The following is a 119,628-nucleotide window of genomic DNA, read 5'->3' as shown; positions in this document are numbered from 1 at the left end:
CTCTCGTTCTTTGATTTTCTGTCATCCACACCCAGGTGGGTGATCCATTCCTTTGGGGCACACGTGACTTTTTTTTTTTTTTTTTACCTCCTCCATGTTGGTCTAAAGCCAACATGGACCATGACTTGGAGCTGGTCCAGGGGGCTCCCACTCATGACAGCCACCATTCGGAACTAACCACTGGGAACGGGAAACCCTTTAGACCAGTATCCCCCAACTTCAGACACTCCTCTGACACCACCATGATTTTTGCTATATGTGGTGTCCACGGTCACGTTTATCTTTATCTTGACTCTAGTTTTTCAGCATCCTAACTAATCATAAGTTTTTCTCCCATTATGCCTTCAAATAAGCCAAATTTATAAAGACTTGGAAAAAACATTCATTGATACATCAATCAACACCTCAAGAGTTATATTTTGGAAAGAATTTTCAGGGTGCTCATTTTATTCATAGCACTTGCCTTAATTTGCACGGAGGCCCATTCATTTGTGCACTTGCCTGTTAGATATCCAGCGCTAAGCACATAGCGTATTGCCAGACACACAAGAGAAAACACGTTATTAGTTAAGTGACCAAATAGATTATTTCATACATCTTTTTTATACCCATTCTAGGGATGAAGAAATTAAGACTTACGGACACGAACTAATTGGTCCATGGTCACACAGTTAGCAAGCAGCTGAGCTAGGACATGTTCCCAGTTGGAGATAAACTTAAAAAATCAATGTTCGCACATGGGACTATCTTGAGACAGTGCCTGAAAGGGGTCGGTAAGAGGTGGACTTGGAAAGTCTCTTTGAAGTGGTATTTGGAAGGAATCTGCATTTTGGGAAGAGAATGAGAGGAGAAGGAATTATGCCGTGTGCCTTGTAAAGCGATTGGAAGCTTTCAGACAAGCAAGTGACTTCTCTCCCTTCCAAAAATGTTTATGCGTTTGGAATACGGTTGTATTTGTGAAGAGAGAGATTTGAGTAAAATAGAGTCCGGAAAATATGAAAATATTTTTCTATTCCCCAAATCCAGAGATGACGCCATTTTGTAGGGGTGAGAATCGTGAAAGTCAGGTGTGAATCTCATCAGCCCTAGACAGAAGTAATAATCTGCTTACCTGGGTTTTTCTTTTCTTTTTTCTTTTTGTAATAAATTAAGATTTTAATGGTTCTACTTTTCTTTTTTTTCTGATGTAAACGAGGATTTATTTCATACTGAAACATTAAGAAATGTCTATTAATTATGTAGGAATTGGTAGTTCAGTTTACTCTAGCAATATTCATCTTCAAAATTCTTTGGGGGCATGAATATTCTATTTCTCGTGATTAATGCAGGGTCATTCTCTTCTTGAATACACAATATGTTATGTTATTTACATTACTGTACCTCATAACATTACCACTTTTAGGCACGTTAGCAATGGAGTTTAGAAACATCTATGAAGACTCGTTTTCTGGATCTCTTCAGCTGTTTCAATTTTAACAGAATTGTTTGGTAATGTCTGGAGCTGCAAATAGAAACTTTATGAATAATTATGTCTGAGACTATGGTGATAGCTTACAAAGTACTCTTTAGATACCAACTTTTCTTCTCCATCACCTAATAGTCTAAATTCCTCTGTCCGCAGACCAAACCCATCCATATTTTGATATAACCATAGCCTTCCACAATTGAAGCTTTCTCTCTAGCACAATACACGTGCTACTTTTCACTCCCATCAGCCTCCAGTTTTCTCCTTCCATTTTATATTATGTAAGATGGATTGCTTTTCCTCAACTCCTCTTTTTTTCTCAGGGCAAAGTCCCATGGATCTTTTAAGATAAGACTTAGTTTCTAGATTCATCTCTCCTCTGTGGCATTTTGTAAGACTTCCCCAAAGAGTAAATTTCTCACTTAAACACCAGTTTTCAGAAGGGTTAATGTACATATTTTTTATTCACAAAGAAATTGTCAATACCCTTACAGAAGTAAAAGAAAGTAGCAAAAATATGTCCGAAAGACCATAAAAACTCCTGTAATCTTACCTACCTAGAAATAATTTCCTTTCTTATGCATCCTCACATATGTACATAATGGTTCTACTTTTCATTGCACAAGAAATCTATATTTTTTCTTGTTGTAATTCCTTTAAATACTGTAGGAATCTATACATTGAAAGTTTCCCCTTACGTCCCATTTACACCCCCTTACATCACAGACACGTGCCCACATTCTTTCTATAGGCGTCTACTGTTTATAGTTTTGTTAAACATTTTTTTCCTTCCAACTAAAACTTTTGTTTTATTAATATAATTTATTGTCAAATTGGCTAACATAGAGTGTGTAAAGTGTGCTAATTTTTCTTAAATTTTATTTATTTTTGAGAGAGACAGAGGGAGTGAGCAGGGGAGGGGCAGAGAGAGAAGGAGAGAGAGAATGTCAAGCAGGTTCTGTGATGTCAGCATGGAGCCTGATGTGGAGCTCAACTCACAAGCCATGAGGTCATGACCTGAGCTGAAACTAAGAGTCGGATGCTTAACGGACTGAGCCACCTGGGTGCCCCTACTGTGTATAGTTTTATATTCATCTTTCTTATCATTATTTCTATGCATGTACATATATATTTATATCTCTCCATGCATGTTATAGAAATGGGTTCATATTATGTGTACCATTGTGGAATTCATTTTTCACATATAGCTTTTACACAGTTGTAGAGTATTCCCTAGTACGGCTGTATCATGTTTAACTGCTTCTTGTGAATGAACATTTGGGTTATCTCCTAGCAGTGAAATACTTTCTGCTTTGTGAGCTATGTGGGCTCAGTCACAACAACACAAACCTTCTGTAAAGGCTCAGACAGGAAATATTTCAGCTTTGTGAGCCATATGGTCTCTGTTACGATGACTCAACTCCATGGTTGTCCCCGCCAAACTCAGGCACAGACAAAACATCAACGAACAGGCACGACTGTGCCAATAAAACTTCATTTACAAACACAAGCAGCCAGCCCACGAGCTGTAGTTTGCCAAACTGGATTATGAGCAGACGTAAGTCTTGGGGTCAGGTCAGCATTCAGGGACCTGCATGTCTGAGAGGACAGAGGAGAAATTGAATGGGATAAGGACAGAATGCTCATATGTAAGTGGCCCTCCTTGCAGCCCTGTCTACATCAGCACAACCCTACCCCTGAAGCAGGGCCAGCTGGATGTGATGGCACACCTGATCCAGTGAGTCCCTGTGTTCCAACTGCTACTGCCATTCATTCATTCATTCATTAATTCATTCATGTAATTTTTAAGTAGGCTTCACACCCAGTGTGGAGCCCAACGCAAGACTTGAACTCACGACCCAGAGACCAAGACCTGAGCTGAGATCCAAGAGTCGGATGCTTAACTGACTGAGCCACCCAGGCATCCCTGCTACGGCCCCTTAACATTACACTGTCCTCTGCCTGCAGTTGTTCCTTTTTTTTTTTTTTAATGTTTATTTATTTTTGAGAGAGAGACACAGTGTGAATGGGGGAGGGGCAGAGAGGGAGAGGGAGACACAGAATCCAAGGCAGGCTCCAGGCTCTGAGCTGTCAGCACAGAGCCTGATGCGGGGCTCGAACTCAAGAGCTGCGAGATCATGACCTGAGCGGAAGTCAGATGCTTAACCCCCGGAGCCTCCTAGGCGCCCCAGGCTGCAGTTGTTTCTGATACGAAATCAAGGGAAATTTATGTTGCTGTTTCCCTTTTATGTAAGGTGTCATTTCTCTTTGGCTGCATTTAGGATTGTCTTTTTATCTTTGGTTTTTAGCAGTTTGATTACGATATGCCTAGGTGTGCTTTTCTTTGTGTTTGTTCTGCTTAGAATTTGCAGAACTTCTTGAATCAAGAAATTACATCTTTCAACAAATTTGGGGAGTTTTTGGCCATTATTTAAATATCTTCCTGCTCCAGGAGTGCCTGGGTGGCTCAGTGAGTTAAGCATCTGACTTGATTTCAGCTCAGGTTGTGATCTCAGTTTGTGAGACTGAGCCCCGCATCGGGCTCTGCACTGGCAGCACGGGACCTACTTGGAATTCTCTTTCCCTCTCTCTCTCTCTCTCTGCCCCTCCCTTGCTTGCATCTGTCCTCTCTCAAAATGAATCAATAAACATAAAAAATATTTTCCGGGGGCGCCTGGGTGGCTCAGTCCGTTAAGCGTCCGACTTCGGCTCAGGTCATGATCTCACGGTTCGTGAGTTCGAGCCCCGCGTCGGGCTCTGGGCTGATGTCTCAGAGCCTGGAGCCTGCTTCTGATTCTGTGTCTCCCTCTCTCTCTGCCCCTCCCCCATTCATGCTCTGTCTCTCTCTGTCTCAAAAATAAACATTAAAAAAAATTAAAAAAAATTTTTTCTGGCTCCATTTCTCTCCTATCCTTCTTGAATTCCAGATACTGAGAGTCCTCAGAAAATTCTAAAAAACAAAGCAGGTTTCACACCCAGTGCAGAGCCCGATTTGGGGCTTGATCTTACCACCATGAGGTCATGACCTGAGCTGAAATTAAGAGTTGGACACTTAACCGACTGAGCTGCCCAGGTGCCCTGAAATTGCTCTGCTTATTTTCTTAAAAGATTTTTTTTGAAGTTTATTTATTTTGAGATGGAGCTTTCATGCACATGTGCCTGTGTGAGCAGGGGAGGGGCAGAGAGAGGGAGAGAGAATCCCAAGCAGGCTCAGCATGTCAGTGCAGAGCCCAATGAGGGGCTCAAACTCACCAACCGTGAGATCATGACCCGAGTGAAAATCAAGAGTCAGACGCTTACCTGACTGAACCACCCTGGTGCCCTTGCTCTATGTTTTTAAAGACCAATTTTTTTTAGGGGCGCCTGGGTGTCTCAGTCGGTTAAGCAACTTTGGCTTAGGTCACGATCTCGCAGTCCGTGAGTTCAAGCCCCGTGTCGGGCTCTGTGCTGACAGCTCAGAGCCTGGAGCCTGTTTCAGATTCTGTGTCTCCCTCTCTCTGACCCTCCCCCGTTCATTCTCTGTCTCTCTCTGTCTCAAAAATAAACGTTAAAAAAAAGAGACTAATTTTTTAAAGAGCAATTATAGGTACATGGCAACATTAACAGGAAAGAGCAGTGATTTCCTCATATAGCCCTTGTCCAAACATGCATACCCCACGTGTACCCCAGCAGGGACATCAACATCACTCACCAGAAGGTACATTTGTTACAATTGATGTATCTAGACTGACACATCATCATCGTGCAAAGTCCATAGTTCAAGTTAGGGTTCACTCTTGGTGTTGTGCATTCTGTTGCTGGCACATTTTTCAATATTTCATTCTTGCAAATGTAATCCAAACAACCTTCTTGTAAATATCGTCCTATGAATATGGTAGTGTTTTTCTGAGAAACACTGGAAAGATGTGGGATTGCTGGGGTCTAGGGGTATGTTCAAATTTCATAGCTATTAACAAATTGCTGAATGAAGTGTTTATATCAGTTTATGCTAATGCCATATGGGAATATCTCTTTCACCCTGGTCTAACCGATATTGAATGCTGTCCAACTTTGAGGATTTTTTTTCAATCTAATGCTTGACAGTATTAACTCCTTGTTGTAGTAACTTCAATATCCTTGATTACTATGCGTTTTTTTCCTCTTTAAGTATTTTATTGACAAAATGCAGACTCATATCATGCATTTCTTTTTTTTTCTTTTTTTTTTAATTTTGTTTTTTTAACGTTTATTTATTTTTGAGACAGAGAGAGACAGAGCATGAACGGGGGAGGGGCAGAGAGAGAGGGAGACACAGAATCTGAAGCAGGCTCCAGGCTCTGAGCCATCAGCCCAGAGCCCGACGCGGGGCTCGAACTCACGGACCGTGAGATCGTGACCTGAGCTGAAGTCGGAGGCTTAACCGACTGAGCCACCCAGGTGCCCCATCATGCATTTCTTCTTTTACTTTGCTATTTGTTCAGATAGTGCACACAGAGTTAGGTTAGATTTTTTTTCTTTTCTTTTTTTTTTGGGTAAAAGTAATTTAACTTTATTTTTTATTTTTTTTAAAATTTACATCCAAATTAGTTAGTATATAGTGAAGCAATGATTTCAGGAGTAGATTCCTTAGTGCCCCTTATCCATTTAGCCCATCCTCCTCCCACAACCCCTCCAGCAACCTTCAGTTTGTTCTCCATATTTATGAGTCTCTTCTGTTTTTCCCCCTCCCTGTTTTTATATTCTTTTTGTTTCCCTTCTCTTATGTTCATCTGTTTTGTCTCTTAAAGTCCTCATAGGAGTGAAGTCATATGATTTTTGTCTTTTTCTGACTGACTAATTTCACTCAGCATAATACCCTCCAGTTCCATCCATGTAGTTGCAAGTGGCAAGATTTCATTTTTTTTGATTGCCGAGTAAGACTCCATTGTATATATATACCACATTTTCTTTATCCATTCATCCACCGATGGACATTTGGGCTCTTTCCATACTTTGGCTATTGTTGATAGTGCCGCTATAAACATGGGGATGCATGTGTTCAAAAGAGCACACCTGTATCCCTAGTAGATAAATGCCGAGTAGTGCAATTTCTGGGGCATAGGGTAGTTCTATTTTTAGTTTTTTGAGAAACCTCCATACTGTTTTCCAGAGTGGCTGCACCAGTTTCATTCCCACCAACAGTGCAAAAGAGATCCTCTTTCTCTGCATCCTCGCCAACATCTGTTGTTGCCTGAGTTGTTGATGTTTGCCATTCTGACAGATGTAAGGCGGTATCTCATTGTGGTTTTGATTTGTATTTCCCTGATGATGAGTGATGTGGAGCATTTTTTCATGTGTCGGTTGGCCATCTGGATGTCTTCTTTGGAGAAGTGTCTATTCATGTCTTTTGCCCATTTCTTCACTGGATTATTTGTTTTTTGGGTGTTGAGTTTAATAAGTTCTTTGTAGATTTTGGATACTAACCATTTATCTGATATGCCATTTGCAAATATCTTCTCCCATTCTGTCGGTTGCCTTTTAGTTTTGCTGATTGTTTCCTTCGCTGTGCAGAAGCTTTTCATTTTGATGAGGTCCCAGTAGCTCATTTTTGCTTTTGTTTCCCTTGCCTCTGGAGACATGTTGAGTAAGAAGTTGCTGAGGGCAAGATCAAAGACATTTTTGCCTGCTTTCTCCTCGAGGATTTTGATGGCTTCCTGTCTTACATTGAGGTCTTTCATCCACTTTGAATTTATTTTTGTGTATGGTGTAAGAAAGTAGTCCAGGTTCATTCTTCTGCATGTCGCTGTCCAGTTTTCCCAGCACCACTTGCTGAAGAGGTGTCTTTATTCCATTGGATAGTCTTTCCTACTTTGTCAAAGATGAGTTGGCCACACGTTTGTGGATCCATTTCTGGGTTCTCTATTCTGTTCCATTGATCTGAGTGTCTGTTCTTGTGCCAGTACCATACTGCCTTGATGATTACAGCTTTGTAGTATAGCTTGAAGTCTGAATTGTGATGCCTCCTGCTTTGGTTTTCTTTTTCAAGACTGCTTTGGCTATTCAGGGTCTTTTCTGGTTCCATACACATTTTAGGATTATTTGTTCTAGCGCTGTGAAGAATGCTGGTGTTACTTTGATAGGGATTGCATTGAATATGTACATTGCTTTGGGTAGTATCAACATTTTAACAATATTTGTTCTTCCTATCCAGGAGCATAGAATCTTTTTCCCTTTTTTTGGTGTCTTCTTCAATTTCTTTCATAAGCTTTCTATACATTTCAGTGTATAGATTTTTCACCTCTTTGGTTAGATTTATTCCTAGGTATTTTATGGTTTTTTGTGCAACTGTAAATGGATCGATTCCTTGATTTCTCTTTCTGTTGCTTCATTGTTGGTGTATAGGAATGCAATTGATTTCTGTGCATTGATTTTATATCCTGCAACTTTGCTGAATTCATGAATCAGTTGTTGCAGTTTTTTGGTGGAATCTTTCGGGTTTTCCACATAGAGTATCATGTCATCTTCGAAGAGTGAAAGTTTGACCTCCTCCTGGCCGATTTGGATGACTTTTATTTATTTGTGTTGTCTGATTACAGAGGCTAAGACTTTCAATACTATGTTGAATAACAGTGGCAAGAGTGGACATTCCTGTCTTGTTCCTGACCTTAGGGGGAAAGCTCTCAGTTTTTCCCCATTGAGGATGATATTAGTGTTTGGTTGTTCATATGTGGCTTTTATGATCTAGAGGTATGCTCCTTCTATCCCTACTTTCTTGAGGGTTTTTATCAAGAAAGGATGCTGTATTTTGTCAAATGCTTTCTCTGCATCTATTGAGAGGATCATATGGTTCTTGTCCTTTCTTTTATTGATGTGATGAATCATGTTAATTGTTTTGTAGATATTGAACCAGCCCTGCATCCCAGGTACAAACCCCACTTGGTCGTGGTGAATAATTTTTTTTAATGTATTGTTGGATCCAGCTGGCTAATATCTTGTTGAGGATTTTGCATCCATGTTCATCAGGGAAATTGGTGTATAGTTCTCCTTTTTAGTGGGGTCTCTGGTTTTGGAATCAAGGTGATGCTGGCTTCATAGAAAGAGTTTGGAAGTTTTCCTTCCATTTCTATTTTTTGGAACAGTTTCAAGAAAATAGATGTTAACTCTTCCTTAAATGTTTGGTAGAATTCCCCTGGAAAGCCATCTGGCCCTGACTCTTGTTTTTTGGCAGATTTTTGATTACTAAGTCTATTTCCCTACTGGTTATGGGTCTGTTTAAATTTTCTATTTCTTCCTGTTTCATTTTTGGTAGTGTATATGTTTCTAGGAATTTGTCCATTTCTCCCAGATTGCCCATTTTATTGGCATTGCTCATAATATTCTCTTATTATTGTTTTTATTTTTGGTGTGTTGGTTGTGATCTTTCCTCTTTCATTCTTGATTTTACTTTTTTGGGTCCTTTCCTTTTTCTTCTTGATCAAACTGGCTAGGGGTTTATCAGTTTTGTTAATTATTTCACAGAACCAGCTTCCGGTTTCATTGATCTGTTCTACTGTTTTTTTTGGTTTTGATAGCATTAATTTCTGTTGTAATCTTTATTATTTCCTGTCTTCTGCTGTTTTTGGGTTTTATTTTCTGTTCTTTTTCCAGCTCCTTAAGGTGTAAGGTTAGGTTGTGTATCTGAGATCTTTCTTCCTTCTTTAGGAAGGCCTGGATTGCTATATACTTTCCTCTTATGACCGCCTTTGCTGTCCCAGAGGTTTTGGGTTGTGGTGCTATCATTTTCATTGACTTCCATATACTTTTAAATTTCTTCTTTAACTGCTTGGTTAGCCCATTCATTCTTTAGTAGAATGTTCTTCAGTCTCCAAGTATTTGTTAACTCTCCAAATTTTTTCTTGTGGTTGATTTCAAGTTTCATAGCATTGTGGTCTGAGAATATGCACGGTATGATCTTGATCTTTTTGTATTTACTTAGGGCTGATTTGTGTCTCAGTATATGGTCTATTCTGGAGAACGTTCCATGTGCATTGGAGAAGAATGCATATTCTGCTGCTTTAGGATGAAATGTTCTGAATATATCTGTGAAGTCCATCTGGTCCAACGTGTCATTCAAAGCCATTGTTTCCTTGTTGATATTTTGGTTAGATGATCTGTCCATTGTTGTGAGTGGGGTGTTGAAGTCTCCTACTATTATGATATTACTATCGATGAGTTTCTTTATGTTTGTGATTAACTGATTTATATATTTGGGTGCTTTCACATTTGGTGCATAAATATTTACAATTGTTAGGTCTTCTTGGTGGATAGACCCCTTGATTATGATATAATGCCCTTCTGCATCTCTTGATACAGTCTTTATTTTAAAGTCTAGATTGTCTGATATAAGTATGGCTACTCCGGCTTTCTTTTGTTGACCATTAACATGATAGATGGTTCTCCATCCCCTTATTTTCAATCTGAAGGTGTCTTTAGGTCTAAAGTGGGTCTCTTGTAAACAGCATATAGATAGATCTTGTTTTCTTATCCATTCTGTTACCCTATGTCTTTTGATTGGAGCATTGAGTCCACTGATGTTTAGAGTGAGTACTGAAAGATATGAATTTATTACCATTATGATGCTTGTAGAGTTGGAGTTTCTGGTGGTGTTCTCTGGTCCTTTCTAATCTTTTGTTGCTTTTGGTATGTATATATATATACATATATACACACATATATATGTATATGTATATATATATACACATATGTGTGTATGTATGTATATATATATACATATGTATACATGTACACATGTGTGTGTGTATATATATATATATATATATTTTTTTTTTTCCATCTTTTCTCCCCTCAGAGAGTCCCCCTTAAAATTTCTTGCAGGGCTGGTTTAGTGGTCACAAACTGCTTTAACTTTTGTTTGTCTGGGAAACTTTTTATCTCTCCTTCTATTTTGAATTACCTTGCTGGATAAAGAATTCTTGACTGCATATTTTTCTGATTCAGCACACTGAATATATACCACCACTTCTTTCTGGCCTGCCAAGGTTCTGTGGATAGTTCTGCTGCAAACCTGATCTGTCTTTTCTTGTAGATTAGGGACTTATTTTCCCTTGCTGCTTTCATGATTCTCTCCTTGCCTGAGTATTTTGTGAATTTGACTATGATATGCCTTGTTGATGGTCAGTTTTTGTTGAATCTAATGGGAGTCCTCTGTGCTTCCTGGATTTTGATGTCTGTGTCTTTCCAGGTTAGGAAAGTTTTCCGCTAAGATTTGCTCACATAACCCTTCTACCCCTATTTCTCTCTCTTCCTCCTCTGGGACCCTATGATTTTGATGTTGTTCCTTTTGAATGAGTCACTGATTTCTCTAATTCTTAAATCGTGCTCTTTTGCCTTAATCCCCCTCTTTTTTTCTGCTTCGTTATTCTCTATAAGTTTGTCCTGTATATCTCTGATTCTCTGTTCTGCCTCGTCCATCCTTGCCACCACTGCATCCATCCATGATTGCAGCTCAGTTATAGCATTTTTAATTTCATTCTGGCTGTTTTTTACTTCATTTATCTCCGCAGAAAGGGATTCTAATCTATTTTCGACTCCAGCAAGTATTCTTATTATCGTGATTCTAAATTCTGGTTCAGACATCTTGCTTGTGTCTGTGTTGGTTAAATCCCTGGCTGTCGTTTCTTCGTGCTCTTTCTTTTGGGGTGAATTCCTTTGTTTTGTCATTTTGAAGGCAGAAAAGGAATTAATGAGGTAGAAAGATTGAAATTAAAAAAATTAAAATTAAAAAAATATTAAAATTAAAAATTAAAAACACACCCACACAAAAATTGAATAGATGATGCTAGATCCTAGGTGTGTTTTGGTCTGGGTGTAGAAAGTGGTTTGACAGATTAGAGAAACAAACAAAAAAAAAGGGGGGGAGAGAAAAAAAAGGAAATCATTTGAGAATTTGAAAAAATGAATACACTAAAGTAGATAAAATACACAAATGTAGAGAATATAGTAGGAAAAAATTATAGAAAAATATTTTTAATGAAAACTAAAAAGAAATATGAATTTTTTCATTTTCTGTATTTAAGAAAAAAGAAAAGAAACAAAAGAGAAAAAAGATAAAAAAAGAAAAAAAAAGAAGAAAAAAAAGAAATCGTTTGAAAATTTGAAAAAGTGAATACACTGTAGTAGACTGAAATGAAATGATGGGAGTGAGATAGAATTTGAAAAGATTTACACAAAAGCAAAAAATATAGTTATAAAAATTAAATGAAAATATTTTTAAAACAGACTGAAAATAAAAATGAAGTTTTTCTCTTTCTGCATTCAAGAAAAAGAATAGAAATGAAAAAGAGAAAAAAGAAGAAAGAAAAAAAGGCAATTGTTTGAAAATTTGAAAAGGCGTGTACACTGAAGTAGACTAAAATAAAATGATGGAAGTAGAGTAGAAGTTGAAAAAATTTGCACCAAAGTAAAAAATATAGTAATAAAAATTAAAGACAGATATTTTTAAGAAAAATTGAAAATAAAAATAGTTGTTTCTCTCTCTGTATTCAAGAAAAAGAATTGTAAAAGAGAAAAAGGAAAAAAAAAGAGAGAAAAAATTGAATAGATGAACCTGCTAACAGATTGAAGTAGGACTGAAATTGCTTCGTTTTCCCCTAGAATCAGTCCATGTAGCTCTTTATAGTCCAGAAATGAAGCCGGCGGTGAGGTTTGTGCTCTTGAAGAGCGAAGTTGGCCCAGTCGGGCCGGGCTCGGTGTAAAAACTCCGCTCTCCACTAGATGGCGCTGCTAGCTACTGGGGTGGATTGTTGCAGGGCTTGTCGGTGCGCAGGCGCATGCGTGGGAGCGGTGAAAAATGGCGCCACCCAGCCACCCAGTCTGTTCTCCCGGATCGGCAATCGCGCACCGGTCCTCCGTTTTCAGCTCTCATCCACTCCCTGCTTTTCCATTCTCCGTGTCCAGGCCCCAGGCAGTACCTCTCTCCCAAGTTTTGTCTCAGATGCGGCTGTTTTCCCCGGCCCCTTACTTACGAAGGACTGTGGCTTTGACCCGCTCCACCCTTCTGCGGGAAGGTCTCACCGAGCAGTGGCTGAATGAGCAATGGCCGAATGTCGGCTGCACCCAGGAACGCTTGCCGGACGCTGCTGGTGCCAGTGCCGGTGCCTCGAGACTGCGGCCAGGTGTCAGCCCGCCCCCCCAAAAATCGCGAAACAGTGTAGCCTCAGCGTTTCAGGGACCGTGGAAAATCACAACACACATCTGGCACCAGGCTTCACCCTCAACGACCTTGTCCCAGCACCAGCGAGTGTGGCCGCCTTCCAGGGTCTGCTGGGACCAGGTGGCCTCAACAGTCTCTACCGAATGTCCTTCCAGCAATGGAACCGCTTTTCCCCATGTGGCCCGAGAACCTCCCGGACCCCACTCTGTTCCTGGGGATTCACCTTTCCCACCAGAGCACCGCCAGGTAGGGAGCTGCGGAGTTGCAGCCTTTGCGCTCCCCTCGTTTACAGTCTGAATGGAATTTAAACCCTCTCCTTTCTCCTTTCTCCCTTTGTCCCTTTGTCCCTGCGGCTGTTTCCAATTTTCCACTTTCTCTCCAGCTGCTTTTGGGGAGGGGTGCTTTTCCTGTATGCTCCCCCCCCCCCCCAGTCTCCATCCTCTCTCCGCCTGCAAAAGGGGGTTCCCTACCTTCCGGGCTTCTTGCTCCCCAAGTTCAGCTCTCCGTGCCGCGTATCTGCTGAATTCTGTGGTTCAGGTTGCGCAGATTGTTGTGTTAATCTTCCAGTCAGTTTTCTAGGTGTGTAGGATGGTTTAGTATCGGTCTGGCTGTACTTCATGGACGCGAGACACACAAAAAGCTTCCAGGCTGTTCTGCCATCTTGGCTCCTCCCCGATTAACTATGCGTTTGTTAGCAATTTGCTTTTCTTTTTCTGTTAATTACCTATCAATTTCTTTTTCTAATATTTCATTAACCTTTTTATTATTGAATTTTACAAGTTCTTTGCACGTATTTTTGCCACTCCTTCAGAGTTTCTACACTCTCATGACTGCCCATACTTGGCCCTGAGCAATTCGTTCAGAAATGTAGGTTGTCTTTTAAGCATTTCTATGGCACCCGGATCTCTTCCTTTAGTGCTTCCCATAGGTCTGCCTATGTGTGGATAATCCTGTCTTTCCTTAGACTTTAGGCCACTTTGTTGTCCTTACCTACCTTCTGTTATAGGTAAGAGGGTTTGAGAAACCGAATGGTTTTGCAGTTTATGTGGATTTTTCCTATTGTTATGTTGACAGCAATACTCGTTTCCGTTTTTTATTTTGTAGGCAGAAGTGGAGATCCCCCCTATTTTCTCGTAATATTTTAATGATTTTGTTTTTTTTTTTAATTTTGATTTCAAACCCATCACCATTAGCTGTGCAAATTCATAGTTTTAGAAAAGATCCATTCACAGAATTAGTTTTGTGTGGAGGAAAAGACATTTTTATTGGACGTCTAGAAATCTATGATGGTATATAACATTTAATGAATTAATAACTAGTATATGTATTTACTTTTCTGACACCTTTTTATTATTTTTTCTGACAGCTTTGACCATTTTTAAATTTAGAATTTGGAAGAATGATACAATGAATGAACACTCACATACTCTTCATCTAGAGTCAACAATTGTTAACCTAGTGCCACGTTGAAAGATCTTTCTCAATTCATTTCCACACGTGGATACATTTTCTTGCTAAAACATGTGATAGTCAGTGGCAGACATTATGACACTTCATTCCTCAATACTTCTTCAACAAATATTTCGGAACTCAAGGAATATTCTCTGCATAACCACAATACTATTATTATGCCCAAGAAAATGAACAATATCATAATAACTTTTAATGTCTGGTACATATTCAAATTATCCTCATTGTCTCCAAAATGTCATCTAGAGCTGTATATCTGAACCAGAGGCTCCCTAAGATTGATGCCGAATTTGTGATGTCACTTTTGTCTCTTTTAATTTACAGCAGCCTCTAGCCACGTTTAAAAATGATACTGATTTCTCAACTCTGACGTTGTAGCCTGAAAGCAGCCATAGACAATACGTCAATGTTCCAATAAAACTTTATTAACAAAAACAGGCAGTTCCCTGGATTTGGCCTGCATGCTATAGTTTGGTTACCCTCTCTCTAAAGGCTGGGTTAGATTTCAATTTTTTATGTACTAAAAATGGGATGTTGTAACTTCAACAGTGGGATGTATGTATCTCCTGATATTCCTAATGTCAGTTTGCCCACCATCGATGATATTAAGTATGGGCATTAATTCAGATGGTGGCTGTCAGATCTCCACGTTGCAAATGTGCACTTTGGCCCTTGTAATTAATCGGTGATCCAAGAGGTGATTCTTTGGTGCTCTGGTCCCAGCCTGTTCTCCAATACCCTTTCACTCAATGCTTTTAGTGACTATTTATGGGATATTGAAAGAATCATGCTCTTCTAATTCTATCGTATTTTCTGCATCTATTAACTGAGCTTCTAAGTATCACTATGGACTCACGAATATGTTTATCTAAAATATTATACTCATGTACAGTCATTTGATGTTCAAATTGTTACAAAATTGGTCAGTGGGAGCCTCCAGGGAATGTCTTGGAGGGGGAACCACTCTGGGTTTAGATCTTGCCTAGATGCATGGTAAGGATGAAATATTATGTTACGTATAAATGTGCTGTAGTAATATACACCTTTTCCCTTTATAAGCCTTTATAAGCTCAACTTATAAAATGTAAAGATGCAGAGACTCGAGTCTCATAGTTCTGATTTTACTCCATCGGATGAAACTTTTTTTCTCCACATTGAAACTCTGTGAACTCGGGAACTGGATCTCCTTGATCCAGCGCACATGTTTGGAAGGAATTAATCAGTAGGGCTTCAGGAATGGAGAGTGAGTAAGTTGAGGCAAGTATGTATGAATGGAGACCAACTGGTCTACTTTGCCTGTAACCAAAATGTTTCCTGGGGAGAAATACTGTCAGCTCTAAAATCAGGCAAGTCTTGGGCAACTGGCATTAGTTGTTTATTCTACAGGCAGGTATTTGAATATTACTTTCCTCTCCTGTGTTATTTTAGGGAAGTCCTTTGAGGCTGGTTTTCCTTGTTATGTATCATCAACCTGAGGAAGAATCTTTTTGGAAAAACAGGTTTCTACTGGGGTATTGGGTTAGAGCTCCTGATTATACTGGGAAGGAGATGATGAGAATGCTTGTATGTACCAGAAAACCCAAATTCGCCAGCAGCTGAATGACAAACGTTTCCCGCATACTTTTCTCCCACAGTGGTGCCAAGGAGAGTTATTTTTAATACTCTTTGCCCCAAAGAGGACGATTCAGTGTTTTCTTCACTTTCTAAGAGACAAGTTCGCCAGGGTTAGCTGTTCATTATAATTCTCCTAAAAAAAGAAGGTGTAAAAATGATTCTGTGTTAGAAAGTGCAATGTTTGTGTACAGAAAACTATTAAATATTGTCAAAAGAAGTCTAAGAAGAGAAAAAGTTTTGTGGACCCGAACGTACAAATGCTTGGGATAATTCACATTGCCAGAATCTCTCCCCTTGCCCTCTGTGATTCTCTAATGAGGTTTTACAGTGTCTGTATCTTTGGAAATACTAGGAATGATTGCAGACTTTTATGGGAGGTTTCAATGCAACTTAATCCTTATTTCACTTTTATGACTATATACACACCAGGTGTTTATTGTTCATTATATACAGGGACGGCATGGAATGATTTGGGATACAGGATATGCAGTGACCCTGTACAGCTGGGGCATCTCTGCTCCAGATTATTACTTCCCGATTACTTAGCTGACTACAGCATCTTTCTCTGCTTCTGAGTGTTTTCTATCTTGTCGATTTTAAGTATAGTTAAAAAGTGGTTGCATCATATCATGCAAAGAGGACAGTCGTGTGCAAGAGGGCACAGAAGCTCAGCGAGTGAAAGTATAGGAAGAGCTCGTTTCAAGACAGGGAAGTGCCTTGAAGTGAGTCCAGGCATGAGCCTTCCTAGGGCATCGCCTGCTCTCTGCTCAGGTTGTCCAGTGAGGCAGGCATGAGACGCCCAAGCGGATCGGCTAGTGAAGTGCTCTGGGAACACTGCATAATCTTACCGCACTGTGCTTGGAGGCATCAGACACGGTCCCGCTTGAGAGCGTGTAATTCTCAGGCTCAGCTTTGGCTTTCCTGACCCCTCTGAACCACTTCCCGTACTGCTCCCGGACCTGCAGGGGCGAAGCACGCTCTGGGTCAGCTCACTGGGCGGGGTGGGGACAGGAAGAGTCCTGGATGGGGGCCGGACCGTGGTACCTGCTGGCTGAGGAGGCAGTACACCAGGAAGATGAACGCTCCCTGCAGGCTGTTGATGATGGTGAAGAGGTAAGCCATGACGCGGGCAGCTGGCCCCACCTGCAGGACGCCCAGACACCACGTGCAGCCCAGGATGAGGAGCTGAGCCGTCGCTTTCAATGTCAGCATCCTGGGTAGGAGGAGAGAGGAGGCTCATGATGCACTGGGAGCAACAGCCCCCTCCCCATCCCACCTGTTTTCAAGTCCACTCCACGGATGCTTCCTACTGAGTAGCGATCAACTTGGATCTTTATCGTCAATGATTCCATAAAAAGAAATGGTGTTTGGGTCAGGGATGACAGTTTGACTAGGACTAGGGATGGTAGTGACACTCCAGAATGTGAGTTTCAAAAAGGTCACGATGTTTCAGGAAGACCCCTAATTTTGCTCAGCTGACATTGTCGAGAACCTTCTGTGCCCCTGGCCCTAGGCTGGGGCTTGGGCATTCAGAACAACCAAGACAAGACTTCTGTTTCCACAGCCCTTAGAGTCTGGTGGCAAGACAAAAACAAATGATCACTTAGAACATTTGCAAAGTGAGGTACTTCTGCCCAGATCCCATCCAGGGCTGTTCCTGTCCCCACCTTCTCCATGACCTGATCCAGAATGTGCTTTGCCCAGAATAGAGGCCACTGATTCTGTGCAAAGTTGAGGAAAGGAAAGGACATCCCCAAACTCCTAGAGGATGTGACATGTGGTGGATGAACCTGCGTTCACGTGGGGCAAGGGAAGGGGAAGGCAGGGGGCCTAAAACGCATGAAGGCATGAGCATGAAAGGGTGCACTGGGTTCTGGGAACTGTTATGTGATGTTTTGAGTGTGTTGTAAGGATAGAAATGTTCTCAGGACCTACTGTGTAAGGCATGGAAGCAATCCCTGTGTATCAGGGCAAAGTCCATTCTCTCTGGACATCAGATCCTTGGAGCTCTGAGGATAATGCTCTGGATGGGGGACATTCCTCTGACTCATCCTCACCTGGTGTTCTGGAGGGTGGACACATCTCTGTTGAGGGAGGAGAGCTTGTTTTTCACAATCCAGAAGGTCATCAGAAAGAAGGCCAGATTAATCTGCAGAAAGCCCACAGGCGTATTAAATTCACTCCACATCTGGTAAGCATCTTCCTAGCTCATCCAACCCCTAACCCGGCAGGTAAGAAGCTTTTGCGTTTTGTAGAAGTCCTAGAAGACTAGACCAACCACCCTGTAACTCAGGCATGTGTTTGTCCTGTAACTTTGGCGAGCACTTCGATGCAGTTCACATGGAAACTCCAAATTTTAGCACTGAAAGTCCCAGGTCTCAGGACACATGTTAGTCCTGTTGTTACAATGGAAATTCCTGCATCCTGGGGGGGTGGGCTCTCATCAGTCCTGGGCCAACTGGAATGATTGCTCCCGCTGCCTGTAACCCTCCTGGTACACCTGGTCTTTGAATGACCGTCACTTTGGCAGGCAGGATGCTCTGATGTCATGTGTTACTCACTGAGAAGATGGTGCAGACGGGGCCCAGGAAGGTCCATACAAATCCTTTGTCTGTGTGGAGCCAGCATCTAAGAGAGAGATGAGAAATGAGTCAAGAGAACATTGGCCTTTGTAGATAAAGAATCACTAGAATGTATAATATATAATGATTAAATACTTCATAATGAACATTTAACATAATTAAATCTTAAGGACTTAAAAACAGTTCAAGGAACACAAAATTCCACCAGAAAGATGTCTTTGGAGTGGTCACTGACCTTTCCTCTGCCTATCATGTTCGGGGGAAATTAAATCGCTATTGGTTCTATGATGGCCACAGTTGTGCTGGAGAAGATAGGGGCAGTGGGAATTGGCACTTACCTGGTGGGTGTTCCATAAAGGGAAGGTCTGGATGCAGCAGAAATGGCCACGATTAGAGCCGGGACTCCATAGCCCACAGGGAACATGAGTCTCTTCATGAACCTGCTCACACTGGAGTAGTTGACCACCATCAGGTTGCGTGCCGTGAGGAAGAGGTGTAGACCGTCCAACAGCATCCAGGTGAAGGAGGCCAGGTAGAGATAGTGTAAGGCCCCCGCGATGATGGCGCACAGCAGCTGGGGGAGGAGGAAGGAGTCACCAGGAGGGACTGTCAGGGAGGAGGGTGGCCCCAGGACCCCTCCCATACCTTGCCAGTGGGGAGAACTCGTATATATATATATATAGTTGAGTTGTTGAGAGAGGATTGTCTTCTGCTTCATCAGTCAACGTGAAATAGGCTATTTACCCCTCCAGCCTCCCTGTCGCCCAACGATATTGTGTCAAGGTATCAGTGCAGCAGGGCTCCGCGAACTGAGCATCCCGTGGCTCAGGGCAGGGGGTCCTCTGGGACAGTGTCAGTACCTTGATCTTGGTCTGGTCGATGGCCGTGAGGAAGAGCAGGTGGGCCAGGAAGAGGCAGATCGAGAGCTGCAGGTGGAGCGAGGTGCTGGTGTTCTGGATGGCTTTGCACAGGAGGAAGGTGAGGGCTGCCAGGAGGAGGCACAGCAGAGAGAGGCCCAGCCCCACGTAGGTGATGACAGCCAGCACGGGATCCTCCTCCTGGGACCCAGCAAAAAGGACATCACAGTCACAGGTCCTATATCAGTTGACTTTAAGAGGAATTTCATCACCCTGGGTGGGCCTGGCCTAATCAGTGAGCTCTCAAAGCTCTAGGCTCTTCCTAGAGAAAAGGACTCAAAGTTTGAGGGCGTTTGAGGTGAGGGAGCTTCTCCTGCTGGCCTCTGGACAGAAATGCTGATACACTGTGTGAGGGCCTAGAGAGAAGGAATGCAGGCAGCCCCTAGGAGCTGAGCAGGGTCCCCTGCTCGCAGCCGGAAAGAAAGTGGAACCCCAGACCTACAACTGCAAGGAACGGAATTCTGCCAGCAACCAGGGAGCTCACAGGAGGACCCCAGGCCTCCGAGGAGAATGCAGCTTTGGCTGACTCAATGGTCTCAACCTGGTAAGACCCAGAGCAGGCAACTCAGCTACACTACACCCGATTCTCGTCCCACAGAAACCACAAGACATAAATTTATGTTGCTTTAAGCTCCTACATGTGGGGAAACATGTTCGAGAGCAATAGACGTGGAAAGCAGCCTCTCTCAGGGATCTCACCTGCACGTGGCTGTGGGCCATGAGGACGGCAAAGCTGCTGAGGTGGGAGCACTGGCAGGTGGTGTTGGCATCTCCGGTGGCCACCATCCTGCAGCCCGTGGTGGACCAATGACCGCCTCCATCCTGACTGTGCTCCCAGAAGACACAGAACACCTTCTGCGTTGGCCCGGGCGTCACCGACTGTAGGAAGAGAGCGTCAGTGGGAGCTGGAGACTCTTATCCAAAGCTGGTTTGCAAAGGGCTTTCCTGGGCGAAGGAGGTGCCCATGGAGGAGGCCCCCAGGACACAAAGGGTGATCTCGACAGTGAGGCTGAGCCCCGGACCCAGACCAGTTCCTTGCCCAGCCACAGCCCCATTCCACCAGGACTCACGTGGTGGGAGAAGATGAAGGTGACGGGGGAGCCGAGGTTCTGGGTGTCCTTGTTGCTCACAAAGGCAGAGACGACATCTGAGAGCAGGACAGGGGAGACCTCCCCCAGCAATTCCTTGTGTTCACGCAGAACTGTCTGCTGCTTAGAGTCCAGGACCAGGGGCGCCTCGGCCAGTAACTTGGCCATCCCTGGAGTGGAGACGAGGCCCACCACAGAAGGACCTGCAGGACCAGGCCAATGTGGATACCTCGGGGTGCCCACCAGGGCCCCTTCTTCCTCAGATGGATCCTTTGTGGCCCCACTCTGCCCCCTACCTCCCCGTAAGCTTCAGGTCCCCGTGTGTCACGTCCTTGGGCGTCTTGTGACCTCCCATCTCGGCCCTTACCTGAGTCACTAGATTCATGCACCTCATCCAAGCTCAGCAGCATCTTTGCCTGGTTCAGACTCAAGGTGACATTTCTGTCTCCTTGTTCTTGCACCTTCAGGGACAGGTCTATGAGATGTCAGAGTTATTAAGGGAGTTAGGATAGTATTTGTGGCTGTAGTGGTTACAATAATACTATCCTTTATATGTGTGTTTACATACATTTGGCTATCCACACACGAAAGAAGAACAGGAACTCTACTTCGTACAACACACAAAAATTAACTCAAATGGCATGACAAATTTAAGGCATGCCTTGGTGGCTCGGTTGAGCATCTGACTTTTGATTTCAGCTCAGATAATGACCCCAAGGTTGTGGGATCAAAGCCTGTGTTGGGCTCCGTGCTAAGCTTGGAGCCCGTTTGGATTCTCTCTCTCTCTCTCTCTCTCTCTCTCTCTCTCAGTCTGCCCCTCCCCATCTCTCTCTTTCTCTCTCTAAAACAGACAACGAAAGAAACAAACAATCCTAAACTTAAGGGCTAAAAGTACAACAGTTGGAAGAAAACACAGATGTAAATCTTCACAGCCTTGGATTTGATAATGGATTCTTAGATACAGCACCAAATGCACATGCAACTAAAGAAAAAAAGAGGAAATGAATTTCAAAACAGAAGCACCTGTTCATTAAAGCAAAAAAAAAAAATATTCACTCTTGTGTGGATCCTGAGAAACTTAACAGAAACCCGTGGGGGAGGGGAAGGAAAAAAAAAAAAGGAGGTTAGAGTGGGAGAGAGCCAAAGCATAAGAGACTCTTAAAAACTGAGAACAAACTGAGGGTTGATGGGGGGTTGCAGGGAGGGGAGGGTGGGTGATGGGTATTGAGGAGGGCACCTTTTGGGATGAGCACTGGGTGTTGTATGGAAACCAATTTGACAATAAACTTCATATATTGAAAAAAATAAAAAAAATAAAAAAATAAAAAGTAAAAAAAAAAAATCTATGGAATGGGAGAAAAAAATTAGCAAGTCACATGTCTCACAGAGTGTACTATTAGAACATAGAAAGAATTCTTCCAGCTCAACAAGCAAAAGCCAAACAATGAATTAAAACAACAGGCAAAGGGACTTGCATAGACATTTCTCCAAAAAAAATACACACATGTTCAATAATTACACAAAAAGATGTGAGCCATCACTAGTCATCAGGGAAACGCAAATCAAAACCACAATGAGATATCACCAGACACATACTGAAAAGACTAATAAAAATAAAACAGGGGCACCAGGGTGGCTTAGTTGGTTGAGTGTCCAACTTCGACTCAAGTCATGATCTCATGGTTTGTGGGTTCGAGCCCCACATCAGGTTCCGTGCTGACAGCTGAGAGCCTGCTTGGGATCCTCTCTCTCTACCTCTCTCTGCCCCTCCCTGGCTTGTGCTCTCTCTTTCAAAATAAATAAATACACTTAAAAAAACAACAACAACAAAAAAGTGAAAGTGCCAAGTGCTGCTGAGGGGGTAGAAATTGGGGTCCATTGCCGGTGAGGATACGAGATGGAAAAATAGCCTCTTTGGAAAATAGTTTGGTGGTTCTCAAAAAGTCGAACATAGAATCGCTGTATAACTCAACAATTCCAGTCCTAAGTAAGTACCCCAAAGAACCGAGAACAGTTATTCAAACAAAAGCGTGTGAACCAATATTCACAGTGGCACCATGTGCAAGAGTCAAAGGGTGGCAACACCCGAAATGTCCATCAGTGGATGAATGGGGACACAAGAAGTGCTGTATCCATCTACAATTAAATGTTGCTCAGCCGCAAAGGGGAATGAAACACTGAGAGATGCTACAACGTGGATGAACCTTGAAAACATCCTGCTAGGTGAAAGAAACCACATAGTGTATGATTCTCTAGGTATGAGAAGTCCAGAATAGGCGCATCCATAGAGACAGAAGACAGACCAGTGGTGGCCAGGGGCTGGGGGAGCGGAGGAATAGGGAGTGACTTCTGGGGGGTGGGGTGGGGTACAGTATTTACTTCGAGGGCGATGAAAATAGTTTAGAAATAGAGGCAATGATCACAACTCCATGAATGTACTAAATGCCACTGAATTGTATACTTTGTTTAAAATGGTGGATTTTATGTTACGTGAATTCTACCTCAAATGAAACAAATAAAATACTTAACCGTGAGAGAACATTAACTGAATATGATTCCAAATTAAGTAAATTGTTTTCTTGGGAAGCCATTTCTATTGTATTTTACGTTCTTCATCACCATTAACTCAACTGCTCATAATTTAGTTTCTATTAAGATGTATATTATAGCTTTATTCATTTCTTCTTTTAATTGAGGTATAACGAACATAGAACATTATATTAGTTTCAGGTGTACATGGTGATGATTTGTTATTTGTATGTGTTGCAAAATGATCACCACAGTGAGTGTGGTAAACACCTGTCCCCACATAGAGTTACATTTTTTTTCCTGTGATAAGAACTTTCAAGATTTACTCTTGTAGCAACTTGGAAACATGTAATATAGTGTCATTATTCTCATGCTGTACATTACATCCCATGACTTAGTTATTTTATATCTTTTGACCCCCTTCACCCATTTAGCCCACTGCCCCACCCCCACACACCTCACCCCTACCTCTGACACTCACTAATCTGTGTCTATAAGCTTGTGCCCTTTTTTTTTTTTTTTTTTTTTAGGATTCCACATATAAGTGAGACCAGATGGTATTTGGCCTTCTCTGACTTAGCATAATATATTCATTTCTTTTTAACCACTTTTAATTGGTTTAGGGAGTGTAACACTGAGATACAAGCGTCGTCACTGGCTCCAGTGAGGCTGGGGGATAAACGAGGTGGGGAAGGGCAGGGCAGGAGCCCGGGGCAGACCCCAGTACTTGCCTGTGCCTGCAGATGCATTGAAGGTCAATGTCCCATTGGGCAGGGCCTGGCTTATGTTTCTCAGGACGTCCTCCAGGCCAGCGAGCAGGTTCGTGGCCACACGGTGCTGCTCTGAGCGGGGCAGCGCCTCCAGGTCTTCCGGGGCCTGCAACAACTCATCCACCCCCTCTATGAGGCCCTGGGGGAAAGCAGACCCAGAAGTCGTGAGCCGTGGGCCAGACTGCATGAAGAGGCTGTCCACTGAGCCTCAGAAAAAAGATCCTGGAGAATAAAGTCTATTTACCTGGATGCTGTCCTGGGCAAAGGCCGGTATGAACTTTCTGGCCAGATCTTCGACTTTTTCAAAGAAGCGGGAGAGTCTCTGGGAAGAGGGCAAATGAGGAGGTCAGAGAGCCTCACGTGCGAGTGGGGAAGCTTGGGGAAAATGGTGGCCAGGGAGGGCGGGCAGCCCGTGCTTCAAGGAAGGATTTCCTGTCTCCTGGTCCCTGCTGGGGCCAACTCACCCGGCTCTTGATTCCACGGGGTGGGGTCCAGCTGGGGAAAAAGTTGCCTGCAAGAGACAAGAGTGCTTCATGAGGTGTGACAGCATCTATCTTTGTACGTGTTCGGGGGTAGGGGTCTGGGGTCAGGCCAGGCCAGGTACTTTCCCAGGCGGTCATTTGGTTATTCAGGGAGCCTGGTTTGGGCATAGAAGCGTCGGGAAGGCCCCACTGTCTCCTCCCTGGTGAGTGAGTGCCTTTTCTTATTCACACAGAGGTGTGCTATGGGTGAATGTGGTGGCCTACATGCTCTGCTGCCCAGATATGGATGGAATCGGGCTGGGTCCTCCCTGTCTCCCAGCCCTGGCTGGGTGCCCTCGGCTTCCCCAGGCAGCTTTCAGCCAGGGTGGGACATCACGGGCATCTGTGTCCCAGCCTGAGCATTTGGACAAAGGCCAGTGTGGGTCTTCTAGGGAACCAAGTGCAGGGAAAATGGTGCATTACCCAACAAGGATCCTGTTGGATCTGGCTCCCACTGACGGCCTTTGTTTTAATTCGCTCAGGGCAGCCGCTCACCTGCTGGTCCCCAATGATGCCGTCTGTTGCTATCTTGTCTCGATGGGAGCCCCTTCTGATCATGTAATTTTCTATGTGTGTATGGGGGTGGATCCGTGTAATTCTGCTTAGACTCCACACAGCATTCTTCTGGCTTCTGGTCATCTGGTTTGCTCTCAGGAATGTGAACTGAAATTACTGGGGAGAGTCAGGGTAAGCCTTGTGCAGGGAAGGAGACAGGGACGGAGCACCTGAGAAGGGGGGGGGATGTCAGGATGCCAAAACTGTTGGCCAGGGAGACCACTGGCTCAGAAAGGCTCAGCTCTCGAATCTTCCCACTCCAGTGTTTCGGGGTGGGGTCCCTGAGTCCAGTGTGGCCCAAGAGGTCTGAGAGTTTTCCTGGTATGGCAGAGCCCAAGTGGGCTTTGGTGGGGACTGGCAGTCACTGATGATGGTAAAGAGGAGGGATCCTGTGCTGGAAACAATATGCTGTGAGCTCCTTAAATATCTTGAGTGCCATCCTTCTCTCTGGTTTTACAAAAACAAGATGCCGGGGTGGGGGTGGGGGCGGGTGGGCAAGGGATACTCTGAACTTTCAGAAGTGACCCTCTGCAGAAGGTTCTGAGCCTTGGGGTTCAAAGAGGGGTGCGTGACCGGGTAGGTGCCGAGGACAGCTCTCTGATGCCTAGAGAAAGTGGAGCAAATGCCTTCCCCCCGCATGGATGGGGAGATGGAAGGCGTGGGGTGGTTCTTACCTTGACACGTGTTCTCACTCTCACTCCTGAATGTTTTTGCCCCAGAAGCAAGCTCGTATCCTGGGCTGCACGTGCAGTGGTAGCTCCCCTCTGTGTTAAGGCAGTGTGCGAATTTTCCACAGGACACTCTGGGGGGTGGTCCACACTCATTGATGTCTGAAAGCCAACAGGACAAAAGGTTACCTCCCAAAGGTGTAGGTTCCCATGGGCAGAGGCCCTGGACTCCAGCCAGACTCTACCAACGGAACGGGAGAGAACTCAGCTTGCAGGTGGCATTTCAGGGGCTGGTCTGAGTGGGAGTCAGCTTGCTCCAGAAAGCTGCTGACGGCTCCGCTCATCTCTGCTCTCTGGCTGGGTCTGAGGGGCACCTAGATTCAGAATCTACTGTTCCATCATGCGGGCTGGAAGGAGGTCCGCCTCCCCTTCTGCAGACCTCGTGGGGTGGACAGAGGCACTGAGCCTGTCTGCGTGATTGGGAACCTAGGGGTGGGCTCCAGTCAGGGCGACAGTGGTATTGAAGGCCACTCTCCATAATGAGTCAGTGAAGGGAGTCATGGCTGGAGTCTGTTCAGGGTCATGCTTATTCGCACATGAGGATAAAGCCAGGTGGTCAGGCCTCTGCCCATTGACGGCTTTCACTTCCATTATTCACAGTGGCCCAAGGACACCCACAGTCCTCATCATCCACTCCCCCAAGCTCCTAATGTCAGGCATTTCTTTTTAATGTTTATTTTATTTGAGAGAGAGAGAGAGAGAGAGACACGCAGAGAGAGAAGGGGACAGAGGATCCGAAGTGGGCCCTGCACTGACAGCAGAGAGACTGAGTTAGGGCTCAAACTCATGAACCATGAGATCATGACCTGAGCTGGAGTTGGATGCTCAACTGACTGAGCCACCCAGGCGCCCCAGTCAGACATTTTAAAGATGCCCCAAGATGCCTCAGTGGGAGTCTTACTATCTCCACTCCTGAGGGAAGTCCCCTCTTGTCAGAGACACTGAGGACGTGACATGGAGAAGCTGTACAAAGTGTCTCACAGCTGAGTCACTGGGGATGTTTTCGGGCATCCTACATCTCCCTGTTGTTTAAACATGACAGGAAAGCTGTCCATCAGCCAGGTTCTCTTCGAGTAGCTCAGGGACCCACAGAGCAAGGCTGGACACCATCGGCTATCCACAACCTCAACAACTTGATCAGGTGAATCAAAGGGCAGGGACAGAACGTTTGGTTCGAGACACTCCCATCGGGGGATCAGAGACTTTTAGAGCCTGCAAGGGCTCATGACCTCGTGCTGAGTGGGGGTCTGGCAGGCAGCTGGTCTCCCCCAGAGCAGAGTCTCCTACCCGAACTCGAGGACTTCCTTCTAAGGCCCCAGGCCCAGGCTGTGGGCGTCAGCACCAGGACGGGACAGCAGGCAGGAAGAGGCACGGCCCCGATGCGTTCGCGTTCGGCCCCGTCTGGGCCATGGGACCGCCCTCCTGTCTTCTCAGATGGGGGCGATGGCTGGACACCTGTCTCCAGGGTTGTGGGATGGGGTGGAGTCAAGTGGGGGATGGTTGAGAATGAGGTCCAAGGTGTGGAAAGCATGAGACCTCCTCAACCAGACAGATGTGCTTCCAGAAAGGAGCTGGGGTCCAGTTACATTAGCGGTAGGATCTCCTCGTCATGCTCACCCAGCCATGAATCTTCATGAGACCCATGTGCAAATGCACAAAGGCCGGGCAATGGTCACAACAACATCATTTTTTTCTCTGATAAAATATTTTCTTCAAGCACTAAATGACACATGGGTACTTAGAAAACAAAGAAAATGCGAAAAATGAGAACAAAGAAAATCAACTGTGAGTCCACTATATGAGCTACTGGAAGATTTAAGATAGTTTTCCCCTCAGCTTTTCAAACATATTAGGAACACTTTCCTTTATTATCAATAAATTTGCATCTAAGATGATTTTGAGTAGATGAAGAATATTTCTTGGTGTGAGAGCTGCTCATGTCCTCCTTTCCCCATTATTTTTTTATTGTGGTAGAATGCCCTTAACATAAAATTTACCATGTTAACCATATTTAAGTAATATAATTTTCTTTTATGATTTTGCATTGTTGAAGAATAAAAACTCTTCAGTTTTGTTATTTTTTATTTTTTTTAAACACTTTAGGTTTAGATCTTCATCTAGGCTCTACATCCTTATTAATTGTGACTTTGGCTAATTCAATCTCTTTGAGCCCAATTATTATCATTTAAAAAAATGAAGCCATAAAATTTATAGAAAAAACATAGGGAATAAGCTCTTTGAAATTGGTCTTGGCACAGATTTTTTTGGATTTGACTCCAAAAAACAAAGATAAGTTGGTGGGAACATATCAAACTAAAAAACCTCTGCACAGCAAAAGAAACCATCAAAAAATGAAAAAGCAACCTATAGTTTAGTAGAAAATATTTGCAAATCATAAAGCTGAGAAGTGGCTAACATCCAAAATACAGAACGCTTTCAACACAATAGAAAAAAGAAAACTAAACAATCCAACTTAAAAAATGGGCTACAGATCTGAAAAGACATTTTCCAAAGAAGACATCCAAATGGCCAACAGGTACATGAAAAGGTACCCAACATTACTCATCGTCAGAGAAGTGCAAAGCCAAACTGTAATGAGATACCATCTCGCACCTGTTGGAATGGCTATTATAAAAAAGATAAGGGGGCGCCTGGGTGGCGCAGTCGGTTAAGCGTCCGACTTCAGCCAGGTCACGATCTCGCGGTCCGTGAGTTCGAGCCCCGCGTCGGGCTCTGGGCTGATGGCTCCGAGCCTGGAGCCTGTTTCCGATTCTGTGTCTCCCTCTCTCTCTGCCCCTCCCCCGTTCATGCTCTGTCTCTCTCTGTCCCAAAAATGAATAAACGTTGAAAAAAAAAATTAAAAAAAAAAAAAAAGATAAGAAATAACAAGTGTTGGTGAGGATGTGGGAAAAAGGGAACCTTGCGCACCGTGGGTGGGAATGCAAACTGGTGCAGCCACTGTGGGAAAACGTATTCAAAGAATTAAAAATGGAAGTACCACGTGATCCAGGAGTTCTACTTCTGGGTATTTATTTGAAGGAAACAAAAACACTAACTTGAAAGTCGGCATCCTCGTGTTCGTTGCAGCTTTATTTGTAACGGGCAAGGTAGGGAAACAACCTTAGTTTTTATCGGTGCCTGAGTGGATAATGAAAAAGTGTCGTATGTGTATGGGGGAGTATCACTTAACCATACAAGGGAAGACAGTCCTGCCATTTGCAACACCATGGATGGACCTTGAGGGCATTACACTAAGCGAGTTAAGTTGCACAGAGAAAGACAAATACCGTTCGATTTCAATAGATGTGGAATCTAAAAACAAACCCACAAACAAGACAGAAGTCATACAGAGACAGATGCGTGGGTGCCAGAGGTGGGGAGGGATTGGTAGGGGTCTGCTGTGAACAGTGAGGCGGGAAACCATGACCTTGAGGGGTCGGGAGCTCCCGGTGAGCTCACGCCAGGAGGAGAGCCTGGGCTTTCAAGTCGTGTGTTTCTTTCCTCCCGTTGCTTCCATTCTTTCTCCCCTATTCCTTGTGCAATGAGCACGATCATAGTAATAACAGCAGTAGCTACGATAAGAGCTTGTGTTGCACCGTCCGCTCCATGCTCGTCTTGATCGGTTTTCCACACGGGCAGATTTTAAATCTCACTCCATCCGTGTGGGGTGGGTACAACGATGATCCCCAACTTACAGACAAGCAAACTGAGGCATAGGGAGGAGAACATCTTCCCCCTGCCACTTCCCCCAACATCTCCATGCGCCCACCACCACCCCCCCAGGCCCCTGTACCATCACAATTCTCCAAGAGGTTGGTGAAGACGTCCCCGGATGAAGAAGTGAACCCCGGAGAGCAGCGACAGGCCGTGGCGTTGACACAGCTGGAGTTCAGAGGGCACCACCGTGCACAGTCTGTGGGGGCAGAAGCTGTGGGGACCAAGACCACAGTCAGAAGCTTCAAGGAATGGAGGGAGCCAGCTGCCCGCTGGAGGTCCAGGAGTAGAGCGGGGGAGGGAAGAGAAGGATGGCTGCCATTGGAAGAGCTCAGAAAACTCTGCACATGTAGGGAGGAAGAAACGGCTTCTTTTATACCCAGAAGACCATCTGTGAGCCTCATGTGTGCAATAAGCTCCCTTCCCGTACCCCGTTATCGGTGAGAGAACCCAGACCCCAGCATGCACTCCCCGGCTTATGTCACCAATGGGGCTGGCTGGGCAGACTTACCACTCAGTTTCTGTACAGGCCCCAGTGTCAACAGCAGCAGCACCAAGAGCCCTGGGGCAGAAAAACAGAGAGATGACAGGGGAGAGTCAAGGTCCCGTTTCAAACTCTGTCTGCCTGGTCATTGCCCCCTGGAGGGAGGCTCTCGTACCTTACACAGAACCAACACACGGCCTGTCTGTCCCTCTCCCTGGACTCCCCCAGGAGTCAGTCAAGGACAACCACGGCCTTCGCAGAGCCTCGGGTACTCTAGGTGAGGGGACACAGTACACACAGGCAGCCGACGTCAGGGATACAACACAGAAACCCCAACCTCTCCCAGCGGAGGGGAGTAAACCTTGAAGTAGAAAATCTTCAAATCCAGTGCCTTCCCCATAGGCAGGTTCTTTGTTCTCTGGCGACGGCAGAAATCTGCTTGGAGAAGGCCCTGCTCTCTCCTCTCTGGTGAGTGGGTGCCTTTTCTATTTCACATGGGGCATCCTATGGGAGGATGGTGTGGCCGGATGCTCTGTTCCCCACGTGTGGATGGCAGTGGCCTAAACCCTCTCTGTCTGTCAGCTCTGGGTGCCCTCAGCTTTCCTGGGTGGCTCCCAGATGGAGCAGGGACATCACGGCCACCTGAGTCCCAGCCTGAGGACTTGGACAAGTCCAGGGTGGGCCTTCCTGGGAGCCGAGTGCAGGGGAAACGCTGTGTTCCTGACCAGGACCTGTCATGGCATCCGGCGATGGCCTTTGTCCTGACTTCCCCAGGGTGGATCTCACTGCCTGCATAACCTTTGGCATCCTGGTGACCCTCACAGGACATCACGCTCCCGTCCACGCTCACTCTGAGACTCCGGCTCTATGGACATGGACAAGTCCCACACTTGAGCCAGGACCTTCCAGCCAGGCTTGAGGGAAAGGGTCAGGAGAATGAAGGTCCTGCTGGATAGGCAGGGTCACCAGGACGGTGAGGACCAGGCTGAGGTGGACGGTGGGGCTGACATCCGGCCAGGCAGCTTTGGGCCGTGAAGTTGCCTTTTCTGATCCCCATGAAGGAATTCTCCAGACTAAAAGAAAGTGGTGAGATGTGTGAGCAGGGCCAGTGGTGGGTGATGGCTGGGTGGCTGGAGAAGGGGCAGGCGCCCATGGGTGAGGGATGGCAGATGATTCTGCCTTCTCTGCCCTTGGCCTCCCACCAGGGAGGCAGACCTGTGTGCCCTGCCAAGTGGGGCTCCGCCTCCACCTTCTGTCTGAGTGTCTGGGTCAACGTGGGGCCTCGGGTTGACCTCTTTGGAAGAAGGTCACGCCTCTGGCCATGATCCCTCTGTCTTCATCCAGCCCGGACAGCAGCCTCTTCCATTCGCCTGAATCTTAGAGCGTGTGTGGAGTGGCCCATCTCGCTCTTCCCACCTCCTCCCAGCATCCTCCACCTCCCAGTCACCTGAGTTGCCCACTGGCCTGTGAACTAAAATTACAGGCGAGGTTCAGGGCAGAGCCCGGCATGGGCAATTAGAGCCTGGAGGCCAAGAAGCCAGTTAGAGTGCTAGGAGGCGTCTTTTCCAGGCCGGGTTGTGGGTCAGGGAAGGTAGGCCCACCCTGGGATCGCTCCCCTCCCACATTTATGGGCAGGGCTCCTGGGTCCATCGTGATGCCGGGGGGGGGGGGGGCTGACAGGGGTCCTGGTGTGGCTGAGCCCGTGTGGATCTCGGGGGAGCAGGGGGAAAGTCTCATCTTGGCTGCCACTGATGAAGAAGAAGAGGGGGGATATTGCTCCGGAACATAACACGCCGTGAGCTTTTGAAGTCTGTCGGATGCCATCCCTCTGGTTTTCTGAAAGTAAAATGCCGGGCGGCAAGGGAGATGCTCCAAAATCGAGTTCAGTGCCAGTCTGAAGAGGGATCTGAGTCTGGGGCTTTGGGGAGGGCTGGGACACAGGTATAGGTGCCCAGAACGGCTCTCTGAGGCCTGGACAGAGTGGGGTCAATGACCTCAGACGTCGAGGATGAGGAGACAGAAGGCGCAAAGCCCTTCTTACCTTGACACATGTTTTCACTCTCATTCCTGAACGTCATCTCAGGAATCAGCTCCTGCCCTGGGCCGCACACGCAGTATCTCCCATCCACGCCCTGGCAGTCAACGTAGGGTACACAGGGCGTCCTCCAGGGTCGCTCACACATGTGGATGTCTGGAATACAACCACGTAAGCTTATTCCTTCCACTTTCAAAGGAATAAGTTCCCACAGGCAGAGAGCCCGGTCACCAGCCCGACCCGACAATGAAGGCTGGACAGACGCAGCTCCCGGGCAGTACTCCCCAGGCTGGACTGAGCAGGGCCGGCTGCTCCAGAAAGCCTGCTGACGGCCGTCTCTGCTCTCTGGCTGGGCCTGAGGGCCACCTAGATTCAGATGCTGCTGTTCCAGGATGGGGGCTGGAAGGAGGCCTGCATCCCCTTCTGTAGACCTTGTGGGATAAACAGAGGCACTGAGTCAGGGTCCAGACCCTTCCCTGTGGTGTTCTTTGTGCCGCTGGAGACCTGGGGTGGGCTCTCAGCGTGCCAGTAGCATGGAAGGCCACCCTCGATGCTGAGAGGTGGAGCCAGTCGTGGCCTGGGGGCTGCCTAGGGTGACACATGACACGCAGCATTCACACCTGAGGGTAGAAGCCGATGGCCAGGTCCCTGAGCGTTGATGGTTTCTACCCGCTTTACTCACACCTCATAATTCTCATCAGGCCCTCCCCCAAATCCCAATGTCAGGCCTTTTCTAGATGCCCCAGGATGTCTCTGGGGGAATTCTCTTTAATCAGAGTCCATCACAGATGTGAAATGGACAAGCACCAAGAAGTTGCTCACAGCTGAGTTATTGCAAGGTGGGTTCCTGGCCTCCTAGCTCTTCCTGTTCTCTAAACGTGAGGGGGAAGATGGCCACGACCCTGGCCCCTCGGAGCAGCTCGGGGACCCACAGAGCAAGGCTGGACACCGTCAGCTATCGACAGCCTCAACAACGTGATCAGGTGAATCAAAGGGCAGGGACAGAACGTTGGGTCCCGGACACTCCCATCGGGGGACCAGAGACTTTCAGAGCCTGCAAGGGCTCATGACCTCGTGCTGAGTGGGGGTCTGGCAGACAGCTGGTCTCCCCCAGAGCAGAGTCTCCTACCCGAACTCGAGGACTTCCTTCCGAGGCCCCGGGCCCAGGCTGTAGGCGGCAGCCCCAGGACGGGACAGCAGGCGGCAAGAGGCACGGCCCCGTCTGGGCCATGGGACCGCCCTCCTGTCTTCTCAGGTGGGGGCGACGGCTGGACACCCGTCTCCGGGGTCGTGGGATGGGGTGGGGTCCAGCGGGGCATGGGTGGTAATGAGGCGCGCGGGAGGGGAAGACACGACGAGGAAAAACTCTCAACCGGCAAACGTGCTCCCAGAAGGGAGCGGGGGTCCAGCCACAGCAGCCGCAGGCCCCCTGGCCGCGCTCACCCGGGCCGCAGTCTCCGTGCGACGCGCGCACAGACGTACAGGGGGTGCGCGAGGGGCGCCTCTCAGGGCATCGGGAGGGGGCGGCTGGGCAGGAGTCCTACCACCTTTTTTTTCCGTGATGAAATTCACTTTCCCCCAAATATTAAATGACACACGGACGTTTGGAAGACAAAGCAAATGTAAAACAACGAAAACCAAGAGAATCGCCCATAAGTTCACTACGCATGTTGGGAATATTTTCTTTTATTATCAATATATATGCATCTAAGACTTTTGAGTACATGAAAAGTATTTCTTGGAGTAAAAACTGTATAATTTCCCTCTTGCCCCTATTTTCTTATTGTGGTAAAAGGCACACAAAAGTGTTTTTTTTTCCCGTCTTAACCATTTTTAAATATTATAATTTCCTTTCATGATCTTATTTTGTTGAATAAAAACCTCTTAGTGTCATTAAACATTTTTAAAGCAAACGTTAGTTCTAACTTCCTTTATTCAAATTGTATTTATTTTCACCTTAAGGTAAAATCAGTTGCATGTTTCTTTTCTTTAAAAAAGGTTTTTAAAAATGTTTACTTATTTTTGATAGAGAGAGAGAGAGGGAGGGGCAGAGAGAGGAGAGGGAGACACAGAATCTGAAGCAGGCACCAGGCTTCGAGCTGTCAGCACAGAGCCCAACATGGGGCTTGAACCCACAAACTGCCAGATTGTGACCTGAATCGAAACTGGATGCTTAACCGACTGAGCCACCCAGATGTCCCTCAATTTTTGTGTTTCTGATTTAATAAAAATAGTTGATTTTTTTATGAGATTGAAATTTCTTTTTCTTTTCTTTTCTTTTCTTTTCTTTTCTTTTCTTTTCTTTTCTCTCTCTTTCTAGATTAAAATTATGTTGTATTTGTTTAAATTTTTTGAAAATATATTCATATACAACAGGATTTTATTTATTTATTAAAAAAATTTAAGTTATTTATTTTAAGAGAGAGAGAGAGAGCAGGGGAGGGGCAGAGAGAGAGGGAGAGAGAATCCCAAGCAGGCTCTGCACTGTCAGCTCGGAACCCAGTGCAGGGCTCCAACCCACTAAGGGCAGGATCAAGACCTGAGCCAAAACCAAGAGTTGGATGCTTAACTGATGGAGGCACTCAGGATCCCCTACAACAGGATTTTTTAAAAGGATACACTTCTAATTTTGTATCATTTCTTAAACAGATATGTAGTGTAATTTAATTCTTGGATTTTGAAAGCTTGTTTTTGCATACTGAAAAAATGGTTTCTTGGGGAAAGAACTGATTTAAATGGTACTAAACAGTCCTATCTTATTTGTGCATAGTACTCCTTAGCTTATAAAACACTTTTTTTTGGTTTATCGCAGCATTATTGACAATAGCCCAGATATGGAAGCAACCTGGGTGTCCCTCAGCAGATGAATGGATAAGGGAGATGTGGTATATACACAATAGGATATTATGCAGCCATAAAAAGGATGACTTTGTGCCATTTTCGACAATATGGATGGACCTATAGGGTATTATGCTAAGTGAAACAAGACTGAGAAAGATAAATACCATGTGATACCACTCAGAAGTAGAATCTAAAAAAAAAACCAAACCCAAATGAATGAAACAAACAAAAAGCAGAATCAGATCTGCAAATACAGAGAACAAAAGATGGTTGCCAGAGACAAGTGGGGCTGGGAGTTGGGTGAAGGGGGAGAGAGAGATCTAGACACTCAAGTATTGAGTGAGTAAGTCAGGGGAATAAAAGGCATAGCGTAAGGAACACAGTCAATGCTATTGTCATAGCAGTGTATTGCTTCATGGGGACAGATAGCAGCTACACTTACGGTAAACATAGCACAATGTATAAATTTGTCAAATCATTATGTTGTACATCTGAAACTAATGTAACACTATGTATCAACTATACTCAAAATAAGAAAAGACTATAGAAATGTTTTCTCCCTCCTCCCTCCCTCCCTCCCTCCCTCCCTCCCTCCCTCCCTCCCTTCCTTCCTTCCTTCCTTCCTTCCTTCCTTTTTGAGAGAGAGTGAGAATGAGAGTATGTGAATGGGGGAGAGGGGCAGTGGAAGACAGAGAGAGAATCTTAAAGAGACTTCAAGCCCAACGTGGCTGATGAGGGGCTCCATCCCACGATTGTGAGACCATGACCTGAGCTGCAATCAAGAATTGGATGCTTAGGAATGACATATCAGACAAAGGGCTAGTATCCAAAATCTATAAAGAGCTCACCAAACTCCACACCCAAAAGACAAATAATCCAGTGAAGAAATGGGCAGAAAACATGAATAGACACTCCTCTAAAGAAGACATCTGGACGGCCAACAGGCACATGAAAAGATGCTCAACGTTGCTCCTCATCAGGGAAATACAAATCAAAACCACACTCAGATATCACCTCACGCCAGCCAGAGTGGCCAAAATGAACAAATCAGGAGACTATAGATGCTGGAGAGGATGTGGAGAAACGGGAACCCTCTTGCACTGTTGGTGGGAATGCAAATTGGTGTAGCCACTCTGGAAAACAGTGTGGAGGTTCCTCAAAAAATTAAAAATAGACCTACCCTATGACCCAGCAGTAGCACTGCTAGGAATTTACCCAAGGGATACGGGAGTGCTGATGCATAGGGGCACTTGTACCCCAATGTTTATAGCAGCACTCTCAACAATAGCCAAATTATGGAAAAAGCCTAAATGTCCATCAGCTGATGAATGGATAAAAAATTGTGGTTTATGTACACAATGCAGTACTACGTGGCAATGAGAAAGAATGAAATATGGCCTTTTGTAGCAATGTGGATGGAACTGGAGAGTGTGACGCTAAGTGAAATAAGCCATACAGAGAAAGACAGATACCATATGGTTTCACTCTTATGTGGATCCTGAGAAACTTAACAGAAACCCATGGGGGAGGGGAAGAAAAAAAAAGAGGTTAGAGTGGAAGAGAGCCAAAGCATAAGAGACTCTTAAAAACTGAGAACAAACTGAGGGTTGAGGGAGGATGGGAGGGTGGGGAGGGGGGGTGATGGGCATTGAGGAGGGCACCTGTTGGGATGAGCACTGGGTGTTGTATGGCAACCAATTTGACAATAAAGTTCAAAAAAAAAAAAAAAAGAATTGGATGCTTAACTGACTGAGCCACTCAGGCACTCCTGTATTCTTTATTTTTTATTTTAATTTAAATTTAATTTAATTTAATTTTTTTGGGCTCCAAGCTTTTTTAATTGTTTATGTTCAATACAAACCACAGTGTCTAAATTCACAATACAAGTTTCATTAGTCTTGGGTATTTTTGTATTATTTATGAGCACTATCAGTTTTATTAACACACACTGTTCTCAGCATACAGGTGCAAATTATTCTCTAGCTGTTGTTAATACTAAGGTAGGGTATTCTGTAGAAGTGCTAAGTTATCATTCAGTGAGTTATTTGCCGTTGCTCCTTTTCTGCCATTTCTTGTTGGCGAATCGTATCCTGGGCTGCTTGCCGCATTTTCTCCAATTTTTCCAGAGTCAGAGATTTTAAGGGTAAAAGTTTGGGTTTACACAGCACCACTGTGGTTATATCTTCCACAGACAGCTGCCCTTGTTTTGGAAGAACTTCCCGGAACATTGACTTCACTTCCGCCATATCTGAATTGTTGGATACAGCTAAGTTTTTTCCTGGGATGACTGGTCACCTTTGGTCCTTTTTCGGGCCTACTTACAGACTCCTCTCTATTCTTTCTTTTTTAAAATATATTTTCATTGAAGTATAATTAACATACAGTGTTACATTAATTTCAGGTGCACAACATAATGATCTAGCAATTCTAAACATTACTCAGGGCTCACCATGATAAGTGTAGCTACTGTCTGTCACCATACACGATTATTACATATTATTGTCTATATTCCCTATGCTGTACTTTTCATCTCTGTGACTTGTTTATTTGATAGCTGGAGCTTGGTACCTTCTAATCCCCTTAATCTATTTTGCCCATCCCCCTATTACCACCCTTCTGGCAACCACCAGTTTGCTCTCTGTATCGAGGAGTCCGGTGTTGGGGGTGCCTGGGTGACTCCGTTGGTTAAGCGTCCGACTTCAGCTCAGGTCATGATCTCACGGTTCATGAGTTCAAACCCCGTGTTGGATTCTGTGCTCACAAGCATGGAGCCTGCTTGGGATTCTCTTCCTCTCCCTCTCTATGCCCCCCCCCCCACTCACACACATGCTGTCTCTCTCTCTCTCTCCTTCTCTCTCTGTCAAAAATAAACACTAAAAAAAAAAGAGTCTGGTTTTGTTTGTTTTATATTTTAGATTCCACATGTATATGAAATCTTTTGGGATTTGTCTTTCTCAGTCTGACGCATTTCACTTGGCATCATGCCTCCTAGGGTCATCTGTGTTGCAGATGGCAAGATCTCATTCTTTTTTATGGGTGGGTAATATCATTGCTGACAGATACACATCTCCTTTACCCATTCATCTATGGATGGACCCTTGGGTTGCTTCCTTATCTTGGCTATTGTAAATAATGTTGTAGTAAATGTAGGAGAGGCATATCTCTTTTTGATGAGTGTTTTGATTTTCTTTGGGTAAATGCTCAGTAGTGGAATTGCTGGGTCATATGGCATTTCTATTTTTAATTTTTTTTTGAGGAACCTCTATACTGTTTTCCACAGTGACTGCACCAGTTTGCATTCCCACCAACAATGCCCAAGGGTTCCTTTTTCTCCACATCCTCATTAACACTTAAAAACTCCTTAGTTTTAGACCTGGGTGTGCTTTTTACCAGTTTATTAGTTGTATGACTTCGAATAAGTCACTTGATCTCTTTGAGCCCAAATTTGACAATTTGAAAAATGATGTTATCCTGAAATCATAAAATTCGTAGAAGAAAACATAGGGGGTAAGCTTTTTGACATTGGTGTGGGCAACAATTATTTGGACTTGACATCAAACGCAAAGGCAACAAAAGCAAAAACAGACAAGCGGGACCACATCAAACTGTACAGCAAGGGAAACAGTCAACCAAATGAAAAAGACAATCTACAATTTGGGAGAAAGTAAATGCAAATCGTATACAGTATCCGATAAGGATTAGCCTCCAAAATATATAAAGAATTCATACACCTTCAATAGCAAAGACAAACAAGCAAACAACAAAAACCCCAAAGAGCATTATTAGTCAATTTAAAGATGGGTAGAGTCTCTGAATATACATTTTTCCAAAGAAGACATCCAGATGGCCAAGAGGTGCATGAAAACGTACTCAACACCACTAATCATCGGGGGAACGCAAATCAAAACCACACTGAGATATCAACTCATACCTGTCAGCGTGGCCACTATAAAAAAAGAAATAACAAGTGTTGGTGAGGATGTGGGAAAAGAGAACCTTGCACACTGTGGGAGGGAATGTAAGTTGGTGCGGCCACTATGGGAAAGAGTATGGAGATTTCTCACGAAAATAAAAATAGAACTACTGTATGATCCAGTAATCCCACTTCCGGGTACTGACCTGAAGAAAATGAAATCACTTTCTGACAGAGATATCTGCACCCCCATGTTCCGTCCCACGTTATTTACAACAGTCAGGACATGGAAACAACCTAAACGTCCCCCCGATGGATGAATGGATAATGACAAAATGGTATGCGGATACAGTGGAATATTACTTGGCCATAAGAGAGAAGAGATCCTGTCATTTGTGACGGCATGGATAGGCCTCAAGGGCATTATGCTAAGTGAAATAGACAGAAAGAGAAAAATATTGTATGATCTCACTTTTTGGTGGAATTAAAAAAAAAACAACTGAACTCAGAGATACAGAGAACAGATCAGTGACTGCCAAGGTGGGGGGGATGGGGTGGGCAAAATGGGTGAAGGTGTGAAAAAAACCCCCACCTTCAACTCTGCTTGCCTCATAGGTCAGCTGTGAACACTGAGGCAGGAGACCATGACCGTGAGGGGCCGAGAGTTCCTGGTGAGCTCACTCCAGAAAGACAGCCTAAGCTTCCACTATTTCTCCCCTTTCTTTCTTCTTTGAAAATAATAATGGCAACAGCAACAATGATAATAACTGACATTTGTTGACAATTTGCTCCATACTCGTCTTTAGCTGTTCTTTACGCACGTGAATTTTAAATCTCACTCTAACCACGTGGGGTAGGTACAACAATGATCCCCAATTTACAGACAAGCACACTGAGGCATAGAGAGGGGAAATAATTTCTTGCGTGTCAGGTGTAGTCAGGGTGAATTAGACTTTGAAGCCGGGTAGCCCAGCTCCGCTGTGTGAGCTCTCAACACTCTACCCATTGATCACGGAAACCTGATGATCCACTTCCCTCATACTCCTCCTGCCCTGTCACCTCTCTTTTCCTGGATGAAGGGCTGGGTGCTATTCTTAGGGCCGAGGGCTCGGGACATCTCACCACCTCCCCCCATATCTCCAAGCCCCTCTGCCACCCAAGTCCCTCTGCCACCCAAGTCCCTGTACCATCACAACTCTGCAAGGGGCTGGTGAAGCTCTCCCCAGACGAGTACCCGAATCATGGAGGCATCGACCCGTGGAGAGTTCGGAGGGCACCAGTGAGCACAGGTGTGGGGGCCCTAGCAATGAGGACCGCAGTCGGAAGGCTCAAGGAACGGTTGAAGCCAGCAGCTGCCAGCTAAGAGTCCCTGAGTCGAGCAGGGGAGGGTCGTGGAGGGATGGCTGCCTTGGGAAGAGGAAAAGACAGATGGCTGGACATTAAGGGAGGAAGAAACAGCTTCTCTTATCCCCAGAAGGCCATCTTGGAGCCTCTCTTGGAGAATAAACCTCCTTTCCTCTTTGTCGGTGACAGGATCCAGACCCCAGCATGTGCATACTTAGCTTATGTCACTAAATCTGGGCGGACTCACCTCTAGTGTTCTGGGAAGCAGCTCTGAATATTAACAGCAGCAGCAGCAAGAGTCCTGAAGCAGAAAAAAACCAGTGAGAAGACAAAAAGAGGAGTGTGGAGCTCTGGTGTTAGTTCCTGGTGGCATGGTCATTGCCTCCTGGGGAGGTGGGTCTGGTCCTGCGGCCCACAGCTTTCCAGCAGCAGCCACAGGGCTCTCGGAACTTACGTGGAACTGAGGGCTCAGTTTTTGCCCTTCACATCCCTTGACTCCCAGAGGAGTCCGTCACTAACAGACACATCCTCACGGAGCCTCAGTGCTATAGGTAAGGGGACACAAGGTAGAAATTCCAACCTTTCCCGGTGGAGAGAGTGAATCTTGAAGCACAAAGTCCTCAGATTGGCCAGGTTCTTAGTTCTCTGGCAATGGCAGAAATCTACCCTGAGGATTTCTCTCCCAGGGTCACTGTCCCCTCTTTGACATACATGTTTTGGGGCACACGAGAAGAACGTGGGTTTGGGCGTCAGACAGCCCCAAGTCTGAGCCCTAGCTCACAGCAGTATCAGCAGGGCAGGGAGCCCTGGAGTCAAGAGAGTGGAGGGAGCTGATGACAACTAAGGGCACCGTCAGGTAGAGCCACCGTCTCCTGGTTAAGAGGCCTCTCCAGGTGCAGCGCCCATGACTTCTGTGGTTCCTTCCAAGCGAGCTCCTGGCCCTCCCGTGGCGCACTGAGGGCACAGCCTTTTCCTTTATCCCCCAGTCTCGTCCTGAGCGATGGGTCACTGGACAGGCTCTGTGGTATACACACCATTGCAGACGCGAAGGAATCTACTCTACAGGCAATCACTGGGCCACCTGTTAGAGTCTCCCCTTCCATTTGTGGGAGGCAATGAACCCTATGAAAATCTTTTCATATCTGTGTGCCTTTATAGGATTTTCCTAGAATGTGCCCAGCATTAAAATCCTGTTCCACAAATCAGATGATAAGAAATGTGGCTATTTTCAAAATTTTTAAAGTTTATTCATTTTTGAGAGAGAGAAAGAGAGAGACAGAGTGTGAGCAGTGAGGGGTAGAGAGAGAGAGAGGGAGACACAGAATCCGAAGCAGGCTCCAGGCTCCGAGCTGTCAGCACAGAGCCTGACACGGAGCTCGTACCCATGAACCACAAGATCATGTCCTGAGCCGAAGTCGGACGCTCAACTGAGCCACTCAGACACCTCGAGATGTGGCTATTTTCATGACAACCAGGAAACAAAATTACAAGCAATAAAGACAATATGTAAGGAACGCTTAACTTACTATGTAACAGGTATCATACTAAGCATTGAGGGAAAGAAAGACTAATCAGAATTAAGTTGACTTTGCTATTATGCACTGTTATTGTCCTTTAAACCATGCTGTGACCCACACAAAGCCTATGGGCTAAAGCATGATATTTTTCTTAGCTCATAGAGTTTTTAGAGAATTTGCTATATAGTTTTGTGAAAAAAAATAGTATAGGTAACATGATGGTTAATTTCATGTAACAGATTTGGCTGGGCCACAGCACTCAGATATATGGTCAAACATTAGTCTAGATATCTCTGGGCAGGTGTTTTTTTTTCAGATGAGAGAAACAGTTAAATCAGTAGACTCTGAGTAAAGCAGATTATCTTCCATAATCTGGGTGGGCCTCATCCAATCAGTTGAAGTCCTTAGGAAAAACAAAAGGAGTCTGACCTCTTTCGAGGAAGAGGGAATTCTGCCTCCAGACTGACTTTGGACTTGACATAGAACATCAAATCTCCCCTGGGTTTCCAGCCTGCTGGCCTGCCCTGCAGAATTTCAGCTTCCCAACCTGCACAATCTCATGAACCAACTCCTTAAAATGAATGAATCTCTCCCGCTTTCTCTCTCTCTCTCTTTCTCACTCTGTCTCTCTCTTTCACACACACAGAGACACACACACACACACATTGTATTGGCTCTGTTTTTCTGGAGAAACTGGACTGATATAGGTAGTAAAAGGGGAAATCTTTGTTGGATTGGCCCTGGGAATAAGTTTCACTGATTATCTCCTTTGAGACTTAATACAAGTGAGCTAATATCCTTCTCAACATCTCCCCTTCGTCTTTGGTAGAGAAAGTGGGAAAAAAACCAGAGTCTCAGGAACACAGAATATTCTCTAACTGGTTAGGGAGTTCCCAGATAGCTTTAGTTATCTGTCACTATTGTTATAATTCTACCTACCTGGCAGCAGTTGATATCTGTTCCTCATGGTGCGGACCTCTGCTCTTAGTCTGTGCGTGTTACAAAGACTTCCTATTTTAAGTCTGACTTGGGCCCTAGAGGAGCTGACTTAGGAAACTGCTTGTCTGGATCCTTTCTTTCCCCCTAATCTGTCCTGTGATTAACTTCCCAGAAACTCCACTTCTATTTTTTAAATATTTGCATAGCATTACTGGTATTTGTACTGAAAGCTTCCATGAAAGTGTTTTTTTTTTCTTTTAAAATTTTTTAATGTTTTATTTTTTATATGTGAGAGAGAGAGACAGAGAGACAGAGAGTGAGTAGGGGAGGGGCAGAGAGGCAGAGACAGAATCCGAAGCAGGCTCCAGGCTCCGAGCTGTCTGCACAGAGCCCGACGCGGGGCTCAAACTCACAAACCGTGAGATCATGACCTGAGCCGAAGTCGGACGCTCAACCGACTGAGCCACCCAGGCGCCCCTGAAAGTGGTTTTTAAATGTTTGTGATACAGGAAGATGTGATCCTGTGTAATCCGTGTCTGGTCTAGAACTAAGGTGTTTTTATTCTTCAGCAATACTCAACACAGCCTTAGACTCATATGTACTGGCGAAGGAAAATGCTCCTGATAGGTTTCAAAAGATGAGAAAAACGTCCCCAAATGTTCCACTCATCTGTGTGGTGGAACTATAGTGAGATTCTTTGTTTGCATTGTTTAAATCTCCTTTGTTTTCTACCTGGCCATGTGTGTGATTAGTCTGCTCGCCCTGCAGTAATAACAGAGTATCAACTGGGAGGCTCAAACCACAGAAATTTATCTTCTCAGTTCTGGAGGCTGGATTCCAAGATGAAGGTGCTGGGAGGGTTGGCTCCTGGTGAGAGCTCTCTCTTGGCTTGTGGATGGCCACCTACTCCTTGTGTCTGCATGTGACCTTTCCTTGTGTGTGGAGAGGGTGAGAGAGAGAGAGAGAGACAGAGACAGAGACAGAGACAGAGACAGACAGAGAAAAAGAGAGAGGGAGAGGGAGAAGGAGAGGGAGAGAGAGATCACTGGTGTTTCTTCCTTTTCTTACAAGGACACTTTTAGAGCCCCACCCTTACAACCACATTTAACCTTAATTACTCCTAAAAAGTCCTGTCTGTAAATACAGTCTCATGTGCGTGTGTGTGTGTGTGTGTGTGTGTGTGTGTGTGTGGAGGGGGGGTGGTGGTGGCGGTGTTTAGGGCTTCAACCTATGAATTTTGGGGGGATATGATTCAATCCACAAAACTGTGTGTTATTTAATATCTAGGAAAAAAATAAATTTTAGTGAAGAAAAGATATGCTGGTTTCTCCCTAACTTCTGAAGGATTTTTTTTTTTTTTATGGATATAAGATTCTGGACTGACTCTAATCTTTTCTCTCGATACCTGAAAGATGTTGTACTACGTTCCATTGGCACCCATGATTTCTGATAAGAAATGAGCAGATATCTGAAATGTTTGTTCCCTTAGGGATGAGGTATCATTATCTCTCATTGCTTTCAAGGATTTTTTTCTTTGCCTTTAGTTATCAAAAATTTGATCGTGATGTATCTTGGCCCTAATTTGTTTGAGTTGCTACTGTTTGGAGTTTCCTCAGCTTCTTCTTCTTTTTTTAAGTTTATTTCTTTATTTTGAGAGACAGAGCAAAAACAGGGGAGGGGCAGAGAGAGGGAGAGACAGAATCACAAGCAGGCTCCGCACCTCAGCACAGAGGCCCGATGCGGGGCTCGAACTCACAAACTGTGAGATCATGACCTGAGCAGAGATTGAGAGTCGGACGCCTAACTGATTGAGCCACCAGACACCTCATGGAGTTTCCTCAGCTTCTTGAATTCATATGTTCTTGTCTTTTCGAAATTTGAGAAATTTTAGCCATTTTTTCCCCTCTGAATAATTTTTCAGTTCTGTATTCTCTATCTCCCTCTGGAATTTAGTGACAGATATCTTAAGCTTTTTTTTTTTTTTTTTGTAGTCCCATAGGTCCCTGAGACTCTGCTAATTGTTTTATAGTTTATTTTGTCTGTTTTGTTCAGATTGGGTAAATCATATTGTTTTGTCTTCGGTTCACTGATTTCCCCCCCCCCCCCTTTCTTCTTTCTCTATCCTGCTAGTAAGCCCATCCAGTAGTGTTTTTATTTCAGGTTTTGTATTTTTCAGGCCTCAAGTTTCTGTTATCTTTATATCATGTTTCTTTTTTTTCCCCGTTTGATGGATAGTGCTGTCATTTCGTTTTTTAAAAATTTAAATTCAAGTTAGTGAACATGCAGTGTACTCTTGGCTTCAGGAGTAGAACCCAGGGATTCATCTCTTACGTATGGACACCCAGTGCTCATTCCAACAAGTGCCTTCCTTAATTCCCATCGCCTCCCACCCAACAGCTCTCCAGAAACCCTTAGTTTGTGCTCTGTAGTATTCCATATATATATACATACATACACACACACACACACACACACACACACATATACACATATATGTCCACATCGATGGCCATTTGGGCTCCTTCCATACTTTGGCTATTGTTGCTAGTGCTGCTATAAACATGGGGGTGCATGTGCCCCTTTGAAATAGCACACCTGTATCCCTTGGGTACATGCCTAGTAGTGCAATTGCTGGGTCATGGGGTAGTTCTATTTGTAGTTTTTTGAGGAATCTCCACACTGTTTTCCAGAGTGGCTGCACCAGTTTGCATTCCCGCCAACAATGCAAAAGAGATCCTCTTTCTCTGCATCCTCGCCAACATCTGGTGTTGCCTGAGATGTTAATTTTAGCCATTTGGACAGATGTGAGGTATACATCATCTGTTTCTTCATCAAAGTTCTCTGTTTCTTTGCTAAGACTTTCTAGTTTTTCATTTGTTTCAGAAAAGTTTGTCGTGGCTCATTAGAGCATTTTTTTTATGATGGTTGCTTTAAAATATTTGTCAGATAATTCTAACCTCTGTGTCATCTCGAGTTGAGGTGTTCCTGGTTCTTGGGAGGACAGTGATTTTTAAAACGGTGTCCTTGATATTTGTGGTATGTTTTGAAACTGGATTTTATTAAAGTCTTCTGTTTAGGCAGACTTCTCTGATATCATGTGAGGAGTCAAGGGAAGATTTGCGGGCAAGTGAGGGTGGAAATCCAAGCTGCCAGTGCAGAGCCTGACGTGGGGCTCGAACCCAAGAGCAGTGAGATCGTGACCTGAGCTGAAGTTGGATGCTTAACCACCTGAGCCACCCGGCCGCCCCAACTGTGTTTTGTTTTAACATAAAGTTTTTCCTACCATGTACTTTGCTCTCAGCTTATTCTTCAGTCAGTGATGTTTTGGGAGAGTTTTTGGATGTCACTGAATAAAGATCCACGCCTTTCTTTTTGGCCACTGTTCCAAATATAGAGATTACAAAATACATTATATTTTGCCTTTCTCCTTTTTAAATGCACATGTAGATGGCCTCTCCTTTCCCATTGCTACAATAATGCTGCCGTGAGTGTCTCAAAAATACCTGAAGGAGAACTTTTGTAAATTTCTTTAGCAGAACTATTGGGTGGTTTACACACTGGGTTGCCAGAGCATATATATTTTACCTTGTAATAAATTTTGCAACTCTTCTATTCAATGAGACTGTATCAAATTACCCAGGTGCTATAGGAGAGGATCAACTTTCCACATGCAATCAAACCTACCCCTGTCATATCTTTTTTTTTTTTCATTTTTAACATGAAAAATTTGCTGATTGGTGGCTTACATGGCCTCTCTGCTCATTTAGAAGGAAATTAACAGAAGAAAGTCACAGGAACTTAAAATTGTCATGTCCATTATACACTTGTGGATAGGGGAAAAGTCAAAGACATCCAGAATATAAGCTAGTCTCTCTGAAGGATACACAGTTTCTTTCATTGATAGAAGGACATGGCCAGTCTGGGCGATCTGTAAAGGACACTTCAATTTTACAATTCTGTTTCTACTTAACCATTAGGAGGCTTAGGGTTTACAGACATCTTGGAATCTTTAAAAAATTTTTATTTAAATTTTAATTGGCCAACATACAGTGCAGTGGTTTCAGGAATAGAATTCAGTGATTCATCACTTACATATAACACTCAGTGCTCATCACAACAAGTGCCCTCCTTGGTACCTGTGAACCATTTAGCTCATTCCTCACTCACCCCCATCCATCAGCCCTCAGTTTGTGCTTTATCGTTAAGAATCTTTTGTGGTTTGTTACTCTCTCTTCTCCCCCTCCATATATTCATCTATTTTGTTTCTTTTTTAAAAATTTTAAAAATGTTTATTTATTTTTGAGAGAGACAGAGCGTGAGCAGAGGAGGGGTAGAGAGACAGGGAGGCACAGAATCTGAAGCAGGATCCGGGCTCTGGGCTGTCAGCATAGAGCCCGATGTGGGGCTCGAACTCACAAGCTGTGAGATCATGACCTGAGTCAAAGTCAGCCGCCCAACCGACTGAGCCACACAGGCGCCCCTGTTTTATTTCTTAAATTCCACATATAAATGAAGTCATATGGTATTTGTCTTTCTCTATTTGACTTATCTTGCTTAGCAAAATACATTCTAGCTCCATCCATGTCATTGCAAATGACAAGATTTCATTTTTTCTGTTGTCTGAGTAATATTCCATTGTGTGTGTGTGTGTGTGTGTGTGTGTGTGTGTGTGTGTATGCCACATCTTTATTTGTTCATTGGTAGGAATCCTGAAATTATACATTATCAAATGTTTTCATCCCCCTGCTTTGTTGGGTAAACAATTTATCTTAATGCCATATGAATTTGTATCTTCATTAACAGTGTTTTTACAATTTTCACATCTTTGTATTTTCATGGTGCTTTCTGTGAATTATATACTCCTATCTTTTGCACACTCTATTTTAGTTATTGTATTTTTCTTATTGACTTTAAGGCATTGAGAATATATTGTGTGTATGTTTGTATGTACTCCATCTAGATATCTTTTGTAAAATAATGCAAACATTTTTATTATATAAAATGAGTTCAGACTCTGAATATGGTGACTTATCAACATAACCTTTTTCCCCCCTGAAAACCTTGTCACCTGCTTTATTTCTGGAGAAGGGTAAAGGAAGAAGAGAAAATATTCACTTGAATTTGAGGGGCAGTTAAATTGGAAGCAAAACTACCAACAATTTTAGACTTTTAAGGTTATTCTTGTCAATAAAGGGAATACTGAAACTTCCTAGTTTGAAAACTCAAGATATAAATATTTTCTCAAAGCAAGATCATCCATTTTCACAGGGATACAAGAATAAAGAACAACAAACCCAATAGCACCGGATGGGGTTTTAACACAGAAAATAAGGCCAAGTTTCTCCTTTCAAATGCAGATTGTTTAGAACAAACTGAGGGTTGATGGAACAAGGTGTGTGGGAGATGAGCTAGATGGGCGATGGGTATTAAGGAGGTCACTTGTGATGAGCCCTGGGTGTTGTGTGTTGTAAGTGATGAATCACTGAATTCTATTCCTGAACAATATTGCACTAACATTCACTAAAATTTAAATAAATTTAAAAAGAAAAAAAAGCAAATGCATATATATATATATATATATATATTTTTTTTTTTTTTTTTTTTTTTTTTTTTTCTTTTAAGTAGGCTTTAAGTCCAGCACAGAGCCCAGTGCAGGGTTTGATATGCCCACAGTCATGAGATCAAGACCTGAACTGAAATCAAGAGTTGGACACTTAAGCAACTGAGCTGCCCACGTGCCCCTCAAATGCAGATTTTAATTAACATATACTTATCAATCACAGTTGTATTCCTTCTTTTTTTAAACATTATTTTTTTTAAGTGATCTCTACATCCAACGTGGGGCTTGGCCTCACCACCCCAAGATCAAGAGTCATGTACTTCACGGACTGAGCTAGTCAGGTGTCCCTGGAAGTAGTCTCTGTTAATTCAACCCTTCTCTCATCCTTAACAGGAACCCCAGGAACCTGAAGAGCATGTGTGTTATTAACCAGATACAATCCGGCAGCTCCTTCCGAGCTGGAATCTGACTACTAATAGACTGGCATAGCTCAGGACTGCTCCCAGAAACGGGAATCTGTAGCTAAGTTGGCAGGTGGGACAGATACTGAGGATGCCACCAGGCAAACAGTTGACCACTGTGTAACGGGTCCAGGAAGATGTGCACTCTGCCATATGGTTTTGGGCCACCATGGACAGGGGTACCCTGGAACACCAGCGTCACTTGATGATTCTGTGTGTCCACATTCACACTGATAACAAACAGTGTAAATGCCAATCCTATTACAATTGAAATAAAGAAGAAATTGACAATGGTGTCATCATAAACTTATAATTTCGTTTTGGTCCAGGTTTTCAATTATTTACTGTATGAGTTTTGCTTTAATCTTGCCTGGGATGTTGTCCTTCATTTTCTAGTATTTTAATAATCTTGGTAGATTTTGATGTGCCTGGAATTTGTTCATTCCTAAGTGGATAGCCTGTTGTCCTGACACCATTTATCGAGAGAATTTGTGACTTCCCTGACTTCACATTCAGTGTTTCAAACGTTGAATTGAAATGCTATTTCTATGGAACGTCACCTTGCTGTAGATGATGTATTCTTTACGTATTTTTTCATTGACTCATTTTCTATTCCTGGAACAATACCACATGTTAAAAACTGCCATGGTTTTGTTTTTATAGATGTTATGACACAAATCCCTGTGTTTTCTTTCAAATAACTTTAAATCTGGGCTTGAATAAGGAGAGACTTTACTTAGAAGGACTATTGTTGTAGGGAGAAGATTCTCAGAAATCCATGAGTATCTCAAAATCATATGGAAAAATATTTTTATTTTATAGGGTAAAGGAAGAATCAGGCAGAGATAAGCAGCGTCTTTGGAGGGGAAGCTGGACGAATAAGAGGAAATTATCAGTGTGTTGTGGCAAAAAGAGGGTCTTGCTGTGGTCAGCCAATTCCCAGGAGAGGCTGATGGCAAGGGTATGTTCCACTTTTTGGGTACTTGCTCAGGCTTGAGGGTAAGCAGAAGTCAGGGGCCTGTAGGAAAGAGAGAAGCCTGATTAAAGTTCAGTCAAGAAAAAGCAAAGAGCAAGAAATGGCCCGTTGTGAGCACCTAATTGCTTATTCTTCTTTGTAAGTGGCCTATCTCTTCTGTCACATTTTTTCTTCTAAATACACTTTATAGCCAGTTTACTAAAGTCCGTGAAAATGTCTTGGGACTTTGACTGCTGTTGCATTGACTGTGTAGATGAACTTGGAGGTAGTAACTTTTTTACAGTATTAAGACTTTTCCATCACTACTAACACAACTCTCTCTCTTTGTGTAGGTTATGATTTCTTCCAGTTACACCTTACAGTTTTCTCCTTGAGAACTTCATGCGTTTCTTATGGGACTGTTCTTAGGTGCTGTTGAGGTTTTATTTTATTTTTTTAATTTTAAGTTTATTCATTTTGAGAGAGACAGAGAGGGGCGCCTGGGTGGCGCAGTCGGTTAAGCGTCCGACTTCAGCCAGGTCACGATCTCACGGTCCGTGAGTTCGAGCCCCGTGTCAGGCTCTGGGCTGATGGCTCAGAGCCTGGAGCCTGTTTCCGATTCTGTGTCTCCCTCTCTCTCTGCCCCTCCCCCGTTCATGCTCTGTCTCTCTCTGTCCCAAAAATAAATAAACGTTAAAAAAAAAAAAGAGACAGAGAGAGGAAGGCGGGGAGGGGCAGAGACAGAAGGAGAGAGAGAGAGGGAGAGAGCGAGAGAGAGAGAGAGAGAGAGAGAATCCCAAGCAGGCTCTGCACTGTCAGCACAGAGCCCGATGTGGGGCTTGAACTCATGAAATGCGAGACCATGACCTGAGCCGAAATCAAGAGTCAGACGCTTAACCGACTAAGCCACCCGGGAGCTCCTGTTGAGGTTTTATTCTTAAATTTTATTTATTTATTTATTTATTTATTTATTTATTTATTTATTTAGATGTTTGTTTGAGAGAGAGACAGACAGACAGAGAGACAGAGAGACAGAGAGAGTGCGAGCAGGGGGAGGGACAGAGAGAGGGAGACACAGAATCTGAAACAGGTTTTTGCTCACAATACTGAACTCTGATATTTTGTTAATACGCTAGGTATAAGAGTTTGTTTGGGGGTGCCTGGCTGGCTCAGTCAGAAGAGCATGCAACTCTTCAACATAAGTTGAAGCCCCACGTTGGGTATAGAGATTACTTAAAAAGAAAAAAAAAAACTAAAAATAGTCTTGAGTTTTCTAACCCCTCACCCCCCCTTTTTTTTTTAATTTTTATTTACCTTTGAGAGAGAGAGAAAGTGAGCGAGCACACGCAGGGGAGGGAGAGAGAGAGAGGGAGACACAGAATCCATAGCAGGCTCCAGGACCTGAGCTGTCAGCACAGAGCCTATCACGGGGCTTGAACCCATGAACCATGAGATCATGACCTGAGCTGAAGCTGGACGCTCAACCGACTGAGCCACCCAGGCTCCCATTATTTTTAAATTTAAACAGCTCTTTGTATTTTTATTTTTTTTTTTATTAAAATTTTTTCTTAATGCTTATTTTTGAGAGAGAGAGAGAGAGAGAGAGAGAGCGAGCATGAGCAGGGGAGGGGCAGAGAGAGAGTGAGACAGAATCTGAAGCAGGCTCCAGGCGCCGAGCTTTCCACCCTGCGCGGGGCTCAAATTCACAAACTGCGAGATCATGAGCTGAGCCCAAGTCGGACCCTTAACTGACTGAGCCGCCAAGCGCCCCTCAGCTCTTTGTATTTTAAAATTTATTTTTCCTTTGGTAGAAAACCCATTGCATTTTGAATGTTGCCCTTGCTTTCAGCATGTTAGTGAACTCAGTATTTTCCAGTGAATTCTCTGAAGCTTTCTTGGCAGACAATTACACACTCTTTCTTTCCGCTCCGTTGGGTTGAACTTGGAGATAGCAAAAAGAATTGTGAGCCGGTTCAGCTATTGAGTTTCAAAGTAGTTTGAAACGGGGGCACCTGGCTGGCTCGGTAGAACATGCAACTCTTGATCTCAGGGTCATGAGTTCAAGCCCCACATTGGGTATGAAGCCTCCTTAAAAAAAAAGGTAAAACAAATCATTTTGGAATCAGTAGTTAACATGGGGACCGTGTGATTGGTCCATAAATCCTGCTTCCTAAGCAAAGGAGAAAGTCCAACGATTCCTCAATCAGAATCTGCAGTTTAACAAAAGATACCAGACGTTCTGTAGACAAAAGGAATTTCAAGCATTGTGGGCAAAACACTAGTTAAGAATTAGGGTTGGGATATGTCATGCCTTATGCTTTGCTTTTCAGCAACTGTGTTCTTGCCTTTACCTGGAGTGGGCACCTCATTTAAAACATTAAAATATATTTACTTTTGATAACAAGTAAGAACATGAATACTGTTTTGTTGTAAAAATACGACACCACAAAGCACAAGAGAGATCTGACTGATCCTCACCTGACCTAACCTCCCTTAAATAGGTTTTCTCTACTATTACTGAATTATAATTTGTTCTGCCAAACATAGAATCTATGACTTAATTATGAGAGTTAAACAAGACTCTATCCATGTAAACATTCAAATGTTACTACACTTAAACTTTTAAAGTTATATCGCATTGTACTACTTGACACCCAACAACTTGACCTCACTTTTTATCGTATGTGGAGATTTTTCTGTGTCAACATAGGTACCAGTGATTTGATCTTTGTGTCTGTGGAACTGGCATTCCTTAAAACTGAAATAATTTTTCATCTTGCCATGTATTTTATTTTGTTTTATTTTATTTTATTTTCAGAGAGGGAGAGAGAGAGAGAGAGAGCAGGGGAGAGGGGCAGAGGGAGAGAGAATATCTTTAGTAGGCTCTGCACTGACGCTGGGATCATGACCTGAGCCCAAATCAAGAGTTGGAGGCTCAACCAACTGAGCCACCCAGTGCCCCAGCATCTTGCCCCTTCTTATTGATGGTTTATTTGAGTGGTTTGTGTTTTCCCATCTTCCAATGCCACAGTGAACACGCTGAGGCCATCTTTTCCCTTGAGGTCCCTACTTCAGAGACTTTTAAGAACAGAGAAGACTGTGCTCCACTGGTTGAAGAGGACCTTAGCTGGACTGAGCTCTTTGTGGCCGATTCCTGGAAGTTGGAATCCGCAGAATCTGGAAACGGGAAGTTTGTGCCTAGAGGAGCCTGGACACCAGAAACTCTTGTCTCCTGAATCTGAGACTGTGAATCTGTAGTAAGTAGACTTGAAGTGTCAGTGTTGGGGGGCCAGCAATCCAGGAACATGATCAGGAACTCAAGGCTTGGGCACTGGGGATTCTGTGAAGCCGGGAAGTAGGCGTTCCAAATGTGGGGGATGTGAGGAGTTGGAAGAATGGAGAGCCTGAAAAGGAATTGGGGACAGTCAGACAATGGGAGAGACTGTGGTGGGCCAAAGGGATCGCCCATAGCGGCAGTCTCTGGTGCAGGGGTCCTGATGGGGGAATGTGAACCTGATGGAGGGGACGGGGGTAGGAGTCGGGGTGGAGTGGGAGGGGTGGGCTTCTGGAGGAGCCGGATGGGGAAAATCTGGAGCAGTGCTGGAAAGAGTCAGGGAGGATAGTGAGAGGGTTTTGAAATGAGGAAGCTAAGATGTATGCTATAAAACAGTTGTCTAAAGTGAAAAAACCGGCAAATAGCTGAGCCAGCATTTAAACTCAGGTCGGTACAAACTGAATTTCCCAGCTGTAAACACCCTAAGAGTGTGGGAGAAGGTCAATCTGGGATTTCTGCTTGGGACTTTGTTTTGTAGGGTTTTTTGTTTTTGTTTTTGTTTTGAGAGAGAGAGAGCATGACAGCACAAGTGGGGGAGGGGCAAAGAGAGAATCCCAAGCAGGCTCCAGCGAAGAAAGAGTCCATCTCAGGGTTCGATCCCACGACCCTGGGTTCATGTCCTGAGCTGAAATCAAGAGTCAAACACTCAACTGACCACCCAGAGGGAGAGAGAGAATCCCAAGCAGACATCACTTTCAGTGTGGAGCCTTCTGTGGGGTTTGATCCCACGACTGTGAGATCATAACCTGAGCTGAAATCAAGAGTTGGATGCTCAACAAACCGAGCCACCCAGGAACCCCTAGATGTGAGCACTTTAAAGTGAGAATGAGATAGTTATACACATCATGTGAATGTCTTTCTTTATGCTTTATGGCAACTTTGAATTTTCTTTTTCTTTTTCAAATCGCAAGTATGTGGATATTGTCTTTTTTAAAATAATGTTATCAACGTATATATACAGCAACGTAGGGAAAACCTCCCCTACCTCCCATTGCTGCCTCCTCCAATACCTAGGCATTGTAGATGTGCATTTCCCCTCCTTTACAAAGCCACTCATGACCTACACTTTGAAATGTACCCAATAACTTTGCTAAATGCTAATATATATACATTTATGTATAAATATCTTAAAATCTTGTACCAAACTATGAGAACAGAAGTGTCCTTAGGACCCAGCCTGGTAGAGTGGTTGAAATACAAAGGAGATGGAGCAAGCTCACGTAGAAAGATAGCAATATTCCAGGGAGTGTGGACACATGGAAGCCAGAGACCAAGAGGAGTATTGTGACATGGAGGAAGCCAACACAGCATCCAGTACACCACGAGTTCCAAATGCTGCTAAGACTGCTAAGAGGACCAAAAGATATTCATAAGTAGAGACCATTGGTGGCCTAAGACAGAGGTCTTTTGGTGGAATGATGGAGGCAAAATCCAGGTTCGAACATCGAGAGGAAGAAGAAGGAAGCATAAATAAAACATTACTACTTCTTGGGGCGGCTTGGTGGCTCAGCTGGTTGAGCATCCGACTCTTGATTTCTGAATCAGGTCGTGATCCCATGGTCGTGGGATCGAGCCCTGAGTCGGGCTCCACACTGAGCGTGGAGTCTGCTTAAGATTCTCTCCCTCTGCCCCTCTCCCCCACTCACACACACACACACTCTCTCTCTCTCTCTCTCTCAAATAAAAAAAAATTAAAATAGATCAGAGTAAGTGAGACATGTAATATGTTACAATGCAGCTGTTGAGAACATGAGAACCAATATACGAGAGATAAAATGTGTGAACCGTAATGTTAAGCCACTGGGAAGTCAAGAGGGTCAGGAACCAAAGTACAGGTAGAGGGATTGGCCTTAAAAACTAGGAGGCATATTTTGTCTATGTGCGGTCACAAGAGGGAATGAGGACACAGTGAACTAGATGCCAAATGGCTGGTGTTTTTGAGAGTGCAAAAGTAACCTTGTTTCTTCCTGCTGACTTGTGTTTTCTCTATGAAGAAGTCAGTATGCACATCTGCTGGGAGGAGGAAAGAGTTTGAAGGATGAGATTTTGATGAGTAGACCATTTGGGAAGGAACAGTTTTAGAGGGAGGACAGGCAAGTTGGGGAGAGATGTGTAGACGACTTGCCAGGGAGGGTGAGGATGGGGGGTGGGGAATGAAGTTGGGAGAAACTAGAATAGGCTGAAGACCTTGCATAATTTATATAAAGCCCGTGAGTCTCTCTGGAATGACCTGGGAGAAAACATGTGCATGGCTCTGTGCACTTTGAGCATTAACGATCTGCTCCACACCATTCATTTCTGATTAGTTAGCTGACCAAGCTTCCTTCTCTGCTTATAAGTATCTACATTTGTATCTTCTCACCAAGCACAATTAGAAATGCTATGCAACATTTTGCACAAAGTGGGTGCTCCACAAACGTGGGGAAAGAGGACAGTCATGTGCAAGGGTCACTGTGAATATAGAAGCTCAGCGAGTGAAAGTATAGGAAGAGCTCGTTTCTTCCTATAACAGGGAAGTGCCTTCAAGTGAGTCCAGGCATGAGCCTTCCTAGGGCATCGCCTGCTCTCTGCTCAGGTTGTCCAGTGAGGCAGGCATGAGACGCCCAAGCGGATCGGCTAGTGAAGTGCTCTGGGAACACTGCATAATCTTACCGCACTGTGCTTGGAGGCATCAGACACGGCCCCGCTTGAGAGCGTGTAATTCTCAGGCTCGGCTTTGGCTTTCCTGACCCCTCTGAACCACTTCCCGTACTGCTCCCGGACCTGCAGGGGTGAAGCACGCTCTGGGTCAGCTCACTGGGCGGGGTGGGGACAGGAAGAGTCCTGGATGGGGGCCGGACCGTGGTACCTGCTGGCTGAGGAGGCAGTACACCAGGAAGATGAACGCTCCCTGCAGGCTGTTGATGATGGTGAAGAGGTAAGCCATGACGCGGGCAGCTGGCCCCACCTGCAGGACGCCCAGACACCACGTGCAGCCCAGGATGAGGAGCTGAGCCGTCGCTTTCAATGTCAGCATCCTGGGTAGGAGGAGAGAGGAGGCTCATGATGCACCGGGAGCAACAGCCCCCTTCCCACCCCACCTGTTTTCAAGCCATTCTACAGATGCTTCCTACTGAGTAGCGATCAACTTGGATCTTTATCGTCAATGATTCCATAAAAAGAAATGGTGTTTGGGTCAGGGATGACAGTTTGACTAGGACTAGGGATGGTAGTGACACTCCAGAATGTGAGTTTCAAAAAGGTCACGATGTTTCAGGAAGACCCCTAATTTTGCTCAGCTGACATTGTCGAGAACCTTCTGTGCCCCTGGCCCTAGGCTGGGGCTTGGGCATTCAGAACAACCAAGACAAGACTTCTGTTTCCACAGCCCTTAGAGTCTGGTGGCAAGACAAAAACAAATGATCACTTAGAACATTTGCAAAGTGAGGTACTTCTGCCCAGATCCCATCCAGGGCTGTTCCTGTCCCCACCTTCTCCATGACCTGACCCAGAATGTGCTTTGCCCAGAATAGAGGCCACTGATTCTGTGCAAAGTTGAGGAAAGGAAAGGACATCCCCAAACTCCTAGAGGATGTGACATGTGGTGGATGAACCTGCGTTCACGTGGGGCAAGGGAAGGGGAAGGCAGGGGGCCTAAAACGCATGAAGGCATGAGCATGAAAGGGTGCACTGGGTTCTGGGAACTGTTATGTGATGTTTTGAGTGTGTTGTAAGGATAGAAATGTTCTCAGGACCTACTGTGTAAGGCATGGAAGCAATCCCTGTGTATCAGGGCAAAGTCCATTCTCTCTGGACATCAGATCCTTGGAGCTCTGAGGATAATGCTCTGGATGGGGGACATTCCTCTGACTCATCCTCACCTGGTGTTCTGGAGGGTGGACACATCTCTGTTGAGGGAGGAGAGCTTGTTTTTCACAATCCAGAAGGTCATCAGAAAGAAGGCCAGATTAATCTGCAGAAAGCCCACAGGCGTATTAAATTCACTCCACATCTGGTAAGCATCTTCCTAGCTCATCCAACCCCTAACCCGGCAGGTAAGAAGCTTTTGCGTTTTGTAGAAGTCCTAGAAGACTAGACCAACCACCCTGTAACTCAGGCATGTGTTTGTCCTGTAACTTTGGCGAGCACTTCGATGCAGTTCACATGGAAACTCCAAATTTTAGCACTGAAAGTCCCAGGTCTCAGGACACATGTTAGTCCTGTTGTTACAATGGAAATTCCTGCATCCTGGGGGGTGGGCTCTCATCAGTCCTGGGCCAACTGGAATGATTGCTCCCGCTGCCTGTAACCCTCCTGGTACACCTGGTCTTTGAATGACCGTCACTTTGGCAGGCAGGATGCTCTGATGTCATGTGTTACTCACTGAGAAGATGGTGCAGACGGGGCCCAGGAAGGTCCATACAAATCCTTTGTCTGTGTGGAGCCAGCATCTAAGAGAGAGATGAGAAGTGAGTCAAGAGAACATTGGCCTTTGTGGATAAAGAATCACTAGAATGTATAACATATAATGATTAAATACTTCATAATGAACATTTAACATAATTAAATCTTAAGGACTTAAAAACAGTTCAAGGAACACAAAATTCCACCAGAAAGATGTCTTTGGAGTGGTCACTGACCTTTCCTCTGCCTATCATGTTCGGGGGAAATTAAATCGCTATTGGTTCTATGATGGCCACAGTTGTGCTGGAGAAGATAGGGGCAGTGGGAATTGGCACTTACCTGGTGGGTGTTCCATAAAGGGAAGGTCTGGATGCAGCAGAAATGGCCACGATTAGAGCCGGGACTCCATAGCCCACAGGGAACATGAGTCTCTTCATGAACCTGCTCACACTGGAGTAGTTGACCACCATCAGGTTGCGTGCCGTGAGGAAGAGGTGTAGACCGTCCAACAGCATCCAGGTGAAGGAGGCCAGGTAGAGATAGTGTAAGGCCCCCGCGATGATGGTGCACAGCAGCTGGGGGAGGAGGAAGGAGTCACCAGGAGGGACTGTCAGGGAGGAGGGTGGCCCCAGGACCCCTCCCATACCTTGCCAGCGGGGAGAACTCGTATATATATATATAGGGTCGAGTTGTTGAGAGAGGATTGTCTTCTGCTTCATCAGTCAACGTGAAATAGGCTATTTACCCCTCCAGCCTCCCTGTCGCCCAACGATATTGTGTCAAGGTATCAGTGCAGCAGGGCTCCGCGAACTGAGCATCCCGTGGCTCAGGGCAGGGGGTCCTCTGGGACAGTGTCAGTACCTTGATCTTGGTCTGGTCGATGGCCGTGAGGAAGAGCAGGTGGGCCAGGAAGAGGCAGATCGAGAGCTGCAGGTGGAGTGAGGTGCTGGTGTTCTGGATGGCTTTGCACAGGAGGAAGGTGAGGGCTGCCAGGAGGAGGCACAGCAGAGAGAGGCCCAGCCCCACGTAGGTGATGACAGCCAGCACGGGATCCTCCTGCTCAGACCCGTGAATGAGATCACAGTCACCCCTTTAAAAGCATAGACTAGAATGGTAAAACTTGAACACACTGATAGTAATGTTGCAAAATGGAACTTTTGGAACTCTCATACACTCCTGTGTGAGAATGTAAAAGGTAACAACTACTTTGGAATGGAGTTTGGGAGTTTTTTATAAAGTTGAACATACATTAATGTTAAACACACACTTACCATAGGACTCAGCAACTCCATTTCTGGGTATTTACCAAGGGAAATGAAAACGAATGTCCATAAGACCAATGTTTACGCATTTTCATAACAGCTCTATTCATAATAGCCCAAACTGGAAGAAATGCAAATGCCCATTAATTGGAGAACAGTTTGTGGTATAAAACAATCTGTGGTAGAGTAATATGTTGGGATGCTATATAGCAATAAAAAGGAATGAATTATGTTTACACTCAGTAATATGAGAGAATCTCATAGAATGTTGAGCCGAAGAGCCAGGAACAAAAGAGAACAATTCCATTCTACTGAATGACTCTAGGACAGTCAAAATAAACTATAGCAACAAAATGAGATCTGTGGTTTCCTGGGGTTTGGGATGGGAGCACTGAGAGACTCCTGAGGGGCTTTCTGAGGTTACGGAAAAGTTCTGCCAGCTCAGTGACCTTTAGAGCATGGGTTTTTTACAACTGTTAAAACTTAAAAAGTGTATGCTTATAATCGGATTTCTATTGCAAATATATTGTATTCCAATAACGTCAGTTAAAAAAATGAGTTACTTGAGTGTGTGATGCTAGAAGTAAAGCTTGTATAAACGCAGCTGTACCTATGTGATAGGATAACCCTCCTTCAAGACATCAAGCCTTTGTACCTACCAGGGTTGTATTTCGACGCTGAAATTTGTGTATCACTGTGTTTATTAGTTACAGGTTGCTCTCCTGGAAATGATGCTTCAGTCCTACCCATCCCAGTGACCCGAGAGCACCTTCATGAGTATTTGTACCAGGTCAGCTAGAAAATAATCATATTCTTGGGCTGGGAAAAATAACACAGACCACAAAAACACAGACAATTATCTGTTTCCCCCACTCCCCTCCCATATCTCCCCATTGCTAAGGATTCATTACAAATTGTAGTACTTATCACTTTTTTTTTTAAATTTTTTTTTCAACGTTTATTTATTTTTGGGACAGAGAGAGACAGAGCATGAATGGGGGAGGGGCAGAGAGAGAGGGAGACACAGAATCGGAAACAGGCTCCAGGCTCTGAGCCATCAGCCCAGAGCCCGACGCGGGGCTCGAACTCACGGACCGCGAGATCGTGACCTGGCTGAAGTCGGACGCTTAACCGACTGCGCCACCCAGGCACCCCAGTACTTATCACGTTTTAAAGGAAATCCTTGTTTGAAAGAAAAAGTCAATTGTTCTGGTATTGAAAATGGTGGCCCAAAGGTTGCATGTGCACATGTGCTCACATGTACATGCATGCACACACACACACACACACACACACACACACCTGTTCTTGGAAATAATTCAAATGCCACAAATGTAATAAAACCAAAACCAGCATTTCCACTTTCTCTAAAACTAGGGAATAATTGGAAGAGAAGCTAAAATCAGAGAAGATTGACTAGAAGTATACATTGGAGGAAACCAGAATAATCTGTGTCATGATTACAAGAGTGGGAATGATGTAGGCAGGAGTTTCCATCCACCAGTTGGATTAAAGAAGTTTGGCTCTGGTTGTGGAGGAAAACAGGTTTTGTACATGAAAACCCTACTGCTGACATTTAATTTTGCTTAGATAAATTTTTATTTTTTTTAATGTTTATTTATTTCTGAGACAGAGAGAGGCAGAGCATGAGTGGGGGAGGGGCAGAGAGAGAGATGGAGACACAGAATCCGAAGCAGGCTCCAGGCCCTGAGCTATCAGCACAGAGCCCGATGCGGGGCTGGAACTCACGAACCATGAGATCACGACCTGAGTCGAAGTTGGACGCTTAACCAACTGAGCCACCCAGGCACCCCTAGATAAATTTTTAAAAGTTACATAAAAATCACAAAACCCTGAACATGTTTTTACATAAATATCTTGGAAATAATTCCTCCAGGAAACACCATCTGCCTTAATCATAAGTGATTGAAAGGATCTATACAACATATCACAAAAAAATAAAAAGGAACAAACACAAGATCTATACAAAATATCACAAAAAAATTAAATGGAACAAACACAAAATCTATACAAAATATCACAAAAAAGGAGAAAGAGAGTAAAAAATTTAAGTAAGGAATACTCACCAAATAATTGTTAACATGGGGCAGATAAAAGTTGTGACATTATTTACTCTGAATCAAAGCATGTAAGGAAGCTCTTGCCTTTATAAGCAAGAAATGAAAGCAGAGATACAAGGCCTCAGAGAAGAGAGGTCTTGTGAAGTTGTGCATTAGAAAAACACAGTAAAGAAGTGGAAGAAACAAAACCCCTGCAGTAATGAAGACAAAATTTGAAGACCTCATATTAAGAATGGACCCTACTGAAGTGCAGTTTAAGAGATAGAACAGGAATGAAAAAAATGGGCAAAATTAAATTAATATAAAGAAAGAGGCAAAAGGAAATCAGAAGAACAAGAAATATGAGAGCAAGGTAAATGAGAGCCACAACATGCAGAGTTGGTCTTCAATGAAGAAAACCAAATCAATGAAGAGAACAAATGTTGGAACATATATTTCAAGGCGTATTTTCAAAAATGAAAGAAGAGTCAAATCTAAACACTTAAAAGAAACACTTTGAATGGTTGGGTGGGGGGATTAGCCAAGAATGACTGTATCGTTACCCAACTTTAAAATGTAAAGGAATCCATTGGGTGGCTACTGATATATGGCAATATTATATGTGTGTATTAAATGTATGTATCTCAAAGTTAGAACTATTACTCTGACATAGCAATGCTATTGCAACTTTGCAGAAACTGAAGCTTGCAAAAAATGTTTGTCGTTGGGGATTTGCTAAAGTATGGAACATCCACAGAATGGAAAGCTGTGTAATTTAAAGATGAATGGTCAAGTTCTTTGTGTACTGATACAGAATCTCATAAGTATTTGAAATGGAAAAAATGCCTAAGAATGAATATGTAGGCAATGCCTGGAGTGAAAATAAAATTACACATTATATGTATTTGCTTGTTTATACAAAAAATATCTCTAAAAGTGCTCAGAAGAAACTGAGATTTCTTCTAAGAAGAACCCTGATCACTGGGGGCCATGGGCGGGAAAGAGACTTTTCAATGTTACTTCTTCAACCATGTGAATATTTTTCATCTCTTCAGAAATGTAACCGGGAAAACTTATACACCACATTTTATTCCTTGCTGAAATGGCAGGAGGAAACACACTGTTTTGGGGGTGCTGTTTGAATTGGTCTGGATTCCCATCAGGCCTGGCCATTTAGTTAAAAGAGTTCTCATTTTGATCTGCCTGCTGTCACCTGGGAGAACCTCAATTCCTGGTGCCACCACCTACCCCGCCTCCCCCACCCCAGAAGGAGTAACCCTGTCACCCGGCCAGGAAAGAACGATGGTTTGGTCCTCGATGCTGATCTCCCTGGGTCCCTTCTGAACTCTCCCATCGCATCCTTTCCTTTCTGGTTGCCTGTAGTCTCTAGCATCCTTGTCTCCATGGCCTCTCTCAGGGATCTCACCTGAATGTGGCCGTGGGCCATGAGGACAGCAAAGCTGCTGAGGTGGGAGCACTCGCAGGTGGTGCTGGCGTCTCCAGTGGCCGCCATCCTGCAGCCCGTGGTGGACCAATGACCACCTCCATCCTGACTGTGCTCCCAGAAGACACAGAACACCTTCTGCGTTGGCCCGGGCGTCACCGACTGTAGGAAGAGAGCGTCGGTGGGAGCTGGAGACTCTTATCCAAAGCTGGTTTGCAAAGGGCTTTCCTGGGGGAAGGGGGCGCCCACGGAGGAGGCCCCCAGGACACAAAGGGTGATCTCGACAGTGAGGCTGAGCCCCGGACCCAGACCAGTTCCTTGCCCAGCCACAGCCCCATTCCACCAGGACTCACGTGGTGGGAGAAGATGAAGGTGACGGGGGAGCCGAGGTTCTGGGTGTCCTTGTTGCTCACAAAGGCAGAGACGACATCTGAGAGCAGGACAGGGGAGACCTCCCCCAGCAATTCCTTGTGTTCACGCAGAACTGCCTGCTGCTGAAGGTCCAGGACCAGGGGCGCCTCGGCCAGTAACTTGGCCGTCCCTGGAGTGGAGACGAGGCCCACCACAGAAGGACCTGCAGGACAAGGCCAAGATTGACATGTCAGGGTCGCTGCCAGGGCCCCTTTCTCCTCAAATGGACTCTCCCCTGTAGCCCCGCCCACCCTACACTTTCCTTTAATCTTTAATTCTGTGTCACATCCTGGCTGTCTGGTCCCATCGCAAGGTCTCAGGGGCCTTCCCTTCCCCACTGCAGTCGTTACCCAAGTCATTGGATTCCTGTGCCACATCCCACTTCAGCTGCATCTTTGCCTGGCTCTGGCCCAAGGTGACATCCCCGATTCCTTGGTCCTGCACCGTCAGAGACAGTCCTGTAGTGGTGGCAATGGCACGAGGGATGGGAGAAGTCAGGCTTGCAGTGTTGGAGGTAGATCTTTTGGTATGCTGATAAACCACATGAATTTTAAGTGTGAAATAAGAGTGATGTGGCTGGTTTAATACTGTTATTTGAGCATTTACAAAATGTTTATTCATTGAGAGAGAGAGAGAGAGAGAGAGCAGGGGAGGGGCAGAGGAGGAGGGCAGAGAATCCCAAATAGGCTCCATGCTGTTAGCACAGAGCCCAACATGGGGCTTGATCTCACAAGCCGAAAGATCACGACCTGAGCTGAAATCAGAGTCAGACTCTTAACAAGCCACCCAGGCATCCTTTGACTATTTTTAAAAGCTGAAAACCAAAATGTTTCCAAAGATTGCACTTTTTTAGAAAATTTTCTACTGAATTTGCATAATCTCAAGGAAAGGAAGAAACTGCTAACAGACAAGGCAAGGCTTTTGTTGTGATGACAATTCTAACTCTGTGGGTAGTAAGCTCTGTAGTAGTAAGGAATTCCCTGAGCTTGCACCCATGGGTTAACAAGGCAGGGTGAAGTTGCCCAGTGCGGAGCTAATTAGCAAAAGAAAGGTGCCTTGTTGACCCTGAGGTAGCATGCTTTGTCTGTCTTGTCCCCTAGGCAAGTTAAGATAAACAGACTGGCGCCTCATGCCTGCTGTAAACAACTGGCACCAGGACTTTGTTTTTTATTGACCCAAACCCCTAACACCACATATCTTCAAAACCCCCTTTCCCTCACTCCCATGACTTAATGTTCACGGTTTCATTGTCTCTTCCTGCACGTCCATCACGCTTGTAAGCCTTCTGATCCTAATAAAAATGGAGCAAGGACCCTTACTCGGCACTCTTGTCTCCTCCCCGGACACTAGTCTCTCTCACATTTTAATCCTGCATCTGCTTTCTTGCTGGACAAGAGAGAACTCCAGACCCGGAGTCTACGACATAACTAAATCACAGATGCTCCAAATTTGAATATAAACAACATTGCTGTTAAATCTGATGTAGATATTTGCCACTCGAAGTCTGACAAGGTCTGGTGTCCAGACTATATAAAGAGTTCTTACAACTCAATAATAAGACAAATAACCCAATTAAAAAACCCAAAGATGAGCTCGAGTCCCACTTGGAGCTCTAAGCTGACAGTGCAGAGCCTGGGTGGGATTCTCTCTTTCTCCCTCTCTTTCTGCCCCTTGCTCACTCACACCCTCTCTCTCTAAAAAAAAGGTTTTAAAAAATAAATAAAATAAAAAACCCAAAGAATGCAAAAATACTAATTCAAAGGGATACATGCACCCTAACGTTTATAGCAGCATTGTCTACAGTAGCCGAAGTATGGAAAGAGTCCAAACATCTACCAACTGATGAATGGATAAAGAATAGGTGTCACACACACACACACACACACACACACACACACACACTAGAACATTAGTCAGCATAAAAAAAGAATGAAATCTTGCCATTTGCAATGAGGTAGATGGAGCTAGAGTGTACTATCCTAAGCAAAATAAGTCAGTCAGAGAAAGACAAATACCATATGGTTTCACTCATAGGTGGAACTTAAGAAACAAAACAGATGTTCATAGGGGAAAAAAAGAGAGAGGCAAACCAAGAAACAGACCTTTAACTATAAAGAACAAACTGGTGGTTACCAGAGGGGAGGTGGGGGGGGGTGGGTGAAATAGGTGATGAGGGTTCAGGAAGACACTTGTGATGAGCACCAGATATTGTATGGAAGTGTTGAATAACTAAATGGTACACCTGGAACTAATATTACACTGTAGGTTAAATAACTGGAATTTAAATAAAAGCTTTAAAAAATGGGCAAAAGTCTTGAATAGGCATTTCTCTAGAGAAGATATATAAAATGCCAGTAAGTACATGAAAATATCCTTAACATCATTAGTTATTAGGTAAGTGAAAATGAAAACCAGAATGAAATACCATTTCGCACCTGCTAGGATGGCTATAATATCACCTGCCCTCCCAAATAGCAAGTGTTTGCAACGATGTGGAGAAATTAGAATGCTTATCCATTGCTGGAGGGAATGTAAATGGTCCAGCCACTTTGGAAAGCAGCCTGGAAATTTCTCAAAATATTAAATGTAGAGTTACTAGATGACCCAGCAATGCCACCGTCAGATATCTACCCCAAAGAAAGGAAAACATACGTTCGCACGATTTGTCTGTGAGTGTTAATTCATAATAGCCTCAAAGCAGAAAACCTAAATGTCCATCAACTGGTAGAAAGATAAATAAAATGTACATAACCTTATGAAGGCATGCCATTTGTCAATCAAATGGAATGAAATACTGATATAAGCTACAACATGGCTGAACTTCAAGATGTATGCTGAGTGAAAGAATCCAATAACGTAAGGTCATAGATTGTATGATTCCATTTATATGAAACGTCCAGAATAGGCGATCCATAGACACAGAAAGCAGGTTGGTGGCTGCCAGGGGCTGGGGGTTGCGGGGAATGTGGAGTGACCGCTCATGCATATGGGGTTTCTTTTTGGTGTGATGAAAATGTCTAAGATTATTTCATGGTAATGGCTGCACACCTTTGTGAATATGCCCAAAGCATTGAATTATACACTTCAAATGGGTGAATTTATGTTGGGTAAATTACATCTCAGTAACACTGTTGAAAAACACCTGATTGAGGTAAGTCTTCCTGGTAATTGCCATCTACATATGGTGAAATTAGTCTGGAAATGCTTTCTTTGAGCCCCAGATAAAACCATGAATAAAATGATTGCAATTCTTTCCAAATGCATGCAAAAGGAGTCCACAAAGATGGAAAGATATTAAACAATGACCAGGCTATTTGAGAATGCAGGAATCAGAATCAAATATTTGTGGCCAGCTTTTAATTCTCTTTGCCATCTCCTAGGTAGTATGGATGCTGAAAAATCTGGGAAAAACTACATAGAAATAAGCATGCGTTTCAACAATGAAACCATTGGTAGAATGTTATTTAAGGTTATACTTAAAATTAGATCAGATAATATTATGTAATTTTCAACTTTTCAAGATTAATTGCATTTTCTTCATTTCCAGGTAGTGTTGAGTTTATTTTTGGATACCTTATTTTTATGAACCTCATTGTTGCAATTTTCTGTTGTAATTATATAAACGATGTAATGATAGACTTACTGATATTTGTATATGCTTCTTTTTGCTTATCCTTTAAAAAAATCTGAAACTTTTGTGCTTAAAACAAATAAAAGACTGAGTTCCACAGGAGTTTATTTTATGATAGGAGAATATTTTCTGAATTATTTTAAATAAAATCCTGAGATGTGAGTGTGGCCACTTGGCTCCAGTGGGACAGTCTCTAGGAAGAGGGGAGAGTGAGAAGGTGAACAGAAGGAGCAGGAGCCTGAAGCATACTCAGATACTTACCTGTGCCTGCAGGAGCATGCGTGGTCAGTGGCCCATTGGGCAGCAACTTGCTCAACACTCTCAGGACATCCTCCAGGCCAACGAGCAGGTGAGTGGCCACACAGTGCTGCTCTGAGGGGGCCAAGGTCTCCAGGTCCCCTGGGATCTCCAGCAGCTCATCTATTTCCTGCATGAGGTCCTGGGGGATGGGACAAAGAGCCAGTGGGCAATGGATCAAATGGGTTGCATGAAGACCTGGCCATTCAGCCCAAGAGAACGGACCCTAGACATTGGGTATTTGGAGGGTAACAATGGCACTGAATTAGATTCCTTGGATGGTCCTTGTTGCTTAGATCTCAGCCACTTAGAGGTCAACCTGGGTCAGAAAGGCCAAGGATGACATAAGCCCAAAGCCCAGAACCAGCCAATAGGGAAATAAATTAGTGCACCTGGGTGTCTTTAAAAGTGCTTCTAGATAGCCTTCTCTCCACCATGGGTGAGGGACCAGTTGCAGTGCCAACTACATAGGAGCTTGTCTACATCTCTACCAAAGTGACCCAGGTCTCTATGGGATTCCCACACCTGGCCTCTTTCCTGGTTCTGACTTTACCTGGATGGTGTTCTTGGCCAAAGCTGGCTTGAAGTCTTGGGATAACTGCTGGACCTTGTCAAAGAAGCGGGAGAGACTCTGGGGAAAGAGGACATGGGAGCAGGTCAGAGAGCCTGAAGTGGGAGTTTGGGGAGAGGGTGGACACAAGATGGTTGCTGAAGATCTTTCTGCTTCTAGTCTTCTGCTGAGGCTCCACTCACCTGGCTGTTGACTCCAGAAGGTGATGTCCATGAGGGGAAGGGGACGTCTGCAGGGAAAAGAGGCAGAAGCACCACTAATGTGTGTGTGTGTGTGTGTGCCTGCATATACATGCGGAATGCATGTATGTGCATGGTTTCTGTTTTGTGAAGGCATGTGTTCACACGGATGTTCATGTGCAAGAGTGTGTGTGCACACACATGCACATGCATCTGTGTGCATCTGTGTGTATGCATGTGTGTATGTTGGACTATATACCTTCACAGATGGTGAAGTTCAGACCATGTAGAGGCCTGGATCTGGCCACCCAGTCATGGTGACAGTAGCATTTGTAGCTGCCCTTCACATTGATGCAGTGGGTGGTGTTGTGGCATTGGTGTTTTCCGGAGCTGCATTCGTCCACATCTAGAGACACAAAAGAGAAGGATCAGTCCCCTGTCCAGGCCTTGATAAGGCCTCTCCTATACTCAGTAAGTCCAGCCTTACTACCTTCCATCATCTTTTTCAAGGTCAGGCATCGAAGATTCCATCATAAGTTCAATGGACAGATACCATCTGGTGATAGCACTCTCTACTCAACCACCACCTCAGACAGAGCAGGGGTTGGCAAACCATGGCCCACAGACAAATCCAGCTGTTGCCTATTTCTGTAAAGGATTTTTTTAAGTGGCTAGGAAAAAAAAAATCAAAGGAAGAGCTGTCTTTTTTGACCCATGAAAATGATATGAAATTAAAATTTTAGTATCCATATATAAAATTTTATTGGAATGTAGCCACTACTATTCATTTATGTGTTGTCTGTCTGCTTTCACACTATAATGGCAGAGTTAAGTAGTTGTGATAGGGACCTTGTGGCCCAAAAAACTCAAGATATTTATGATGTGGCCCTTCGCATAAGGAGTTGGCTGGCCTCTACATTCAAGCAAGGTTGCCAAGATGAGAACTTTGTGTGTGTATGTGTGATATTCAGATCAGAGCTGCTTGTGGATGGTGAGTGTGGTAGAGAGAATAATGGCCCCTTCAAAGACATCCAAGTCCTTATTCCTGGAGCCTATGATTATGTTATCTTTCATCCAAAAGAAAATTTTGAACTTGGTGATTAAGTCTCTTGTTGGGGGATTATCCTGATGATATGGGTGCAGTTAATATAATCACAAAGATTCTTATAAAAGGGAAGGAGAAGGTCAGAGAGGAGAGGAGATGCTACATATGATGTTGACTTTGAAGAGAGAAAAAGGAGCCTTGAACCAAGGAATGAAGGCATTTTCCAGAAGCCGGAAAAGGCAAGGAAACAGACTCTCCCCTAGAGCTTCTAGAAGGAACCACTTAAAACTTCTAACCTCCAACAAATTAAGAGAATATATTATACTGTTTTAAACTACTAAGTTTGTTATATTAGTAATAAGAAATTAATACAGTGATTCACCCAGGAGCCTGGGAATCGCTTCCAGCCAAGTGATGTTGGTATGTGCCCTTCGCGTTGCTGCAGGAGTCTGATGGGTAATCGGGAGGTATGCGTAGTCAGCTCAAAAAGCCTCTAACCCCACTGGCTAATGCCACCCCTCACTTTTCTGTGGCGCCAGCTCTACCCTTCAGGGCTCTGGGCGTACACACACCTCAGCATTGCCTATAGCCTGTTGGGTGGGTGGTAGACCTATTCTAAATGCCACACCCAGAAGGAACTTGCTTTGGCCCCAGAATGTCTCAGGCATCCCTGCTATCTCCCCACCCAAGGGAAGTTCCTTCTCAGAGCAGTTTGTGGTTGAAAAATGAGGAAGGCATGTGATTGTGGTCACAGCATTGAGTAAATGTGACTGTCCTCAAATCCACTTGGCTGTAAACTTATCTTTCCGTCTTTTCTAATTAGGAGAGAAATTTGATCCTCTTTTGTTAACTTAGAAACCAGGAGAGTGGAGCTAGGACAGTACTTGATACAGCTTTTTCTGTTTGTAACCTAGACAGTGGGGTAGGAGATGCTTCTCTCAATTTAAGGTCAGAGAGTTTTCTACTTTAGGGATGGTGAGTAGCTTACAAACAGCATCATGCTCCCAGTAAGGCTGAGGTTTGAAAGTGATCCCATTTCATGTAAAAAATTTTTAATTACATATTTTTTTTGAGAAAGAATGAGAAACAGAGATCACCTATGAGAATGAGTGAGTGGGGGTGGAGCAGAGAAAGACAGAATTTTAAGCAGGTTCCATGCCCAGCACAGAGCCTGATGCGGGGCTTGATCTCACTATTGTGAGATTGTGACCTGAGCCTAAATCAAGAGCTGGACACTTTAACTTTACCCAGGCGCCCTGAAAATTGAACCATTTCAGAGCAAATACATTGCTGTCACATTTTAATATGAAATGATTTGAATCATTGAATATTAAATTCAACGTTGAATTTAGTTTACTTTTCTCTTTGTGGCTACTAAACATCCCTTGTCTCTTAGTAATTTCTGATACTTTCAAACATGGGTCAAACAACTGTGTAAATACAAAATGGCCAGTGTGAAAATTAATAATGGATTGAAAAGTCCTCAGTTAATATAAGTCTATGAAGCTTTTCTTAAAAGTGTATTTTACACAGTTTTATAAGATAAACAACTTAATATTCAGGTTTAAAAAAAAAGTTAAAAAAAAAACTTAATCTCTTCAAGGGTAGATAAGGAAACCAAGACCAGAGATTGTAAAAACTTAGCCAAAATCAAGGCCAAGTGACAAGACCAAGGTGTGACCACAGCTCACACCTTGTGTGATGATGAACTCTTTCCAGTTTTTCACTTATGTGTTATTTCCAGAACGCCTTCTATGTGCTAGGCACTGGGGTACAGTGGTGAGAAACACATTGTTTTCCCAAGACGTGGATGGTTTGCCAAGAGTGACTATTGACTTATATTGTATTTGTACGTTGATCTGTCTGCTTACTGGAGTAAAAACTCCAGGAGACACAGCCTGTGCTTTATTTAGTGTTGGAGTCACAGTGCCTGGCATAGAGCTCAGAGCAATGGTAGGCAATCAAATCACACCGATGATGAAATTATTGTCTAAATACTACCACAAAGTAGTATTTACTTTTTGGACTACTGCTTGAAAAGTTTTAAGATGAAAATATATGTATGGAAACATGCTTGAAATTAAGAAAAAGGAAGATAGGGGACAAACAAAGCCATTGGCATACTATAAGTACCATCCCGTGGCATATGTTTCTATTTAAAACAACTTGGGAAGAATTCTAGTTTATCAAGAGATATCTCATTTAGCTCTATTTTTAATCATTCCAATTGGAAACAACCCAAATGGGTGAATGGATAAACCAATTCTATACAATAGAATATTACTTAGCAATAAAAAGGAATGAACTAGTCATCATAATTAACATTGGAACTCTGAAGAAATATCTATATCTGAGCTCCATGCCAGGAGTGGTTCAGAACATCTCAGGTAGGGAGGGATCCCAGGCATCTTTATTTAAAAAAAAATTTTTTTTTAAATGTTTATTTTTGACACAGAGTGAGACAGAGCATGAGTGGGGGAGGGGAAGAGAGAGAGAGGGTGACACAGAATCCGAAGCAGGCTCCAGGCTCTGAGCTGTCAGCACAGAGCCCAACGCGGGGCTTGAACTCACAGACTGCGATATCATGACCTGAGCCCAAGTCGGACGCTCAACCGACTGAGCCACCCAGGCGCCCTGGAATCTCTATTTTTTAAAATACAGGGTGATTCTAACAGAATCCAGAAATGAAAGTTACTATACGCATCCCTCTAAAACAATGATCTGTGGAGGTGCCTGGGTGTCTCAGTCGGTTAAGCGTCCAACTTCAGCTCAAGTAATAATCTCACAGTTCATGAGTTTGAGCCCCACATCCGGCTCTGGGCTGACAGCTCAGAGTCTGGAGCCTGCCTCAGATTCTGTGTCTCCCTCTCTCTCTGCCCTACCCCCACTTGCGCTCCGTCTCTCAAAAATGAATAAATGTTAAAAAAATGAAAAAATAATAAAACGACGATCTGTGGACGAACCTGTGACATGTGAATCTAGAAGTAACTTTACGCAGTTGTATTATTAGCCAATCTCAAGATCTGGATAAATGGATCCAGATAAAAGAAAACAGTCATTGTAAATGCAAAATAACTGTAGCCAATTTTCTTTCTGGAAAATAGACGTATCAAAATCGGGGGGGAAAAGGAATGAGCTATTGATACACAAAACAATATGGATAAACCTCCAAAAACATTACACTGAGTAGATGAAATCTGACTTACAAGGCTACATATTGTATTACTGCATTTATATGACATTTTCAAAAGACAGTGCTGCAGGTGGAAAAAATATCTGTATATGAGGGGTTGCCAGGGCAGGTGGCGTAGTGCCTATAAAGAAACAGGATGAAGGAATGTTTTGGAATAATGTAATTAATTGTTTTGGATCCTGAATGTAGTGGTGGTAACCCAGATCTGTACTTATGTTAAAATTCATAGAACTGTCCACCAAAAAGAAAAACAAGTTGATAAAAAAGGGCTCCGAAGCTTATTATTGTATGGCTATCCTGTAATATGTGAAACTCTTCTCCATTAATGGAAGTCATCCGTTTCCAAGCCTTAACTATTGTATACAATGTTGCAATAAAGAATTTTCTAGATATACCTTCACAGGGCAAGTACAAGTACAAGTCTGGACAAGTACAAGAAATGGGAGGAAGGAGCCCATGAGAGACCCAAGAGTGCTCTCTTCTGGACTCTCAGACCTATGGAACAATTGACAGGATGAGGTTGGTCGTGGGCATGGGGGAAATGTGTGACACAGAAGCCACTTACCTTGACAAGTGTTCTCTTTCTCGCTTTGGAATTTGGTGCCTCCTGAAAGGAGCTCGTGCCCAGGGGCACACTCACAGTAGTAACTCCCCTCCACGTTGTGACAATGTGCAAGGCTTCCACAAGACATGTATAAAGGTGGGCCACACTCGTTGATATCTGGAACACAAGTGAGAACTTCTAACAAAGTCCAAAATTCTGGTAGGATAGGTAGCAACCAGATTCAGATGATTTGACCCCTTTCATTTTCTTTCTGAACAAAATAACGTGTTCATGGGAGAAAACTGGGAAATCAGAAAACTCCAATGACATTTAAATATCCCACCACCGAGACTGCAACAGTTTTTTAAAAAATGGAGAACAGTATAATAAATCCACATGTATCTGTCACCCACCATTACTGATTATGAAAAGAACACTATTACATTTTCATCAATTTCCTGTGGACTCAGAACACAGCTTTTGGAATATACAAATTCTTCTGGGGTTTTAGAATATTTTATGCCTACTTTTCCACATCAAAACAAGAAATAATTTTAATGCCTATAGATGTTCTATAGTAGGGATATTTCATATTTTATCCAACTCTTGACCAACTGGACAGATATCAGAATGCAACAGTTTGAACCATGGGCCCAGCTTCTTCCTCTTCCTTTGGACAAATGGTTTCACCTCTCAAGGCTCAGTTTCCTCATTTATAAAATGGCCAACATTGACTTTCTCAAGGGGCTGATTTGAACTTCTTCAGGGACGGCGTTTCTTTGAGAGATTTGTGGAATTCAAATTAACCCTATCTGAATTCCAGCTCTATGACCATCTGTGTGAGTGTAAACAAAGCACCTCTCAAAGTCTCAGCTTCCTTATCTACAAATCAGAAGTAATAACAGTATCCATTCATCTGGTTATTATGTAGTTCAAATTAATTTTAATTTCGGAAATAGTGCTTTACAAATGGCAAATGGCCATCCGGCTTGAGGTTGCATGTGGATATTTTTGGATGGAGGAACTGAGATTATGGCTTATAGGGAGTTTCCGGCAAGTTAGCTCTAGGGTTGGTGGAACATTCAGAATCTCTGTTGGCTGCATGGTCCTTCCTGACCTCCTCCTTCAACAGGCTGCCTCTGTCTTTGACCAATTGACAGCCAACAACAACCACAACAGCAAATGTATTGGCTTCTTCTCAAGCGCGATGCACTGTTCTAAGTGTTTGACATGTGTTAATTTATCATTTACGTATTTTTTTCTTGAGGTGACATTCACATACCAAAACCAACTGTTTTGAAGTGAACAATTCACTGGCATGTATTGCATTCACAATGTTGTGCAACCACTCCCTCTCTCTAGTTCCAGAATATTTTTATGACACCAAAAGAAAACCCCTTTAGGTAAAGGGGATTAATAGTACAGTTCTCATGATGAGCACTGAATAATGATATATAGACTTGTTGAATCACTAACTTGTACACCTGAAACTAATATCACACTGTCTGTTAATTATGATGGGATTAAAATAAAAAAATTAAAAGTCAAGAACTCCCTTTCCCATTTAAGTGGTCACTTCCCATTCTTCCCGCCCCCAGCACCTGACAACCGCCAATTTGCTTTCTGTCTCTATGGATTCCATTTATATGTTGATTTAAAACACGTAACTAAATGGGTTGATATTATCATTGTCCCTGATTTACAGAGAAGGAAATTGAGGCCCTGCTTGGTCTTGCACAGCTGATCAGTAAAAAATCTGGAATTCAGATAGTCCAGCTCCAAATCCTCAGCTTTTAACACTATACTCCTTGACCATGAGGCCTGATTGCCTGTCTCTTGGCTTCTCTCTCCTGCCCTGGACAATGAAATGAAGTGCTGCTTCAAGGGCTGAGGAGTCTGTGATGACTCCTCTAAGGACCCCCTCTGTGATGACCCCCTCTACGATCTCTCAGTCTCTTTACCTGTACAGACCTCCGAGGAGGTGCTAAAGATGACCTTTCCAGAGAGTGAAGTGAATCCAGGATCACAGCGGCAGGAGCTGGCATTGGTACAGTGGGCATTCCGTGGGCACCGAGCACAGGGAGCTGTGGGGGAATGGACATAAGGGTTTGAAGGCTCTCAGAAGATGCCAACTCCCAGTGGGGCATAAGGAGATGGAGGGAGGAGAAGAAAGCAATGCTTGTTTTCATACAAGGAATTGTCCTTGGTAATGGACTGGAAGTCTGGGGGAGAAGCAGGGTCAACTTCTCAAAGCCTAAGAAGAGCACTCCCGAGAAAAAGCCCTTGCTAGTGCAACGTCCCTTCCCTCAGCTTCAGGTAATGGGTAGAGTCTGTTTGAGCACACTCACCTCCATTCTTGTGGGCAATAGCTCCCAATGGTATTAGCAGGACACAGAGCCCTAGAACACAGAAAGAAGGTAAATATGGCTGAGGAATGAAATCCAAACCTCCCACACAAATAGGTGCTACAACCTGGTTAAGGTGACTCTCCCCTATTGCCCCATGGCTTCTAAAGCATCCCAGTGTTTCCTTCTGGACAGGTTCCTAGACTTTCCCACAGGACCTAGGGGGTGCATGTTTTCCCTTTTATCTTCCAGAAGGCTCCTGAGGAATCGATAGCAGTAAATTTTTAGTATAGGAATCAAAATCTACACGAATGGAAAGTAACAGGCACACATATTAGAACGTCAATTCCCATCAATTTTACGAGATACATCTTATGAGGAAATTTTCAGATCTGCCTGTCTTCATTCAGATATTAATATCTGTTCTTTATAGTCAGGATATTTCTTCTTTTGAAGTGGTTTGAATCCATTTTCACTTCCAGGCTGGCCTGAGATTGCACCACTGTTCTTGGAGTTGATTGCAACTAAATTTGAATGAGTTCTGCCACTCTTTGGCTCTGTGACTTTGTGCAACTTGATCTAGATTAAAAAATTCTTTTTTCAGTTTAATAGAAAACTCTAAGTAGAAGAATAGTCAACTCAACCCGTGAGGATCAATCATCCTGCTCCAATCATCATCAACTTATGGTTACTTTTATTTCGTCCACACCTCTACTCAGCCCCTGCCCCCACTGGATAACTTGGAGGCAAATTTCAGGCACCATATTATTTCACAGGATTTATTCTAAAAACAAAACCATTTGCAGGTAATAATAACAAAAATATGTAGATCATAAATTGAGAAATACCCAAATAAGTCTCACATTTTCCCCTAGCTGCAAATTCAAACCACTTCCTTCTTTGAAAGATTAATAGAATTAAAAAAGTGTCCTTTTTTGGGGTTATTATCTTCCCAGAGAATAATGCAAGAGCAAGCTATGAATCAAGCAAAAGACAAAGAAGTTTTCCCAAAGGCATAGAGAACACTAAAATGGTCTTAAGATTCTCACAATTCTACCTACCTGGATGAAATGCAAAGTATCTTCCCTTCATGGTACAGAAACATGAAGCCTGAGCAGTGGGGGAATTCAATCTTGAGCTGTGGGCCAATAATATTTCCTGTTGAAGCAAAAGTATGCCCTAGAAGAACTGACTAGCTAGAAACAGCTAGCCTGAATGCTTTCTTCCCTTTCCCCCACCAATTTAAACTTATCAGATCTCCCTGTTCTCCTTTTTATTTTTTGCCTAGCATTAGTACTCTTTGGATGGCCAGCCTCCTTGCTGATTCTTCTTCATTTCTAATGATGAAAGAGCGAGTGATGGTGAATCTAATTAAAGGGTCTTTCCAAAAGAGTAAATCTGTGGGTCCCCGGCCAATGATGCAGTTCAGCATTGTTGAATAAGACTACTGCCTAGCTAACATTCACCGACTACCTTCTACATCCTGGGATTTGAGCCGTATACGTTACTCTTTTTCATTCTTGCTTTTCCCCATTGTCTTCAGTCCAGTGATGCTGTTTAAACAAGAATGTGTTGAGGTGGGAAGGCTGCAGAATTGATAGCTTCTAGTTTTATATAAGGTACATACACCCCTTAAAATTTTTGTAAGATGGAAATAGTTATTCTTACCAGGGTGTTGGGAGGATTCATTGAGAACAAACAGGTAAAGCACATGACACATTATATGGTCTACTGGAAATAACCTAACAAACAACGTTCTTCCTATCCTCCTTTGTGAAAGGCAGCTAATAATGCAGATATTAGTTATATCCATTATTTCACCAACAGGATGTTATCTTTATTAATTTTTTTAATTTTATTTTTTATTTTTAAAAATTTACATCCAAATTAGCATATAGCGAAACAATGATTTCAGGAGTAGATTCCAAAATGCCCCTTCCCCATTTAGCCCCTCCCCCCTCCCACAACCCCTCCCATCACCCTCCGTTTGTTCTCCATATTTATGAGTCTCTTCTGTTTTGTCCCCCTTTCTGTTTTCATATTCTTTTTGTTTCCCTTCCCTTATGTTCATCTGTTTTGTCTCTTAAAGTCCTCATAGGAGTGAAGTCATAGGATTTTTGTCTTTCTCTGACTGACTCATTTCACTTAGCATAATGCCCTCCAGTTCCATCCACGTAGTTGCAAATGGAAAGATTTCGTTCTTTTTCACTGCCAAGTGATCCTCCATTGTATATATATACCACATCTTCTTTATCCATTCATCCATCAAGGGACATTTGGGCTCCTTCCATACTTTGGCTATTGTTGATAGTGCTCCTATAAACATGGGGGTGCATGTGTCCCTTCGAAACAGCACACCTGTATCCCTTGGATAAATGCCTAGGAGTGCGATTGCTGGGTCGTAGGGTAGTTCTATTTTTAGTTTTTTGAAGAACCTCCCTACTGTTTTCCAGAGTGGCTGCACCAGCCTGCGTTGCCACCAACAATGCAAAAGAGATCCTCTTTCTCCGCACCCTCGCCAACATCTGTTGTTGTTGGAGCTGTTAATGTTAGCCATTCTGACAGGTGTAAGGTGGTATCTCATTGTGGTTTTGATTTGTATTTCCCTGATGATGAGTGACGTTGAACATCTTTTCATGTGTCTGTTAGCCATCTGGATGTCTTCTTTCAAAAAGTGTCTGTTCATGTCTTTTGCCCATTTATTCACTGGATTATTTGTTTTTTGGGTGTTGAATTTGATAAGTTCTTTATAGATTTTGGATACTAACCCTTTATCTGATATGTCATTTGCAAATATCTTCTCCCATTCTGTCGGTTGCCTTTTAGTTTTGCTGATTGTTTCCTTCACTGTGCAGAAGCTTTTCATTTTGATGAGGTCCCAGTAGTTCATTTTTGCTTTTATTTCCCTTGCCTCTGGAGACCTGTTGAGTAAGAAGTTGCTGTGGCTGAGGTCAAAGAGGTTTTTGCCTGCTCTCTCCTCTAGGATTTTGATGGCTTCCTGTCTTACATTGAGGTCTTTCATCCACTTTGAGTTTATTTTTGTGTATAGTGTAGGAAAGTGGTCCAGGTTCATTTTTCTGCATGTTGCTGTTCAGTTTCCCAGCACCATTCGCTGAAGAGACTGTCTTTATCCCATCGGATATTGTTTCCTGCTTTGTCAAAGATTAGTTTGCCATATATTTGTGGGTCCATTTCTGGGTTCTCTATTCTATTCCATTGATCTGAGTGTCTGTTTTTGTGCCAGTACCATACTGTCTTGATGATTGCAGCTTTGTAATACAGCTTGAAGTCCGGGATTGTGATTTCTCCTGCTTTGGTTTTCTTTTTCAAGATTGCTTTGGCTATTCAGGGTCTTTTCTGGGTCCATACAAATTTTAGGGATATTTGTTCTAGCTCTGTGAAGAATGCTGGTGTTATTTTGATAGGGATTGCATTGAATATGTAGATTGCTTTGGGTAGTGTCAACATTTTAACAATATTTGTTCTTTCTATCCAGGAGCATGGAATCTTTTTCCATTTTTTTTGTGTCTTCTTCAGTTTCTTTCATAAGCTTTCTGCAGTTTTCAGTGTATAGGTTTTTCACCTCTTTGTTTAGATTTATTCCTAGGTATTTTATGGGTTTTGGTGCAATTGTAAATGGGATCGATTCCCGATTTCTTTCTGTGGCTTCATTGTTGGTGTATAAGAATGCAATTGATTTCTGTGCATTGATTTTATATCCTGCAACTTTGCTGAATTCCTGTAACAGTTCTAGTAGTTTTTTTTTTTGTGTGTGGAATCTTTTGAGTTTTCCATATAGAGTATCATGTCACCTTCGAAGAGTGAAAGTTTGACCTCCTCCTGGCTGATTTGGATGCCTTTTATTTCTTTGTGTTGTTTGAGTGCTGAGGCTAAGGCTAAGACTTTCAATACTATGTTGAATAACAGTGGCGAGAGTGGACATCCCTGTCTTGTTCCTGACCTTAGGGGGAAAGCTCTGAGTTTTTCCCCATTGAGGATGATATTAACATTGTGTCGTTCATATAAGGCTTTTATGATCTCGAGGTGTGCTCCTTCTATCCCTACTTTCTTGAGGGTTTTACTAAGAAAGGATGCTGTATTTTGTCAAATGCTTTCTCTGCATCTATTGAGAGGATCATGTGGTTCTTGTCCTTTCTTTTATTGATGTGATGAATCACATTGATTGTTTTGCAGATATTGAACCAGCCCTGCATCCCAGGTGTAAATCCCACTGGGTCGTGGTGTATAATTTTTTAAATGTATTGTTGGATCTGGTTGGCTAATATCTTGTTGAGGATTTTTGCTTCCATGTTCATCAGGGAAATTGGTCTATAGTTCTCCTTTTTAGTGGGGTCTCTGTCTGGTTTGGGAATCAAGGTGATGCTGGCTTCATAGAGTTTGGAAGTTTTCCTTCCATTTCTGTTGTTTGGAACAGCTTCAGGAGAATAGGTGTTAACTCTTCCTTAAATGTTTGGTAGAGTTCCCCTGGAAAACCATCTGGCCCCGGACTCTTGTTTTTTGGCAGATTTTTGATTACTAAGTCGATTTCCTTACTGGTAATGGGTCTGTTCAAATTTTCTATTTCTTCCTGTTTCAGTTTTGGTAGTGTATGTTTCTAGGAATTTGTCCATTTCTTCCATACTGCCCATTTTATTGGCATATAATTGCTTATAATATTCTCTTATTATTGTTTTTAGTTTTGGTGTGTTGGTTGTGATCTCTCCTCTTTCATTCTTGATTTTATTTCTTTGGGTCCTTTCCTTTTTCTTTTTGATCAGACTGGCTAGTGGTTTATCAGTTTTGTTAATTCTTTCAAAGAACCAGCTTCTGGTTTCATTGATCTGTTCTATTTTTTTTTTTTTTTTTTTTTTTTGGTTTCGATAGCATTGATTTCTGCTCTAATCTTTATTATTTCCTGTCTTCTGCTGGTTTTGGGTTTTATCTGCTGTTAATTTTCCAGATCTTTAAGGTGTAAGGTTAGGTTGTGTATCTGAGACCTTTCTTCCTTCTTTAGGAAGGTCTGTATTGCTATATACTTTCCTCTTATGACTGCCTTTGCTGCATCCCAGAGGTTTTGGGCTGTGATGTTACCATTTTCATTGGCTTCCATGTACTTTTTAATTTCCTCTTTAACTTCTTTGTTAGCCCATTCACACTTTAGTAGGATGCTCTTTAGTCTCCAAGTATTTGTTGCCTTTCCAAATTTTTTCTTGTGGTTGATTTTGAGTTTCATAGCCTTGTGGTCTGAAAATATGCACAGTATGATCTTGATATTTTTGTACTTGTTGAAGGCTGATTTGTGTCCCAATATATGGTCTATTCTGGAGAACGTTCCATGTGCACTGGAGAGGAATGTATATTCCACTGCTTTAGGGTGAAATGTTCTGAATATATCTGTTAAGTCCATCTGGTCTAGTGTGTCATTCAAAGCCATTGTTTCCTTGTTGATTTTTTGATTAGATGATCTGTCCATTGTTGTGGGTGGGGTGTTGAAGTCTCCTACTATTATGGTATTATTATCAATTAGTTTCTGTATGTTTGTGTATAATTGATTTATATATTTGGGTGCTATCACATTTGAAGCATAAATGTTTACAATTGTTAGGTCTTCTTAGTGGATAGACCCCTTAACTATGATATAATGCCCTTCTTTGTCTCTTGTTACAGTCTTGATTTTAAAGTCTAAATTGTCTGAGATAAGTATGGCTACTCCAGCTTTCTTTTGTCGACTGTTAGCATGATAGATGGTTCTCCATCCCCTTACTTTCAATCTGAAGGTGTTTTTTGGGTCTAAAGTGGGTCTCTTGTAAACAGCACATAGATGGATCCTGTTTTCTTATCCATTCTGTTACCCTATATGTTTTGATTGGAGCATTTAGTCCATTGATGTTTAGAGTGAGTACTGAAAGATATGAGTTTATTGCCATTATGTTTCTTGTAGAGTTGGAGTTTCTGGTGTTCTCTTGTCCTTTTTAGTCTTTGGTGCTTTTGGTATGTATGTATGTATGTATGTATGTATGTATTTATTTATTTATTTTCTCCCCTCAGAGAGTCCCCCTGAAAATTTCTTGCAGGCTTGGTTTAGTGGTCAAGGACTCCTTTAGTTTTGTTTGGGAAACTTTTAATCTCTCCTTCTATTTTGAATAACAGCGTTCCTGGATAAAGAATTCTTGACTGCTTATTTTTCTGATTCAGCACACTGACTATATTCTGCCACTTCTTTCTGGCCTGCCAAGGTTCTGTGGAGAGGTCTGCTGCAAACCTGATCTGTCTTCCCTTGTAGGTTAGGGACTTTTTTCCTTGCTGCTTTCATGATTCTCTCCTTGCCTGAGTATTTTGTGAATTTGACTATGATATGCCTTGTTGATGGTTGGTTTTGTTGAATCTATTGGGAATCCTCTGTGTTTCCTGGATTTTGGTGTCTGTGTCTTTCCCCTGGTTAGGAGTGTTTTCCACTGTGATTTGCTCACATAACCCTTCTACCTCTATTTCTCTCTCTTCCTCCTCTGGGACCTCGATGATTCTGATGTTGTTCCTTTTTAATGAGTCACTGATTTCTCTAATTCTTAAATCATGCTCTTTTGCCTTAGTTTCCATCTTTTTTTTTTTTCTTTCTTATTCTCCATAAGTTTGTCCTCTATGTTGTTGATTCCCTGCTCTGCCTCATCCATTCTTGCCACCACGGCCACCATTCGACATTGCAGCTCTGTTATAGAATTTTGTATTTCATCCTGATTAGCTTTTACTTCTTTTATCTCCACAGAAAGGGATAAATAGAGACATCTATTTTTGACCCCAGATAGTATACTTATTATTGTGATTTTAAATTCTGGTTAAGACACCTTGCTTGTATCTGTGTTGGTTATGTCCCTGGCTGTCATTTCTTCCTGCTCTTTCTTTTGGGATGAATTCCTTAATTTCATCATTTTGAAGGAAGAAAAGGAATTAATGAGCTAAAAAAATTAAAATTAAAAAATTAAAAACAACACACACACACACACACACAAATCAAATAAATGATGCTAGATACTAGGTCTTTTTTGGTCTGGGTGTTCAAAGGTGCTTGATAGATTAGAGAAAAAAGGGAGGAAAAAGGAAAATGTTGGAAAATTTGAAAAAATGAATACAATGAAATAGAATAAAATGAAATGATGGAAGCAAAATAGAATTTGAAAATTTACAAAAAAGTAAAAAACACAGTGGAAAAAATTAAAGAAGTTTTTAATAAAAATTGAAAGTAAAAATATTTTTTTTCTCTTTTTTCATTCAAGAAAAAGAAAAGAAATGAAAAAGAAAAAAAAATAAAATTGAATAGATGGGTCAGCGAACAGACTGAAATACGATTGAAGTTACATCGGTTACATTACGTCGTTACGTTCTCCTGGAAGTGGAACTATGAAGCGCTTTACAGTCTGTAAACTAAGCAGGAGGAGAGATTTGTGTTGTTCCTGAACAGCGAGGTTGGCCCAGTTGGGCGGGGCTTAGTGTAACAGCTCCGTTCTCCACTAGATGGCGCTGCTTAGCTTACAGGGGTGGGTTGTTCTGATGCATGTAGGGGCATATGCGCATGCGCGGAAAGGGTGACAATGGCGTCATCCAGCTATCCAGTCTCCAGTATGAGAACTGTGTTCTCCCAGATCAGCAATCACCCACCCGTCCTTTGTCTCTGGCTTCCGTCCACTCCCTGCCTTTACACTGTCTGTGAATAAGCCGTCAGGTTGCCAGGCGGCACCTGCCTCCTGATTTTTATCTCAGATGTGGCTGTTTTCCCGATCCCTTATTTCTAAGGGACTGCAGCTTTGACCCGCTCAGACTTTCTGTGCGAGGGGCTCACCGAGCACTGGCTGGGTGCCAGCCGCCCCCAGGAACATTCGTGGGACCGTGCTGCTGCCGATGCCCAGAGACCGCGGCCGGCCGGGTGCCAGCCTGTTCCACAGAAAGTTCACGCGATCGCATAGCAGCGGCGTTTCAGGGATTATGGCAAATCACAACACACATCCGGCACCAGGCTTCACCCCCAGTGACCTTGTTCCAGCACCAGCGAATGTGGCTGTCTCCGGGGTCTGCTGGCACTTTGCCTGTGCGGGGGCTACACAACCTCTACCAGATGTCCTCCCAGCAGGGGAACCGCCTCTGCCATGTGGCCTGAAGACCCCCGACTCCACTCTGCCCTGGGGATTCGCCCTTCCCACCAGGTATGAGCTGCGGAGTTTCAGACTCTGTGCTCCCCCTGTTTACAGAGTCTCAATAGAATTTTACCCCCCTCCTTTCTCCTTTCTCCCTTTTTGGTTCAGTCCCTGTGGCTGTTTCCACTTTTCCACTGTCTCTCCAGCTGCTTTGGGTGGGGGCGCTTTTCCCATACTCTTCCCCCCTCCATCTCTGTCCTCTCTGCACAAGCAAAAACAGCCCCCTGCCCTCTGCGGCTTCTCTCTCCCCCAGTTCACCTCTCCGCGCCGTGTACCTGCTGAATTCTGTGGTTCAGGTTGTGCAGATTGTGGTGTTAACCCTCAAATCAGTTTTCTAGGCGTGCAGGATGGTTTAGTGTTGGTCTGGGTGTATTTCATGGACGCGAGACCCACAAGAAACTTCCATGCTCGTCCACCATCTTGGCTCCTCCTGAATTATGGTTTCCAAAAAATTTGTCCATTATCTCTAATTGTTTTTTTCACAAAAGTCACCACTACTTTGATTTCTAAAGGCATAGATTAATGTTGCCTTTTAAAAACCTTTTATAATTGAATGCAAGCAACATGTTTCTTCTTTCACTCTGTTATGTTTGTGAGATTCAGCCGCGTATTAGCCTGTAACTGTAGGTTATTCTTTTTTATTGCTGGGTAGTATTCCATTGTATAAAAACACTATAGTTTATGTATTCATTTTACTGTTCATGATCACTTGGGTCATTTCCAGTTTTTATTTTTTTGTTATTATAAATGAAGCTTCCATGAAAATTTTTGTACACTTTTGATGCACTTATGAATATGATTTTGGGGTGTTCATAAGAGTGAAATGTTGGGTCACAGAGTAGATAATAATTTTGTTAGACATTGCTAAGCACTTTTCTAAAGTGGTCCTACCAGTTTATATTTCCATAATCACTGTGAGAGTTCCAGTGTCCACATTTTCTGTAATCCATCCTTCCTTCCTTCCTTCCTTCCTTCCTTCCTTCCTTCCTTCCTTCCTTCCTTCCTTCCTTCCTTATTTATTTTTTATTCTGATGGAGAGCACAAGCAGGGGAGAGGGGCGGAGAGGGAGGGAGAGGGAGAGGGAGAGAGAGAGAATGAATCCTAAGCAGACTCTTTGTTCAGCATGGAGCCCGACACAGAGCTTAATCCCTTGACCTTGGGATCACGACCTCAGCTGAAACCGAGTCTGAGGCTCAACTGACCGAGCCACCCAGGCACCCCTTATTTTTCTTCTTTTAAATTTTTGCTATTCCAGCAGGCATGTAGTGGGTGTGTAGGGTAGTGTTTTCTCATTTTTACAAGTTCTAAAAAACAAAAATTGTTTTGGACTAACGTTAGATTTCTAGAAAAGTTGCACAGGCAGTATAAGGAATTCCCACATACCCTTCACTCAGCGCTTTCTGTGTTAAGCATCTCACGTAACTATTACACATTCATCAAGAATAGAAAGTTAACATTGATTAAAACCATAAGAAGTATGTTACTATTAAATGCACTACAGACTCTATCTGGATTTCACCATTTTTTTCCCATTAGTGGCCTTTTTCTCTTTCAATATTAAATACAGGAGACTTCTTTGCATTTTGTTTTTTTTGTGTGTGTGTTTTATTTGCACTCTTCTGATGACTAAAGATGTTGCGTAGCTTTTCATGCACGTACCGATCATTTGCATATCCTCCTTGGTGAACCTCAAGCCTTTTCCCTGTTCTCCTTTTTGTTGTGTTTCTTTTCTGTTTGTGGAAGTCTTTGCATATCCTGGAGTCCTTTGTAGGAGATTGGTATTGTGAACTATCTCATTCTCATTCTCTCGATGCTGTTTTTTGATGAACAGAAGAAATTCTCCATCTTATTGAGTAACATTTCCTTTTGCGGTTGTATCCTTTTAGAGCAGCTTTATTGGGGTGTAATTGACATATAGTACACAACATTTATTTTTATTAAAGGTTTTTAATGTTTATTAATTTTTTCTTTTGAGAGAGAGAGAGACAGAGCATGAATCGGGGAGAGGTAGAGAAAGAGGGAGGCACAGAATCTGAAGCAGGCTCCACCCTCTGAGCTGATTGTGGGGCTCAAACCCACAAACTGCAAAATCATGACCTGAGCTGGAGTCGGATGTTCAACCGACTGAGCCACCCAAGTGCCCCTAACCTTCACACGTTTAAGTACAATTTGATAAATTTTTCTTACCTTAACCTTTTTGAAGTGTACAGTTCATTAGTGTTATATATATTTACAGTGTTGTGTAATGAATCTCCAGAACTTTTTCATCTTGCAAAATTGAACCTCTCTACCCATTAAACAACAATTCCCCGTTACTCCCTCTTCCAGCCCCTGGAAATCACCATTCTACTTTCTCTTTCTATGACTTTGACAATTTTAGATACCACACGTAAGGGTGATCATGCACTCTTTGTCTTTCTATAACTGGCTTATTTCACTTAAGATAGTATCCTCAAGATTCATCCGTGCTATAGCATCTCACAGAATTTTCCTTCCTTTTTAAGGCTGAGTAATATTACATTGTATTTGTGTACCTCATTTTGTTTAAGCATCAGTGGACACTTGGACTGCTTCTAACTCTAAGCTACTGTGAATCATATTACTATGAACACCGGCACGCAGAAATCTCTTCAAAAATCCTGCATTCAATTCTTTTGGATATATATCCAGAATTAGGATTTTCAGATCATATGATAATTCCATTTTTAATATTTTGAGAAATTGCCAGGAATTACTGTTTTCTTTATGGCTGCTTTTATGTTTCCAGAAACAAGGTTTCTCTACATCCTCACGAAGGATGTATAAGGTGATATCACTTTGCAGTTAAAAACATTTTTTTAATGTTTATTCATTTTTGAGAGATGGGGGGAGGGACAGAAAGAGGGGGAGGCACAGAATCCGAAGCAGGCTCCAGGCTCTGAGCTGTCAGCACAGAGCCTAATGTGGGGCTCCAGCCCATGAGCCATGAGATCATGACCTGAGCCAGAGTCGGATGCTTAACTGACTGAGCCTCCCAGGCGCCCCTCTCTGGTAGGATTTTGGTGGTCTCACATTTAGGCCTTTCATAATTTTGAATTTGTTTTTGTGTACGGTGTAAGAAAGTCGTCCAGTTTCATTCTTCTGCATGTTGCCGTCCAGTTCTCTCAGCACCATTTGCTAAAGAGACTGTCTTTTTTCCATTGGATACTCCTTCTTGCTTTGTTGAAGATCCATTGGCCACATATTTGTGGGTCAAGTTCTAGGTTCTCTCTTCTATTCCATTGATCTGTGTGTCTGTTTTTGTACCAATACCATACTGTCTTGATGATTACTGCTTTTTAAGACAGGTGAAAGTCTGGGGTTGTGATGCCTCCAGCTTTAGTTTTCTTTTTCAACATTACTTTGACTATTTGGGGTCTTTTGTGGTTCCATGCAAATTTTAGTGTTGTGTGTTCTAGCTCTGTGAAGAATGCTGGTGTTAATTTGATAGGGATTGCATTGAATATGTAGATTGCTTTGGGTAGTATTGGCATTTTAACAATATTTGTTCTTCCTATCCAGGAGCATGGGATTTCTTTTTTCACCCAATTTCTTTTTCCAATGAGTTTTTCCATTTCTTTGTGTCTTATTAAATTTCTTTCATAAACTTTGTATAGTTTTCAGTGTACAGGTCTTTTACCTCTTTTGTTAGGTTTATTACTAGGTATTTATGGGTTTTGGTGTGATTGTAAATGGGATTAATTCCTTGATATTTCTTTCTGTTGCTTCACTATTGGTGTATAGAAATGCAACTAATTTCTGTACATTGGTTTTATATCCTGAGACTTTGCTGAATTCCTATAACAGCTCTAGCAATTTTTTTGGGTGGAGTCGTTCAGGTTTTTCATATAGAGTATTATGTCATCTGCGAAGAATGAAAGTTTGACTTCTTCTTTGCCAATTTGGATGCCTTTTATTTCATTTTGTTGTCTGATGGCTTAGGCTAGGACTTCCAACACTATGTTGAACAACAGTGGTGAGAGTGGACATCCCTGTCATGTTCTTGACCTCAGGAGGAAAGTTCTCAGTTTTTCACCATTGAGGGTGATATTAGCTGTGGGCCTTTCATGTATGGCTTTTATGATTTTAAGGTATGTTCCTTCCAAACCTACTTTCTTGAGGATTTTTATTAAGAAAGTATGCTATCTTTTGTCAAGTGCTTTTTCTGCATCTATTGACTGGATCATATGACTCTTATCCTTTCTTCTATTAATGTGGTGTATCACACAGTTTGATTTGTGAATACTTAACCAGGCCTGCAGCCCAGGAATGAATCCTACTCGATCATGGCGAAAAATTCTCTTAATGTACTGTTGGCTTCAGTTTGTAGTATCTCGTTGAGAATGTTTGCTTCCAGGTTCATCGCGGGTCTGTGATTCTCCTTTTTAGTGGGGTCTCTGTCTGGTTTGGGAATCAAGTAATGTCGGCTTCAAAGAATGAGTTTGGAAGCTTTCCTTCTGTTTCTATTTTCTGCAACAGCTTGAGAAGAATAGGTATTAACTCTGCTTTAAATATCTGGTAGAATTCCCCAGGGAAGCCATCTGGCCCAGGACTCTTATTTGTTGGGAGCTTTTTGATAACCAGTTCAATTTCTTTGCTGGTTATGGGCCTGTTAAAATTTTATATTTCTTCCCATTTGAGTTTTGGTACTGTGTGGATGTCTAGGAATTTCCCCATTTCTTCCAGATTGTCCAGTTTGTTGGCATATACCTTTTCATAGCGTTCTATTAAAATTGTATTTCTCTGGTGTTGGTTATGATCTCTTCTTTTTCATTCGTGATTTTATCTCTTTAGGTCATTTCTCTTTTCTTTTTGAGAATTCTGGTGAGGGGTTTATCAATTTTGTGTATTCTTTCAAAGAACCAGGTCTTAGATTTATTTATCTCTTCTACTTTTTTTTTTGGATTCTATATCATTTATTTCTGCTCTAATCTTTAGTGTTTCCCCTCTTCTGCTGGCTTTGGGATTTATTTGCTGATGCTTTATAGCTCCTTTAGGTGGAAGGTTTGGTTGTATATTTGGGACCTTTCTTGCTTCTTGAGATTGGCCTGAAATGCATTGTATTTTCCTCTTAGGTCTGCCTTTGCTGCATCACAAATGGTTTGGACTGTCATGTTTTCATTTTCATTTGCTTCCATGTATTTTTAAATTTCTTCTTTAATTTCCTGGTTAAGTCATTCATTCTTTAGGAGGGTGTTATTTAACCTCCACGTATTTGGGGACTTTCCAAATTTTTTCTTGTGGTTGATTTTCAAGTTTTATAGTGTTGTGATCTGAAAATATGCATGGTATGATCTCAATATTTTTGTTGAGGGCTGTTTTGTGACCAGTATGTGATCTGTTTTGGAGAATGTTCCACGTGCACTCAAGAAGAAAGTGTATTCTGCTGCTTTAGGATGAAAAGTTTTAAATATATCTGTTAAGTCCATCTGGTCCATATGTCATTCAGAGGCATTGTTTCTTTATCGATTTTCTGCCTAGATGATCTGTCCATTGTTGGAAGTGGAGTATTAAAGTCACCTACAATTACAGTATTATTATCAATAAATTTGCTTATGTTTGTAATTAATTGATTTATATATTAGGGTGCCTCCATGTTGGGGGAATAGATATTTACAATTGTTAGTTCTTCTTGAGGGACAGACTCCTTAATTATGATATAATGCCCTTATTCATTGCTTGTTCCAGTCTTTATTTTAAAATCTAGTTTGTCTGATGTAAGTATGGCTACTCCACCTTTCCTTTGATGTCCGTTGGCATGATAGATTCTTCTTCATCCTCTCACTTTCAATCTGCAGGTGTCTTCATGTCTAAAATGAGTCTCCTTTAGGCAACATATAGATGGATTTTTTTTAAATCCATTCTGATACCCTATATCTTTTGATTGGGGCATTTAGTCCATTTACATTCAGAGTGATTGTTGAAAGATATGGATTTAGAGTCATTGTGTTATCTGTACATTTCATGTTCGTGGTGATGTCTCTGGTCCTTTGTAGTCTTTGCTGCTTTCCATTCACAGAGTCCCCTTTAGGATCTCTTGCAGGGCTGGCTTAGTGGTTATGAGCTCCTTCAGTTTTTGTTTGTCTGGGAAAGCCTTTATCTCTCCTTCTAGTCTGAATGACAGTCTTGCTGGATAAAGAATTCTTGGCTGCATGTTTTTCCTATTCAGCACATTGGCTATTTCCTGCCACTCCCTTCTGGCCTGCGAAGTTTCAGTGGACAGATCTGCTACTACCCTTCTGTGTCTACTCTTGTAGGTTAAGGACCGTTTGTCCCTAATTCCTTTCAGAATTCTCTCTTTATCTTTGTATTTTGCCAGTTTCACTATGATATGTTGTGGTGGTGTCCTTTTTGTTGATTTTGAAGGGAATTCTCTGTGTCTCTTGGACTTGGATGCCTGCCTGTTTCCTCCCCCAGATTGGGGAAGTTCTCAACTATAATTTGTCCAAACAAACCTTCTGCCCGTTCTCTCATTCTTCTTCTTCTGGAACGCCTATGATACCACCATTGTTTCGTTTCATGGAATCACTTAGTTCTCTAATTCTCTTCTCGTGATCTAGTGATTTCTTTTCCCCTTTTTTTCAGCTTAATCATTTCCATAGTTTTACCCTCTATGTCGCCTAGTCTCTTTCCTGCTCCTTCCATCCTTGCTGTCGCTGTATCTAGTTTATTTTGCATCTCAACTACAGCATTTCTAAATTCATTGTGAGTAGTTCTTAGGTCTTTGATCTCTGTAGCAAGAGTTACTCAGGTGTCTTCTATGCTTTTTCAAGTCCAACTATTTGTCTTATGGCTGTTAGTATTCTAAATTCTTGTTCAAATATATTGTTTGTATCTGCTTTGAGCAATTCCCTGGTTGATTTCTTCTTGAATTTTCTTTTGGGGAGAATTCCTCCATTTTGTCATTTTGGCTAAATTTCTGTCTTTTGTGTATTTAAAAAAAATTTTAATGTTTATTTATTTTTCCAAGATAGAGGGACAAACAGCATGAGTGTGGAAGGGGCAGAGAGAGGGAGATACAGGATCTTAAGCAGGCTCCAGGCTCTGAGCTGTCATCACAGAGCCCGATGTGGGGCTTGAACTCACAAACTGTGAGATCATGACCTGAGCTGAAGCCAGATGCTTAACCAACTGAGCCATCCAGGCACCCCATCTTTTGCATGTTTGAAAAGCTTGTTATGTGTCCTGCACCTGAAAGTACTCCTATATTAAAAAGTGCCCAGGGCCTGGCACTTTAGGAAGTGTTTTTGGTGAATGTTGCATGAACTCTGTTGTTGCATTTTGGCTGCTCTATCTCACTGGTTAGTCCCCTGCAGAGCTCCCCCTTGCTTATAGTGGTGGACTGTTTGGACCTTCAACCAGGTGTGCTTTGATTGATTTATTGAAGTAACCCTTGGGGCGCCTGGGTGGCGCAGTCGGTTAAGCGTCCGACTTCAGCCAGGTCACGATCTCGTGGTCCGTGAGTTCGAGCCCCGTGTCAGGCTCTGGGCTGATGGCTCAGAGCCTGGAGCCTGTTTCCGATTCTGTGTCTCCCTCTCTCTCTGCCCCTCCCCCGTTCATGCTCTGTCTCTCTCTGTCCCCAAAATAAATAAACGTTGAAAAAAAAAATTGAAGTAACCCTTGAAAAAGAAAGGAAAGGGGGGTGGGGGAAGCCTGATCCCATAAAAAGAGAAAAATAAAAAGAGAGAAAATACCAAACAGAGAATCAAAAACTGTAAGGCTATATCCAGAGAAAGAGAAGGGAAAATAAAGAAGAAGAAAGAGAAAAGGTGGAAATGAATAGAATAAAAATGCCTGGTCCACACACACACACACACACACACAATATATATATATATATATATATATATATATATATATATATATATATATATATATAAAATATAATATAAATATAAATATATATAAAATGAGAATTGACTAGAAACAAATCAGAAACTATGAGCCTGATTCTAAAAGAAAAAAACAAAAGGGAAGAAAGAAAAGTAATAAAATAAAATAAAACAACAAAACAAAACAAAACACAGTTATCTATTGGTGCCTGGGATTGGCGGCTGTGCTGGTCTGGAGGAGAGGCTGGCTGCCTTGGGTCAGTCAGTCTTGCTCCAGTAAGTAAGGAGTTGTGAGGCATGCAGGTATGGGGTTTGGTGTAAGTGAGTCCTGCCTCCATTGGAGGCTGTTGTGCTGCTCCCTGAAGCCCCACTGTGTTGGTGATGGGGGGGCGTGGAAAATGACAACACCCTCCCTGGACCAGGTGTCTCAAACCACACTGTTCAGGCGGTCTTCAGATAATGGCGAGGGAAGTCAGCTTGCCCTGCTCCACAGTCTCCCGTTCCTCCTAGGTGCTCGGGCTGGGATTCAAAACCCAATGTCTTAAAGGACCCTGCACTGTGATGACCCTGTTCTGAAGCTGATTAAAGGCCTTTGGATGGCACCAGGGTCTTTTGTCCTTGGGGAGGCCATAAGCCTTCCCAAAATTCTCCAAGAAGGGGGCTGTTCTCTCCCAGTGCGCCCCTGAGATCGCCACACTGCACTATGTGTTCAGGGCTGGCTCCCTCCTCCCTTGGAGTGTGCAAGGCTTCCAGCTCTGTTCCAGAGAGAGTCGCACACCTTTGTACCTCCAAGTTTCAGCTCCGGAGGCTTGATCCTGTCGAGCTGTCTCCCTGCAACCGTGGAGATCCTTCTGCCACTCCTCAGATAAATTTCCTGGGAGTTCCAAGTGATTTGATCTCAATACAACTGTGTTTAAAAAAAAAATTTTTTTTTAGTGTTTATTTATTTTTGAGAGACAGAGAGAGACAGCATGGGCGGGAGAGGGCAGAGAGAGAGAGAGAGGGAGACCCAGAATATGAAGCAGGCTCCAGGCTCTGAGCTGTCAGCCCAGAGCCTGACACGGGGCTCGAACTCACGGACCACGAGATCGTGACCTGAGCCGAAGTCGGACGCTCAGCCGACTGAGCCACCCAGGCGCCCCTCAATACAACTGTGTTTGAGGGACAAGAAAATCCTGGTCCCCCTACTTCTCTGTGATCTTAACCTGACCTCCTCAATTTCTTTTAATGTTAAGCAATATTCCATTGCCTGGGTGTGCCATAGTTTATTTATCCGTTCACCTACTGAAGGGCATCTTGGTTGCTTCTAAGTGCTTCATTGGCAATGATCAATAAAGATGTTATAAATATGTATGTACAGATTTTTTTTTGTGTGGACATGTTTTAAATTCATTTGGGTATTTACCAAGGAGCAGATTGCTGGGTCATATAGTAAGAGTATGTTAAGTTTTGTACCATTTTGCATTCCCGTCAATAATGAATCAGAGGTGTTATTTTTCTACATCTTCACCAGTACTTGATGTTGTCAGTGTTTTAATTTCTGCCACTCCAATAGGTTTGTAGTGATGTCTCATTTTTTTTTTACATTTTATTAATAATTTATTTATTTTTAAATTTACATCCAAGTTAGTTAGCATGTAGTGCAACAATGATTTCATGAGTAGATTCATTAATGCCTCTTACTCATTTAGCTCATCCCCCTCCCGCAACCCCTCCAGCAACCCTGTTTCTTCTCTATACTTGAGTCTCTTATGTGTTGTCCCTCTCTCTGTTTTTATATTATTTTTGCTTCCCTTTCCTTACATTCATCTATTTTGTATCTTAAAGTCCTCATATGAGTGAAGTCATCTGATATTTGTCTTTCTCTGACTAATTTTGCTCTTTGCTCTAATACCCTCTAGTTCCATCCACATAGTTGCAAATGGCAAGATTTCATTCTTTTTGATTGCCGAGTAATACTCCATTGTATATGTATACCACATCTTCTTTATCCTTTCATCCCTTGATGGACATTTGGGCTCCTTCCATGCTTTGGCTATCGTTGATAATGCTGCTATAAACATTGGGGTGCATGTGCCCCTTCGAAACAGCACACCTGTATCGCTTGGATAAATGCCTAGTAGTGCAATTGCTGGGTCATAGGGTAGTTCTATTTTTTGAGGAAGTTCTACTTTTTTGAGGAATCTCCATACTGTTTTCCAGAGTGGCTGCACCAGCTTGCATTCCCACCAGCAGTGCAAAAGAGATCCTCTTTCTCCGCATCCTCGCCAACATCTGTTGTTGCCTGAGTTGTTAATATTAGCCATTCTGACAGGTGGAAGGTGGTATCTCATTGTGGTTTTGATTTGTATTTCCCTGATGATGAGTGATGTGGAGCATTTTTTCATGTGTCAGTTGGCCATCTGGATGTCTTCTTTGGAAAAGTGTCTATTCATATCTTTTGTCCATTTCTTCACTGGATTATTTGTTATTTGGGTGTTGAGTTTGATAAATTCTTTATAGATTTTGGATACTAACCCTTCTCCCATTATCTACTCCCATTATCCCAAATATCTATCCCCATTCTGTCAGTTGCCTTTTAGTTTTGTTGATTGTTTCCTTCACTGTGTAGAAGCTTTTTATTTTGATGAGGTCCCAATAGTTCATTTTTGCTTTTGTTCTTTCTTTTGGGGTGAATTCCTTCCTTTCATCATTTTGGAGGAAGAAAAGGAATAAGGCAAAAAAAATTCACATTAAAAAATTAAAAACAACACACAAACAAGTCAAACAAAGGATGCTAGATCCTAGTTGTGTGTTGGTATGGTTGTTTAAAGGAGATTGATAGATTGGAGAAAAAAGGGAAATATAAGAAAAAAAAGGAAAATGTTTGAAAATTTGACAAAATGAATATGATGAAATAGAATAAAATGAAATGATGGAAGTAAAATAGAATTTGAAAAATTTACAAAAAAGTAGAAAACATAGTAGAAAAATATAAAGAAAAACAATATTATAGTAGTAATCAGAAAAGATTCAACACATTGTGCACCCATCAAAACATCAACTCTTGCAATGAATTTTTTTTTAAAAACCCAACTCCTTTTAAAAACTGTAAAAACATAGGACGAACAATTTATGTAATATCTAGTGTGTGTGTGTGTGTGTGTGTGTGTGTGTGTGTGTGTGAAAGAGAGAGGGAGAGAGGGAGAGAGAGAGAGAAGAAGAGAGTGGTAAAGAGAGAGGGAGACACTCTCAGGAATTTCTCTTACCAGAGAGTCACGTGAAAAACTAAACACATCAGAAAACGACTTGGTGAACGTTCAGAGCAAAGAGGAAGTACTGACTTTATAGAAAACTATTATTCAAATACGAAAGCCTTGTGAACCTTCTTTACTGTGAACTAATAATATGGAGTGCTATCAGAGTATGTCAGGAAGGAGAAATACCTTTGAAGTCTATTAAGCAGAGCCTTGAAGGCTGAGTGGGCATGAGCCAGAGAACTCCATGGACTGGCTTTGTCTCATGGTAGGCTCTCATCAAGGAGGCCCTCATCACACGTGTCCTTCTTCCTGTCCATCGACAACTACTCCCTTCTCTTATCTCATTAGGCCTGTGGTTGATAATGCTCACCACTGTTACCAATCTCAAAATTCTGTGTGATCTCTAATACTTTACATACACCATGCTCAAGATTTCATAATTAATTCCCCTATTAAATTCTCCTCAAATTATCCAAAATAAACACACCCATTTGTGGGGCACCTGGGTGGCTCAGTCAGTTAAGCTCTGACTCTTGATTTTGGCTCAGGTCATAATCTCATGGTTCCATAATCTCATAATCTCCTGGGTGGCTCAGTCAATTAAGCTCTGACTCTTGATTTTGGTTTAGCTCATAATCTCATAATCTCTTTGAGCCCTGCCTGCATTAGGCTCTGTGCTGACGACACCGAGCCTGCTTGGGATTTTCTCTCTTTCCCTCTCTTTCTGCCCTTCCCCCTCTCAAAGTAAATAAGCAAACAATGAATAAAAGGATTTTAGGGGTGCTTGGGTGGCTCAGTCAGTTAAGTGTCAGACTTCAGCTTAGGTCATGATATTACAGTTCATGGGTTTGAGCCCCACATGGGGCTCTCTGCTCTCAGCACAGAACCCACGCCAGAATCTCAGTCTCTCTCTCTCCCTTCCTCCCTGGTGCTCTCTCTCTCAAAAATAAATAAACATTTATTATTATATATATATTTAAAACATTTTTTGAGAGTGGGGAGGGGTCAGACAGAGAGGGAGATACAGAATCCGAAGCAGGCTCCAGGCTCTGAGCTGTCAGCACACGTCTGAGCCTGACGTGGGGCTTGAACTCACAGACTGTGAGATCCTGGCCTGAGCCGAAGTCGGACGCTTAACCGACTGAGCCACTCAGTCGCCCCAAAAAATAAATAAACATTAAAAAAAAGCTTTTAAACACACCCATTTGTGGTTTATATATACAATGGAATACTACTTGGCAATGAGAAAGAATTAAATCTGGCCATTTGCAGCAACGTGGATGGAACCGGAGGGTATTATGCTGAGTGAAATAAGCGAGGCAGAGAAAGACAGATACCATATGTTTTCACTCATATGTGGATCTTGAGAAACTTAACAGAAGACCATGGGGAGGGGAAGGGGACAAAGAGTTACAGAGAGGGAGGGAGGCAAACCATAAGAGACTCTTAAGGACTGAGAACAAACTAAGGGTAGATGGGGGGGTGGTGAGGGAGTGGGGAAAGTGAGTGATGGGCAGGGAGGAGGGCACTTGTTGGGATGAGCATGGGGTGTTGCATGGAAACCAGTTCAATGATAAATTATATTAAAAAAAACCAACCAACCAAACAAAAAAGAATAAATTATGATGACATGTTAAAAAAATCCTTATTGATATGGGGGAAAGACAACGAGCATTTGAAAAAATGAAAATGGTGATTTTGAGTATGTACAACACAGCTATCTGAAGAGGTTAAGTCTCTGTCTACATAAATGGGAAGAGAGATTGGGGCAATGATATAAATGGGGATGTATCAGAATATAGGCAATTGGGAGGCAGCAGAGCCGGGGGTTCATGATGACTGTAACAGAGAGGATGATAGATGGCCACAAACTGGTCATACGCCATTACAGTCAGAAAAAAGTTGTCCAGCTCTCCAAAAGGCAAGAAAGAATATATTGGGATGATGCAGTCTGCATAAGTAATGACATCGTTCCGTGTCTGGATGTTGAGCAGCATCTTTGGGACAGTGGTGAAGGGGAAGCAAATGTCTGTTGAGGGCAAGTTGGCAAGGAAGAAGCACATCGGAGTGTAGAGGTGAGAGTCTGAGGTGATGGTCAAGATGATGAGCAGGTTCCCAAAGACAGTAACCAGGCACATTGATAGGAACAGTCCGAAGAGCAGAGGCTGCAGCTCTGCCTTTTCTGAAAATCCAAGGAGGATAAATTCTGAGACTCATGTTTGGTTTCCTGGTTCCATGTAGCTGGTATGACTGCCAGGAAGGGGGGGAAACAATTATTTAGCGAAACAGGCATTTATTAACAACGTAAGACACCATAGTTTGTATGTGACACCCGATTAATTCATTAATTCCCATATTTTATCTATGGATCTGCTGTTCTTTTTAACCTTTATTTATTGTTGAGAGAGACAGAGAGAGTGTGAGCAGGCGAGGAACAGAGAGAGAGGTAGACATGGATTCTGAAGCAGGCTCCAGGCTCTGAGCTGTCAGCACAGCCTGATGTGGGGCTCGAACCCATGAACTGTGAGATCATGACCTGAGCTGATCAGCTTACTCAACTGAGTACTCAGTTGAGACACCCAAGCACTCCTTGATCTATTGTTATTTAGTCTGATTATCAAAAGGACCCCCCATGTGCCCCATCTTTTCTTCTGTGCTTTGGCCAACAAATATTTTTAAGTATTTATTATGTACCAAGCATTATTAATGGCAGTGAAAAATCCATGCCTGAAGTGTCAGGAAAACAAATTTTTGCCTTCAAAGAAGTTATATGTAAGGGTGTTTGCTGGGGGTGGGAAAGAGAGTATCAGTAAGTCAGTGGTGGTGAACATTTTCAGGTGAAATGATACTAGCCAAGGAGATTAGAGAAAAGAAGATAAAAATTGACAACACTTTAGCTAGGCAAAGAGAACAAGAGATGGCTCAAAATCAATAAAAGTATAATTGAAAGAGGAGACATTACAACTGATAGCACGTACACACAAAGGATCATAAGAGAGTACTGTGAACAGTTATATGCCAACAAATTAGATAATTCAGAATATATGGATAAATTTCTAGAAACACATCTTACCAATAATGAGTGATGAGTCAATAAGAAACCTGTAACAGACCAGTAATAAGCAAGGAGAGTGAATCTGATAGTAAAAAAATCTCCCGGCAGGGAAAAAGCCTAGGACAAGATGGCTTTACAAGTGAATTCTACACTAAATGGAACAGTTTGAAAGGGTGGATTTTATGGTATATGGATGATATCTTAATAATTTTAAAAGTACATGGAATATTTAATAAGATAGTGCTGAAGTTAACTCCTTGTACTCTATGTGGTCAGTTTCTTTCTGAAACCTTACATATCATGTCTTTAATAAAATATTGTGTCAATGCAAGCTCTTCTCTCCCCCTCCCCCCACACCAAACAAACACAGGATAAGTTACTGATACAAATTAACTAGAGATGCATCAACACATGGTTTCTCCCAAACCACGGAATGTCAAAGTCTGTACCCAGCAGGGTTTCCCAAGTCAGGAAGACTGCTGGCAGAGTATTAAACTAAAGCCAATATGAGTAAGTTGGTAAAAGTGTAAAACCTCAGACCTGTGTATAGTTTAGTCTTAAGAATCTCAGAGAATGCGTGCACCCTTGGTCAGGTCACCGAACTGTGAGGTCCCTGAGCTCTTGTAGACCTGCTGTCAGGCCCTTTCCAGGTATCACTTAATTAAATCCTCTAGCAGCCGTGGACTACACGGGGTTGTCTCCATCGGAAGACGGTGAAACAGGTGTGGCACAATTTGTGTAAGGTCACACAGCTGGTAAGTAGCAGAGGCTGCACCCAACCTCAGGAGGGACACTTGGGAAACCTGCCCTCTTTCTACTTCATCTCTGTTGAGGGCCTGGCTGTCTCTTGATGCTTCGCAACATTGATTTCAGCTCTGCCCCTTGGGTCCCACGGAATCCACCTCTTTCACAGTCCAACTCAGCTGACGTTGTGAGGCCAGAGGGAGACATGTTTGGGCCCTTAAACCCCAAAATGCTGAAAAATTTTGGAGCGCCCCATCGTTGGAATCATTCTGGTTTGTTGATGTCTAATAACGTACCAATATAATCAGTCACCCCTCCACGTACTTGCCAGGACTTCTGCCCTTGGAAGATGAAGACATACATCACCTTCCCCAGCTCTCTCTGGAACTCATTAGCAACACATTGGCTTCCTAGGGCTGCCATAACAAATTACTGCAAACAGGGTAGCTTAAAGCAACAGAAATTTCTTCTGTCACAGTTATGGATGCCAGAAGTCTGAAACCAAGGTGTCATTAACATTGGTTCTTTCTGGGGGTTCTGGGGATGGATTTGTTTCTGGCCTGTATCTTAGCTTTTGGTACCTATTGGCAACCTTGGCATTCCCTGATTTGTAGATCCATCACTCTGATATCTTCACATAAATACCCCTTTTCTCATCTCTGTGTCTCAAATCTCTTTCTTCCTTGCTCTCATAAAGACACTTACTGGATTTAGAGCCCACTCTAAATTCAGAGTGATCTCATTTCTATATCCTTAATTACATCTGCAAAGACCTTTATTTCAAATCAGGTCACATTCATAGGGACAGGGCTTAGGACCTGGGTATGGCTCTTGGGGGCATACTTGATCCACTACAAAGACCTTTGTGTCCCCGGTCCCAGGGAGGTATCTGAGAGCCTGGTGTCTTGATCCCTGGCTCTGGGACCTCAGGCAAGTCCCTTGGTCTTTCTGAACCTGTTTCCACTTCTGTAAAATGGCCATGTGGGTATTTACTGGGAACAAAGGAGGTAGAATGGAAACCATAGCTGCCACATAGGCTAGCAGAATGACATGATGGCCAGCAGCAGCATTCCGTTACTGGGCAACCAGATTCAGAGGCTTAGACCTCTTTACTCAGATAGGAGGAGAATGCCAATAGGGGTTGCTGCAGGATTCGTTGGACCCTAACCACACCGTCTGGGGTCAGCAGTGCCCTGTAGTACCCACATCAACAAGGGATCCATGCTTGGCATTTAAAAGGGATCAAGAAGGTGTAGGTAGCTGTTGTATGTGTGAGGGGAGTGCGAAGGACACAGCACTTCTCAGTCCTTGATTTAAGGTGCACAAATCTCCTGGGAATCTTGTTAAACATAGATTCTGATTTCGTTAAAAAAATTACTATTTGTGGGGCGCCTGGATGGCTCAGTTAGTTAAGCATCTGACTCTTGATTTTTGCTCAGGTCATGATCTTACGGCTTCGTGGGTTCAAGCCCTGCATCAGGCTCTGCGCTGACAGTGCAGAGCCTGCTTGGGATTCTTTCTCTCTCCCTCTGTCTCTCTGCCCCTCCGCAACTCATGCTATCTCTGTCTCTCTCAAAATAAATAAACTTTAAAAAATACACAACTATTTGTAATTTCTTAAGAACACCTTACAGTTTAACCAATGCTTGCATTTACCCCTCTGAGGGTTTTTCTTGCTGCTATACATTTACCCTCTTCTCCACATGGAGGAACTCTACTCTTCCTTCAAGGCTCAGTATGATTATGAACTCTGTGAAGGCTTCGTTACCTTCAGTAGTGGACTTTTGGATACACTGTCCCAGGATTACAGTGCCCTGTCAGGAGGTTTCATTTATTTCTACATACCTTACTCTGTTTAAACTTTAAGCTCTTGAGACAATACCTTATGCTTTCTTTCAACCCCAGACCACAGTTTAATGCCTACCGTGCAGTAGTTACTGAATAGATACTCGCTGAAAAGCTAAAAGGACAAATGGCAGAATGAGGCTAGACAGATATTTCTATCAATGTGGGAGAATGGAGAAGCATTGAAACAAGATGGAATATTGTTGAGGGAAGGAGGGCCCATGATTGAGAACCAACACCAGAGAAGACAGATTCAAGAAAAAAGTTTATTTAAGTTTATTCCATTATTTCCTTCTAGAATCAAGGAAGGTAACTTGTCAGGATAGTATATTAAACTTTTCTTGACTTGTTATCCCTGTTGGTGACCCTAAAATGATTAATATTTAAAAGGCCATACCACATCTCCCAGCACCTGTGAAGATGGGGTTCACCTGGAAATGGTCAGAAAGGAGTCTTTATGTCAGTGATCCAGTTTCTTCCTTGGGTGATAGATGAAGTTAGAATCTCTGTCCCCAGGAAGGGCAGGGAGCTGGACCCACTCATAAGGCTTCTGGGAGAGGCATTTGTATTTCTTAATGACCTGAGTTTGGTTACATAGTCTCATGTAGATGAAGGGAAAGAGATTGCATTTTCAGTGTTTAGCTTCAAGAACTGAACTCCCACAGAGCCTTGTTAAATAAAATGTTTTAGTGCCTCTATAAATCCCAAGAGATTTGGTTCTGCAGAGGTTAACAAAGCCAAAAAAACCATGTAAACAGTCTTGCCAATTTTGCCCACTGGGAAGCAGCTACAAGTCTCTATTTTTTCTATCTCATGGGACCCCCCCTTTTTTTTCCCCTGGAGAAGAGTTTGTCTCCTTTTCTTTTCTTTTCTTTTCTTTTCTTTTCTTTTCTTTTCTTTTCTTTTCTTTCTTTCTTTTCTCTTTTTCTTTCTTTCTTTTCTTTCTTTCTTTGATCTCTAGAGGGCAGAGTATCTCTGATCGACTGCCCTATCCATCTTTTGGGTGCATTCCTTCCCCAAAGAGCTAGAGAATACAATTGAACACTTTTAGCTGAAGCCTCAGGATATTGCACAAATTCTCCCAAGCACATACAAAAAAGCCACCAACACAGGCATGTTAGTATATGTATGCATCATGACTTCCATTCCAATTAATTGACAGTGGGCCCAGTGAAAGGGAAAGCCATCCAGTAAGAGGCAATAGGAAAAAAGGCTTATAGGATGGCCTCATGTACCTCATAGACATAGTCTCTAGCAGTGTCTACACAACTTAGGGTCTTTGCTAACGCAGAGGCAGCTCATCACATTTTCAGCATCAGTAAATGCATGCAACCTACCATGGACTGGTTTGCATTCATGCTCAGAGATTATTACATGATATCATAAATATGTATTTCATATGATATGCAGTATTAAGGAAATTGCATTTTTATTTATAAAGACAAATTACCAATGCCATGAATAAAAGATGGTACAGTATCTTCAACCTTTAGACACTAAAAAGATAATAAGAGAATATTATAGACAAACATATGCATATAAATTCAACATGATGCATGAAATGAACTGATATGTTGCAAGAAACAAATTACCAAATCTTTCCCATGAAGAAATAGATAATACAAATAATAATATATAAAGGCCTAATATCTATCTAGTTAAAAACTTTCTTTTTTAAAAAATGTTTATTTATTTTTGAGGGGGAGAGAGAGAGAGAGAGCGCGCAGGGGAGGGGCAGAGAGAGACAGAGGGAGACATAGAATCTGAAGCAGGCTCCAGGCTCGGAGTTGTCAGCACAGAGCCCGACATGGGGCTCGAACTCAGGAACTGTGAGGTCATGACCTGAGTCAGAGTGGGATGCTTAACTGACTGAGACATCCAGTGTCTAAAAATTTTCTGAATAAAAATCTTCAAGCCTAGATGTTCTGTTTTTACCTTTCAGTTCTAGGGCAATTCAACGTCAGACTTTCCTTGTGTTAGAAGAAATAGCACTTAGAAGAATTATGCAAATACAGCAAAATGTAAATTTACCTGGGGTTTTCCATACTTCAATTTTGTATGTAGGGTTTGTATCAATAAAAGGTTTTATAGCTCACATAACTTAATATTCTTATGTTTCATGAAAAAATAGAGAAAGAGAACAGTGTGCCTTATTTTTATAAAATACAAATAGCGTTCATAACATTTTAAATTTAAACAGGAGTAATTTGGGGACATTGGGAAAAAAGGAAGAACAATAGGAAGAATAAAAATACGGTTCAACTGTCTCTGAGGCAATATTTATCCTTCCTACTTTATCCACATCCTCTCCTAATCTGCACTGTTTAGAGAAGACAGTTCGTTATTTATCTCCAGCTTTGGCTGGACTGTATTTCTAGACTCAATCCCATCAACCATATTCTCTTGCCTCTTGAAAGATAAAGTTAAGACAGTCAAGACTTATCACCCTCTTGTTTCTAGGTATCCAAAGTCTTCAGATAAAGAAGAAAATGACAACTTTAACCTACAGAAATAATTCTAAATAATTCTGATTCTGCTAAAAATAACAGGTAGTGTTCTCCATGAAAATATAAACTACTTATATGTTTTGTTTCTAACTCTATGTTTTGTTTTGTTTCCAATTTTCAAATAACAAAAGTCCACCTAGGAAGTCTGATGCAAACAATCTATCAATGTTCCTTTAGGAAAGACTAGCAAACAAACAAACAAACAAACAAAAAACCCCCAAAAAACCAGAAAACCAAAAAAACCAAAAACACCCACAAAAAATAAAAAAAGCAGTGGATGGATTTGGCCCACAGTCTGTAGTCTTCAAATCTATGATCTACAGTTAAGTGTAAGAATATGGATGAAGTTTGGGGCACCTGGGTGGCTCAGTCGGTTAAGCAACCAACTCTTGATATCGGCTCAGGTCATGATAGCACAGTTTGTGAGTTACAGCCCTGTGTGGGGCCCCGTGTGGGGATGAGAATATGGAGCTTGTGTGGGATTCTCTGTCTCTCCCTCTCTCTCGGCCCCTGTCCCTCCCTCCCTTCCTCTCTCTCTCTCTCTCTCTCTCTCTCAAAATAAATAAATAAATAAAAATTAACAAAAGAATATAGATGAATTTTGAATCATAATTATGAGTGAAAAAAAGCAATTTGCTGAATGATATATACAAAGTAATCCCATTTAATTACTTATTTAGAAGTGAAATTCACATAGCATAAAATTAATCATTTTAAATATAATAATTCAGTGACAGTATGTTGACCTCTGTCTAGTTCTAGAACACTGTCATCACCAGAAAGGAAATTCAGTACCCATTAAGTAGTCACCTTCCCTTTCTTCCCTTCTCTTACCTCCTGAAAACCACTACTCTTCTTTTTGTCTGTATGGATTTGCTATTCTGGATATTTCATATAAACAGAATAACATAATATGTGGTACTTGGTAGCTGACTTCTTTAACTTATAGTATGTTTAAGGTTTATCCACATTGAGCATGTATCAGCACTTGTTTCTTTTGTGTTGTTGAATAATATTCCATTGTATGGCTATGCCAAATTTTCTTTCTTCGTTCATTGATTGATAGATATTTGGCTGGACGTTTGGCTGGACATTCATTACTTGGTGGACATTGCCACAATTTACATGTTGTGAATGGTGCTGCTATGAACATTTGTGCACACGTGTTTGCTTGAATACCTGATTTCACTTTGTTTGGGTGTGTGCTTAGGAGTGGAATTGCTGAATCACATGTTGATTCTATGTTTAAAATTTGAAAAACAGCCAAACTCTTTTCCGTAATGGCTATATCATGTCACCTTCCCACGTGCAATGTATGAGGGCCATATATTTATTAAAGTATTAAAAGCTCAAACCAAACAAAAAAGCGAACAAAGTCCCCTAAATTAAAGGAGTAGAGGATGCAAAGCATGCAACTTTGTAGGTGCAGGGTATCCATGAGCGTTGGAGCCTTAATCCATATTTATCTCAGACTCCCCAGCGGGCTTCATCCATTGTGTTCCTCCATCCATGGCTTGGTCAGGTAGATATGACTTACACGCATGGTCCTTTGCCATGGGTGAAAGTGAATTCTGGAATTTCACCCTAAAAATTCCCAAAATCTCCCTGAAGCCAAAGTATAGTCAAGGCAGAACTGTCTATGAGAAGCCTCTTCCTCACACCGTATCTGCCTTCTCTAACAAAGAACAGAGACTTCACTTCTTGGTCTATGCTCCATGGAAAGAAGAATTGCTCAGGATCACTTAACAATTGAATACTTTACCAAGTGGTTTTCACCGTTTCATTTAACAAATAGGAACAATCAAAATGCCCCGGACACCGGTTTAGGTATAGAGGAATAAAAATTTTGTGCGCATTTATATTTTGGCAGTGTGAAGTCCTATAGAAAGCATAATGTCAACATTGTGTCTCAAATTCAATATTTTCTTAATTTTCCAATTTATCTGTCAGTGACAATCTTTTGCCTTTGTTAAAAGTTCTTGAGCATCAGTTCACTCTGGTCTCAGTGTATTCACAATATATCATCACCCTCATCATCATCCAGGTGAAAGGACTAGGTGCCTTATGTAGGTAGTCAGCATTAGGGAATGGTTCCGAATCCTTGAGACCAATCACAGCCAGCTATACCTGTCAAAACAAACAAACAAACAAACAAACAAACAAAAAACCCCTTGAGTTTCTTCTTGTGTGTTGCAAGGAATTCTGTGACCTGGCATCCTAATTTGGCATGTTTCAACCTTGTCTATTTTTGGTTTGAGGGATGAGAAATGGATTTCTGAAGGAGGATTATGCCCGATTTGCACATGTATATACACTCTATTCATACAGGTAACATTCCCTCATCCTTTTGGTTAGGACTTCAGTGGCTTCTCCTCACAAACATTTTCCTTCTTCTCTCCTAATATCCTCCAACAGATTGGATTCTTCTATCATATGCACACGCAACTCTTAATTCTTCTCATTCTCAGTGTGGAAGTCTAACAAAGAACAATCTGCTGTGAACAGCTAACATGCATATGGCCTTTCTGACTTGAATGATAAAGTCATCTTTATAACTAAAAATATAATTCCTTGAATATACTTGTATATTGTTATATGACATGTAATATTATGAAATGAACTTTGAGCATCACATATGAGCCCATCTCATAACAGAACCTGTTCCTTTCTTTTTTTTCATTTTTCGAATTCTTTTTTTTAATGCCACTATAATTAATATACTGGTTTTTATTAGTTTCAGGTTACAGTATAGTGATTCAACAATTCTATACATTACTCAGCGCTCATCGTAATAAGGGTACTCTTAATCACAGAGCCTATTCCTTTCTACACAGAAACCTAAAGAGATGATGACCAGTCTTTGCCTCTTGTGACCCCAACATGTATAGACACTCCCAGAGTCCTTGCCTGTAAAACCATTTTATAGGCCCTTCTCCCTAGGCTTTTTTGACAGGGATGATTTTTCATTTGTTTTGTTCCAATTGCCAACTGATCAATGAGAACAATGACAAAAATGCAGCGGTGAGCCTGTGCGAGGTTGTGTGTGGTCAGAAGTATTTTCACAACACCAGAATGTTCAACTGTGTTCTTTAGATCTTTGGAGAAGGAATGCATTGTAGAGATGGATGGGGCAATCGTTAAGGGTACTGCATGCTAGGGGGCACCTGGGTGGCTCAGTCGGTTAAGCGTCCGACTTCGGCTCAGGTCATGATCTCTTGGTTCATGAGTTCCAGCCCCGTGTCAGGCTCTGTGCTGACAGCTCAGAGCTCTGGAGCCTGCTTCAGATTCTGTGTCTCCCTCTGTGCTCCTCCCCTGCTCACACTGTCTGTCTCTCTCTCTTAAAAAATAAATAAACATTAAAAAATTACAAAAAAAGTGTACTGCATGCTAGACATCATACCTACATAGAGGAGACAACCTGTTGGAGGGAAGGAGTCCAATAGGATAAAAAGTACACATGGAGCTCCAAAGATATCTCCCAGTAGTCAAACCTGTGTAAGTTTTATTTTGTTTTTCTCTTCTACCTCCAGAGAACTAAATATCCAAGGAATAGAGAGACAAAACAGGATACTTCATGAATGAGGCTCCATGGGAATTCATCCCCCAAAGCCACAGAAACTGTAAAATGCTTTGCTACCCCACCCCAAGACTACTTTACCAATGTCAGATGATGAGAAAACCCAACATTGTCTTCCTCTGGAAGCTCACGAGTGGTTCCATCTCACTGCCCTTGCTTGGGGCACAGCCCCCAACTCCATCCATTACCTAAGGAAGAAACTGAGTCACTGAACTCAAACTGTGAGCCAATACTATATAGGTGAGCCACAGCATCTTTACAGATGTTGGGAGATGTGTGGCATAGCACAAGGGACTCCTTTTATTGGTCGTAACCTTGGGGGGAACCAACAGGGATAACAAATAAAGGAAAATTTAATAATATAAAACTCTGCCACGTTACCATCCCTGGTTCTGGACAAAGATTCCATATACAGTAAAATATTTTTTCCCTTAATCTGTTTCGTCTAGTGTTGGCTTCTAATCATTGGACCTTCCTTCCTCGGTAGCATTTCTTCTAATTTTGTTGCTTCTCCTTTCTTTTCCATTGATGGAAATGCCTGTCTAACCTTATTCCACCATTTGCCCTTTTAGTTCTGTAAATATTTATTTAGTAATTAGTGCATGTTAGGCACTAACATTGAAGGATTGAAGGAAAGCATTAGACATTGTTCCTTCTTTCAAGGGGCTTGTAGTTTAAAAAGGGGAAACAAATAAAAAAAATCCTGATAGGGCACTGAAGTAGATCCAAAAGTACTCGACTCTTTCTGGGGAGGTGAGTGAAGTCTTCACAGACAAGCTTGTATTTTTAATTTTTACCAGGCAGAAGTGGGATTCTTCCAGTGGAGAAAGGGAACGAGGTGGTTGGGAAACAAATGTGGGGATTAATGCAACTGTAAAGTATGCTTAGGAAGTTACTCATAGTTCTTTTGTTTTAAATTTATTTATTTAAATTCAAATTAGGGGCGCCTGGATGCCTCAATCGATTAAGCGCCCGATTTTGGCCCAGATCATGACCTCCTGGTTCGTGGGTTTGAGCCCTGAGACAGGCTCTTCTCTGACAGCTCAGAGCCTGGAGCCTGCTTCAGATACTGTGTCTCCCTCTCTCTCTTCCCCACCCCACTCACGCTCTGTCTGTCTCTCTCTCAAAAATGAATAAACATTAATAAAAATAAAAAAAAGGCATTCAAGTTAATTAATATGCAGTGTAGTATTGGTTTTGGGAGTAGAACCCAGTGATTCATCACTTCCATATAACACCCAGTGCTCATCCCAAGTGCCCTCCTTTAATGCCCATTGCCCATTTAGCACATACCCCACCGACCTCCCCAATACCCGACCAATAATGAGGGCAGAGGGCAAAGAGTGAAACATGAGGTGGGCCAGCTAAATAGCAGCCGGATGACAGAGACCTTACAATCCTGTCATGGATTAACACTTCATTCTGAAATCAGTGGAGTCAATGCAGAGCTTACAGTAGGTTATGTTCACAATTGGGCTCATTGTGTGGAAAGATCACCCAGGTCAATGTGAGAGACAGAGTATTGCTGATTGTCAATGTCATACAGAGATAATGAATAAAAATAGCACAATGGAGGTAGAGATGGGAGGTGGGGAATGAATATGTCAGTAACTGAAACAGTGTATCCAAAAGTTCACTGATTAATGCTAGGCATACATGAATATTTTTATTCATTATTTTATTTAATTCTTTCATAACTATGAAGTTGAGGTTCTTATTCTGATTTTATGGGGAAAGAATATGAGACTTACAAGAGGCATATAATGGAGACTGGAGTCAAGCTCAGATCTTGCTGTCTCTAAGGTGTTTGCATTTCACTAATTTTAATTTTTAACAGACTTTATTTTATAAACAGTTTTAAACTCACAGAGATATTGTGAAGATAGTGTACATAAACTCCACACCCAGTTTTCCTTATTTATATCTCCCATCCAGGAGAACACATTGCATTTAGTTATCCCTTCTCTTTTTAAAAAAGGTTTTTTCTTTTTAATATGAAATTTATTGTCAAATTGGTTTCCATACAACACCCAGTGCTCATTCCAACAGGTGCCCTCCTCAATGCCCATCACCTACCACCCCCCCCTCCCACCCCCCACCCCCCCATCAACCTTCAGTTTTTTCTCAGTTTTTAAGAGTCTCTTATGTTTTGGCTCTCTCCCTCTCTAGCCTTTTTTTTTTCTTCCCCTCCCCCTTGGTCTTCTGTTAAGTTTCTCAGGATCCACATAAGAGTGAAAACATACAGTATTTGTCTTTCTCTGTAAAACTTATTTCACTTAGCATAACACTCTCTGTTCCATCCGTGTTGCTACAAAAGTCCGTATTTCATTCTTTCTCATTGCCAGGTAGGATTCCATTGTGTATATATAAACCACATCTTCTTTATCCATTCATCGGTTGATGGACATTTAGGCTCTTTCCATAATTTGGCTATTGTTGAAAGTGCTGCTTTAAACATTGGGGTACAAGTGCCCCTATGCATCAGCACTCCTGTATCCCTTGGGTAAATTCCTAGCAGTGCTATTGCTGGGTCATAAGGTAGATCTATTTTTAATTTTTTGAGGAACCTCCACACCGTTTTCCAGAGCGGCTGCACCAGTTTGCATTCCTACCAACAGTGCAAGAGGGTTCCCGTTTCTCCACATCCTCTCTAGCATCTAGAGTCTCCTGGTTGTTCATTTTAGCCACTCTGACTGGCATGAGGTGGTATCTGAGTGTGGTTTTGATTTATATTTCCCTGATGAGGAGCGACGTTGAGCATCTTTTCATGTGCCTGTTGGCCATCTGGATGTCTTCTTTAGAGAAGTGTCTATTCATGTTTTCTTCCCCTTTCTTCACTGGCTTATTTGTTTTTTGGGTGTGGAGTTTGGTGAGTTCTTTATAGATTTTGGATACTAGCTCTTTGTCCAATATGTCATTTGCAAATATCATTTCCCATTCCGTTGGTTGCCTTTTAGTTTTGTTGATTGTTTCCTTTGCAGTGCAGAAGCTTAAAAAAGGTTTTTAATGTTTATTTGTGTTTTGAGAGAAAGAAACAAAGTGTGAGTGGGAGAGGGGCAGAGAGAGAGGGAGACATAGAATCTGAAGCAGGCTCCAGGCTCAGAGCTGTCAGCACAGAGCCCGACACAGGGCTCGAACACAAACCGTGAGATCATGATCTGAGCCAAAGCTGAACGCTTAACCGACTGATCCACCCAGGTGCCCCTGGTTATCCCTTCTTGGCTCCTCTTAGCTATGACAGTTTCTCAGACTTCCCTTGTTTTAATAAACTTAAATTCTGAGGAGTACTGGTCAAGTATTTTGTGAAATGTCCTTGATTTGGATTCGTCTGATGCTTTTCTCATGATTTAACAGCATCTATGGATTTTGGAGAGGAAGACTACATATCAAGAGTGCATAATACTAACATAAGGTATTGCTGTTCACTGTGGCATTGATTACCTGGCTGCTTTTCAGGTTTCCTTACTTAAAATTTTCTCTCCTCCCCCCCCCCCCCACGCCCCCAACTGGGCTCTTTGTAAGGAAGTTACCATGTACAGCTCACACTTCAGGAATGGGGAATTATGTTCCACCTTTTTGAGAGTGGAATATTTAAATAACTTATTGAATCTCTTTTGCATAAGAGATTTGTCTTTATGTTGTTTGTTTATAATTTGTTTACTTATAATATGGATTTATGGCTATTGATTTTACATGTTGAGTTATAACCCAATACCACTTCATGATGTTGCTCAAATTGTTCCCGCTTTGGGCACTGGGAGTTCTTTCGGGTAGCTTCCATGTCCTTTGCTATGTCCCCACCATGGTGGGCTTTTTGAGTACCTTCTTTCTGGCACCACAAGACACTCCAGGCTCATCAGGTGTATTGTCCGGTCCAGCCCTAGAATTCATTATTTTTCCAAGGAGCTCAGGTTTCTTCTACAGGTGAATGGTGTTAGACATCAAGATCCAAACTCTTGGTTTGCTCATTTCTACTAGGATCTTTAGGCCCTTTCGGTTGACAAGCAAGGAAACATGTGTGTTTACTAATCTGTGTATGTACCTGTCTATATAACCTGTGTATATGTGTCAGACTCCAATCCACGACCATATCCTGCCCTTGCTTATCTGTAAACCTTACTGCAACAGTCAGAATCCTGGTTTCCCCATCTGTCATCCATTTACTTGATCGCTCTCCTCTGGTATACATATATAGACGTGCCATCATTGCTAATCTGTACAATGGTGGAAGATAACTTTATCAACCTGAGTACACTGTGTAATTATGTACTGTTCTTTCCCTTTAATTTTATAGACACCACTTATTTCCAGTTTACTTAGTTTATGACCATTTCCCTCATCCCATTCAGTGAGGTTGTTTCATACATTTGTAATATAAGTTTTTTTTTTTTTTCACATTCTGCATTCCATCCAGGGATTCTCTTGACTTTCTTTCCTAACTGATGTCTTTGTTTGGATACACGAAGGTTTAATTGTAAAAGTGATGTAAAGTTTCAATGGGTTTTGACAAATACATGATATCAAGTACTCACAATTGTACACAAACATTCTATGGAATAGTTTTGGTACTTGGAAAAATTCACTGGGTTTCACCTATACAACTCTTCCTTCCCTCCTACAAACTCTTGGCAACCATTGATCATTTTTTTTCTGTATAGCTTTTATTTTTCCAGAATGTCATATAACTGAAATTATACTGTATGTAGGCTTTCAGTCTGGCTTCTTTCATTCAGAAACAAGCACTTAAGATTTATCCGGCCTTTTTGTGGCTCAGTGAATAATTTCTTTTTATCACTGAATAATATTCTGTTGTATAGATGTACCATAGTGTGTTTATATATTTACTTATTGAAGGACATCTTGGTTGCCCCCAGATTTTGGAGATTATGAATAAAGCTGCTATAAACATTTGCACACAGGCTATTGTGTGGATGTGTTTTCAGATTCGTTGGGTTTATATCTAGTAGTGCAACTATTGGATTGTATGTTAAGGTTATGTTTAATTTTGTAAGAACCTGCCAGACTGTCTTCCAGAGTGGCTGTGCCATTTTGTACTCTCACTAGCAATGAATGAGAGCTTGTATGGCTCCATATTTGTATATTTTGGATGAAAGTCTTTTATCAGATAAATGTTCTGCAAATATTTTCTCCCAGGCTGTGGGTTATTTTGCTTCTCTTGACAGTTCCTTTTGCAAGTGGAAGTTTTTAATTTTAATAAAGTCCAACTTAGTTTTTTCTTTCGTGGATTATTTTTTTTGGTGTTGTATCTAAAAACTCATTACCAAACACAAGCCCTAGATTTTCTCCAATATTTTCTTCTAAAACTTTTATAGTTTTGCATTTTAAATATATGATACAATTTGAGTTAGTTTTGTGAAAGCTGTAAGTTTGCGTCTAGGTTCATGTTGTTTGCACATATATGTCTGATTGTTCTAGCTTCACTTGTTGAAAATACTATTGAATATTGAATTTTCTTTGCTTCTTTGTCATAGATCAGCTCCTCTATTTGTGTGGGTCTATTTCTGGATTTTTAACCCTGTTCCATTAATCCATGTGTTCATTCTTTTGCAAACACAGTATTGTCTGGATCACCATAGGTTTACAGTAAGTACTGAAATTAGGGTATGTGAGTTCTCCAACTTTTCCCCTTCATTATTGTGTTACTACTGTAGGTCTTTTTCTTTACCATATGAACTTTAGAATTGGTTTGTTGATATCTCCAAAATAGCTTGCTGGCATTTTGACTGTGATTGCATTGAATGTACAGGTCAAGTTGGGAAGATTGATATCTTACAATGTTGCTGCTCCATGATTATAGGACATGTGTCCATCTATGTGGATCTTCTGTGATTTCTTTCATTTTTTAAATAGTTTTTCACATTTAGGTTCTACACCTCTCTTGTTTAATTTATATCTCAGCATTTCATTTTTGAGGGTGCTATTGCAAATGGTGTATTTTTAAATTTCAAATCCCAATTGCTCATTTTTGGTGTGTAGGAAGGTAATTAACTTTTACATGTTTATCCTGTTTCTTGCAATCTTGCTATAGTCACTTACTAGTTCCTGGGGTTTTCTTGTTGGTTCTTTGGGATTTTCCTCATAGATGATCATGTCAGCTGTGAGCAAAGACAGTTATTTCTTCCTTCTCAGTCTGTATACCTTTACTTGCTTTTCTTTTTTTTAAAGTTTTATTTATTTTCAAGTTTTTATTTAAATTCCAGTTAGTTTAACATACAATGTAATATTAGTTTCAAGAGTAGAATTTAGTGATTCAGCCCTTCCATACAACACCTGGGACTCACCACAAGTGAACTCCTTAATCCCCACCAGCTAGTTCACTCATTCGTCACCCACCTTCCCTCTGGCAGCCATCAGTTTGTTCTCTATAGTTAAGAGTATGTTTCTTGGTTTGCCTCTCCCCTTCCGCCCCCCACTTTTGCTCGTTTGTTTAGTTTCTCAAATTCTACATATGAGTGAGATCATATGGTATTTGTCTTTCTTTGACTGACTTTGTTTAGCATAAGCAACAGCATGGATGGAGCTAGAGTATTATTCTATGAATACATTAAATTTTTTTTAATGTTTATTTATTATTGAGAGACAGAGAGAGACAGAGCATGAGCATGGGAGGGGCAGATAGAGGGGAGACACAGAATCTGAAGCAGGCTCTGAGCTGTCTGCACAGAGCCCGACGTGGGGCTCAAACCCACACACCATGAGATCATGACCTGAGCTGAAGTCGACACTTAACCAACTGAGCCACCCAGGCGCCCCAGCTCTGAATACATTTTTAAGTACAAAATAGTGTATTGTTAACTCTAGGCACAGATGGCTTTCAAATATTGAACCAATCTTGCATATCTGGAATAAATTTCATTTGGTCTTCATGTCATATCATTTCTTTACACTGTTGATTTTGCTTTACTAATATTTTGTTAAGGATTTTGCATCTATTTTCATGAGAGATATTGGCCTGTAATGTTCCTGTCTTGTAATGTCTTTAGTTCCAATGTTAGTTAATGCCGGCTTTACCAAATGAGTTAGGAAGTACTCTGACTGCTTCTATTTTCTGGAAGTATTATGGAGGATTGGTATAACTTCTTCCTTAAAGGTTTGCTAGAATTTACTAGCATTTCAGTAATAGTTTTTAAAACAATCAAAATAGTTTGGTTTCACATACCAAAACATTTACTTTCCCAACTCATTGGACTTTGAAAAAAATCCCTGAAAATATTTTGGTTGAATTCTGTCAATTTTACTATTTGTATTTTCAATTTTTTATTGATCTTTATTTGTAAGTTATTATGATACTGTGAAGATATGAATCCTTTGGGGGCCATAAAGATCAAAAATATTTATCTAGTTGAGTATTAAGAGTATTGTTATTTTTTTCTGGACACTCTGGGGGCTCTAACTTGGATGCGTAGTATTTTACTGGTACCTAGAGAAGTTGATTCCCCCTTTATGCCCTCTCTCCATTGAATGCAGCCTTTTCTTTCCTTCCCTCCTTTTGTCGACTTCATTCTTCGGATCTTTGACTTTGTAGGATGCTTGACTACAAAACTCAATTCTCTGAAGAAAGCGCTCTCCTTTCTGTTTCTAAGTGATAACAGGAATGCTCCTATACTGGGGGCTTTGCCCTGAATATTTCTCTGTTCTACATGCTCTTCTCATAGATAAATCCTGCACTTCATCCCAATGACCAGGTTTTTTCCCCTCAAAGGTCTCTAATTAGAAGTGAGAATACAAGGGGCACCTGGGTGGCTCGGTGGATGAAGCATGTGACTCTTGATTTCAGCTCAGGTCGTGATCTCACGGTTAGTGAGTTCAAGCCCCACATCAGGCTCTGTGCTGTCAGCACAGAGCTTAGGATTCTCTCTCTCTCTCCCTCTCTCCCTGCCCCTCCCCTGCTTGTACACACTCTCTCTCTGAAAATAAATAAATAAAAACTAAAAAAAAGAAAGGAGTGAGTATAGAAGATTTTTTTCTCCACTCTGCAATCTCATCATTCTGTATTAGTTTACTTAATAATAACCTCCACATGAAATGTCATTTACTTATTTACTGATATTCTATTTCCTCCAGCCACATACATATCCTAGAATAAAACTAGTTAGGGGCAAAGATTTTATTTTTTTGTATTATGCTAAACTAAACAAGTCAACCAGAGAAAGACAAATATCATATGATTTCACTCATATGTGGAATTTAAGGGGCAAAAATTCTTAAAAATTAATTTTACTGTTGATTCCCAGTGCTTCCAACAACAATAAGCACAAAATAATTGGTCAAAACTAGTTGTCGATGGACAAAGGAAAGTCTCAGGCGATTTGCAGAGGAGAATAATGCCTGGGAAAAATGTTTGGATTAAGGGCAGGAGTGGCTAATAAGTTTCGGCATCAAAGAGAAGAGAGAGCATTTGGGATTCCTCGAAATCCCAAATCCCCAAATAAAAAGGAACTAGATTTGTGGCTAATATACAGAAATTAGCCAACTAAAGGTGTGTAAAATAAAATCATAGCATTTGTTTATTTTTAAGCTTTGAAAAATGAAGACTTTTTTTTCAGAGCAGTTTTAGGTTCAGAGCAAAATTGAGGGGAAGGTACACTTTCCCTATATTCCCTTCTTTCACGAGGCATAGCTACCCTCATTATCAACACCGCCCACAAGAGTGGTGCGTTTCTTACAGTCGGTGAACCTACACCCTCACATCTTTAGCCAGCCAAGGTCCACAGTTCATATTACAGTTTACTCTTGGTGTTGTACATTCTATGGGTTTGAGAAACTGTACGATGACCGTGTAGTGTGAGCCCCGACGGTTGGTTTTTCCTTTTGTGTAACGCCAGTGCCTGACTTCAGTTCCTTTCTTTTTTTTAATTGAAGCAGAATGAACACACAATGTTCCGTTAGTTTCTGTTGTACAACATGTTGATTTACCGATGTTTGACATTGCTCAATACTCACCACGGTAAGTGTAGTCCCTATCGGTCACCGTGCAGTGTTATTGCAACAGACTGTTGCTGAGGCAGCCACTTCAAGCATGGCTATTTCAGAAACAAAACCCACATTGCCAGCCCTGTAATTAAATAAAGAACCAGGGTGCCCCATTCTGATATATATTTTTTAATATTTTTTCATGTGTATTCATTTTTGAGAGACAGAGAGACAGAGCGCAAGCAGGGGAGGGACAGAGAGAGAGGGAGACACAGAATCCGAAGCAGGCTCCAGGCTCCGAGCTGTCAGCCCCGAGCCCGACGTGGGGCTCAAACTCATGAACCGCGAGATCATGACCTGAGCTGAAGCCAGACGCTTAACTGACTGAGCCACCCAGGCGCCCCATATTTTTTTTGTTTTGTTGTAGGGATCTGGTTGATTTAGAAACGGACTTTTCTCTCCTTTTTCTCTTTTGTGCTTTAATTCCTGCTCTTAAGTTTTAAATTTACAAATAAAGAGTGAACCAGTGAAACTCTAGTCCCTCACCCCAGTAAAAGCGGACCTCAAGGTCCATGTGCGCTCTCTGTCTCTCTGTGACTTCACTGTGTGGCCCTAGGAACTATGAGCAGTAATTTTTTTTTTTCAGAGTTTCCTGATGGTTATTGCAGAGGGTGTCTTGCAACCATCATAAGAATGACAAGGGCTGGTTCAGTCACAACGTTGGTAAATGATATGCTGAGACTGGCACAAAACAAACATGTATCCATATTTATAGTATCATATGGAGTATTTCACTGCCCTAAAAACCCTTTGTGCTCTGCCTCTTAACCCCTCTCACTCCCACTGCACCCTTTGGCCACGTTGATATCTGTTATTCCTTTTCCGTAGTTTGGCCTTTTCTACAATTTCATGTTTTTGGAATCATACAGTGTGAAGCTTTTTCAGTTAAACTTCTTCCACTTAATAATATGCACTGAAGTTTCCTCTATGTCTTTTCATGGCTTGATGGTGTGTTTCTTCCAAGTACAGAATAACATTCCATTGTCTGGGTACATGACAGCTTATTTATCCATTCACCTACTTAAGGCCACCTTGGTTCCCTCTGTTACTTTCTTGACTACTGTTTGTGGCTAAATTTGAAAGGCTCTTCTTTCTATTTCTGCAGCTTATTTTCATGGAACAAGAAAACCAAACCTGAATTTCTGAATTTAGTCCCCTCCTGGGACTGTCAGATGAGCGGGGACTGCAGTCACTGCTCTTTTGGCTGTTCCTGTCCATGTACCTGGTCACCTTCACTGGGAACCTGCTCATGATCCTGACCATTATCACAGACTCCCGCCTCCACACACCCACGTACTTCTTCCTCTCCAACCTGTGCTTTTCAGACATCTGTTTCACCTCCACCACCATCCCAAAGATGCTGCTGAACATCCAGACGCAGAGCAAAGTGATCACCTATGAAGGCTGTCTCAGCCAGATGTACTTTTTCGTGCTTTTTGGAGTATTAGATAACATACTCTTGACAGTGATGGCCTATGACCGGTTTGTGGCCATCTGTCACCCACTGCACTACATGGTCATCATGAACCCCAAGTTCTGTGGCATCCTACTCCTGGGATCCTAGGTGTTGAGTGTTCTTGACTCTCCATTACATGACTTACTGATTTTGTGACTCTCCTTTTGCACAGAGCTGGAAATCCTTCACTTTTTCTGTGAACTTAAGCAGGTGATCCAACTTGCTTGCTCTGATACGTTCCTCAATGTCCTGGTGACCTATCTCACAAGTGGACTTCTGGGTGTTGTTCCAATCGCTGGTATCCTGTATTCTTACTCTAAGATTTTAGCCTCCATTTTGAGAATTTCATCAACGAGTGGCAAGTAGAAAGCATTTTCCACGTGTGGGTCTCACCTCTCAGTGGTCTCTTTGTTCTATGCTACAGGCCTTGGGGTGTATCTGAGTTCTGCTGCTGCACAAAACTCCAGGACAAGTGCCATAGCCTCAGTCATGTGCACGGTGGTGACGCCCATGCTGAACCCCTTCATCTATGGCCTGAGGAACAGAGACATCAAACAAGCCCTGAGAAAGCTCTTTGGCAGAGGGACATTCTCTGCATGTAGGATTCTTTGCTGTAAGATAAAGACTTGAGCAACAGGGCTCAAAACCCTGGAATATGTAGATCATGATGTTTGTATCAGTTCATAGAATGACAGTCTGCAGTTTATCTTTCCACAGTACTTGGGTTCTTTAACTTTTCATTCATAATCAGCAACTATTTCTTCTGCATTTCTTTATAAAATTTTAGATCTTTCATTAAATTCCATTGCGTGGATTTTCAGCAGCAAATAAATAATATAGGAAATTGAATACTTATAATGTGATAGAAAGACCCAGAGGAATAAATGTGGAATCTGTCCTCTCTGAGATGAAAGCAGCTATTCATTAGAGTATTCTGCTTTGGGGGAAAATCATTTAAGTTATCAGAGAGTATACACCAGTTTTTGAGGTTTATGTCAGTCTATCCTGGAAAGAGATCACATCTGCATCAGCAGAGGCCTGGAACCCCGTGTGATGACATTCACAATACTCCGCATTCACTATGCAGTATCTAATTTTCCCTTGCACAGTCCAAAACATCCATGAAGTGTGTAGGTAATAGAAATTACAACTCCTGGTTTTTCAGGCATCAATGGTATCACTCTTGGTGGTTATCCCAGGGATGCGTTGTGGCTTTTCTTTTAGTATTTTGGCAGGTAGCAGCAACACTGTCTGGCGATTTCCCTCAGCACCTCCTACTGTAATAGCCCTTTCACAGATCACAAAAGCAGTATGGATATTCTGCCTATTTCCAGCCAAATTTTTGTAGCAAGCATCTCAGAAATCAGGTACTAATAGCAGGATATGATTATGGACCTAACCCGCACTTTATGAGACAGAGTAAGACAAATGTCTCATCATCACCTGCTCCCGGAAGCCACCACTTTGGTTTGTAAAAGTTCACAGGTCCTTTTGCACACTAGTATTCAAATAAATGTTTAGGGAGCTCTCGCTCAAAAGCAAAGAGAAAACAAAAGAGGAGAAGTAAGAAGAGAGAAGAAAATAAGAAAAATCGGATAAAGAAGAGAGCTTGCTTGTAGCATTTGCCAATTTCCATGGTATAATTACCCTCATCTTGCCCAGTTTCAAGCTACCAATTTTAGTTCAGACCACAGTCCTCATGAACCATCATAAGCTGGCTAGCAATATCACTTCCAAGCTTTTGGGTTGGGTTTGGAGGAAAACGTAAAGCATTTGTTGTCATTTTAAAGTCTTCACTCTGGGGCAACTGGTTCCATCAATTGAGGATCTGAGTCAGTAAAGTGTCTCAGATCTGAGGATCAAGTAGACATTATGACTCTTCATTGTGATGATTGAGGTCAAGTTTTCTTCATGAGAACTGGAGGGCTTTTAAATTTTTAATTTTTTTTGACTACTCAAATTGGATGAATTCTTATTGAGCTGCCCATCATTTTTGTTTCATGAAGACACCATGATGAATTTGCCATTTACAGAAATCCCCGTAGCTTAACCAATTTGGATGAGAATGATTAGCTCTTACATGCACTATGAATACCATACCTTAGATGGTTTGGGACTGCTGACATGGCTTCTGGCAGTTCAGAAAGGGCTGAACACAGGAGAAGGGATTTTATATTCAGCATGTCCATGGTAAGTCTGTCATGCGGGGCAGAAGCTCTGTAGAGCTTGTCAAGGAAGACATTACAGCCCTCAGCAAGGTATTTCTCAATGACCTTACGAATTTTATGTTCTCTGAACCCTTATTTTGGGTACACTTTGTGGTTGACGTATTGAATCACACAAGATAAACCCATCACATCACCCTTGTCTCCCTGTACTTTGGATTCCTTCCTCGACATCATATTAACCTATTTATGGCACTGAAATTCTTTTAGAGCATGTCACTATTTTTTTTTCTCATGGTAAAATACATATAAAATTTATTATTTCAAACATTTTGAAATATATTTATGTGGCATTAAGTACTTTCTCACCATTGTGCAATCACCACCTCTATCCATCTCCAGAACTTTCTCATGGTCTCAGACCTAACCTTTGTCCCTATGAAATATTAACTCCCCATTGTCCCTCTACCCAGTCCTTGTCTTCCACCATCCTAAATTCTCTCTCTAAAGCTGAGTACTTTAGTACCTCATATAGATGTAATTGTATAATATCAGTCCTTTTGTGTCTGGCTACATTCACTTAGCATTGTGTTTGCACAGTTCATCCATGTTGTAGCCTGTGTCAGAATTCCATTCATTTTAAAGGCCGAATGATGTTCCACTCTATGTGCTCACCCCGCTTTGTTCATTCATGAGTTTGTTGATGGACATTCAGGTTGTCTCTGCATTTTGGCTACTGTAAGTAGAGCCATATGAACAGCAGTGTACAAAAATATTTTCTAGTCACTGCTTTACCTTTTTCTTGAGGCATATAGGTGGATATATAACCAGATGTGAAACTACTGGCTCAAGTAATATTTCTACATTTATATTTTGACGAACTGGCACACTGTTTCCTCCAGCAGCTGTGCCACATTTTAGTTATTTATCAGCAAAGCACCACAGGGTTCCAATTTCTCCGTATCCTCACCAACACATGGTTTCTGGGTTAGTATTTAGAACAACCATCCTATGGCTTCCCTGGGGAATTCTGTCAGACATTTAAAGCAGAGATAATACCTTTCCTTCTCAAGCTATTACAAAAAATAGAAAGGGAAGGAAAACTTCCAGACTCATTCTATGAAGTCAGCATTACTTTGATTCCTAAACCAGACAGAGACCCAGTAAAAAAAGAGAACTACAGGCCAATATCCCTGATGAATATGGATGCAAAAATTCTCAATAAGATACTAGCAAATCGAATTCAACAACATATAAAAAGAATTATTCACCATGATCAAGTGGGATTCATTCCTGGGATGCAGGGCTGGTTCAACATTCGCACATCAATCAACATGATATATCACATTAATAAAAGAAAAGATAAGAACCATATGATCCTGTCAATCGATGCAGAAAAAGCATTTGACAAAATTCAGCATCTTTCTTAATAAATGCCCTCGAGAAAGTCGGGATAGAAGGAACATGCTTAAACGTCATAAAAGCCATTTATGAAAAGCCCACAGCTAATATCATCCTCAATGGGGAAAAACTGAGAGCTTTCCCCCGGAGATCAGGAACACGACAGGGATGTCCACTCTTACCACTGTTGTTTAACATAGTGTTGGAAGTGCTAGCATCAGCAATCAGACAACAAAAGGAAATCAAAGGCATCAAAATTGGCAAAGATGAAGTTAAGCTTTCACTTTTTGCAGATGACATGATATTATACATGGAAAATCCGATAGACTCCACCAAAAGTCTGCTAGAACTGATGCATGAATTGAGCAAAGTTGCAGGATACAAAATCAATGTACAGAAATCAGTTGCATTCTTATACACTAATAATGAAGCAACATAAAGACAAATAAAGAAACTGATCCCATTCACAATTGCACCAAGAAGCATAAAATACCTAGGAATAAATCTAACCAAAGACGTTCAAGATCTGTATGCTGAAAACTATAGAGGGCTTATGAAGGAAATTGAAGAAGATATAAAGAAATGGAAAAACATTCTGTGCTCATGGGTTGGAAGAATAAATATTGTTAAAATGTCAATACTACCCAAAGCTATCTACACATTCAATGCAATCCCAACCAAAATTGCAGCAGCATTCTTCTTGAAGCTAGAACAAGCAATCCTAAAATTCATATGGAA

The 119,628-nt window shown here is 42.4% G+C and overlaps 3 protein-coding genes and 1 pseudogene across 9 annotated transcripts; 1 reads left to right on the top strand and 3 right to left on the bottom strand.

The window, feature by feature from the left end:
* Positions 1–13,962: 13,962 nt before the first annotated feature.
* On the bottom strand, positions 13,963–42,351 carry LOC106986246 (adhesion G protein-coupled receptor E2-like). 3 transcript variants are annotated; one of them, XM_053219730.1, is made up of 20 exons: positions 42,197–42,351; positions 39,988–40,041; positions 31,649–31,798; positions 29,635–29,685; positions 29,203–29,337; positions 25,356–25,511; positions 24,622–24,798; positions 24,070–24,116; positions 23,850–23,927; positions 23,567–23,744; positions 20,674–20,781; positions 20,289–20,509; positions 19,918–20,097; positions 19,162–19,359; positions 18,640–18,875; positions 18,281–18,347; positions 17,777–17,868; positions 16,764–16,932; positions 16,568–16,678; positions 13,963–15,852 (listed from the first exon to the last, which is right to left on the bottom strand). In XM_053219730.1, the coding sequence occupies exons 1-20, from the start codon at positions 42,222–42,224 to the stop codon at positions 15,802–15,804; spliced, it is 2,487 nt and encodes an 828-aa protein (XP_053075705.1). In that variant the 5' UTR covers positions 42,225–42,351; the 3' UTR covers positions 13,963–15,801. The 3 variants fall into 3 exon arrangements, with proteins under 3 accessions (XP_053075705.1, XP_053075706.1, XP_053075707.1); XM_053219731.1 differs by having other exon boundaries at positions 20,289–20,476; XM_053219732.1 differs by having other exon boundaries at positions 20,289–20,365.
* LOC106985872 (BBSome-interacting protein 1) lies at positions 36,363–36,837 on the bottom strand. Its single transcript, XM_015084058.3, has one exon. The coding sequence runs from the start codon at positions 36,727–36,729 to the stop codon at positions 36,517–36,519; it is 213 nt and encodes a 70-aa protein (XP_014939544.2). The 5' UTR covers positions 36,730–36,837; the 3' UTR covers positions 36,363–36,516.
* A 6,697-nt stretch (positions 42,352–49,048) lies between the features above and the next one.
* On the bottom strand, positions 49,049–75,133 carry LOC106985931 (adhesion G protein-coupled receptor E2-like). 5 transcript variants are annotated; one of them, XM_053219733.1, is made up of 18 exons: positions 74,933–75,133; positions 73,875–73,925; positions 73,488–73,610; positions 71,548–71,703; positions 67,004–67,150; positions 66,748–66,794; positions 66,548–66,625; positions 65,959–66,136; positions 62,417–62,524; positions 62,009–62,229; positions 61,638–61,817; positions 57,751–57,948; positions 57,229–57,464; positions 56,870–56,936; positions 56,367–56,458; positions 55,355–55,523; positions 55,159–55,269; positions 49,050–49,235 (listed from the first exon to the last, which is right to left on the bottom strand). In XM_053219733.1, the coding sequence occupies exons 1-18, from the start codon at positions 74,961–74,963 to the stop codon at positions 49,146–49,148; spliced, it is 2,283 nt and encodes a 760-aa protein (XP_053075708.1). In that variant the 5' UTR covers positions 74,964–75,133; the 3' UTR covers positions 49,050–49,145. The 5 variants fall into 5 exon arrangements, with proteins under 5 accessions (XP_053075712.1, XP_053075711.1, XP_053075708.1 ...); XM_053219734.1 differs by having other exon boundaries at positions 57,751–57,945; positions 74,933–75,132; XM_053219735.1 differs by lacking the exon at positions 49,050–49,235 and adding an exon at positions 51,937–52,576 and having other exon boundaries at positions 74,933–75,132.
* A 39,849-nt stretch (positions 75,134–114,982) lies between these two features.
* LOC106986257 (olfactory receptor 7A17-like) lies at positions 114,983–116,054 on the top strand (annotated as a pseudogene).
* The last annotated feature ends 3,574 nt before the right edge of the window (positions 116,055–119,628 follow it).

This window comes from Acinonyx jubatus, chromosome A2 (genome assembly GCF_027475565.1).
Source record: "Acinonyx jubatus isolate Ajub_Pintada_27869175 chromosome A2, VMU_Ajub_asm_v1.0, whole genome shotgun sequence".
NCBI lineage: Eukaryota > Metazoa > Chordata > Mammalia > Carnivora > Felidae > Acinonyx > Acinonyx jubatus.
The sequence above is the reverse complement of the archived record's forward strand: the minus strand, read 5'-3'. Positions and strand labels throughout refer to the sequence as shown.

Excerpts from the sequence above, each read along its gene's own strand:
- LOC106985872 (XM_015084058.3), bottom strand. The coding sequence starts at position 36,729 with ATGGCGGAAGTGAAGTCAATGTTCCGGGAAGTTCTTCCAAAACAAGGG.
- LOC106986246 (XM_053219730.1), bottom strand. The coding sequence starts at position 42,224 with ATGAGGAACAGATATCAACTGCTGCCAG. Across the intron at positions 20,098-20,288 it reads CCTTCATCTTCTCCCACCAC|TCGGTGACGCCCGGGCCAAC; the intron begins GTGAGTCCTGGT and ends CTCTTCCTACAG. Across the intron at positions 19,360-19,917 it reads TGGCCCACAGCCACGTGCAG|GAGGAGGATCCCGTGCTGGC; the intron begins GTGAGATCCCTG and ends GCTGGGTCCCAG.
- LOC106985931 (XM_053219733.1), bottom strand. The coding sequence starts at position 74,963 with ATGAAGGGAAGATACTTTGCATTTCATCCAG. Across the intron at positions 67,151-71,547 it reads GAAAGAGAACACTTGTCAAG|ATGTGGACGAATGCAGCTCC; the intron begins GTAAGTGGCTTC and ends TTGTGTCTCTAG. Across the intron at positions 61,818-62,008 it reads CCTTCATCTTCTCCCACCAC|TCGGTGACGCCCGGGCCAAC; the intron begins GTGAGTCCTGGT and ends CTCTTCCTACAG.